Raw genomic sequence first — 114801 nt, 5'->3', positions numbered from 1 at the left:
CCGGGACCACAACCACAACCACCACGACCACCACGATAGATAACCGTTCTTCCCCCCGCCTACCTTCTTTCCTTTCAATCGTTTCAATCCCTGTTGCTGAAGAAGCTTAAATGGGACAGTGATAAAACAATTCTTATCAAAAAAAGGTACAAATCCAATTCCTCCACTAGATATAAAGATTTGCTAACTCCCTCACTCCAGAAGCTCACCAGACACGCCACCCAGCCCAGCTCCCCCAATGGCCACCCAGGAAACCTTCTCCAAGCTCGAAGAAGAGCAGATGGGCCCCCAATACGACCTGGACGCCCAAGGGCGCCTCGTCAACTACTGCCTGCAGCTCGTCGCCTCCGACCGCGAGGCCGCCGACGCGGCCAAAGCCCCCGACGGAGGGCCCTCCGACCAGCAGCTCCCGCCCCTCAACCCGCTGCCCACCTCCATGTCGGCGGCCGCCAGCGCAATGGCCTCCATCCACCAGGACATCACAAACTACCTCTCGGCCACGCCGGCGTCCACCGTCAAGTACGGCGACGTGCAGGTGCACCTGGGGTGGAAGATCACGAAGGCGGCGGACCTGGGCGCGTCGATGGGCGAGATCAAGAAGTTTGTCAAGTGGAAGGTGGATGCGCACAATAAGCAGGTGGCAAGGGACTCGGGCGTGGTGGATGTGGCGCTGTCGTCGGAGGGGGAGAGCAGCGGGGAGGGGAGGAGGCGGTTTGAGGGCGCGGCGATCAGTAAGAGGAAGAAGAATGTGGGGGAGAATATCTCGATGGGCTTGGAGGGGGGGTATGCGATGGGGGTGGAGAATAGGAAGTGGGCGTTTTGGGGCCTGGGGGCGGCGGTGGTGGCGTACTTCTTCGCGGGGACGGTTGTTGAGAGCGTCGGCGATGCTATCGACGATGTGGTTGATTATGTTGAAGACATTGATGCCGACACTTTCCTTCACCCTCTTCGCACAATTGTTGGGACAGTAGTCAGCTTCTTCGGCGCCATTATCCAAGCAGTCATCGCAGGCCCGGAAGCCATCATCTCAACATCAATTGCGGTCGCCGCACTCCTCACCAGCATCGACCTCCAACAATTCCTCACCGCCCTCCTCTTCCCCATGACCCGCATCGGGCCCGTCTCCCATCCACTCTACTACGTCCTCCTCTCCGCCTATGCCCTCCTCTTCACCTGGCACCTGCGCGAGGAGGACCTCATGATCCACGAACACCTCGCCGACAGCCCTCTGTTCTCGCAACTCTTCGCGCCAGGCTTCGTGGCCTACATGTGTGCCCACCTCCTCACCTCCTCCCTCAGCCCCATTTTAGGCGTCGATGCAATGTTGCTACACAGCGGCGAGTTCCTACGTGTTTTCGGCGAAGACGGGTTCCGCGCGAAGTTGGGACTGGCGGGGGGTCAGAGCCCGTGTGGGCTCGCGGAGACTTGCCCGATGCACTACTTTGGCGGTGAAGGCGCGGAGGTGGAGTTGGCTATGAAGGATGATGTGGGTACTGCTGTTACTCTAGTTACGAGGGCGATGCTCGTGGGTGTGTTGGTGTGGGGCGGGCTGGATCGGTGGTGGGCGAGGCGCGAGATTCGGGGCGCGAGGGTTTAACTTGACGGCTTTGTGATGTACAATGGTAGTTGTGTTGTGCGGCTTTGGTTCAGAATGAGACGGGTTTTATGCGGCGTAAAAGGGATCAATTTGCTTAAGAAAGGGTTATGGGTGGTTCTTTGGTATGGTCGGGCGCGGGGTTATGGATGCGGTGGGGGTGTTTTACTGTAGCCATTTGAAGATGGCATTCAACTGCGCAAAATCCAGAATATTTCTTTGGGTAAAATTCTCTCCCGGAAGTTCCAATCAAGTGAGTTCCTGCTGTTTTTTTTTTTTGATGTTAGTTACTCTGTATGAACGCGGCCAGCACACGGCACACATGACCACAACCCCCAAACGCTATCCCGGGGTACGTCTCGGAGATGATTTTTTTTGTTCTTCCCATATGATCTTCATACCGCCCCAATAATCCGTGCTGTAGTTTTGAAAAAGCCTTGCCTTCTACAGTTCTAGTCATAATGAATCACTCGGTTGCCAAGACTACACCCTTCGGCGCTATCAGCCGGTGGGGACTTAACTATTAGCCTAATATGTGGCAATAACGAAACAAGTTTAAACCTGAAGTGATGGCCCGGTGCCTGGGTGTTTCTACATAGGCAGAAATACACCACGATATAAATACTAATCGTGCCAGTGCTGCCTCATGTCCAGGCTTGGTGGGTATACCAGTTCGTAGGTCGGTGTAGCTAGTTGGAACAGAACAGTCTTTCCGCGTGTTCTATATGTCAGCAGCCCGCTCGGACTCTGAACTCCAAGAAAGAAGAGTAGAGTAGTTATGATTGTGAACCCATTTTCCTGAGCAGAGGGACATACCCGTATTTATACCGGGAATACTCCAGCTGGTGGTACATGTTCAGGGATAGAATTACATGTAAATATATATTGGACACGCCCACGTTGATGTAATAATGCCGTGTTTGACAATACCACTTCTACGGCCACGTTCACACTCCCGAGGCTATTGCCCTGACGCAGCAGCATACGCAGCATACGCCATTGGCTCCATGGGGGCCGTGAATTAATAGCTACCCATCCAGGTACACGGTACCCCAGCTCGGGGTTCATCGATTTGCAGCAACTATAGTATACTACGGCTGCGCTCCTCCAGACTACGTCGAGGAGGTTTCTCGTGACAATCGAGCAGTATTCTATCGGATTTATCACGTTGGTGGAACCTTGGGGGCTTGTTCTGGACTAGATTGGGTTTATATCTCTGAACAGGGTTGGTGGAATGATTCATTGGGTTTGGGAAGAAAGTAAGTTAATTAGCTAACTAGCTGTAGGAAATAAATTTGGAAAAACGAGTGATAAACCATGAACCGATTCATGACGTGACACAAATCTTCGTAAAAAAAAAAAAACTCTCACTGTTCTCGAGTTTCCCGACCCTCCTCTCCCTTTAAAACCTGGATTTACAGGTAATAAGAATTTAACCATTAATGTTGATCGCCCGACGGCGAACTACATGTAGAACTTCCCATTATTTAATCATTTCATTATAATTATTGTGTCCATAATTTTATGACTAGATAATTTGGATATTTTTAAGTAATTCTCGAGACCAAAGGAACCATTCGAGCTCATGGTATGTCTTTAAAGAACGGTAGTCATATTTATCGCTTGATTAAGACAAACCCATGACGCCAGGCCATTACCTTTCTATTTCATTTGGCGCAGGAACCCTTTATGAACACGAATAAAACGCCTCTTGTATTTCTAGATTTATGATCTAGCTACTTACACTTTTTCATCTATATTTCTTTACTTTCATGTTTTGAAACCTTCCAATCACCCCCCCCCCCCCCTACTAGCGATGCCAATAAGTTTTTAAATCATGTGGCCATCATATTGGTATGAAACATCAGAAGATGGTGAACATTGTCAAAATGACGGGCCCCACGATCTATAAGATTCTCAGCATCGCTAGTAATTAATCCGACCCAAACCCAACCCAAGTTAGTAGGCGAAGAGATTACAAAAATTATTCCAAAGACCCGAATATGAATAGACGCCGACAAATGAAAAAAACGAAAAAAAAACGAGAAGGCCGTTAATATAGACATTATTAAATACACTTCAAAAATCCAGGTGAGGCGCTCCCCGGTTCAAAAGTTTGAATCCAAAGAAGATATGGTTCGAAATTATACTGTTAACCGCATCGATTAGAAACACAATTAAGTCTATATCATGATAGAGGTAGGAGAGAGAGGGAAGACTAACAGTGCAAGTGATATAGAAACACATATAGCGAGCATGCTATAGTTCCAGTAGATGCCCTTCTCGTAATCCTATCCATTCAAATTTATTAATAAGTATTTATGCATATGGATATGAGTTATATTACATACCCCATAGGCAAACGAAAGCAATCCCCTGATTCCCCAACTACCAGGAACCTGGATGAATACACCAGCCACAATGGCATTAAAGGCAAATTCGTCGGTGACCCTTGCATACATGTTTGAGAAAACACCTAGGGTGAATGAAGCTGCGAAGGCATTGAATTCCGGGGGAGCGTGCCAAACTAGATCGAGGGGTTAATAATACTGTACTTCAATAGAAACTTTATAAAGAGGGCATACGGTATTTTGAAGCGAACCCAGCTCCGTAACCTAGACTACCTATAACGATCATGGAAGGCCATTGACGCCATGGTGTCTATGAAATCATAGGTTAGTATCACATCCTGTCGAAAATAAAGAGATAAACACCGCAGTACCTTGAGGTAAATATTATATGCACAAATATAAACAGGCACACAAAGAAGCAACCAAAACTTATTGACAACAATTCCCTGGCTTGTGTTACAAGTGGACAACAGATCCACCGGCAGTCTCTGAAACCCATCTCCACTCATGTTCCCCGGGGCATTGTATAGAATGGGCGCAAGCGTGAACCCTAGCACCATGCAGCACAAGTATACAACCGTATACACTAGCCGAATACATCCCGCAATTGTATTCTTAGTCATTATCTCAACGACAGAGATAGAAACCGTGTATCCCGGAAGAAGCGTGACTGGGGCAGAGAGAATCAAAGTCGAGTAGCAGAAATGCTTCGAAAGGATAGTAGCCACCAGCGAGACCAAAAAGCATGCAATGCATTCATATGTCCACTATTCCCAACCCATTAACTCCAAATAAAAGTGCCATGTGAGAAGAGCCAATACATACCCATAGCCTCTCCCATCTATTCGCAACCAAAAGTAACGCCGCCGGAATCAATGCCAGCGCCCCTGACATCGCAGCGTCTTTCCAATCCCCACCAAAAAACATGATTGCACTCGTCGCTGCCGCCGGCACATATGACGCCGCAACTGCGTATTGGTTCCATGCACTTTCCAAACTCTCTATCCTCTCCAACTCGGCATAGATATTTGGCATAGTCAATCCCGCAGGATCCCTGACGATTCTCTTTACCAAATCGAAAACGTAAGGGAGTTTTGTAAAGTTCATTGACCCCCTCTTGATGATGGGGTACATTGCTGGCGGACCTCTTTTGTTTTTCGGTGGGAAGGAAATCACAGTTTGACTGTTCATGGTGTGCACATTTGTCGGGACGTCAAAAACTTGACCGAGGGCTTCAATGACAGGCTGGACACGATGAGAAGGGCCGCCGTGGGAGATAAAGGCGGTTCCCACATCGACAATCAGGTCATGCAACTGTTGTTGGAGGTCTTCTACGGCGTTGCTTTCTTTGTACAAGGCCGTTGTCGACGAGAATCTTGAAGAGGGAACTTTCAAAGAATCTGATAACAAAAATCAGCTTTTACTGTGTCTTCATGTGGGGAGAATGAGCAAAATACCATGTTGAACCCCTGTGACCAGAGTGAGGCCGTCATCGCTTTTTTTTTCGGTGTTATTTTCGGTGTTGTTAGATACTGGGCGGATATCTGGAAGTTGGCTTTCGAGGTCACCATCTAGAGACATAATATTAGTGAAAATTAAATCCCACAAGCAATTTTTCGGGGGGTGAGAGGTAAACGGGCTTGAAACAGGCCACGTCGTTGTACTTACTGCGTGCGCCTGTCACCGACATTTTTTTTTAAAAAAAAAATACAATTGCCTTTCTGACCAATCTGAGCTTGTTAAACTAATAAAAGATATCAAATGAAATGTGTAGTTAACGATGAGGATATGCAGGATATTTCGATGCAGATGGATCAGATAAAGACAGACTGGAGGAAAGGGTTTGATCAGATAACGACGTCCAGCCAAGGCGCACAAGAGGGTAACTCACCACCAGGGTGCTTTTAGACGGGTGCACAGACCGTATGATTGGACAGAATGCAGTAGCTAGTAAGGAATTGAAATGACCGAGGACCGTGTTTCTTTAGGCCGAACAGTGGATACTCGTCTGACAGTCGAATGATGAAGAGAATAGGAGAAGGAAGGTCAAGAGCATTTACGATTCCCCAGCATCGACTGCCTAGGGCTAAGGTACATGTGCGGTAATGTAAGCAAGTTCTTTACAATCCGGGCCGTGGGTGCATGTGTGTGGATGATCTCGGCTTCATCAATTGAATTCGTGCCTGATATTCTAAAACCAGCATAGTCCCGATGCTGCGCACATTTTTTGGACTTCATATCGTTGGGTACCCTGGTGGGTTCATCGGTGATATTTTGGTTGTTATGCACCTGTTAGGGTAACTCCCTCCAATTGCTTACTGTAGCTACCTCAAATATGCTCAAACTGGTGCAAATAAATATCCTGGTAACAGCTGCCAAGCTCTGCGGCCACTTTTCAATATCACAATGAATGACTTCATCTCTAGATTCGGCGAGACCCTCAAAACAAAAAATGAATCTATGATCATATTTTATCAAAGATTCCGTTGCGGTGTAGAATGAAAGGCGTCGTGTACAGTTCCTGTCCGGTGGTTGATCATTGCCTCCTACGTCCTTTTGCCAAGACCAAACAGAATACGGTACCTGTAACGCTACTGGTACTACCGTAGTTGGGATAAACATAAAGTCCTCCAAACAAAAGAGTTCAGATCGTGCCTGCACAAAGTGAAATCTACGGTCAAACACGTTCTGGTAATCCAGCTGGTCGCCGACAGTTGGACTAAATAGAAGGAACGAAAAAAAAAAATGACAGCAGAGCGTCAGAGGTACCATCAAGGTGTCTACATGTACCCCGCCATACAATACTAGCTACCAAGGTACTCATGACGGTTGAAGAATTCTCGGGCCAAACCAATTATTCGCTAGAGAGGGCGATCCTTTAGGGCATCTTGGTCCTTAAGCGATAGGCGCCACACCCTCTGATCAATGTCCGAGCCAATTGGGTATTGCTAATTTAAAGCCTGTTATACCATTATGCTGTCGTGCTGTTCTTGTACTCAGATCCGTCCCGGGGATCTTGGTTTTGGTATGGTGGCGCTCAGATAGATTGACAGCTTTCAGATCATTGGGCTTACTTCTCACGGGAAGGGACTTGATGCACGGCAAACAAAGCACGACGACAGGTACCGTGTACATATCGTGGATCACAAAAGACACATACCATCCGCGTCGACTATCGGGGCCTGAATTTCGAACAGCACGCAGGTGGTGAACTTTCACCGATCGTCCCTTGCTTTCAGCGTACAACCATCGAACTGCCGACTATCAAAGGTTTGGGGAAAAGTGGATGATAGAGTTAGAATGAGGCACTTGGCACCAAAAACGGACAGACGGGCCCTTGTATAACCCGCATGACCTAGGTACAGATTCTGTCACCCATCCAGGATTCGAACGTCAAACTTAATGTATGTTCACCGCGTCGAATCGATTATGTCCAAACTGTCGCTATCTCCACACTAGCGTGCTTTTTTTTCTTCAACGTGAGTAGTCAAAGGCTTTCTATCGGAGTTGAAGGTCGATGTACCTATCGCAGTATCTGCAAAATCTTGAAACCTCCCCCCATCTTCAAGCCGGCCTAAAAGAATTGAAAGGGAACATGCAGACCTCAATCCCAGAAGCCCTTCCTTTATAAGGGTGCTTCTCCCCCTCGTCCAGTTCATCATCACTTCACTCGCCTTCACTCTCCCGCATCCCTCACCAGCGCAATCATTACACATTCTACTCACTAAGCCCTAACGTCTACTACCATTCACAATGCCGTCTATTGAATCTCATGACCTCTTCCCTGCGGGTATGCAAGCCGGGAACAGGTTCTACCAACCCCCTACTCCCCCTCTTGGCCCTCTTGAGGAGGACATTGTAGAAAAATACATCAGTATCATCCTAAGTCTCTACGCCGAACTGGCTAGTTTCAGAGACCTCGACCCCGCTCCTCAGGTCAATGCTGCTTTTGGAAAGTTGGTTGGACTGTGCGCCGAGATACTAAAAGAGGAGGTCGCGGGAAAGGTATGGCATACCCGTTCACCCCCGCTAGCCTTTAAGAAACAGTGAGCGGAGACTAACTAGAATTGTGTTAATAACTAGATTGTCAACGATCACCGTATCATCAAGATAACTACCCACCTCCGAGAAATTTGTTCTCAGGGAGAATGTAAACTCGAGGCATACTGGGCCAAAAAGCTTAGTTCTGAGAAAGATGGTTCAAATAACCCCCTCCCCTCTCCCCCACGCACAACGTTTGCATAAAGAGGGAATACTAACATCACGGAAACCTGCAGTGAATGCTGAGCTCCTCAAATTCCCTTACTACACCAACTATGTGGACCTCACCCGCATGGAGATTTACGCAATGATTTCCATGCTCCCCACTATGCCGCGAAAGTTCGCCTTTATTGGCTCCGGGCCCTTACCCCTCACATCCCTCTGTCTCGCCGATATCCTCGAGAGGGAACTACACAGCGACTCAAAAGTCCCCCTTCAGATCCACAACATCGACCGCGACGCCAGCGCAATTGAGCTCTCCTCATCCTTATGCCAAAAACTCGGAAAGCGCGCTCGATCAATGACTTTCCAGTGCACAGAGGCGATGGAAGACCAGCAAAAGCAGGATCTGACTCAATTCGACGTTGTCTACCTCGCCGCTCTCGTCGGCGCTAACAAGTCGCAGAAAACAGAAATCATTGCGGATGTGGCTGGAAGAATGAGGGCGGGAGCGCTGTTGGTGATGAGGAGTGCACACTCGCTCAGAAGCTTGTTGTATCCGGTATGGTTTCCTACTTTTCCCCCTCCCCTGCTTTTCTCTTTTTCCTTTAGGGAGGGAAAAAAAAAACCAGAGTGGCTTTTACTAACGATATCCGACTTAGGTGATTGATCCGGGTACCGACCTCGAGAAGGACCTCCTCGAGACTTTGCTGGTATCGCATCCGTACAACCATATCGTCAATTCCCTGGTCATCTCGCGTGTCAAGGCACCTATTGATGGAACGATCTGATTGGAATACCATACGATGCGGACGGGCTTTCTTTTTTATTTCAAGCGGTTTCCCTTTTTTACGATTTTTTGTGGTCCTGTTTGCGGTTTGATGTTTTTTGCCTTTTTTTTATTTCTGTTATCCGCTGTTTTTTTCAAAAAGGAGTTTTTTTCTTTGAAGTGCAGTTGGTAGTTATGCTTGGCGAGTCCCTGGTTTTGAAAACGAATAAAAAGGTCATGACTGTACTACTTGCTACACCTTGTTGTCATTTCGGATTTAACCCTAACCCTGGGAAATGTTCACCTCCGATGGAGTGTCAACTTTTGAGGACTCATCCAATAAAACAGATTCTATGTGAGTTGTTAATATCTTCATCACCGATGACTTTTGAGGTTGATGCAGGGAAATTGTCGATTGTGATAGGAAATGAGAAACCTGTAATGGTTTCTTGAGGTAGAAGTGCGGTATTCAGGCAGGCTAGGAAATGAGATATCAGCTAAGGAACTACGTAGGAGGTATAAGAAGAGGGTTCACGCGATACCATCCTACTCACTTAATAACTCATCTTCTTCAATCCAAGGTGGTGACGTTCAGGTCCAAGGCTCCAAGTTTGTTTTCTCCATAAGTAAAAGCTCGAGTCCTTTCGCAATAGCATTCAGTGCGCCGGAAGCTCTCCATCTCCCCTTTATTGGTACTTTGCTCCCGGTAAGATACATCTTTCGGTAGACAGCCTCTCGAAATGTGCGGTGCCGGGCGTACGATATACCTCTCATATGGTTGCATAGTTGCAAGATGATCCAAGAAGTTTGTTGACCTGCAGGGGCCCACTAGCCCGGAGCCCCTCGGTGGAGGGTTAGGGTTTGGAAGTTGAATCCAGTACTCCCACCCGCAGTAAGATAAGATAAGTAAAGGCAATAAAGCCAAAGTGACCAAAAGAACTGATGTAAGCATTGGGTTGGATGTCCCAGCGGTATTTGGCTGAACCATTATATAATTATCTGAATACCTGCTATAGCTTAAATCTGCGTACTCAATCAACCCAGTGCACGCTGACTTCACCACGCCCGTAATGGATTTCAGCGAAGATTACCGCTCTCACCCTAGCTACAGGGGATGGGAAGTGGGAACCTTTATCCCTTTTTTATTAAAATAGACTTAAAGATATGCTATGCGGTACTACGTCGCGTATACACTAGTATCTCATATATCCCTCCTTTATATCACAATGGATATTACAAGATCCAAAGAAAAGAACTGCGTCCTTACTCGTTGCATCCTTACTTGCCTTGAAGACGCCCCGCGTACCTACAAAACGGCACTTTATGTCACTTCCCGGCCGAGTTTAGTACGAGTGTTTACTAATAGACATGTGCCGGACACAACATTAGTAGACACACAACACAAATTTATTAAACGAGGTGGACAGAAATAACCAATCACGTTTTAACCTGCTGACTAGCTTGTTAGAACGTTTATAGGTCGCTTGTTTCGGCGGCTCGAGTATGACGATTGATTGATTGGTTGATAATTCATTAATCGTTTGCAGTCCGGAGGCTCGAGTATGATGATGCGCGCGTACGAGAATGCCGAAGTAAATTCGCGTACCTACAACCGACTCGTGGCTTATTGGCGTAGAGAAATAGTATCAATACATCACCCGTGCAGCTCAGCAATATGCTGTCTAATACGTACCGTTACAATAACTTCGTCATTTCCCCGGTATTTTAGTACTCTCTATATTTGAGCATATGCGGATACCCTTTTTCTTATATCGATCCACAGGCGCTATCGGGCCAGTGCTTGAGGCTCTCATACTTGTACTCGTTCAATTTCAGTAGCCTATAAATAGTCCAGACCAGAGTGTTTTTCATATAGCTAAACATGAGTCTATCTATTTCTATGCGTACTATAGTGCTTCGGTATTTCATGGCCTCCTTTCGAGCTATATTCAGCATTCTTTTCAGATAAAACCAGGTTAAAGCTCAGAGGCTTTTGAAATATAAAGTTTTCTTGACCACCAAAGTACCGCCACACACCCACCCACGCTCAACATAATTCGAGTGATATTCCATGCACAGGTTGCTCTTAACCAACCACTAACCAACCAGTATTAAACTATTGAAAGCCCAACTATACTATTGTACCGGGTTAAACCATAGGTATTAGAATAGGCAATATAAGTATGATATTAGCTATCCGCAATACGCAGTCACGGGCACAGATGCTCGTGGAACGTAATATAACTTTAGAATTTTATTAACTCAATGACAACACATGAGAGGAAATGAAACAATTATATCTTAGCATGAACATACTCCGGATATATCGACTCGCCTAGCTTTGTAGCCAACCAGCCCCATTTTTGCCCTTTATCGTAGTTGGACTCCATTCAGTGGTACGTGGCCGTAGGGTGCTGCGTGTAGGGTTAGGGTTACAACGTTATCATCCTTGAATTCTTCCATTGAGCCAAAATAAAATTGCCCATGGCAAAGAGGGCTATTACCTGATGTTTTGAAAGCCATCTATCCAACTGTGACAGTTTATGGAGGTTGGATAGTTCAAGGAGTAGCACGGACAGGTTAAATAGTTCACAGCGATTGAGAACTATTTCGGGGGCCGGGCGGTGAACTGGGAAGATTTAATATATGCGTAGGATTTCCGGAATGGCCATTGCTACCAATTGGGCTTTTGGATTGGAATAATAAATGTTTAAGGAATGTTTCTTCCTATATATGGTGTCCCCGATCCAGGGACCAAACAGAAAGAGACTAAAGCACGGTAGCATTTAGACAAAACAAACCCAAAGAAAGAAGAGTGAGCCCCGTCAGCCGCAGCCATATATACCTCTCTTATATACCTAATATATACTTCCACTGAGCCTCCGAGATGGTCTGTGGACGTAATAAAATAAAAGAAAGAAAAATAAGGAAATAAGTGTAGGTAGGCTGCTAATTTTAGAAAAAGTGATACGATTAAAGAGCTTGGCAGCGAGGTAGAGCCCTCTATATATACATAACTACTACCAAATTCCACCGCCCAACACACCAGCACCTCATTGTCATCAATGCAGTACTCGCACACAAGATTATATGAGGCCTCAGTAGGAACTTGGTAAGAGTTTAATCATCGTAACCATCAATACTCGATTCATGACGCCGAGATCTTATTAGGGCGGTCTTTTTTGTCCCGCGAGTAACATCCTCTCAAAAGGTAAATGTCACTAAGAGGGGAAGGGATCCTGCGAAGAACCAGTGCCCCCCCAACGCACACACCCCCAACCTACTAGCTGGTGCTTTGCGCACCAAAATATTTGCAGACGAAATACCGTTCTATTTCTTTGCGTTATTGGGGAAGAATCCATGGTGCATGCATGTACTGAGTGTCTTGACGTCACCGCAGAATTAGCTTTGATTTTCCCGACCCTCATATATATAGAGCGGAGATTGGCTTACAATATGAAGGTAACAATACTGCTTTCCTTCTGACATTGAAACCCCATACAACTCCTATAGTTATCCACGAGTATTCAATGACGGATGGTCGATGGCCGCGCGCGGCGGATTCGAGTGACAGCGTATGCTTAAGTTTTCGCTCTGGTTGAGCATCGCCAACAACTTTCAGACTCAACTTTTTCTCTTTCGCCTTTTTGCCCAGCTCCAAGATCCCGGGTCACTGGCATTTCTTTGGGGTATGGTCATATAAATCTATTTATGCTGTGACTGGCGTCACCTCATCACTTGCCACTCCTACCACCCCTGACATAACTGCCTTCAAAAGCGGTAAAGTCCTGAGCTTTATGCCATGGATTGAAGTTTGAAACAGAAATTTCGATATGTTTCATGAAGTCAGAAGACCTTTACTGAGTATCGTAGCCTTGCAATTGTGCTGCAGGCGTCATCCAGTGATATCTTTTGTGTGTAGGATGTATGTCCAGTAGAACAAGAAGGATTACAGAACCGTCTCTCCAAAGTTTCAGTGAAAGACGAATTAATTAAGGAGGAGTAACCATGTTGTCTCGGTTTTACTGTCACAGGAGTCAGACTATTCTTGCTGTGGGCGATGGGAGCGAGAGCATAGAGGAATGGGGTTCTTAATTAACTATAGAATCATATAGCAGACTTTATATACCCTCAACTATATCCCTATATCCCTTTGATCCTTCCAGACTCGAACGGAATGAATGAACGCCTTCACCCAGATATCCGAGTGATACCTTATGATTAAATCACGGTTAACGGGGTCAATTGAAGTACTACAGTCGTTAAGAAATTTTTCCGGCCTCACGAGAGAAACCTCCTGGTATTCGTGACCACTTGTTGATGGTGGTTGTTGCAGTGGTGGTGATTTTGGTGTGTTCGTGTGTTGGTGACGTTGTCCAGGTGCCGGTGGGTTTGCTCTCATATAGTGTGATTCTACCTCTATCGTTACCGGAGCTAACTGAGAATACACCACACCAAAGCACCTGCACGCCCGCCCAATACTTCAGCTTCAACATCATCCTCATCCTCATCCCCACACTCGCCATCATCGTCTACTATCTTCATTGATCAAAGTTCAGATACGCTTTCATCACATTCTTCTGTCCCCTGGTACGCCCCCGTTGGCACATCCCCTTTTTTCAGAAACCTATGGCTAAGGTTTTTTGTGCAGGCGTTCAGTTATCAACAAAGGTAAAGCGGGCAGCGGGAGGAATAGTCATTTAAGCCGTTAGATGGCATGCGCCTCTACCCGGGAGCCTTACAAGCATCCTAAGAACGTAAGTCTAAAATTCTTCCGTTCCTCTATCCTGTCCACTGTTGTTGTAAGAAAAGATCGCACAGTAAAATATTCATTTGACCGCGCGTTTCCCTAACCACTGGACCTGGTCGATTGTACTGCAAAAACATCTAAGGGTTAGCATCTTGATCTTATGCTAACAATTGACGTAGAATTTATATCACGCTCCTCCCCTGATCCCCACATGGGATAATTCCCGCAAGGTAGAAGAAGGAGACATATCCGCTCGTTTTCGTCCTGCATCCAGTCAGGTTGAACCGGCACCGTTGCTGGAAACAATGTCTCCATCAACCTCGAACCCACCAGCCCACCCTCCAATTCCCACTCAAAATCCAACACAAACCTCGGACGCACGCCCAATACCGCCTCATCTTCGTGTTCTAGCTGTAAAGTCTGCGAGTATTGTGAGCAAAGAAGAAATTGCGAGCAAAAAAGAAATTGCGAGGACGAAAGACACCTCTTCAGAAAAGCCAAATGATAAGACCCAGATTGAGCAGACACTTGCAAAAGACGAGGAACAAATATTGGAAAATCGGCCAGCAATTTACATTCCTCCACATCTACGGCCGGTTATTCCACGAGCTGCCAACGAGACTGAAAATAAACCTAAAACGTGGATCCCTCCCCATTTGCGAAAACCGGAGGTAGCAAAGTCTGTTGGACCTCATTCAAAAGGCTCCAACTCTGTAGGGCCATTAGCACGATCGAGTAATGTACCTTTTGTTGCCACGCTAAGCAATGACCCTGTGGTCCTGAAACTCGCACACCAAACATTTAGCCAGGATCATCATGGTGGGGTTAACCTTGAGGAGCCAGACAAACAATTAATCAAGCCCGTATCGCAACAGACTGAAGCTGTGCGAGAAGGAAGTGAAAATCAGATTGAAATACGATCATCGGATGTTCGGTCTCAAAAGCCATTCCTGCTAATAAACTCGGAGAAGGATAAATCTGTGTCGCCAACTTCGTCACCTAAAACTTGCTCTGCTAATGAACCATCCCCGGCGCATTCTCTTCCTCCATTTCCTCTATCACAAATTCCGAAGTATAGTCGTCAAGAGGGGATTCAGTTCACGAATCAAACGAATAATCACCCACACGGTCAACCTCGAACTCAATCGTATGGCCAGCACCGAACTGTATTATACGGTCAACCCCGAACCCCATCTTGTGGTCAGCCTCGAACCCTATCACATGGCCAACTACAGAGTCCACAAAATTCTCGCCGTGACGGAACTTCTACCCTCAATTGCTCAAATAGTTCCCCAAAAAACAGTCAACCATTTAGGAGCCACAATTCGGGACAATTCATGTTAAATCACCAAGAGATTCGGAAGAGGAAATCTTACACACAGTACCTGACGAAATCTAGACATATACCCCCAAACCCTTGTTTGCCATTTGAGCCTGTCCACAGATTTTATCAGGGCGATACGGAAATATATGGGAAATGTTCTTCGATAAAATCCACTGAGCTCAATGAAGATTACAAAAATGTAGCAGCACTAATAGCTATTGGGGATCGTGAAAGTAAACGCACTGAGTTCGCGATACCATCCCATGAAGAGATCTGGAGGCATATGGAGCTGGTAACCCTTCAGTCTCGCCAGAACCGATCAAACAGCGATGAAGGAAATGAGGAAGGTCATGAGGAACATGAAGAATATGAAGAAAAAGAGGCACGGCATGAACAAGAAGATCCGCAAGTGGAAGAGGATGCCCCAAAATCGAACATCACGCCCGTGAAATCCGTAGAGCAGCCCTCGGAGATAGTTGCCGATGAGTCAGAAAGGAATCTACGAAGCATTTTCTTAATCGGTCTCCCTCACAACATGACCTTGAAACAAATTTCTAAAATCTGCTCAGGCTCGGGACTTATTGAAAGCATTCAGATAAGCAGAGAAAATGGGATAGCGTTAGTAAATTTTGTTGTGGCTCTTGTAGCCAAACAATTCTATGAAGCCACCAAAGCCAAAGGGGTCACGCTCGTTTTCCTTGATGAAAATAAAAATACGGTCAAGAAACAAATTATTGTGAAGATGGATATCCAGGGCACGCTTGTGCCGCAGGAAGTTCTTGATGCTATTGAAACACTCAACGCCAGTCGCGTCCTAGATATTCTGGGCTGGGACCGGAAGAGCCTTGAGAATTCAGTAGGATTGGATGGAGAATGCGAGGCAGGCCTCACAGATTTACTCTTAAGACTTACATCACAATATGTCTCGCGTTATCTTGACACTCATCATGGTGAGCCAAAGGTGCAAGATGTGTCATGGGAGGTAAATCAGTATGGGTATCTACAGGCCACTTTGATATTCGCTGGAATCCAGGATGCGATGATTGTACATCGTTATATGGAAGAAGATCATAGACTAGACGGATGCTTTATAAGCTTCGGGAAAGATCCGTGAGTCGATTCTCCACTTTTACCAATGGTTTTCTATCAAATGCTGACTTAGATATCCAGTTGCGCTTCTTGAAATAGGTTTTCAAATCTGCTATGATATAGACGGTTGTATATCAAATTCGGCGGACTTCCTCGTGTACTATAAGAGTCAATCCAGCAATCATGAAGAAGTACTAGTGCTCTATAATCTTCTTGGCTGATCGTTTGTAGAGTATTATCTAAATTCTTGATGTTCTAATACTCTTCAAATACAAATATCCAAATACAAATTCCAAATCATGCAACCTTTCCGATGGGAAAGGATACTGTTCCCATAAACGATAAGCGCCAGCCGAAGGTCTAGTAAAATAACCGCGAAATTACTTCGGCTCAAGCCTTTTCTGTCGCCGCTATGTGCTCGACAAAACCCTATATCCTCTATCAAACCATATTTCTACAATCCTCCCGGACATCCGATTCTGTGCCTTAATTGATTACTATCACACCCATAACTACACTAATACATACGCACATTTCAGCCTACTAAAACAGTGCTGCAGTACGTGCCACTCGTTAGAGTTAAAACTCCCCCACCCTTCTTCCGCCCCCAAGCTCTTCAAACCGCTTGGCATTCCACGTGCCTCCTCTGAGCCTCCTCAAGCTAGTGAGCCTCCCAATAACTCTTGTTTCTGTTGACGAAATTCCCCGATTTCAATCTCCCACCCCCACTCCCCACTAGTGGAATAGCCGTTGGGACACATGCGTATACTGATCCGGGATGTTTCCCGAATATTCCACCCCCCCTATTTTTCTATGTTTGCACGTTATGTGGACTTTTGATGGCGTCGTTTTGAGAGATGGCTGGCATCACCATCATCGTGCTACATAAAATCTGGAGATGCGATGAGCCTGAAGATAATTTTGAGGTATTTGTTTGTTTTGGGGAGGGATGCCCACGGTGGAGCGTGGGGAGAGGACATGGTGGTGTTCGACTCAATATGATCATTGAATCCTAGGAGATAACGTGACTGTATGTAAATGTGGGTAGCTACCGACTGCTTCAGATCCAAAACATACGACAATGGCCCTATGTACATGAAAGTGAAGACGGTCAAGGAAAAAAATACACACTTCACCTCGCTTCGCTTCTACTCAGCTATGTACCTACACCTGCAAAGCTCAAGTAGAAGTGCCTACATTACTACATACTTCATGTCCCTTACCTCCTCGACTACGGAGTGCATGTATCATGAGTTATTAGACAAGACACGTCGTTACTGCGGATAAACTACCCATCAAATAAAATCGAGATCCTATCCTAGCTTTCTTCCTGACTCATCCCTAACTCATCCCCCATCACATCGCATCCCGCCTAATAGCTCTGGGTAGGTACTCTATGTACATTAGATAGAGTACTTTAGTTTACCGTTCCCCTGGATCGACTCGTCGGAACTCTCGCCGTTATGGGGATTGTGAGCCGTTGGGACGCGGGGGCCGTTTGGGAATTTCCCATGAACCTGAGTCTGCGGCCCAGAAAAGTAGTTGCTCTACAGCTGTGTATGTGTTTATGTGGTCCCTAGAGTTGGTACTCTACATCGCTACATGATTGCCCACGACTGATTGGGGTGATGGAGTACCGGGAGCATTCACATCTGGAAAAATCTTGATTGTAGTTGTCATCATTTGGAAGCTTCTGTTTTGGGTAGGCCTAGGGCACCATACCTATAAAATACCTCCTATTAGGATACGGTTTCAATTCAAAATTCGCAAATGATGCGAATTAGGGTACATGCAGCACTCCATCCCCCTTTCCCGTACTGTACGAGCGTATGTATTTTGCTATTTTACTCGCCTGCCCCCATGCCGGAGATGGAGGAACGACCAATGGATTTCTTGATATTATCTCGCTTAAGATGGGGCTCTTATTAACGTTGCGGAGGTCGGGCCTTATCATCCTCCGCCTTTTTCGTTTATATTGTTTATTTTATCTGTCATTCCCTCCGCCTGAGGCTGTTTATCATCTCCATTTGTTGTTATTGTTGTTGTGTGCCATGATTGATCCATACCAAGAGACCGGATGAACATGTAGACCAAGCTTTCGACAAGGGTGCCGACTTCAAGAAAAATTCCTCAGAAACCTTCAGGAAGCATCGGACGACGTGGCCGATGAGGATCTACGGGGCTACATTCTAACAGCCTCCAATGAGAAGAGGGTGAATGCGCTATGGCCTGCGGAAGATGCCGAGTGATTAACCGTGTTTCCGTGTGAGGTTCGGAGTATGGCCGTTACACTGGTTTCCTTCTTGGTCGTAGTACTTAGGGCAAGTACCTGAGGAATTAAGTCCTTACTACATTTATGTTGGCATGTGCAGTCAAAATACTCGGTTGAAAATCTCCCCAGGTTAAGAAAGTGGTACGACGCAAACCACATCGCTGAGTTCCCCTTCCATCCTGTCCTGTTCCCCCTTCTGTGTTGGTTCTTTGGGCTATTCCTTTTTCCGGCCGATGCCTGCTTCTGTAAAGACACCGAATTTCAAAGTTTCGGGCGAACCTCTCCACCGGTATATTGCATTATGTAGCCATGCCACAACACCAAAGACTACAATAACCAGCACTGAGGTAGCTGGGCCGTTCCGAGATCCGCTCTCCCTATTGACTCCAAGATCCCAATCCATGCCCGGGCCGGGTTATATTTCGGGTTCCTCGCTTCATTGTGTAACGAACAAGCTCCCACTTCTGCATTAAAGGGTTTAGATTCTTGCGTAGCCCTACAGTTTATGTCAGCATTAGTAGAGTGGAAAATCTTGCAGTAGTAGCATTCCCAGCGTTTCGAATTAATAGAAACATACAAGTAGAGGAAGCGCACGTACCGAATAACAACATTTAGGTATTGGACGGGCCATGGATATCTCGTCCTTTGGAGTATGCTGGCCGGTAATTCTAATCTATTATATTCGGACCATGCCTGAGGACAGTCTGACGCCTCACATTGCATGGGCGGGTATCGCTCCTCCTTCCTCTCGCCAAATCCTGCAGAGCTCTCTCCGGATGATTACGTAATAGCGGCCGCGACCCTACTATACTTTGTGCCAAGCTATGGGCTATCAATAATAAATAGAGTTAGCGCGGATGTAGCCGCCTACGCGCCGAAGCAGACTCAACTCCGCACTTGTGCAAAAAAGAACGCAAGTCGGTTAAACGCAATCCTCGATACCTCGCGCATGAGGCATAAGAAAGGGTGGCTTATACATGGAATGGAAAGAAAGAAAGAAACGGGACGGCCTTCGAACCCAGCAGAACCCGCAGTATCAGAATCAATCGCGCGGATGGATATGAACCAACCTCCGTCTCCAACATGGGACTGACATCATGTCCTGCAGCTAGCTACCCTGCCTCGTTGCCTCAATTCATGCGTTAAATGCCCGTTGACGCCCCCACTCCCGCTTCCCCCCACAAGCATTGGGGTTGGCCGATTCGGATGCCCTAGATCGCTACTTTCGTTGGAAAGAATTCTCCGGGAATGTATGGAAGGCCTAACGAAGGGAATTCGCCGTTGAGGCTGAGATTGATATGGATGAGATATGCCCTGTCATTTCAGCCTCATCGTAGGCAAGTAGGCAGAGCTTTCAAGTTCATGCGAGATGGCTTGGTTTAGTTCAGTTCACGGATGTTTAAGCAGGGTACGCAAGGTGCATGTACTTAGATGTGTCTTTGCCATCAACTGCAGGAAACTACATCCAGTCTCCCTATAGATGTTCTGTCAAATTATTCCACTATTCCATTGGATTAGGGGGAGGATTGGATCATTGAGTTTCCTATGATGTCAGTCTGCGTGCAGGACGTGACAGTGCGGTGTTTTTGTTCTCATTATCAATGGTTGGGATGGTGATTGCCGTTGTGTGGTTGTGGTAAAACAATTGGCTACACATCTGGGGTAGAAACACCGTAATTATGGTAGGGACAGTCACCTGTGTGTTTCAGAGACCACGAGACAAAATCTGGAATATTCGCTGATGCCTTCGATTCATTTGCCCCCTATCCCCTCAGCTCGCCAAATTTAGGAATATACCGAAAGGTGGGAACCAGTGTTACCTGGATGCTCTACTGAGACGAGTGAGAACACATGAATGTCTATATCTATCCATCCATGCAGGGGCAATATCAAGCCCCCTTCGGCCGTTTCAACTTCACGTGGCGGGGTAAGTCCGAAGATTCTAATATGAATCCCGTGAGAGAGAGTGCCTTGCGTAGGGCCGCCCGCTAAGCATCGAACAGAGCTATCGAGGGGCTGAGTACCGCCGGTAGCTGAGTACGAAGGAGGGGAGGTAAGGTGGGGGACGAGTAGGTTCCGCGGGCGCTTAATTTAGGGAATTGGTCAATTCCGATATCTGCTGCTGTCCCTTGGTCATTGCATATTTTAGGGATTGGCTGGTAGCTGGGTTAGATGACCTGTAAGCACCTGTTATGATTAGCTAGATGACTGCCAAATTTTCTTAGCGCAATTCGCTTGCTTTGATGAGACTTACCTTACGCCTCCCGGAGGTGATCACCGAGAAACGATGAGTTTGAGAATGACTGAGATGAAGCCTTGATCTCGAGAACCCGGGAATTGGAGCCTTGGACTTGAGGGATTTGTTCTATTCCCCCGGCCCTTCAACAACGCCCCTAGCTTGTGATTGAGGGCTAATCTCCCCATTGGGGAGGTAGTCTGTAATCAATTGATGATCAAGCTTTCGTGTGAATTGTGTAAATTGTGAAAAACATTGTTTAAAGAGTTTTAGATGCCTTACAAGCTTGGCATGTTTAATTGCTTGAATGAAACCAAATGTATTCCAGGCCGGTGGTACTTCGAATGTTTGAGCTATCATAACGTATTCTCTGGAAAAACATCGTTGTACTGTAGTAGGGAGGTGTGTTCTAATCTTGTAGAATTAGAATTGGCGTTCAAAGACTGTCTCTTGTTGAAGTAAGACCTGTCGAGGCGTAATAAACTTTCAGTACATGTGTCGATATCTCTCTGTATTTGTGGAGTGATATATATGCCAAGACTTAAAGGACAAAGTTACTGAAAGAGGTGTCACAAAGGAAGTTTGTGATGCGGCGACAATGGAGGACACAGTCTCGATAACCTGTGACCCATCTATAAATTAGACTTTTTTTATAATTCAGACACCCAATCTGTGACGATTATTCGTTACCAGGGTTAGGGGCGAGTTTTTCCTTCTCGCACAAGACAATCAAACCGAATTAGGTAATTATTGACGAGGTGTTCCCCACCAAGTTCCACCCCACTAAATCTCAATAAAGAAAGAAAGCACCAAAGGACTGCTTCGTCAACCAATCACCATCTTTTTTTAAGTGAGTGGGTGGGGGATGGAGGATCCTCAGCCCGGAGTCTTTTCAAAACGATTGGCTTGTTCGAACTCAGGAATCAATTACGCGCGGGTACTCAATGCTACGCATGCTGGTTTGTCATGTGAGATTGTCAGCATATTGAACCCTTAATGCATGGGGCTACGTATTTGATACACTGCGGGCGTATCACATAACCCAATATATTCTCCGCAGAGAAAAATTCCTCTCGGTTCCCTTTCTGCAGAAAAGAAATATGGAGACCAATAAAGAGATCAGGGCTAGGGTAAGTAATCAGGTATTGCCGCACAAAATGTGCACCACACAATCCCATGCCCATGGCCATGTCCCTCCAACCGGCATCAAAGCAAAAGCAAAAAAAAAATAGGCAAACGACCGGCGACCAGCAAGATAGTACTAGAACTGGAAGGAGTAAAACTGAACTGCAATGCATCTGCAAAGCCTGGTTGAACGATGTGTGATCTGACTCTGCGTCAGTGCTTGCCCCGTACGTACTCGCAAACTCAAACCACAGTTATGTAGTACAACTTCTCCTGTTGATAAGAAGATAGGCGATACCTTTCTTAATTATCAGCGCCATCATCACTTTTCTCTTTATTAAGCGGGCCACGTACTTGATGGCAATACATCTATGGATCGACAGCCATTATTGCTTTTTCTTCTTTTGATCTAGCTGACTAGAGGATACTCTACATGATACTACGTCCATGTTACTCATTCCGCCGCGTTTAATACTGTCGACGGTCAATCAAAATATAAGCGCAAGCGGGCCAAGTAGCTGATTCTGGGGAATAGGGCAGACGCCATGATCGGGATGCGGCACTAGTTCGAGCATTTACTTGTAGTGTGCATCTATCTCTTGATGCTATGCGAAATATCAGATTTGAGAAGAGTTTCAGAGCTAGACCCTGGCCCGAGGTATCCGAAGGTCGCTACCAATGGACTGCCCTTCAGCTATAGAACCGTGAGTAAATACGAGGACAGGAAAGTCTCCCGTGGGTGATTGGAAGAAAAATGAGATACTGGATGAACACCGAATCATCTTTCGGTTCAGTGCGTAGGCCGGGTTCCTCTGTAATGCTCCACTGTCTGAGCACATTGACCCCAATCGAGGGAGCTAGGCCTACACAGTTCGACATCGCCTACAAAGATTCCCCCGCATGGCTGTGTAGGTATTTAAGTCATTCAATAACATGTGGTTCCACGGCTATGAGATTATAATAAAGTCGCACTGTCTGAGATACCCTTAGCCTGAGGTAAGGGGGTTAGTTAGTGTATGATATCGAGGGAAATCCCTTGATGCAGAAAAAGGCGTTTGTGCAGAGCTAGCTTCAATTGTTAGGATGATCTTGATGATCGTCAAAAATAGAAGACGTGGGACACCTGTCAACGAACGAATCTCGTGAAGAGGGGGCGCACAAGGGGGGGAGGGGGGAAAAACACGGTTTGCAGTATCTGGTTTGAACGTCTGTGCAGCTGGAAGGGTGGAGTGGGGTTACTAAGTATATGAATTTGCTTTACCACCACAACCACCACCCCACCACACCTATATCACGATCACCTCCATGCAGCAATATGCATGCGTACTAGAAGAGCCGAGGAAACGGTTTCTTTGGAGAAGCGAGAATTTGGCCAACCCTGGAAATACCCTGAAATGAAGGCGGGCAAAGATGAAGATGAGTACAGTCCTTTTTGATTGGGATACAATACAGGAAGATTATGCAGCATGCGGTTGGACGGCGAAGGCGCAACCAAGAGTCAAGATGCTGTGGACCGTTGAAAGCTCGTTCAGGAAAGAGCCGACGGGGCCCCTGTCTGGCAGAAGCGCGGAAGCGCCCCAGTCTACCCTCTCGGTCAGTGTTCCACTGCTGACTGGCCCGGTATGGTGAGTTCTTTGTCTCGATGAAGTTGAATCTCTTAATAATGAGAATAATCTCATATGCACAAAGAGAGAACAGTGTGCTTGCACACCTCCAAAAATCTTTATCGCTACGTGCGTAAATAGCTAAATATTATCAGCCGCGGTTTAATCGCTTTGATTTTTCGAAATCCATACCCAATTGAAGAATCGCAGTGGGCACTGTCCAGAGTCCAGACAAGTCGGTTCTCGACTGTCAATTCGAGTGCTCGCAGCTACCTAAAACGTATCAAGATAAATGGCAGCCTATTTACCTATTTCACTTTATTAGTGCTCTTTCTTTGCAGTGAGGAGGTTCATGTCGCCAGGACTGATTGATGGTCATGATCATGGAGGTGGAAACTATGTTCAGCTGGCTGAAACCACTTCTTTGCATTTACTCTACTGCCCCCTGCCGCGCCGTTGCGTGGGCCGGCTATCACAAATGGTCAAGTACCCCGATATTAGTGGCATCACCGCGGTCAGCCCTTCCCGCAAGGTTAAATATCTTTTTTTTCCGGGGGGTGGTGGAGGAGGAGAAGACTTCATTTCTCAGGCAGGTACAAGGTAGAAGTCATAATAGAAACAAACATTCTCTGACTGGCATTGCGCATTGCGCGAGAACGAGGCGATGCAACGGAGAAGAAGCGGAAAAGAACGTACTTGCGGACGGGGGCAATCAACTGGCGTCAATCTTTCCAATGGCGATGTGCGGCACGGGAATACACGAGATCAACCGCATTTCCCCCAAATTAGCCGCGTCGAAGTGGATGTGCGGTGTTCTTTGAACTCTTTCCTACCGAACAGAACAAAGCAGCACCCCCGATATTTTCAGCACTTGGAAACTTGAGTGCCTGGATAGTTCCTGAAATATTGGGACTTGAAAAAATCACAATTATATAGATATATATTTTTACAAAAGGTGATAGTGAACTTCATACTCAATCACAATCTCCAAATCTCTAGGCAGTCCACATTTCCTCGAGCTCCATACAGCAGTGTATCTACATAGATTTCTCTATCTGTTATCTGGTGGATAGGACTTAAGGTTGACACAGAGATTGTAGACTTCGAAGCTTCCCCAGACCCTAACTCGAGTTCACCGCCCATTGCACAGTGGCAGTGGTAGCCAGACGCGCGCTACCGCCGCATGAGATTATTGAGAGCACCCCTACCTACCAGCAAAATCAATTTTTTGTTCCCCCCGGTCGTCCACCATCCCATCCATCACTTTAAGGCTAGGCCCTACCGCAGCTGGGCTGTCACGACAGACAACTCGAGCCAAGGGATAAATAGCTACCTATCCCCATCGCGTCGAACACAGCTGCTCACTTGATCTGAAGCCCATTACTACTAGCCGGTAGGTCACCATACCACATTCGTTCGTTCAATCTTTGGTTTTATTCATTCATCTTGAATACCCACAACATCATCCACAATCCACCTTCACCTCCCACAGCGTTCCACCACCTCCGAAACAGACAACACAAAAAAAAAAAAAGCCTATAAGACAAAGACTTTATTTCACCCTTCATGCTCTCCATAAATGGTATGCTGGGCCCTTCATTCCCAGCATCTCAATCAAGACGGGAGGACCGCAACTTCAGTACTACTTCTCCGGCAGCTGTCAGCATGTCCCAGCAGCAGGACCGCACAGGACTGCAATCCCTGTTAAACACACCATCTTCCCCAGAGCCAATTTCGCCAGAGGGCTCTTATTCACAGGGAAGGTCGTTCAGCGAAGAGGTATGTATGCCCCACTCCCCAGCTTCAGTGTTAGCTGCCATCCTGACTTCAGCTCCCCTGCAGATCACATCAATACCTCCACATAAACGAAAACACTCACACGACGACCATGACCACTCACCATCTCCCCATAATTCTAGCCCTAAAAAGAAGCGGGCGCCTCGTCCCCAGTACACTAAGGAGCAAGAAGACTTCATCTGGTTCTGCCGAGATGACTTGGCAATGTCCTGGCGTAAGGTTGTTCAGCTCTACAACAACCACTGGCACCCATTTGAATCTGAACCACACATTCGTTCCGAGAGTGGCCTCCAATCACGCTACTACAGAATTCTCGACTTTCCCGTCAAGATTCGCAAGAAGAAGGAGCCTTCAAGACCCGATTTGGGACTTATTCCATCAACGAATCGACGCTATGAGTGGATGGGTGTCATCAAAGCCAGCATCGAGGAGAAGAAAAATGCCGAGAGAAATAAACGCTACGCTACTAATGTTTCTCCTCAACTAAGGAAAGAGGATGACGACGGGAGGGAGGATGGATCAGAGAGCGATATTGGGGGATTCGACTCTACGGAAAGAAGGAGGGCAAGGGGAAGATGGGCCAGCAGCAGGCACAATACAACAACTTCAGCAGAGCTTCGAGCAAACAGTGGTGCAAGAATGAGTTTTCACGTAGAGGGCGGAGAGCACGAGTGGGAGAGCTCAAGGCGGTCACCTATTGGTACTGGCGGCCTGTGCTACGACCGGGGCGACTCAAAGGTACCTTGACTTTGACAAATCCCTACATTAGGCGGAAATGTAGATGAAAACAAATTGGATCAAGCTGTGCTAACGACGGTCCATGATACTTCAGTCTGTGATTAGTAGCAGTAGCTGCGATGACTCCTCTAGTCCTACTCTAGATCCAATCAAAACACGATTTCAAAATTTTGAATTTACTACTACGAGCATTAGCGAAGGACCAATTCACTTACCACCCCTAAGAAGCTTCCCACAGAGTGGGATTCATTATCCGGATGAATTCAGGAAGCAGACGTATGAGATGACAGCGTCAAATCACATCTCGAAAATATCAGTCTTCAACCTCTGCATTTAGCTGATTCTTACTTTCCTTATCTGTTTCTGATGCTTTTTCCTGTCTTTGATGACCATTAATTTTTCTGCCAGATATTACTGGAATAACGACTGGGAGACCTAGCTATGGAGATATTGTATATTTTCTTTTCTTGCCCTTTTTTCTTTCAGCAAATCCCTCCGGCGCGATCTTTTCTTTGTATCAACCCTTTTCTTGTTATTTTCTCTATGTAAATTCACGACCCCTCCATGTTTTCTCGCCTCTTCTTTTTCCTTTTGTCTATCGAGCGTTTCGGAGTTTTGTACTTTCATTTCTTTTGTGTGTGCTGGCGGCGTCCTACTAGAAGTTGTGTCAACATGAGTGATTTCTCCTTGGTTAAAGGTGGTATGAGTTTATGGTATTATTATTGTTTTGTGTGGACTTTTGGGCTAAGACAGTTCAGCGTAGGGTGTCGGCTGTGGGCCGGTTTACTTAAGCTTGCATTTAGGTAGTTTTAGTTAGGAATCGATATCTAATACATGCTGATCCAAATCCAAATCAACCTTTAAATCACGGAATCAAAAAGCAAATAAAAATATCTTTTTTTGCTCCTTACCCTTCGTTCCTGAGACAGACCAATCTTTATCCACTTTCGGGTCCAGAATGGATGCCTGACCAATCAATCACATTCAATAGCTTTTCCGCGCGTCCCCGATCCCCATGCTTCTAAATAACCACCCCTCCCATCGCGCAAACCAAATCGTACAAGCGATTGCACACGATCGTGCTTCCCACCTTTCTTCCTCTCCACCACTATTTGACTTCGCGTTTTGCGTGTATCTTCGCCTACCGCCCGTATGGACATCGCTTAATCCTCTTCTTCTTCCTCCCCCTAACCTATGATCCTCTCCTACTCCGCGCGTAAAAGTAATTTTGGTATACATGATCAAGTGTCCTCCACGATCGAATATTATGCGGAGAAAATGCAGGAGAGAGGCCGAGGATTCGATGTATGTATGTGATATATTATTAGCTATAGCGGCTGGCCGTGAAGAATTTATTCCCTGATTCCGTTTGGTGCGGCTTACGGGCAGAACGGGAACTGACAGTGTCCGTACACGCCTTAACGCCTGACCTATTAATTCGCGCTTCTAGGCTGGTGGTATGGATGTGACCGACCCTAGAATTTTAGCAAAAAAAGGATCATAAAGCCTCCAAACCTCAAACCCCAACCTGCCTGGCCCGTGGTCTGGGCAGACCCCCCCTGATTGATCCCAAAGAAGCAAGGTCCCATAGCAACCGAGCATGATCATGAGCAAGCACTCGGTTTCTCGTCTCCAAACGCATGTATGCTTTGCAGTTGCATTTACCGCAAGTGCCAATATTTAATTCAAATTTTCCCCTAGGAAGATTTACGAAAGGGTTTTGATAGGATTCGCGTTGGATTACCTGTTGACTAAACGTAAGATTATGATGCCTGCTATCCTCGGTTGCATAATACTGTGGTGCATAAAATTCAGAGATTCTTCCTTCAGTGTGGCCGCGACCGGCCAGCGCAAGTTTTTCAATTATGCGACTTTGGTTGTTTAGCCGTGCGAAGAAGCACAAGATGGTCGCCAAGCTAATTGGAATGGTGGTTCTATTCTGCCAGTCAGCCAATAATGCGTGCAGAACAATTTAAAACACAATTCGTACTGCACCTCTAATCATATGTGTGTGCGAGTAAAGAGTAAGCACTCTAGCCAAATCTACTGGTTACCAAAGACTCGGGTTAATAGAGTAGAGTAGACTCTGATTACATACTCTTCTTTAGAGTTGGGTTGGGCACGGAGCTTCACTTCCGAATCGTAAAAAACCATCCGTCTCACTGCTTGCCAGTCAAGCCGATCAGCCCCCAGATCTCAAACTCAGATCCTAATCCCAAATCTCCAGCTCAAGGGGCACCTTTACCTATATTCTTTGCCAACGCACACCGCACCATAAGTGCTCTTCTATCATTACCCACTACAACCTTTTTTGACAAGATGCCGCATATCAAACAGATCACTTGACTGTTGCCAAGTATAAATTAAGGACGGGACATATTGCTTTATGAGTCTATGAAGAAGAATATAGGCATAGACAGCCTCACGCGTATTAAAAATCCAACCCTGATCGATGGCCTTAACGTCCTACCGAGGCTATATGATTGGTACATTGAAAGGTGTAATTCTAGCCTTTGCCTCCCCCGGTGGTGCCGCCCTTAAGCTTTAGGCGTGTAGGATCGGTATACTCATGCCAGCGAGGTGGTTGTTCTAGACCTCCCCGCCGGTGGGTTGATTGAGTTTTGCTACTTTCTGACACCGCATTCCCGGGCACAAGTTATAGAAATAAGTATTTTTGAAAGCAAAATTCTGCTGCTATAACACAATAGTAAGGATTCCCGTTCCCCCAGGGGGTTAAAGGAGTATCTATCAGTACCGCATATTATTATTATTAGGTTTAGTCGCCGCCCTGTATGACCACGGCTCCACTTATATGTGGATGTAGTACGGCGGCGGCGGCGGCGGCGGTTATTGAACGCAGCAAAGAAATGTGGCGAGACGGGTAAACTAGGAATATATATGTTCAGACTCACAAGTATAATTAGCTGCTGTTAACTTCAAACGCGTGTAAACCTTATGGCATAAGCCGCGCTTGCAACCAGGATAGTTAATTGATTACATGTAATCATCGGTGGTCTGGCTGCCCCAGTGGGGCGTTTCGCTAAACATGAGTTCTGCTCGCTTGTGTCGGTAAGACAGGTAGAGTACATGGGTGAAGGATGTATATGAATATAGGTATCTTAGAAGTCGCCAGACAGGGAAGTCAGGGTCGGAGACAAGGCCAGTGGGTGCGCAGAATCAAATAAATACCCTGCCAAGGCCTTTATATGGAGAGTTTACACTCTTTTCTGTGTCGTTGGCGAAACTGTTTGAATACAATCTATCGACTAGTTAGAAGGGCGGAAATCAGTGGAGGGAAAACGCCTGGCTCACAATCATTTCCCATTGCTCATGACCAGCAAATGCCCGTTCGTTATCGAACCTCTTTCGTCAACAACCGAGAAACGATTTAGCTATTAATGATTCAATTCTTCGCTAGGGGAATTCATTGTGTTAATCTATTGATGGGATACCATACAACCTATCACATTGCACACCGAGTAACAGTCTGGACTACAACCGTTGAGTGATTCCAAATATTCAAAGACAGGGTGGTTTGGGCCAATAAAAAGAGCCTGGTTTGTCTTTTCCAAAAAGATACCCCTGTCTAGTCGCCAACAACAGGGTACGTGATAATCCTAGCCAGTTGTAGGTGGAATCTACATCAAGAAGAAAGCTGATGGATGATCTATTCAAAGAACGATCTTAAGCTGGATGGAATGATGATGGAATGATGATAGAAGGATGAGAAACAAAGTAAGAAGATGAAGAACGTTATGCTTCTTGTCGTACAAAGATCAGACAGGCGACGTATCCAGAAGTACTCACGACAGGCATAAGATTTGATGGCTTCAGCAGACCATTTTCATAAGCCAACCCCGGGAAATAGAGAGAATCTGGGGAAAGATAATTTGAGACATAGGGCTATCAATATGTAATCAGCAAACAAGAAGGCTTTCCATGGCGGCTATGTAGTTTCTGTGATATTATTCTGCCGGGAGGGCAAGTGCAGTACGGATCTTGTTTGGGTTTCAGTTACGCGCATGTAGACTTCGTTCATTAGTCCTCGTAGGACATGTGCAGATTTTCACAGATGAGTCCAACAGACATGCATTGAAATCTCAAACGTTTGCAAATCTTCTTCTACCCGTAGTTCTCTGACGTTCTTGAAACGGGCCTGGTCTGCCATACAACAATTTCTTGGCGAAACATCATAAGATATTTTCTGGTGGTCCGTGCAAAAAACGAGATACTAGAGTAGTACCTACATTCGTATGATACAGCTGTACTGCTCTATGTAAATTTGTGCCTGTATATCGTGCCCTGAATGAAGAGAGTAAAGGATTTTGGTAGTCTTGTGCCTAGCCTTATTTCCTTGGCGCCAAGGTTCGTATACCTCACGTATCTCCCAATCAGAGGAAGGCTGAGCAAGTGACATGGATGTCGGACCAACACCGATTGGCTACTCCATGGCCAACTAACAATCACAACCAAACCAAATTATGAACTGCATCATCAGTTTTTGGTCCATCCACATAACGGCACCTCATTGCGATGAAGGATAAATCAGCATCCCTCCAGCGATGTGATACTTTGAGTGTGAGCCCAAGGCCACTGATTACCGGTCTAGAGACATTTGCTATCAGGGTCAATTGAAATAACGGACATGACCTTGATATGGGTACAACCAGCATACATATTCCGGAATGAGAAGGCAATACCATTCATTCATGCGATCGCCCCCCAATTTTTTGAATTGGGACTGGGCCACGGCTACTACAACTATCAAGGTCAATACCACGATGCTTTTCTGAAAACTGGATTACAATCCTCCAAGCCAAGTTTGAGGGGGAGGGGTCGTGCCAGGTTCCAGGCGAAATCATCGATTGGACAATATGCAGATCGCGTGTAAATCTTAACGCGCTGCTGCGCCTAACACCACCCCTCACTGCACCTCTGTCATTCGACCATCATCGGCTCTGATTCGTCTCGCCTGAGGTGGGTTTCCCGGCCGCCTGGGTTTTAATAGTTGAAGGGTTAAACGAGACAGAAAAGAAAAATACGCATGATGGGCGTGCAGAGCGGGGAGGGAGACTCTTGGTAAGCACTGCTAGCACAGACCTTTCCACCAGTGGGAGACTTTATTCTAAGCACTGCTAGCACAGACCTTTCCACCAGTGGGAGACTTTATTCTAAGATGCGGGCACGGAGAATGAGAATCCGGGGACTTATGTATTGAGGCTAAACGCTGTATGGAAATATCCCATTCCCCAGGTTGCTATCGATATCATGTTAGAGGCACAAGTGATCAATCGATCCAGGATAACCAGCGTAGGAAATCCAAATTCGCCTGCAGGTGTCCAATCAATTTCTTCTGCCATTCTCACCAATCATCAAATATGGGACACTGTAGGCGACATGAACTAGCTTACCAAGGCGCTAGAACTAGACGCCCTCAATACTTCAATTACTTCGAAAAGCATGATTCCCTGCGCTGGTATTTTTAAGCTGAATTCTTCTTAATAGTTGCGGGGTCAGCTGAGAAGAGTGAAGTATGTACATTGCGGCCACTGCATTTCGAGCTCGGGCGAAGAAAGAATTTTTTGATTGGTACTGCGTACACATGATTTTTATGCTGGCGCATGGTGAGTGCTCCTCTTGACTATAATATGCGAGCTATGAAACTCTACGATGATCCAGTTACTACTACTATTAGCTATTGATATTCGAATATTCGCGGCCTCTCGTTCTTCCTCTCCTCTTGTGCGCTCTATGAAATAGGAGGCTGCGAAGCAAGGAGTATATCGAACTGGAGTCATGAATCATACCTGGGGGTGGTGCTGCTGATTACATAAATTTTCCAGATTACCTATGTCTTGAGCAATTACTTCCACGCCCAAAACGCCAAACTCCAGCTCATGTAACCAGTACCAGAGGCGCGTGCATGGGTACACCGGATATCAAAAAATCTTGTAGACAGTACATAGAAGAAGCATGATTCGGGCCAGAATCGCCACTACGCGACCTTAACATGCATACACGATGCTGGGTCGTGTATGTAGGCATGCCAAATCAAACCTGTACCCTCCCAAAAGACCCACAGTCTAACGGCGCGTTGCCAAATACTCGGGCCCGGTAGGCAAGAACCTGGATATGCAAGTAGCAAGTAAGAATTTAATTCGCAGTATTTACTGAGTAAGTGCAAATCAGAGGCCTTCCGTTATCAACAAAAATATTATTTCGCAAAATACTTGCGGGTGCTGTTACCATTGTTTCCCCCCGCCGGTCCCTTAATTCGTACATGCATTCGCCTCATTAATTCACGGGAGAGGATACTGGTTTGCAAACCCTAGGCTATGCGGATGCAAGTAAAGTTATTTTGTTAGCACTATTATGCGAGCGGTGAAAGGCAGCGGAAGATACTATTCCCAGCCCGATCTATCCTATCTGCCCTTCCAATCGCCAACCTGTGCATGTGGCGGGGAAGGTATGACAGATACTACATCCAAGTCGTCCAATCTCTTCTATGGGGTGCTCTAGAGTTGGTGAGTACCGCTAAATCTCGAGTTATTCGGGGGGTTGCCAAGGCCACCTGCTAAACTAGATTTAGTTTAGATCCTGTAAAAGAGGGCTGTTTTCTTGAAGATCGCTTCCTCTAAAGGTGAAGATCCTCAGCTTTTTGCCTTGGCAACCCCCCGAATAACTCGAGATTTAGCGGTATAATCATAAGGTAAGCAAGTATTGCATGTAGAAAGCAAGACATGCTTTGGCGGTGGGTATGGTGGTGCTGTGTACATAATGTAGGCATCCCATCGATAAGCTCGCTTGCTCGCTGGCCCGATCTGACTGATCCCGGCTGAGTCGCTGGCCTGATTTGTATTTTTTTTAGGTACATGTAGGTACTCTTTCTATTGATCAGAAGTGGTATCTACTTATGTGTGCTCAAAGGATCCCGCCTACATACCTGAACACTCTACAATCTTGCGAGTGGTCTCTGTAGGTCGTAGGTATTGAGTTTGTGATACCAGCAATCCTGTTGGTACAACCTTCCCTACCAGTCTAACTCCTGTACTACCAAACATACCAGTACAACCTACCAGTGCAATGCCCCAGCTGTAATAACCATAATATCATCGCTCTATATCGAAACCCATATCAGTATCACCGCCAGCCAAAGAATCACCCGGAAACCCCCCCTTTTCACAACTTTATTCATTGGCGTTTAGAGTTAATATCCTGCTACACGCTCGCCTTCACCAATGGTTGCACATGCAAGCCCAGCGTCTCCATACCCCTGTCCCCTGTCTCGATGCTATTTATAGTAACACGCCTGCTTGCAAAAGCACCACACAGGGCGATTCTGCAACCGCCGTGGATGCAAATTGTCCTATTCTGGGGTGTTAAGTGGATTTTACGAGGGTCGCTTTATCCAGGAGTGGTATAATTGGTGTTTCCAAGTCGAAACCTCGTTAGAGCAGGGGAATTGGATAAGGTTGGAGGGGAAATAAAGTTGTCGTAATTCCCAGGTCCTTGGGGGAGAGATCGACTTCTGATAATCATTCACATTCCTTTCTGTGTACCTATTTCAGTTCAGTTCAGTCCAGGTGGCCGAATCCAGTTATTGCAACTGATATCTTCATTTTCAATACACTCTTTCATCCAAACTTTGGCCTCAGGCTTCTATTAGATTTTACTATTACGACTTTTAATCACTGATTATTCGCCATGTTTTTATCACAACTGCATTTGATCATCACTGTATACGTACTGGCACTCGTTGCTCCCAACCTCGTCGCCTCTCTTGCCATTTCAAGCAACCCAACTATAATTCCAGCAACTCTCCCCCTCACCAGCCCAGCCCATACTCTCGCACCACGTGCAACAACCTGCGGAACCGGTTACTGCCCACAGGGCTCGACCTGTTGCAGCAACAACACCTGTTGTCCCTCCAGTACGCTATGTACTCGTACTCCCTCTAATGTAGTCGGCTGCTGTCCCGTCGGCACCGTCTGTGACGGCACCCCGGCGGGCTATGGCGAGGCAGTAGATGGAGGGAGCATGTTAACCAGCAATCAACCGGAAAGTCAGGATGAGGGCAATGTTGCCTCACTGGGGGACGAGAACGGGAATACGAACCAGACGACGGCCAGTAACACTGTTGACAATGTGAACACTGATGCAGCGGAGAATGGCAATGGTACAACTACCAGCGAGGTCCGCGTCAACGCTGCTGATAGCACTGCCACCGCTGTTGCTGCCGGGACAACTGCTGCTGCCGCACCAGATGTAGGGGCAACCACAATAATTGGCGCTGTCGCTGGCGGGATTGTGGGGTGGATGGCGCTGTGCGCAGGGTTGTTTTGGCTTCACAAGAGGTATAGGGCCAGTCACCCAAAGACCAAAGAGAGAGCATTGCCACCACCTCCGGCGGCGGGGGTGGGAAGAATGGCGTTCCCGCAAGGATTTGTTAGGATTGAGGATGCTGCGAGCGAAGTCGGGGTTGGTGGGAAAGCACCGAGGCCATATACAACGGTTTATGGACCAGGGGCCAGGGCCTAGTAAGGAGATGGGTAGGGAGGCATGAATGAGGAATGTTAATGGGGCAATCCCAATGTGGTCGATGAGATATGGAAGTCTAGTAATTGATTTCGTGTCAGCTGAACGCTTTTTCTTATGTTTAGAGGCATTTGTAGGTAGTAAAAAGCAAATTGATATTCATATTTTCAATATTAAGTAGTACTAGTATTATTAGTAGAGTTCGTGTATTCTCTGGGCCGTTTGATGAAGAGTGTTGCACCAGTTTTAGTAATGTATTATAATAATTTAAGGTAGAGGAAGGGATTGAAATTTACCAGGCATGGGATATACTAGGGGGCTCTGGTATACCGTATGTATATCAAGTGCTACTCTATGTACACTAGAAATTCTGATCTAGTTTATTTTGTGAGATCTTGACTGCCAGTCATTGGAGAAATCTTCAACGGGCTCGCGATCGAGATGATACTCAGGTGGTGTTGATGGTGCAAGGTGAGATACTACATAACATTCAGATGGTTTACAGTACATGTATCCAGTTGTTGAGTGCTTTTGCCAAGTCATGAATTACGTAAAATTACATTGGATGGTCTTGAGTAAAGGGTTTGACCACTTTACCTACTCGTTCTACTTTGAGAGATGCCTGCACCCAGCTTATTATAACAGGGTCGAATAACTGGTTAGATGCGCATCCAGCAGCAAAGATCACATGTATATGTACTCGGAATGCAGATCTTGGTGTAAATTCTCTTTGTATCTTCCAGCACATACATGGTACTGGCGGTAAAACTCAGTATTGCCCGCGGCCCGCCATTGCAACAAGCACTGGCCAATTACAATCCCAGTGACAACCACAACAGTAACAGACACATATACCGGGGAAGGGGGGTGGTAAACAAGCTCATCCCAGAAGCGATTATTCCGCCGTTACCGATTTCCCCATCCACCTCAGTTCGTCGCAAGCTAACACATGTGTCATACATATGCACATAATTGAAGTGCTGTAAAGCAATCACCCACCAAATACCGAACGTTCTCCATAGGCAGCCAAAACAAGGAGAATCGCCAAGGGCCTACCTATGTGAGTAACAACCACGGCCCAGTTCAATCTTTCTTACCAGAAAAACTTGCACTTGCTCTTCATGCTTATCACTGATGTTGGTGTTGAAAGCTGATGGATTTGTGTTGTTTTTCGATTCTATAAGCCTCCCCTATAGGTGTTAGGTATGTACACACAGTAGAGACAGACACTGTAGCGAATTATTGCATGTTATGAGCAATTGATTCTCGACTCGCAGCTACGTCGTTGCTGATATGACTAGGAAAGATGCATATGAAAAACATGGAACAATATTCCGGATGCAAAGATCGTATGTCGTGTCTTCAATATTGGCACTACTAGAGCTTGATTTGAAGACAGCAATTTGGAACGAAAATGGTTCCACAGCATACATACCAGGAAGTGCAGGTACCTACTTTGGTTATAATTAGTGTGAGACCTTGACACCTCTTTGTAATTCGTGCTCACCTTATCAGCCCTAGAAAAGAAGATGTCAAAATATATTACTTACGCGAAAAGCAAGCCTTCGGCTTGTGGTCGGGCCTGCGGATTGGTTTAGGTTAAAGATTTAACCGCGCCTGAAGCTAGCACCTCCGCATCCGCATCACCGAGATTTTGTGATATGTGGATCTGTCATCCCTCCGCACAAGAACCAAAAGGCCAGTGCAGGAGAAGTCTAAACAAAGTTGCGGCTGAAAACATCTGAAAGCCATTTTCAAGGAGGAAGCACGTTGGTAGTTAACTTGAGTATCAGGGTACTGCTTCAGGCATAAGGCGTTCGCTTGAGACCGATTAGTAGAAACAGATTTCTGGGCTTGGAGTCTATCGGTTAACGGGAAGATGGTAACCCAGGGGTTTGCTTTTTGCTGCCCCGCATGGTATCTAGAGTATGACTTTCGAATTGGAAATCCTCTATACAATGCGGATTTTTTTTGCCCACACCCACGGTGTCCCTTAAGCCGGCATTCTGGCCTCCCTATAATAGAGGAATTACATTTATATGAGAGATCTATTATTTGGTAAGAGAGATAACAGGACCTGTTAGTAGGGCCGCACGGATATTTCCTTTTTTTGAGGGGGTCAGCATTTATTGCCAGCTTAAGGGATAAACGCAAAAGAATGTTGTCCAGCAGTGCCTGCGAGCGTTTAATTAAACGCCAGTGAGGTGTAGAGGGACATGGTGTGTTGAGATATCGGCGGTGGTTCTGCCGTGCGCAGATAAAACACGATATTTGGGTCAGGGCGCAGGAATCCTGTGGGTGTAGATATAGAGCGGTGGAGGGTCGGGTGAGACGGAGGGTATAACGAGACAATGGCCCACGAACCGGGATTCTAACTAAAAGATCTGCATCGATTTGCTGGTAAAGAATCCCGAGCCTCGCCATACCCTTTGTCTCGTCCGACCCTCCACCGCTCTATGGGAATATACCGAACCGGAATCGCCGAGGTTTTCTTCCTAGCCATTTATTTCGACCGGCCTCGTTTTTCTTGCTAACCATTTTTTTCGACCGGTCACGTTTTCACATGCGGCAGATAATGTCTAGTATATGAGATATTAACTCTCCGAGTTCTGAGGGCTGATCCATTCCTGGTTTCAATGTTATACCTGCTCTATTCGACCATGTCTCGTGTTAACTTGCCCTCGAGACGGCCTTATTAGGTCTTTTCTCTCTATTGAGATCGGATTGCGTTATAGGCTGATCGTACGGAAAAATTCTTTCCAGTGCCCAAGTCTTGGCTGCATCTATTTTTTACATACGGCTTGACTCCAAAGATATGTACACCCCCATCACATAATATATACAGAAAGATTGATGAGTATGTAAATGAACATCTTTCAGGATAAGACATCTATAGATATTTTGCAATGGTTAGATCTCTAGAGACCTTCCAAAACGCTTATTCATCGATCCTGCAGCGCATTCTCCTTTCATGAACTGAAATGTTCATAAAGAGTAAAAAGGGAAATGGGCATTGCTGAGTTTTAGTCGTTTCAGTTAAGTAGTTGTCTATGCCTGTGGCTTGAGTTTTGGGGATACCTTGGAGGGAGGTGTGAAGATCACTGCAGCCGAGCTCCTAGTAGCAGAAATCAGGCACTTTTTCTTTGCTTTTCTTCTGTCTCCGCCAATTTACTCTATAGCTGAACACGTCTTTTAAAATGGGGTCTGAAGGTGGAAAAATGGCCCCGCCCATGAGATAAGATACAGCCAATTGGAGGACACAGCCAAACAGGGGCTAATAATGGTATCTGCGACGGCTTAAGCCTAATTTATGGACCTCTGGTTGGTTGAAAGCCTTTTGGTTATGCGATCCGTTTATATATCGGCTATTGACGGCCAGTCTTTCACAAGTCGCTGGAACACGTGTTCAACCGGCTCCTGCAGGCAAGGGAATGGATATGATCTGCTCGCTCTTATGTTGGAATCGAGATCGCGGCCTGCCTGGATTGGTGTGGGGTCATACCCACGGGGTAACGGCTTCCAATTCATATCTGATAACAAACAGAGGTAATGATCAAAGTGATAATGGTGTGTGTGGTAAGTGGATTTCAGAATGTGACCATGGGTCATCCTTGTTCACAAAGGTGTCAAGCCACAGCTTCGAGGTATAGGACAAGAACTTATAGGGCTTGCCCTAATTTTATTTTTACGTGCCCATGGTTTGAATTGAAATTTTTATCTTTTGATAAAGTTTCTTGCAGTTTCCTCCATTTTTAACACGGCCTTGGATACGAATTGTAACTGTGAATCCGAAAGCAGCAAAATGATACGCCACAGTGCACTGACAGAGGAAAGAGAAACAATGTTTTTCAAAGCATGAGAAAGCACGCTCGCCTACCCCAAATTATTGGTTTATGAGTTCCACTATCAATGGTTTCAACCCAGGATAGTCTTCAGAGATGAGAGGTACGTCTCAAGAATCAATCATGAAATATCACTCGAAAAGATAGCGGAATCATAGAATATCACCCGATGACGTCATTCCCGGTGAGACTTAGTTTCTCACACTCCGCGGTCCCAGAAGAGACTTACCAGAAGACTTATAGCCTTAACAGCTGGATTAATTTATTCAGCTCTATCTTCCTTCAAATGGCATGTTTCCGACTCCTGTCGCTAGTATCCACGGTGATATTTGTTACTGTAAGATTTTGGCTGGTCTCGCACCGTCGAGGTCGTTTTGGGGTAACGGGAATGAGAATCGAAACTAAGTTAGATCAAATTTAGTCTTAGATCTCTTGAAATTGTAATTATCTGTCTTTTTCTGTTAGCCAGGGGTTTCCTCTACTCTAACCTTTGTCCCGGTTGTCTGATAATAATGATCGTGAGAGGATAAACCAAATTTTGAACATCTGAAAGAAAGATCTTCTCCATTATGGGATGTCGCCCATTCTTAAAGTCCATGTTGATGTTTCTGATGACTTTGGTTCAGTTTATTCGGTATTTATCGTGGGTTTTGTAATATTCTCATTGATTCCAATCCATGATATGACTCTTCAGCTCTTCGGCTAGATTTACACGTCTACAGAGCTACGGGATAATGAGCTACCCTATATGATCAATTTGCAGATAGTCCGATCTCATAGAATTCCGGAAGCCTATACTTGGAAGTTGTATATCAATATTTCAGCGTTCCATGTCTTTGTAAGCGTGTAATCGAGTGATAGTCTATGATTTGATCACGTTACTTGCCCTTTTTTTCTTTGTCGAGGTTTACTAATAAGGGCCCGTTTGGGAGCTGGCCTCAGCAGAAAACAACGCTCTAACCATCCTCCGTTAGTGGGTGGGATACGAAGAAATTTCGAAACGGAGTTTAAGCGAAAAAGTAGGTCCAAGTTGCTTATTGGAAACCTCCGTTTTCATGGAGTTAATGTTGTTTTCTGGACCTGCAAAATGGGTCGCCAAAGACAACCCATTTCTCAAAACGGAGTTTCCGCCAGAACGGAGTTTTAAGCCCCCATAACTCCGTTTTGGACGGCTCCTAAACGGGGCCTAAACGCGGAACGCCCTCTAGGGACTCATCTCACTAGAGCTATTGAATGCCTTGCCTCACCGTATCAACCTTCAAGCCATTTCATCTTCTATTTGTCAGCCTTTACGACGCGTTCCGGTTTCGTAAGTAGAACCTCCCGACAGATTGAGAATCCGGACGGTAGCCTATGCAGGGCTGAGTGTCATATTTTGTTTCGGTAGCTTTAAGTTTGCCTAAGCTTCGGTTTCTAAGCCCGGTGGTAACGATATGTTCGATAGTGGAAGCACACACAACCTAATCATAAAGCTAGATGCTGTCTTCATTAGTCTAGCACATGGATTTAAAGGTGTATATAAATGAAAAAAATACTCAACTAACCTAACTAGACGGCATGATAATTGGGAAAAAGTATCTATCTGTGATAAATTAGATATTAAAGGTGTTGACAATTATTAACGATCGCTTTTGCAGAGTATCTAGTTCTAGTGTGTCTACATGTAGTGCGGATCTAACCCACGTATACGTAGAGAAACTTTCATAATTACTGCTGGTATCATTTTGATATTTGTGTCGGCGATGTGACGACTCAGCTCAATTACCATATCACTTGAGTGGCGGAAACGGCGTATCTAACTTAATTGGGTAAGGTATGCCTCATGATTTCAACATCTCCTCCCGGATCCGTGTAGTTCTGTAACTACATGTACACAACAGTTTATATCTCAGTATAGTACAGTAGTCAACAATCTCAGATTAACGCCAAGATAAAATGGGCGAGGGGTTGGGTGCAAACAGTGTTCTGTAATTCCTCGTAATATTTGCTTTAAATTATTCCATCGTCAAACTTGAGTAACGTTTCTGTTAACGCGCCGTGCGAAGGAGATACTAGACAGAGGCTTATGAATGATCTGACCGATTTATTCGTGATTAGGTACCTGAGTTACCAATCAGCTGAGGGTTGGAATAATAGAAGTTTGTCGACATGCAAACCATGCTCCTATTTGTGATTGGCTGAATTCCGGGACTTAATATTGGTTAGAAGCTGTACTCCAGTAATATGTTGAGGATTCAAATTATACATCAAGGATAAGCCAAAGTACCTGATAGGCCCAATGTTTGCAGCGAGAATTAGCCAATGAAAGCCCTTAGCTACATTTCTATGAGGAGGAAGAGGAGGAAGAGGAGGAGGAGGAGGAGTCATTACTTTGAACCTTTTCTAACGAAACAATAGTGTTTTTGATATTATATATAAACCAATGATATCTCCTTGTTACGGGGTATTGCGTTGTTATGTGTGATGCAGAAAGGACACAGCACTGCTCCGTGGTTTATCGTTGCTACACATCATGGCCATGATAATGTGCCTTCTTGTAAGCTCGAACTTTTGTGATAGAGCTATAGGCTCAATTGGTAAAGACCTGTCCCGTCTCATACCCAGTTAACATGAGTTCACTCATGAAATATCCGTAAAAGTGGCACCTTGATCCCGATTTTATGCGATAGTATACATTCCGGGTCAGTGTCGTGTCAGAGTATGAAGGTAGTATGCTTTTATATAAGAAAGGGGGTTTTGGGGGGGGGATAAATAGATAGCAAGATTGATAAAGATTGAACTTGCATGGCTCACTGCTGTGATGACGACGGGTTAAGATTAGATAAGACGTTAACGGCCTGATTTGGGGAGTGGAGCAAGTCCTGAGAGGCGGTAGAGCAGGCACTAAAACGTTTGGGTGACCTCTCTTACATACACTTCCGTCAGTACTTCTCGCAACCGACCCACCGTCATCTATCCTGCTAGGAACCCGTCATCTCAGGGAAATCTTCTGTATCCTCTGTTGATCTTCCTTCACATACACTCATTTTTCACTTCTACCCCACAACTTTCTTTAAGGATCTTACATTTGTTACCTGTAATAGATCAGCATTTATTACGACCTGAAGTTGCCCTTCCCCCATTCAGTACCCTGAAAAGAACACTTGAAACCACAGGAAGCAGAAGATCCTGACTCGCTGTTGCTATCCTAATGGCCTACACGAGAACACCTTACTGTTATCAGCCAAACTATGCATCCAGTGCATACTCTGGCCCCTCGACCTCTCTACGTCCATCCTTCGAGACGAACGGGGAATCCAACCCTCCGTCTCATTGTGATACAAATGAATACTTCTCCAGATCCCAGTCTCGTTCCACCAATATCTCTTCTGTTTCGCTGCCCAACTTGACGGTCGAAGATACCACTAGCCCAACTAGGCCGGCCAACCTGGAGAGATTGATCAGAGACCATCTGAAAACAGATGAGGGAAGACGTGATCTTCAGGCTTGGTTAGATGAAGGCCAGGAGGTGGCTAGCGAGTTTACTCCTGAACTGTATGTGATGACATTGGTAGATGCATTGTGAATACTGGCTGACATTATATCTACAGACCCAAGAACGTCAATGACTACATTCAGTCTTTTATCACCAAGGCCACCGCCGTCATCCAGAACGGCTGTAAGAAGTCCAAAGATGGCATCAGAAACCTCGGGATCCTCCGTAACAGATCCATGGTCAATCTTAATGACCATAACCTCACAAATGATACTCGCAAGCAAGATGCAATCTACTTCCTTGCCCGCATCGACAAGAAGTTGTATGATGTTGCCAAATCGGCCAAAAAGGCAGCCGTAAGGTCGGGAAACATGATTATGGGGAAGGAGAACAAGACGAAGAGTGAGCGCTGGCAAGACGAGTTGAATAAGAGCTATCGAGCAATGATGCACAAAGAGTCTCCTGCAAAATAAGGATTTACATTTCAGGTATCTCATCGTGATTGTTGTGGGTAGCCCATGCTTAGTCTCTGTTCTTTAATTTCATTCAAAGTGGCTAACGTAGAATGGTGGTGCAGATGGGAAATTTCAAAACTTGAGGTGGAGATTTGCGTGGATTTACCCACAAAAGAGGTGGTTGAATCTCAACCTTTACGTTCGCGAAGAGAATATTCTAAGGTAAATTGTCTCGCTCGCTGGTCAACAACCTCAGCTAATTAAGTTTCGAAAGTAATATCATTCGTAAAGCTAGGATTTCATCGGTTTGCTACTACTATAAATGTATTGATTTGGGAAGAATTGTTGATAAGAAAGAAATACGTACACTCACAATTTTTGTCTTGTAACCTCTTGTATCGTGTACAACCGAGGCTTTCTGCGTCATTTTGTGTAGCATTACACTGTGTATCTCGTTCTCAGAAACACACCAACTTAAATTAATACACGGGGAAATTTTTGTCTACATTTTCTGGCGTGATATAAAACACAATAGCAAGTGTGCACTTGAATTCTATTAAGTAACGACAATGATAGGAGGGCTCCAGAACTAGAGCTCATTAGAAAAGAATTTTGGAATTCTGTTTGTTCCTGTAATCACGGAATATGAATTTAAAAAGAAGCTGAGTAAATTAGGAGGCTCAGTACCGCACCACTTGTGGTATTTCAAAAGTTTGTACCCCGGTCCCGAAACCTATCTTAAGAAATGAATACTATTGGGGTTTGTAAAACAATTCATAAATGATGATATTACATTCTATATACTACAAAGCTACCACAAGAAATGAGATATCTATTATGAATAGTATTTTGAAAGTATCTCAGGTACAGCATATATATTCATAAGTTCTGCGTAACGCTTGTGCGTCCACAGATGACATACTTCTCCTCTCTCAGTCAATATCTCTTATACCCAATTATTTCATCCCTCAAATCAGTTAAATATCGACCCATCGCTCGAGTTGTACATAAGCTCTTTAAACTCTTGACAAGTTTATTCCTCAGCATATGTCCACATCAAACTCGCGGGCCATTTCTAGGCCTATGCTCGGGTTTATCAACGCCGAGCTTAACAACCCCAACAGGCGTCCCACTCCCACGACCTTGAACCCCCGTGAACTCCGAATTTCTCTTGAAACTTCAAGTGATTACCTCCTGCGCTCCCAGAAGCTCTTCCGGCAAATGAGCTCCCGATACCGTACGGATCTCTGCCCCTTCTACCTTCGAGAGTCTTCCCAGCTACCAAGACACTGTAGAGGTATCACACGTCAACACAACGAGTTCCTGGCGACAAGCGCGCAGTACCTGATGCGGTATGCAGTATCGATGGCGGTTACCTTGTTGGTAGCGTTGGAGAGGAGGGCGACAGAAAAGGATATGAAGATGCGGGGGTTTCTGATCAAGGTTCTGGAGGATGAGAGTGTTGAAGATAGAATTGCGGCATTAGCGCTCACAGGGTATTGGATATTGCATCCATAAAGGGAGTGAGGTTAGAGTGAGAGAGAGTTTGAGTGAATGGTAGGTCTAGTTCTGATAAATGTTGAGAAATATCTGGGAAAGGCTAATTACTTTTTCCGGTATGTAGGACGGTTTTTCGTCGGACCTTTGGATTTTGGATGATATTATTAGATAAGGCGCTTCCTAGTTGGTGTACTCTGCAGTTTATGGCTTTGAATAGATTTTTATATCCTTGGTTATATTATGTCTCTGGTGTTTTTCTTATTAAACTGAATGGAAAGGCTGTTCTGTCTATAATGATAAGCGTTAGTCACGATTGTTACATTATAGAGGCAGTCGAAGACTTATTAATGTTTCCATGGATGCCCTGAGGTATCGGGGGACAAAAGAAAAGAGAAAAAAAGAAAACAGACCTAAAACTGACTCTAGCATCTAAACACCAGATCTAGGTGTTTGGTTTCGTCGACAGGATCATCCGGGGAAGAGGCATGCCCGACACGCACGAGAAGAGAGGCGCGGACATAGATGTCCCAAGCATGGACAATTGCTCGCCTGCTAGACCAGCTCCTCTAAAGTCCTTCACAGCAACTGATTTTGCTATTATCTGCATGGTCCATAGCTCTCTATACTCTGATGAGGAGAGGGGGCAAAAGGGTGGTGATAATTAGACATTTCGTTTCTGTTCCGTTAATGCTTTGGCGATGAATGTAGTCGGGAGGGAATGGAAGAGATATATGTATCGAAAGATTTGAACACTTGTGTTGCGATGTTGTTGGTCTGGACACATAAGGAAGACGGTCGGTTGAGTATCAGGGTAATTCCCGATTCTGAGATCACCTCTCTTACCTCGAGCCGGCATTCTTTGTATCCAATTAGACTTTTTCATGTCTACAGTCCAAGAGATTATATTTTCTACATAAATATTCGATATGCGAGTAGTCTACTGTTTCGTAAGACTTACACCTCCGGAAATACGGCTCAGCTTCAAGTTAATAGGATAAAAATATCGGCTCATCTCTTTACAGCTGTCTCAAAGATTCTGATTGATTCGAGTGCTTACTACGTATGTACAGAAGGAAAGGCCAAACAGAAGATAAAGAATAAGGGAGATAAAAATGCTGTAAGTTGTCCCGAGTTATATCGTCAACCCAGACTCCATAGGGATTCTCCACAGCCTCACTAATAGATATACAGCCCATTCGTCCAGCCAGTTCCCCCTTCTCAACCTGTACAAAACGAGGAATTTATTGAGGCGGATTTAGAAGCGAAAATTCATCGCTCCTGCCATCCTCCCCGGCCATCCTTTCCCACTCACCATATTGCGTTATATTCTTCGTGACTGGGCAGCTCGACTTCAATGACCACACGAAATCCACCATGGCAAAGTCTCCCATATTGGGTCTATTCACCTCCTCATCGAGCGAGAATCTGGTCTCAGCGGGTTTTGTGAAAGCCGGTTTTGCAGAAGAATCGCTGCCTCTCTTCCACAGACCACTTACATTCCTCTTCTTGGGCTTATCGGTGGATACGGAGTCCTTCCTTGGTCTTGTCTTAGGCTTCTCGGCCGACATAGAGTCCTTTCTTGACCTTGAAAATGCACCAATGGTGGGAGAAGAGTCTTTGCCCTTTCCTTTACCCTTCTCTGGAGCGACCGAAGAAGGAAGGTCTTTGAGGATAGAGGGGCGCGGACGAGCCAACTTCGAAGCAAATGTCCAGCGAGAAATCGTCCCTTTACCGTTGTCCTCGGAACATATGCTCAGCTTTTTGATTTCGTCGAACATGCCGTCCAAATTCTTGAAGTGCGCCACCCCTTCAGGGTCGGTGTCCTCCTTCGAATCCTCCCAGCTGCTGTTATGGAGACGATGCTCTGCTTCTTGGATGGCGGCGGCAAAGGCGGTTGCGGCCTGTGGAAACTCGCGAGGGACTCGGGAGGGGGATTCCTGTAACCCTTTCTGTGACTGTGGGCTACCAGAGCTAGTAGCAAATGAATTTTTAGAAGACGAGTTTCTGGCGAAGGAAGAGCCGGGAGATGAGAGCTCACGATATTGATGCCTAGGAGATGGTGGTTCTTGTGATGGGTGTCCGTGAGATGAGCTCGTCATCGATAGACGGTGGGGGGATGAGCCTTCTTGAGATGGGTTACGAGGGGACCTCAGCTCTGTGAATGATTGTTGAGGAGATGGGAGTCCCAATAAGCTTGGAGGGGATGATGGTCTCGGCGATGAATGATCGTGAGATGAGGGTCCCGTAAAATGATAAAGAGGGGATGGAGGCCCTGCTAACGGATATCGAGAGGATGAAGACACTGCGATTGAGTTGCCAAAAACTTGATACTTCGGAGAAGATGGATGTCTTGGGTGAGGTGCGTACGAGGATATAGACGGATATTCGGGTAAGGATTGGTTGATGGAAGACTCTGTGCGTGCTAGCGATGATAGTCTAGGTGGCATAAACATAGGGACGCTGGCATTATCAAGAATTGTAGCGGAGATAGGATCATCATCAGACGAGTCTCCAAATTCGGAATTAGTGCCCGCCTGAGCAGAAGCTGTATCAATCGGCTGGCCATAAAACATCAAGCTCCTATTTCCCTCAAACCGGCCACTATCAACGGGCCCACTCGCATTTCTTCGTGAAGAAAGAACCTGGGGAGGAACTACTCCAGTAGTAGCTCTGCGAGGCATGGCCCTCCTATCGTGAGTTCTGTCGCCCCGTATTGTCAGACCTAATTTACGACTACTGGTTGTATAGGAAGAGGTACACATACCGTAATTGGGAATACTGCTGGTCAGTATGGACGGGCGGCGGCATGGGAGCGCCCGTGTCTCCACGCTGCGGCATAGGAGGATAGGGCGAGTCAAACATAGCGGTTCCGCGCAGTACTGGATACGTCTGTGGGCGTGCAGAAGACGCAAGGGTGAAAATGGGTGGTTTATCGCTTGCGGTCATTGTATATGAATGCGCTTCAATAGCGGCTTTCTGCCCTTCTATGGGGATCAAACGCTTCCCGCTACTTTTGGTTTAGATAGAAGTTGTCGTCCTGGGGAATAGATGATGGAGGGAGCATGGAGGGAATGGTTGAGTTGCTTCTCGTTGAGAGGGAGTAAGGAAGATATATGGAGCCCCCAATACCTGTGGCTCCTAAAGTTCTCAGGGGAGGCTCATCTGAGCCCTGCGCCAATATCGAGTCCCGTTTTCTACGTGTGTGCCTAATGTCATTTTTTCTCAACCTTTCGACTTAGATACTAGCGGCGATAATCACTGGAGAACATTCGTGTTCTCATGCTCAGTGATGTAGGAATGGAGTAGGCTCTCTCAATGTACATGTAGTTGGGCATGTTCTTGGCGCGAGTGATAACCCATGACGCATCCCCAACGTTGTTACCCGCTGAATCATCAGGGACCACCACCCCCTACCCCTCTCTCTCCAAAACAACCAAATCCCAAATCCCAAATCACTCTTCAATATCACTCCGTCTTTCCTCGCTCTGTAGCTCGGCAAACAGAACAGGTGAAACCGACGAGATCGCTGGGGGAAAAAGAATAACTACGACTCACCTCACCTCGCCCTGCAGCGCATGCGCATCCGAGGCTCAACTTCAAGTTCCGCCATTGCGTTTTGGTTGATTGCTGATTCTGGCGCTGACGAGGTGCGCTGGTAGGAATTGACAGAGGGGTGGCGCTTACAACACGACTTACTACGACGACGAAGTCCTACTGTCGCCGCCAATGCGCACGAAAGTGTATGAGCCGAACCTGGGCACAGAAACCACGGAGCATGGAGGTCATAGCAGTGGCCAAATGAATTGCCGGGGTAGCCTGAAATGCATTAATACATAGGACTTGGATACCGTTTTCAACATGAAGGGCCGGTGAAGCAACGATAAAAACAGCGTACAACTTACGTTGGGGAGGGGAGAGAGAGAGGGAGAGAGAGAGAATGGTCTTCTTATCCATATACTCTGGTAATTTAGTCTTAGGGACAACTGAGTTACCGTGAGGGTGCGCTACTCGGGGGATCATTAAGTGGATATCCGAGTCTTCTCCACTGAAAGAAATGGGGTGCATGATCTTTGCGGATGAATTTTATGCCCTGGAGAGGGCCCATAACTGAATGCGAGCCGGGAAGTGGTATAGGTTTGCGATTCCCCTCCCCTCTTTCCTCTCTCAACCACAGAAGAGAGGCGTAACATGAGATGGTGATTCAGTAGAAGAATGAATCATACGCGCCTGAACTATCGGCCCCGCCGCCCCGTGAAACGAACAACACACAAGTAGGAGAAATAGAATCCTCATCAATACTCGCACCAGCACCGATCTCGCCGGCTATTTTCATCCTTGCCTGAATTGATAGGAGAAACTGTTGGTACATGCGTAGATGCGTTCGCATCGCCGGAAAACATAGCAACAAAGTAGGCAGCGGGAGTTCTACTAGTTGTATCGTATGCCATCTACCTGCGTACATTATACTAGTTGGATGATGGGGTAGGCGGTAGACAGTGAGCCTTGTGTCGGCAGAGGGTCTGTGAGGTATCAGTAGTGTGGTCCATGAGCCGACCTGGCTCGAGCTTTAGGCTCGAGCTTTCGGCTCGAGCCCAGCGAGCCTTACCCTCCAGCGAGCCTGAGCCGGCTTGAGCCGTTTTCTCTAAGGCTCGAGCTTAGGCTCGAGCTCAATAAATTTGCTTGAACTATGTAGGATCTAGAAGCCATAAGAGAAGCAAAAAGGAGATTTATACCGACTTCAATGCTTAATTAAACAATTAATTCCTTCTCACAGTATTACTACATGAAATGAAGCCTACATGTAACCTGCGCCTGCTCTTTTACTACACTTGGTGCAAGGATAACCTGTTTTTTGTATCATTGACCACCGGCTCGAGCCAGTTTATGAGCTTGTCACCAAAGCTCGAGCCTTGTGAGCCTCTGCCTCCCACGAGCCGAGCCAGCTCGAGCTTATGCGTCGGCTCGACTCGAGCCGGCTCATGGACCACACTAGGTATCAGGAGGGTAGAAAAGCTTAAGTTGCGTAGAAATAGAAATAGTCTCGTACTCACCCTGCTTTACACGCAGCAGTACAAATTTGAAATTTGAGCAAAGAAGAAAGTCGTATCAAGACACAGACACCAACCCGCAGCTTTTTCTTCACCGTTTTATAAATAAAAATAATGAAGAGCACTAAGAGCGAGAGGTGACTGCATGTAGATACTTTACCGCTTGAATGGGTAACGAAATAATGGTTAGGAGCCTATCTTATTTCCGTCTTATCTGAGCTTCTCCTGATTTTCTGTAGCTTGCACCTTGCCCTTCTCTCTGCCTGCGCCTTGGCTCATAGTGTGTCACTCGCGCCAAGATTCATTGGGACTAGCACCGTGGACGACAACCACACCCGACACACATCTCTCTCTCTCTCTCGAAAAAGAAAAGAACAATCACCGTAAGATGGTAACAGAAAAAATTCCAAAGCCAACTCAATGAAAGAGCATCAAGATAGACAGGACGGTACAATCACGGTCACTACATAAAAAATCTCGTTTTACTGCGGCATATGCATTATCACTTTACTCTTTCATCCTCTCTAGGCGTAAGTACATCGTTCCTCCCCGTGCCAGTCTGCCTGATTTAGTTTCCTTCCCTTAAACACTATATGTAGGCCTTCAACTCTGAATCGGCGCTTACACGTATGTGGTTCCATGCCTCAGGACCTGCTACTTACCCCGCTATAGGACCACCTGGAGGGCTATCTATCATCTGTTCACTTCGTTCCTGCTAATATTTGTGACCCACAGGACTAGACCAGCGCCTCCAATAGCTTAGAACACCGCTCCCCTCGGTTGCCTCCCCACTATCCTCTACCATGTGAGGCGTAACACGCTATCGCTGCTGCGAGCTCGGAGTGCTGTAGTTGGATCTTCCTTTTCTGGTGCGTTTATGATGATCTGGATACTGGTGGCGGGGATGCGTTGAGACTGGTCTTATCCTTCGCTTGCTTCCCCGTGCTTTGTTTGTACTGGTCCTGGTAGATGCTAGCATGAGCTCTCTCTCTCTTTTGAAAAGTGGCGAATAAAAAAAGCTATCCCCCGATTACTCCAAGGCTTGTATCATCATACCAGCAGGAGGAACAAAAGAAAAAAGAGCGATATCATATACCGCGACCGATATTACTCTTGTTTGCCAATTATGCCGGTACACGAGAAAAGAAAAGAAGTTTCACCTGCCTCAATACATCCTTCTTTCTATACTCCATCCGCCGTATCATGGGCGCGACGCAAGATAAAAAGGCCACTGTTGTGCCACCATAAATATTCGGGCTTGGACAGAGTGTGCTGGCTGCTGCTTTACGATCATGCTGTCTGAGATCTGGGTTCGTTTTTCTCTTGATTTATGCCAGTGGCGTATGGTTGGTTACGATGGATGTATGTTCGTATGTCAAATTATAGGTTTGTGAGACTTATAAATAGACAGTTAGCATAGATAATCGCCGTTAGCGGAGAAAATAAAAAAGAATTACCCACTACTCCACTACTCACACTCCTCAACACCAACCCGCCCAACCAAAGGTCTCTTCTTCCGCCCTCCCTAAATGCACATCCTAAGTGCAGATAACCTAGATTTTTCTTGAGTTTATCTGGCCACGACACATCCAAGCGGTCTATACCTGTAAAAAGACCAAAGGATGAGCTGATAACGGACCGGCTAAAGGAAAAGAATGTCTAGGCGGTATGGGTAATAACAGCAATCGATGTCGGGTGGCTGCGAGTTTGGAGCACATCATGATCGTTGGTGTACTGTCTTTCTGGGATAATGGCGAATATCGTTTGATGCCGAATTGGCCAATCAAAACCAACAAAAGCTAACAAAAGCGCACCGACCCATTTGCCTTGGCTGACTATCAGCTCCATGGTCGCCTGAAAGTTTAACACATTGTCCCAGAAAAGCCTATAGCCGAATGAGGAACGAGTTGACAAAAGTCTGGGAACGAGACTACCGCAAAACATTCCCCCATGGTGGCTAAATTCTGGTAGGGATAGAGGTATTTGTTTGCAAAACACAGTTATCGTTCCCTCCAAACGCCGGAAGTTTGGTTGGGATGGAATTTCGAGAGGGTGGAATTATGATAGGTTTCTCTGAGATCTTGGTGTGTTTACGTCATGGTGGGGAGTGAAGCAGTATCAATAGCTGTATGGATACGGAGTGAGTGGAAACGAAAAACCGTATCTCAAAGTTGGTCCAATAAGTATTGTGCTAGGCAAGTGCTCTTTTGAAAAATTAGGACGTGGTGGCTCGAGACGGGGCCGGCGCCAACACACCCCACCAATACACGCCCCACCAACAACCACCACAGCATCCGAGCGCAATATTCACCAACGCTGCATACAGTCGCCCCAAAGCAAGTCTGGAAAACTCTTCCGAACCTCTTCCCCCAAGGAAGCCTACCATAGACGATCTCCACCGCCGCAGTTCTTCTTCGGGCGTCACGGACCATCACTCGCGCCAAGCCACATCAACGAGAGCAGACGGAGGAAGAGGGAGTGCGTGGGGAAGTTTCGACTGGCATCCATTACCTCTCTGCTACTGCACACAGCGAGCGGGCCGCAAAGGCAAGTGGTAGGTCTTGTCATGGCATGGAATAGAGGTGTTGCGAGCGCGACAGTGAGCTGACCTGTGTCTCTAGGTGATGGTTTAGCTACCCCACACTACATCTATTTCTTATCGACACAGAAAACGAAGATACATCCAGATATCTCCTCCAATATTACTGCTCTTCTCTGGCACTTCTCTGGCCCCATACTACCCTTTAGCGAACAAGTTTTCCACCTCCAGGTCCTATAAAACTACTACTTTGGTCGTGCAATAACACCACAACAAGACGGACAGTCTCGCCAGGTACCTTTACTATTAGCCGCGTCAAGGTTATACACAAGATCCAAAAGTACCCGACCCTCCACACCCGAAATATCGAGTCACAAAAGCAACAAAACTAGACGGGTACCCGGAAAAGCAGCAAGGTTCCGAGATTTGAGCCACTGTGATGTTGAAATATTCTAAACACAATTGAGCGGCATCAGGATTTTCCAGGCGCTGCTGTAGTTCAATGAAGGTGTACTAATATAAACACAGCAGGACTATGCTCTGTTGGAGTTGGATAGGAGGGCACAGTCTACTCTCGTGACAATATGAGAGCGACTATAGTATGGCTAGATACAGCATGAAGAGACTCCTCGATCACCTACCCTTCCTAACCTCATCATTTCTCCGGTAAACTACATTAGAGAATTACTGCGAAACAGCGCTGCGCCGGAACCCTTTTTACTGTGCGTCCTCCTTCACCAGTACACCGTCGTACTACTCCGCATTTAAGTGAACTGGGTATGAATGTATTTACCTCTTATCTACGGTGTGTATACTTTCTCTTCTTCTGCCCGGTTATAATCGATCACTCAAACAAACACATCGCCGCAAACTTCAGCACAATAGGAGGTTAAAAATTAAACCGAGGAATGAAAGGATAAGGAAAGGCAGATCCCGAGCATAGTGAGCTGGCCGCAGTTCTTCTCACCGCATATACTCGTATACCACTACCACCCCTCCCCCCATGGGCGCTGGGCTCCTAGTTTACCTCCTGGCACTTGGAGTTCTTGGCGGGGTGAGGATGGGTTGGCTACAGATCAGTATTCTTGAGAAAGCTAACTTAACTTTAGATTGGGGTGAAGGGATATTTTAGACAAACCTATCGTTTCGACTGTTCCGGGGTCCTCGAATGCTATAGAAAACTTTACTGTTGCTCTCAAGTCAAAATAAACTGCAGCTCCCGGCCATCCAGACCGCTCTTCGTTTGCACGTTTCATAAAACTTTCCCACACGATAGTTTTTGTGCTGCAGCCATAGACTCTGTGACGTCTAGCGCTTGAAGTGGTATATATAAGCTGCTGTACGGTTCTAGTCAATGGGGTCACCCGCGAGTAGGTAGAGAATCGATCCTAGAGTAAAGGTTTCTCGATAAGTGATGTTTGCATGGTGTGCTAACATGTGTTTGTACAGTGTTCCGACCGATACATGGCTATTTGACTGTCGGCTAGGTACCGGCAAGGAGATATATATAGATTGGGGAGGGCGGCGAGATAAAGCTGTTAGCCTCACACACCGCACCATACAACAACAAAAAACCCAAGCTCGAGTGAGCATTCATGATACTCTTTTCACGATCCGAACGTCTATCCTCTCGAGCAGCAAAAACCTGTTTACCTAAGCGGTGGCCCACAGGGAAAAACTGGTCAAGTCCTATGTAGGCACGCATAGGCTATTACCTCTTGACTATTTTTTGTATTTGGGCGAAGGCCCCTCTCTTTGCTGTTATTTGAGGGGATGTTGTTTTGTGTGTCATTGTTTCTCGAGTTTGTTAGAGTGGGTGGAAGGACAGGCTGCTTTGGGGTGTGACGTAGGAGTTGTTATTAGATGCAAAGTGGCCTCTTTATAACGGTGATGTAAAGTACATACAGCGAAAGCTTGCTATAACGGTACGCTCGGTACTGGAATTTGGTACCGTTATAGAGAGATTACCCTTATATAAGAGGTGATTGTGCTGAAATCCGGGCAAAAAGGACCGTGAAGTGCTACCGTTATAGAGAGATTACCCTTATAGAAGGTACCGTTATAGCAAGCTTGCGCTGTACTCATAAATACTCAAGTGATTTTTAAACGAGCACAAGGAGAATTTGTCTTCCACTTATATGAGAAGCGACCTATCAGACTTTTGTACCTATATTCCTTTCTTTAGCACCTTTCTTATATTAATATACCCAGGTCGCGTTGAAGATCCTAACCGGAAAAAAGTCAGAAAAGTCAGCATAATTATTAGAGAGTATTACTAACTGCAAGTATCGACAATTGACGACTTGTGGGGCGAAAAAGTGGCAATTAGACTTACCAAATTTGAATTTTAACGGACACTTGCCGCTTCGGGGGTGCTGTGAGATGTGCCAAATGAATGAAAAATACGCGGTTCTGACACCGTAGTAGTGCTACCATGAGAAAGCAGCATGTGAATTTTATGTCCTGCCAGCGTATTTTACAGGTAGTGTGTGATAAAGTGTTTGATTTTGGCCACTGAGGGTAACTGTCAATTTTGCCTCGTACCCTTTTCAATTTTAAACTGGCAATTGTCGAAAATGACAGTTAGTAAATTTTCTCTAATACCTTACCTCTTCTGTCTTTTTTTGTTCTGCTGAAGTGGATTTGGGTCTTCTGCGGCGCTAGGTTTAGAACAGGTCTCTGTATCAGAGAAACTGCTGTGGAGGGAACGAGAAGGAGAGGGGTGATTACATACATGTATGTACGCTTCTTCACTATGCAGTTCCAAAAAAATTGAAATCTGAAAAATGCAGCTAGCATGAAGAGAAGGTTAGCCCGAGTGATAATCTATGATCCACTTCTCTGTGTCGATACCAACAATATCACGAAATCTAAGAAGCATGAAAGAAGGGAGAAGAAAATTGGGGGCTGCGCATATCCGTCCCTCTGAAAGTACATGGGTATGTACATATAGAATGGCGGTTTAGCGAGGGGACACATACTCAAATAAAATGTACAATTTGTCCCGGGAGAGATACAACTAACTGGAGGAGTCAAATTGAAAAAGATCAATCGCTCTCGTGAGGTGAAATAGTTTATTTACTATGAGATGATGAGACAGGAAGGCACGGGATGTATTGGATGTGACAGTCACTCCAACGCATGGTAGTGCACATCCATCCGCTAAGCTAAGCTACGAGAAGGAAAAAAAATTCAAAAGGGAGCTCCGTGGGAATTGAATCCATGACCACCGGAACAACGTACCCTGTAGAACAGAGAGTTAAGAAACCGACGCACCGCCAACTGTGCTAAGGAACTCACGGTGTCAATACTATTTGAACCCTTTATCGCTACGCTCTAGTCTTCCGTTTCCATACTGGGTACACAGCCCCCCGACCATCCTGATGAATTCGGTGTTTGAAATATTGGTCGGCGGCTGAGAGTCAGATGATCACTACATGTAATTGTTAGAAATGGCAGAGGCTCAGGTCTCTTTGTACCACGTCGCTGCTCGTGTTCGATGTTCGTTTCTCTCAACCTTCCCCACGCGCTCCATGCATTCATCACACCGTATGATGTAGCAGCAACACACTCACCCCGCACCGACTACATGTACTCAACCTCACCAAGGTCTCTTCCTCCAGGAAGCCACTGAGAATTGACTAAAGAAAGGAGGCCAAGCAGCTTGACACTCCCGTTCATGCGGCATTTCCGAATTATAATGGGATGATCTAGTACTTATGGAGCTCACGAGTCCGGGTATGGGAAAACAGGTAAGAACTAAATAATAGGAGAAAAAGTCGCTTGACGGCCGTCCGCGTGCTACTTGAACTAGCTAGCTGGTAATATAGACCAGCTTCCGTGTATGGTTAAGAATACTTGTATACATCTCTCCAAGATCTCGTTACCATTTAGTGCTCACTTTTCGAGGCTGGCCTTCTGTGTTTTGTATAGCCCTGCCTCTACTTGCGATACCCAGGGTCTCGAATTAAGAACAGGGCGTGGCTGTTATCAAGTATGTAGAGCCTTCCGTGAAATAATAAAGAGCGGGAAAGTATTCAGAAGTAAAAACTTTCCAAAATCACTCTAGTATCATTTTCTTCTTAGTGATGGGCACAAACCGAGCGGGCTGGAGCTTTGAGCTCGACGTCTAGGCTCTTACCAATGAGCCCAGGCCAGCTCGAGCCCATATCCAAAAAGCCCGAGTCTGGTAAAGTATCACTAATGATTGGAGATCGAACGTTATGGGCTGGGCGATTTACGTAAAGAATGCTTAATCAATCATACTGATAAATATATTCCATACCGGCTTATTGGGTGGGAGGTCGATTTTTACGTAAACTCATGAGAGTTCCGGGGCTCGAGAGGTCAAACCTTCACCTCCACAATCCGAGCCAGCTCGAGCTCTAAGAGAGAGAACAAGAGAAAGCCAACGCGGATCAAAGAAAGAACCAACAGGAACCGAAGAGCCAACACGAACGAAAAAGAGTCGAAGAACCCCCGGGAAACACGCAAAAAACAAACAACAAGAAACCGAAATCTGCGAATCTTAGAGTCCCCAAAAGCCAAAAAGCCAAAAAGCCAAAAAGAACCCAAGTGTTTTTTCTCTCTTTTTTTTCATCATCGCCTCGCAACAGCCAGGCAAATAATAAAAAAAACGAAGGAAAAAAAAAACGAAAAGAAGCCAAAATCCCAAAAAGCCAAAAAGCCAAAATCCCAAAATGCCAAAAAGCCAAAAAGCCAAAAAAAAAACCCCAAAAAAGCCAAAGAAACCCAAATGTTTTTTTTTTCATCATCCCCTCGCAACAGCCAGGAAGACAATGAAAAAACGAAGGTGCAAGCACCTCTGAAAAAAAGGGCCCGGAGACCACTTTGTTTTCAACAGCACACACCTATTTCAATACCTTTTTTTTGCACCGACTAGAGGAGAACCCCCACACCTCCTGAAGGCGGGATGAGGCCACATTCCTCCCGGAGGAGAAATGAAGCCCCACCCCTCCCGAAGGAGAGATGGGAGCCCTCAACTAGCAAGGCTAGGCAGGGCGAAGTGTGCTGAAGAAGAAAGAAAGGGAGGTGAGGGGGGACGACGGCTTATAAAGGATTATTTGGCCGCCGCCAAGATGATATGCCAAGGATTGGTATTGGGAGAGGGAGAGGGCTTAGGGTGAGTCGGTGTACGCGTACGTCTACCTCTACTGCGGTAGTGTAGAGGAAGATACATTTATGTATGTTATACCCATGTCATATTTACATTCGAGACTCCCTCCTAATTCTAAGGGGCAATTTGGGACTGCCTTTAGGTTACAATTTCATGCATGTAGTCCCAAGATTACAGGTATACATGTAGCTACATGAAATATAAAGATCGAAATGTGAAAGAAACTTTTATACATGTAGTAATGCCCAAGATACATAGATAACTCAACTGAGAAAATCCAGGTTACATGTATCCATCTTCTAGAGACGCATCTCCAGTCTTGCTAGCTGGAAAATATCAAAGCACAACGGAGTGATAGACAACTACGAAGAAGGATATTCTAGGCAGGCCACTGCCCCATTCTTTATTGGCCCGCCATATCTCCTTCTACTGACAGTGAACCACTCCATAAGACCATGTTTAGTTTCATACGCACCCTGAAAGGTATTCTCCACGTTCTTACTCATCCACCGCAAAACTGATTGCCGTGATGGGGCTACATGAATTCTAGGAGGAAGGTGTTGATCGTGTCTCTTCACCCCACCTCTCGCACCCAACTCCTCCACACCCGGGTTCTATGGGTTTAGGATCACCGTGTGGTCATGGTCTTGAGTATGGTGCGCTTTTGGACGACGATGTTTCGTGGATGACGAGATTTTGTTTGGATTGACGAATGTTGGGCACAAAACTAGTAGTCTCGAATAAGTCTCAAGTACTGAGATTCTCTGCTGAAATAATATGAGACCTTTGGTCTGACAAGACAAAACGAGATGGGACTTAGCAATTCTTTATCGCGCCCATCACTACATGTAGTTGGTGCTTATCGGAATGCATTACTGGGCCACGGTTGAGATATGGAGACGAGATTAAGACTGGAATTAAGGTCCCTAGATATAGAGATAGGAAATCTTATCTTCTTTTGTTGAAGATGCTGTTCCTGCTTGATACGTTGTGGGTTTTGGTGTGCGGTAGAGCTTTGGAGTTAGTTCACCTCATTCTATCACTTTGAAATTTTCTGATTCGCAGAGAACTATACAGTTCGCTACTCTTGCTGGTGACTGCTTGATAATTGATTTGTTACATACTCTTAAGAATGATTATTGATTAATTGACAGGAGGTTTAGTAATTACATGTAGAAACGCATATGTGTTTGGCTAAAAGATACAGAAAGCCAGACATGCGGTATATACTCCTTAAAAGCCTATAGCGAGATGTAGTATCACGCATAGCTATAAAAGCCAATGCCAGATAGAAAGAGCACCCCCAAATCTATGACATATGAAGCAGACAAATGGAACCTTCCATATATCAAAACTCATCGCTCCTTTAAAAGGAAAGCGAATTGAAAAAGACCCCCTCTCTTTTATTCCTCCTAAACGATAACAGTGCTCTCCCCCGCCTTGACATCTCCCCAAATCTCGAGCATGCGCTCCCCCCTCGGGTCGATCCTGCTGGTTCGATCTCCAATGATGTATGACATACTGTCAGTGACCGACAGCTCTCTATTCATCCTTCCTCCTCTACCGCTGCGACCATAGCGGTCGACAGACTCATCCATGAACTCTCTGTAGTTTCCCTGAAACCCTTCCTGGCGTACACTCTTTTTTTCCGAGAGGTTATCGACTGAACCCTCCTTCTCAACTCCGCTAACGGTAATATCAGGAGCCTCGTCACCGGTGGTGTTAGAAGGCGTAGTATCAATTTTGCTCTCCGGCGTAGACTTCGCATCCTCAATGTGGTCGCCGCCGGGGTGAATACTTGATACCCAGCTTAGAGTTCGAATATGAGCTTTTGTAGGGCCCTTTGAGGCAAGGCTAATTGTGGAGCACTCATGGGAGGAGATGACGTGGAGATCTTTGCAGGCTGGTGAACGGATAAGGCGTTGGCCACTGTTCGGGGTCATTGGGAGCTTGACAGGCACTGTTGGAGTAGCGAGGTTTTCATTCTGCACCCCACTACCCGTCGGAGTCGATGGACGAGAACTAGCAACAGTAGCAGCAGCAAGCAAGAGATCACCGAATTCAGTTGAATCCAAGATCGGGAGAATTGGTGGGCGATCCGAGACCAAACTTGCTGCCGGAGGGCGAGTCCAATTCAAAGACTTCCACGTACCCAATGCCTTAGCACTACCGCCACTTCCAACAGACTCCCTCAAACTCTCAACCGAACGTCCAGCCGATTGTCTGACGTCGAGAAGACTCTGGGAGACACGTGGATTGAGGGTTGCCCTGCTCTTCTGGGGATTGAGGACAGAGGAAAGACGTCTGCGCCATGGCAGGGATGGGGGCATCGGCAACGGCTTATTAAGATTAAGATTAACTTTACTACCGTTTAGAGTAATCCCTGTCGTTGTAGCATTGGTGCGAACGCTATCCATGCCTTGATCGGGAAGGTTTGCCAAGGTTTTCAGAACTCTTGACTTGGATAACGACGAGGCACCCATGGATGTAGATGGGGCAGAAATAGAGGGGGCAACCATGGATGGAGCGGCCACAGAAGGAACAACTGTAGACCGGCCAGTTCTAACTGAATCCCCGCCAACCGTTGTGAGGCCTGGGCGAGTCCGCCCGGCCATCATAATCTCGGGCCGCCTTGTCATGCTAGCGTTGGGGTCAAGGTGGGAATTGTAAGAGTGATGACGATAGCTCATACTTTCGTCTTTGTCACCCTTCTTTATTTCTTCTTCTCCTACTTCGCTACTGTCGTTTTCTTTTTTGGCGCGTTTATGGTCGGGGGTAAAAAAAGCGTCAAAGCCCTCAAAGCTAGATGCGAACGAGGGTTGTGCACGAAGGGGGAGATGATAAGTGGGTAAGGTAGGTAGCGAATGACGGCGACTGTAGACTTGTGTAGAGTGGTCTTCGTGATAGTTCGCTTCAGGAATGTGATTACGGAAATCGGGGATTGCAGAATGACGTCGCGCGTCTTGTGGGATGATGCTGATGCTATTTTCGTCGATGATCGGAAGGGATCCAAAGGTGGGGATGCGTGCGTTTGCAGAGCGTTCAACTTCGGATTCTGAATCTGGCTCAGTTACTTCTGTGACTGTAGTCAGTGCAGAGTTCAGGCCTGCCGCACCACCTTGCGTTAGACAAAACCCCACGCAATAATCGCATAAAAAAAAAAATAAAAAAAAAGGATTCATACGGAAGTTGATGGACTCTTCTGTGGTATCGTTTGATTTGTTTGCAAAATTGTTTTCTCCTGCAGTGCGGATTACTCTCGATGGTGTTTTGGCAACTGGAGCTGTAACCTCTTCGTTGACGATGACGGCGCGGGTATTGAGTGGAGGAGGTTTACTGTAGGTGGGGGTCAAGTCGCGTTCTTCGGTCTTTTTCAGCCTTTTCTTGCCTTTAGCCCTGCTACCGCAGGGGAAGCACTTGCTGAAACCGGTGTTTGGAGTAGAGGTGGGTCGGACTTTAGAAAGTTTGGTAGTAACGCCCATCTTTTCAGTCACGGAAGAGATTGGGGGGTTCTAGATGGATGGAAATGGTTGGTGTGATGAGATAGGGTGATGCTTTGGTGGGGTTAGAGGTTTGTTTTGATGAGGTTGTGGGAGCGGGTGAAAGTGTGAAGTGAAAATTTCCTATTGACGTCGAGGTGGGCAGGAAGAAAGTGGTCTGATTCAACAACAATAGCTGCGGGATCTCCAACCACGCTGAGTATGCCCAGGCCGCGAAACTTATGGCTAGCGAGTAGTCCGTTGACATCTTCTGATGTATCAAAATAGATTTTGTCCCCATTTTGACGGAAAATGTATCTAAATTTTTCGATGAAGGTGCTGAGGTGAATGGAGATGATGGGATGAGCGAGAGTGATAAGTATATGGAGAGGATCCATTTTTTCAATGATTAAAGGTGTTTTGTTCACCTTTTCCATGTAGAATCTTGAAAGATTAATCTGTCATGTATACATTGAAGCTGTCCCGTACACCTATATGTATTCGTCGTCCATTAGGAACATTTGCCGTCTTTTTCTCAAGCGCATACTGCATATCCCGGCCCGTGGCGCAACGTACACGACGCTCTCCTAGAACAGATTTGTCTGATGTTAATACAAAATAATGGCTTCTTGTCTTTGTTGCAATCCATCCATCTCCGCTCGATAGCGTAAGATTCCCATCAACAATTCATCTTTGGTATCATCCCGATCACTACATGTTAAATTCACGTATAAATAGCCATCATGAACGGGGAAAAAACAGACTCAAGGACAATACGTGCTGCTGCAGGAACTATATCGGTGTATCTATTGATTCATGTTCAGCTCACCTCCGTCCGACCTTGCCCGCACTTCTACTTTTCTCCGTGCTTGTGCCTATATCATGGACCCCGTGCGGACTCTTCAGACATCGACATGAGCGCTTAATCAGGAAGCCACGGCCCAAAGTCATCTTTCGTCTGGCCCACATTTCTTCGCTCTAAATTTGGGTAAGGGTTAGCCGGTAAGGATACAACTGTACAATCCCAGAATTTATTAATGAAGAAGTGCAAAACTTACTCTAACCCATAGCCACAACGCTTATACACGACTCTGTGGCCTCTTCTTCAAAGTATTTAGCGAATCAATTGGCAGCCAATTGCCAGAGTGGCATTATCTACGCTTTTTGGTTAGTCCACGTTAATATCTGTAGCATTCTGTGTGCTTTCTCGCTCAAATATATCATAGCTTCCTAATATTCACTGCTGTCAGCAGGTTTGGCGAGCTTTTTGTTTCCAAGGACTCTCTCTCACTCGCCGGAGACAAGTGGCCACAGGGACCTATTACTCATTCGCCTTGTACACTCTCTATCACACTGCAAGAAAGACATCGTAATGGCTATATCTCACTCTGAACCTCCATCTCGTTGGGTCCTTACCATAGTGGCCGTTAGGAACTATTGGATCTGGGCTGCTATCTCTGCAATAAAACGAATTGCCTTTTCCCCATCCGTTCATCGGTATAGAAGTAACCATACGACTGCCTACTTCATCATCTCTGTTCATCTTCACAGAAATAGAGGCTATAGGCGATGAGATTGGAGTACTCACGACATAAGACTCTATACACCGGATTCAATTCATTGGTATCCGGGGATCTTTCATTGCCGATGGTAGTCCATACTGCTTTTCTGCTTGCTATAGAGTTCCTCTCTTTATATAAAGAAAGGGCATATTCTTCTGTGCGAAGGCTGTTCTTGTCGGTGCGGTCTGATGTTAAGGAGGAAGAAGAGTAGCGGGATTGCGACAGTGAGTAACCAGTGTGGCTTAGAAGTCTATTCTTGAATAAAACCTGACTATATAGCCATAACGTTAGGCCAGCTCAATCAAGCGTCATCGTCTTTCTTCGGGGCAAGGAGCATGTCTCCTCACCGCTCTGTTTCTCGAATCATCTATGAGGGAGCAGAGGTGGAATGCCTACTTACGTTAACATGCTTGTGACGCTGTATTAGATGACGGTGACTACACATGGAAGAAACCTCCTGCTCAGGAAACATGTTACTCTCTGGGAGATCGGGACAGAATGAACACCATGGAGCAGGGAGACGTGAAAAACTCACTTTCTCAATCGTAGGATGCGGGAAATGTGAGGCAGCTGGTAATTACCTCGAGGTAATAGTACTCCTCTGCTTAGAGTCAAGTTGGGGACTGTTAGGCACAATAAATCTGGCAGACCTCTTGCCAAATACTGCTCGAAGGGAGGAGTGATTAAAGAAAAAATAATATAAAGGAGAAATCAGTCTTACAAAGCAGACCTATTAAAAAAAAGAAACTCTTCTTCGTCGAAAAAGACGAGTAAAGAGAATTGGGCAGATCTAGTGGGGAGAAATAAAAAAGAACACTACTTCCTTCCTCGTCCGAAGAAAAAGGACAAAAAAGAATATATTTACTTCGAGTTGGGTACTTTGGGGACTAAATGGAAGAGGAGCAATAGGATACAGAAAGGGAAGGGCTGGAGATAACGAGATATAGAAACATGAAACTGCGCAAAGAAAAAAGAAGGAAAAACAAGAAAAGTAAGGAAAGTAAGAGGAATAAGAAGAAGAATAAAACAAAGTACCTCCGGACTCCGACAAAAACATGAGATCATTTCACAACAGGACGAAACATGTAAAGAAAGAAAAAATAAAGAAAAAAAAAGTAGGAAAACCACGGGTACAAACAACCGCACAAAAAAAATGAAAAACATCCCTCCAGCGGGAGCGATTCCAGAAAACAATCGCACAAGAAAAAGAGGGGACAAAACCCTCTCGAGAAGATTCCTCGTGGAAAATATCCTCGCATAAAAGCCCCCAGAGTCGAACAAAAAAGCCCTCAAAACCCATAGCTAAAAAGTCACAAAAGAGGCACGCTCAGAGTGTAGTTTTCTGTTAAAATTGGCCACACATCCCACCACTACGCCCCCTATACCATTACAGTTTCAGGGGCGTGTCTGTGTGTGTAAAAGGGATCGGCTTTGCCACATACTCATCATCGCGTGCCAGTTAGCCGACTTTAAAAAGGTTTAAAAAATAAAACACTGCACAAAATCAGGAGGGAGTAACTTCTCTGGCCCACACATCTTGTGTGGTGGTTAATGGCCATGATGATTATGGACATCGAGGTGTTTGGTGGGTTTATTCCAGCCTTTCGACGCGCCGCTGATGGATGAGTAGGAGTTTAAAAGGGCTGTGCGATGGGCTTTTTGAAGATGAAGAAGGGGAGCGCATACAATTTTTCCGCAGTACGCGGGCTGGGCGTTTCTTTCTATGCGGCGGTGATGGGTTTGTGCGGTCGATGGTTTTCGGTGGAGCTGTAGGAGTTAATGGAAGAGTGAAGACGAGAGAAGGAGGAAAAAAGGATGGGAAAAAAAGGATCGAACGAGACAGAGCGGTGGGCAGCAGCGGCACGTCCCTTTCCAACTTCTTACTTCCCCATTCCACTTCTTAGTTCCCTATTTCACTTCTTGCTTCTTATCCCAGTAACCCCATTCTATGACTAACCCCCTTGTGGTGACAGTAGGCTCTCCCACTTACCCTGGCTGTAGAAGCTAGTGTCTCCCAAAATCCCATGCATCGTGGGCATTCATTCCAACATTACGAATAATACGTGAATCGATGTAGTTCCTACCATTTTTAGCTAAGGTGATAAGACCGTCTTCTGTATGTACAATTCTCGAGTGATGACTCGTGATGCAATGATAATTTTACATCTTTTAGGATTCGGAGGTGAGATTGGGTTTTCATTTACAGGGAGGAAGGTACTGGTAAGAGATTGACTTCTATAGACGTGTAGTATATTCTGGGGTGTTGGTGGATGCTCATTACGAAGCGTAGCCACCTGTAACTCTAAGTGTCAAGCTGGGTTCAGAAGCCCCCTAACAGTTAGGGACGAATGTGATTTTTTTCCAGCTTTGTCTACACACAAGAATCAACATGCACATTCTACCTAAATCCCGTGCTCTGCATGACATGACCTTCCACCACAATCCCTCTCCACAACAAACACCCGCAATGCCTAACGGCCGCCCTCCCAACCTCATGGCACCCGCCTCCCTTGATGCTGCCTCCCCAGTGCCCATGCACGCTCATGCCTCTCCCGGCCTCCTATCTAGCGATGCTGCAACCCGCCTGCACCAAACTGTGGAAGCCGACACCGATGCGCCCACGCACCCGCTGCGTCAGAAGACCTCCTCACTCCGTCTTGCGACTGCCGCTGCGCGGGGAATGGTCAAAGGACTGTTCAACATCGGCGGAAAGCTGTCTGCCGCAGGCTCAAGTGAACGTAGGTTCTTCACCAGTGAGCAGGAAGTAAGGAAGGGAAGCTGATATGGAGAGACAGATGCATCGCCCCCAAAGTCGCCGTCAACGACAAGTTTGGTTAGTGCCAATCTCAGTGTAGCTGAGTCCGAGGAGGACGAAGAGTACATCTACAACATCAATGCCGCAACAGGCCCACAGTTACTACCACCGTTGCAGGGTGGCCGCGGCCGCAGATTTAGGCCGGTGTTGAAGAGAAAGGTTTTGCCAGTGCAGTATACAGATTTCCCGCCGTTTGACCCCCCTGAAGGGAGTGAGAGAATGGTTGCGCCGGCGGACACGGGGACTCCATCGTCGAGTCGCAGCAGTAGTCGAGAGACTATCCTGAATGTGGGGCCGTTAGAAAGAAAGGGGAGTTGGCGGGGGAAGTACAACTATCGCAGGGTCAGGCAGATGAGGAGCGATACATCCGATTCGGGGAGGGACAATAGAAATACTCCTGGTATGTCCAGTTCCTACCCTCAGTTCTAGAGCCATACTGATAGTCACTCTCTTTAGTAAAAGTAGAACCAAAACTGGACAAGCAGGAGCAAGAACCACCAACATCCCCCGCGCCACAAGAGCTCCCCCAGAAAATCCCCGCAAGAACCCTCACCACCACAGAGATTGCCAGCCCCAATCCCTCCCCAGGCCGCAGAAGGAATGCTTCCAGTCACGTCTCATCAACCTCCCACGTAATGACAAATTCGCGCCAACGGCTCTCCTCCCCCTCTAGCATACTCATGCACGCACCTCCACCCTCACTCTGCGCCTCGATCTCTTCCCTCCAAACTGTCATCTACGAGTACGCCCCTTTAATGGATAACTCGTCATCCACATCCATAAGCAGCAATGGGCGCATCACCTCCCTCTCCCCGGTCACCTATAAGCTCTCCGACACTGATGGCTACGTTAGCTTCCCGCCCTTTGTCTCAAGAAACTATTTTTCCCGCGGCACCTCGCGGCTTGGAAGACTGTTGGGTGGAAACCGCAATGCGAGCACGTCGAGTTTGCCTGAGACTTTAGAGGATAATCAGAGTAGCTTTAGGAAGACACTCAGGTACTTGGAGCCATTGAGGAGGCGCTCTGGGAGTATTTCGACGTTTGGAACCAACTTTGATAACGCGTCGATTGCGGAGTCTATTGATAGGGTGTCCGTCATTGAGTCGAATGGGACATCGGCGTCGGGACGGTAAAGGCTGTGGTAGAGTGGTTTTGTTTGATTGGCTCCTCATGGTTTCAGATAGGAAGTGGGGAGCTGAATATGTCTAAATTTCAGGAGAAAAGATTCAAGTAACATTTGGAATACTTACATAGTTTAGGTACCAACTCTTGTAGTGAATATTAGTTTAGGATTCCAAAGATGATCTACTGAGACCGAAAATGATCGTTACAAGCTGAGGGTCTGTCAGTAGCTCAAGCAATAGATAGAACTTTGTGATGATGTGATGATGATAGGAAAAGAAGAGAGAAAGGAATGAAAATTCAAGTCTCGTGCCTGCATGCGATACGTGTCCCTATTCGCTTGCCCCTGAGTTTCCTCCGGCCAGCTATGCTTCATACCTAGTCTATATACTTATGTATACCAGCCTGGGTACAAATGTACACATCATACACCACGGTGTCTGTGGGAATTCACATAATATCATTATGTTACTCTCAAGTTCTCATGATTATCATGCAAAAGGTAATGCCACAGTCATTTACTATGCCCGTACTGTGAATAGACATGTAGCGCTTTGTATTATCTCATTTCCACGAGTTCCATGATAATAAAAAGTACTAATAAGTTAAATTACATAAAGATAACATTGCTCACTCCTTCAGCTTCTCGATAAAGTCTAATCCCAACCGTACAAGCACCCGAGTGATAGTCCATGACCGAGCGAGTGATATATGATGATCAGACGCTCGGTAAAGGCCCGAGAAGAGGCTCCAAACAAAAGCTCTGTTGTTCAACTATAGCGATACTTCATCATATCATTGTGGTAGTAATGGTTTCGAACAAGATTCCACACTGCGGGATATCATGAAAACAATTTTTCTCTTTTAATTTTCAACATCTCAAACCACATAATAACAGTACTTCCGTCGATGAGCAACGCCTAGATACTCAATCTCAACACACCAGTGGCACCACAGAATACGAATACTGCGCTCATGAGAGCACCACTATCAACCTGACACTTGAAACTCGCTTCACTATAAGAAGAACCTCCTATATCTCATACCAACCCAAATCCATCACCTACATCCACCTCCTCATACTCAATGGCAGACACCAAACCCCTAGCAGAAATCACAGCCGAAATCGCCTACCTTATTCAATCCATTCGGAACCTCACAAATTCCGAGTTATCCCTTTGTCAATACCTTCGCATCATTATAACCCGTCATAGGTCCATTATCGGGACACTACTTCAGTGCACACCGAAGACATTCCAGAATGATGTATTGATGGAGCTAATTACGACGTCGCGGGCGAGTCATGCGAAGGAGTTGGGAGTGATAATACGCCTGTTGGAGAATTATAGAGAGGATATGGGAACTACATATGACAGGATTCGAGAGTTAGAGAATGCAAATTGCGTTATTATTAGAGCGCGGTATTAGGGACAGTCCAGAGAGAGAGCTGAAGAAGAGTTGATATTTAGACGTGTAGACCTTTTTTTCGCGGAGCTAGTGGGGTATATTTCTTTTGGCTTGCTAATATAGTTTCTAGTTATAACGCCGGTGCGCTTCGGATGGCAGCACCTAAAGGAATTGACGACCATCGATCGAGTTCAAAATATCAGAGCTACTGTAGCCAATATGCATATTTAGGAATCAGAATGAATGATCGATATAATAAGTCTCAAACTAGAAGGAGGTTGGATCCAGCCCCGAAATAGGTTCATGAGCATTTCCCGTAAAAGTCATAGTTAACAATTGACCCACACACCCAGGATTTGAGACTCAAATACAGCACTCCATCAACTTGAGATTCTTCTCCCCTGTCTTTCTTTAATAACAAAGGTACTGGTGCTATGTGACAAAATGTGGCCTTGGTGTCTACGCACTCTTAAGACCAGGGTGGTGGAAAACAATAAAGCCTGGAATCCTATAAGATCTTTTGTTATTTTATAAGTATTCTCAAACCAAGCTAGCAGTCCTCTCATCTCTCTTTCAGATCTCTCTCTGTTTTCCGGTAAGTTGACTTTAATTGCCAATGGAGCAAGTCCTGGAGTCATCACAACACTTATTTGGTCTGTTTTATACCGTATTTGAAAACCAGGATAACGCCAGAATTTATTTTTTAACTGACTTCATGACAACTCTGCTGATTACAGAGAATCCCCTAATATGGCTTACCATAGTATACTCTGCTTCCGAGCTTCGGTTTCTGAAGTTGTAGACCCAACACAGAAAACCAAAACCATCAACCAAAATATGCATCCATCGGGGGCCATTCCCATATCCGCCTCAATGGATGGTCCTGCACGAAGTACAGATATAGAACAAAGCCTATATGTGCATTCACCAAATTAGCAACTGCACTTGTGACCTCTCTAAATATTCCTTTTCCTTCCTGAGGCCTCCTCTCATTAGAAATCGATGGAAACTCACCATAGTAGTCCCCGTCTCTTTATCATGTCTCTGGAAAAGTACAGCCTGATCCTCACCACAGTGAGAGCAAAGCTTCTCCGTCCTAGGCATCTATCACATCTCCCATCAGCGCTCTTCCCCACAGAACTATAAAACCTCTTCAGTGATGAATACTAACAGTAGGGTCCTCAACAATATCAGAATTGAACTCTGCCTCTACAGGTTTGTTGTAAGTCCGTCTAAAGATACAGTTACCCTTCGCAGGTTCGCTGACATTACACGAGCGGCACTTGTACTGAAGGGTGCGGGTGATGTTACACTGATAGAGTGTTAGTGTTTGGTAATGTGAGACAGGAGGGCGGTTGATAAAGGAAGGATGGAAATAGAGGTAAAGGATGCAGTTTAAAAGGCGAAGGATGATAAATACGTGATATGGGTACTGTAAGTTGCTACTTTAAGGATATTAGCATACTCCTACTTTGGCAGGTAATTCTTCAATGAGGAAAGGACGTACCATTCTCTACAGAAGCTGAAACTTATAGCAGGCTGCTTCTTATGCACTACCTCTGCACGGCTAGACGGTGGGGGAGATGGAGACGGAGTCCAATTGAAATTCATGGGGGAGTCCATGATGTTTGAGCTTATTGTGAGTTTGATTGAAATTGGGTTATCTTTCACAGTTTGTGAAGTGGTGGAGAGTTGAGGTGTGGAGGTGTTGGAGGTGTTGATGAGATGTCGAGATGGTCAAGTTGAGTTAAAGGTGGGATGTTGGCGGTGTTTGTGAGCGGGTACTTGCTGTAACTTGCATACATGTATATGATGGATTTTCGTCCTTTCAACAAAATGGTATATAATCTATTTTAGTTTATTATTTATATACTTTATTAGAAGTTGTACTATTGTGTCACTATTTCTCGCTCAGAATCTCGCTCCTATTCATTAACTAGCTGCAATTGACTCCGTGATATATTATTATCCTTCTCAGACTTCGATTAGTAAATGGAGAGAGAAATCATAAAAGAAATATAACTTTCTTCAACTGAGTATAAAGGAAATATTTTCCTGCGAACTCTTTTTCTCGCCCTGTACTTTATATTATACTAGGTCAACGGGCCTTCATGATCCTAAGTTACAATACTAAAAATAAGGCGCAAGTAAAAAAAGATTTAAAAGATGTAATGTTTTTTTTTTTAAGGAAAAAGCAAGTAGGCTATACAGGAGGATCTAAATAACATAGCAAAATCATGGTGAACTTTATACAAGGAGTTCATCCATTGAACGCAAACATGAATCAACAGACGCCTCTACGCATTACCAACGTTGACAAGAATTGGGTGGAGCATTACCCAGCAACGCAAAACTCATAGCCATTTTCTTTCTTCAAATTAACGTCTCAGACTGGGCAAAACTCATCCTCCTCGAAATCCATCCACCTCTCCATCTTAGCCTCGTAGGGGGTAGACTCAAGAAGCGCGAACTCCTGCTCGACCTTCGCCTTGATTCTCTCCCTCTTTTGTTCCTGTTCATCCTCATAATCCACGCGATTTCCATGCTGGTCGGCTTCGGAGTATGAGCTCTGTCCATTACCACCCACGCTATCTCCTCCATTAAAGAAGGGAGAGGGAGCTTGCAAAGACGGGCCATTGTGGTAATCGGCAGTACGTTGCTGACGCCTAGCCAGTCTCTTTCCACCGGACCCTGGCATGGGGGTGGGCGAGGCTGGAACACTGCCGTTGACGTTATTGCTCTGGGACTCATGGGTTTTGGTGGCCGAGTACTTCGAACGCTGTTGCTGTTTTTGACCACGAGGATCGGTATTCTCACTCGGTGGCTGAAATCAGGCGTTAGTTCAACAATTATAGATTATAGAGAAGGTTTGATGGAAGGCCAATCCAATTAAAGATCAGATCCACAGAGAAGGTAAGGCTGAGAGCGTTATAGTGAGAATGAAAATAGTACTTACTGTATTATAAATCGCCTGCGGATGCTGAAAGTGATAACTCCCCACTCTGTTTACCATCTGGGCCTGGCCTATGACAGAATTTCGGGATGGGGTGTAGGGAACCTCGTAGCCATGAGCGGACGGATTCATCCTCGTGATGTAACTTCCAGGAGGTGGGTGGACAGCAGATGGGTGATTGACTTGTTGATGAGAATAGGAGAATGGAGCAGCTCCATAGTAAGGTCTTTCCTGTCCATGAAGACTGAATTGTCTCCCAGCAGAAACCACCCCAGGTTGTTGATGGGGCCAGAGTGAGATACCACCTTGGTTGACGTTGGTGTGAGAAATATTTCCATGATGAATACCTCCAGGAGGCATGCCCCCATGAGCCAAACTTCCTTGAGGAATGCTTCCATGAGACATTCCTCCATGGGACATGCTACCATTAGGCATGCTTCCATGAGACATACCCGCATGAGACATGTTTCCGTGAACAATGTTTCCGTGAGACATCCCTCCGTAAGGAATACCCCCGTGATGGCTCTGATCAACTGGAAGCCATTGACCACCCTGTACTGGATTCTCACCAGCTGACAGGTTCCCGGCCTGGGCTGGCTGGGCTGACTGGACGGGCTGACTGGCGTATGGGGCACCGGGGTGGAACTCGAGGCTTGGTCTAAACTCCATCTCGTTTGGGTAGGAAAGGTCTTCGAATCGAGTACGCTGGGTGTTCTGTGAAGTTTGGTAATGAGAGGTGGACACCTGATAGAGAGGGTTATCAGTTCTGGTGGTTGGAAAATTTGAGAAGAGGTGTTGGACGGGACCTTGTGGAGGCGATGTCGGAAGCTTCGGGGTGTAATTTAGCCTTGCTTTGACTTTTGTGTTTACTATAGAACCAGGTCCATTTCGCTTTCTTACTCTTAGCAGAGACTTTTGCCGGAATAGATGGGTTCTCTTGATCAATATTTTCGTTTTCAATTTCCGTTTCTCCCAATTCGCTTAACCCCTTCGATAGAGATAGGGCTCTGACCATGGCCGAGGACGAAGGTTCGGTATCCTGATTCGCGGTGGTGAGTCCATCGAGGGCTTTGGTAATGCTATCCCTAGCGTTAACTTTTTACAAAACAGGGCTGTACAGCGGAATTGATCCAAAGAGTATGATCCTCAAAAAAATGGCATTTACTCAGAACTTGGTGATAGAACCCACAATTACAAAGAAACCTTTTTGTTCTCAGATGAGGGAGGGTCTAAACAGTTGAAGTCTATATGTAACATACATACCTACTGCACTTGATGTTTCTCCATCTGCGCAGAATATCTACACTCTTGAACTAAACATCTATACTTGTAGCGGCTCTTGACATAAAGCTCTATTAAGACTCTCTATGATTATTTTCACAAACGTCACGTACAGCATAACATTGAGCAATGTGGTCCATGAAGTCAAGCCAAACAGGAAGCCACTCACTACACCCCATCCTCCTTGCTTCTGTATGGCTCTATGTCTTCGAAGAGAAACTTCACTCGAGGGCAACAACAGTTTTGAGCTCTAGGTAAATGTTTCGTTTATTACAGTTGACGGGTTGAGTATAAGCAATTAGCTATGCTAGCTTGATTTCATCGACAACGCCCTATTCGTCAGAAAAGAAAATATTCGGAGAGGACACAACTAGTACCAAACCATATATATATAAAAGTCTATGCAGGTAATCTCGCCGGAAAGTAACAGAACAGCTCAGAAATTAAGTCTTCTCTAACCGATGTACTTAGTGTAAGAACACTACTAGATAGAGGACCGGTGGTAATGCTAGGAAGATCAAATGTGTAAGGTAAGATATCACAAGAACATGAGAAAAGATTCCTGCAATGACGGCTTTTTCTATTCCTTAAGGTATTTTCCACTGTGACAAGACTAAATGTGTGTTACTCTTAATCAGAGGAAACCCTCCATGCACTCCCATGTCGCACACACCCTTATTTCCATCCCAAAACCAACTATCTTATTCGACGAACTTGATAAACCCCAGCCATATTTTTACTCATACTATCAGTGAATTTCTTTGCCTAAATATTTGAGTGTCGACAGATTTAGAAGGCTTGGGCCACACGTGGGGGTTCGCATCTATCCAATATAAAAACACAATTAGCATTTGATTAGCCTAATCTTTGGAAGTAGGAACTCACGGATCAACTCCGTACCAGATGGTACACTTATCAAACTCGGCTTCAGATTTCATAAAGTCGACGGCGTGAATCGCCACGAGGATGTCGGTGTAAATGATCGTGATCTCCCAACGGCCATTAACATATCCGATTTGGACGCTTTCAACGTCTCCAATAGCATCGGTTCCCATGAGATACTTTGCAAAATCCCACGTTTCCGCTCTAATGTGACGCTCCTTGTCCTCCGTAAGATTAAGAAGATTTTGTATGTTCTTGCTGAAAAGCCCTCTGATAACAATGCAACGAGTAATGTCATCCGCCCTAATACGTTCCGAGACGCGGTAATCGAGTTCTTCAATTGGCCAATTGTACTTCACATCGATGAGCGTAGACCTAGCACGTTTGTAATTGCTATCGGCAACTGGGTAAGTGATGTGCGATTGGGCGAGTTCCATAAGACGGCCCGCCCCCTCCTCCTCGAGGAACCAGACCTTTGCGTAATTTTTGGTTTTGCATATCTCGATCTTTTCCAACTTTCCCGTATTCTTGCAGACTCTAGAGATTTCGGAAAGGGTTGGCTCGTGCTTAAGATCAATAATCACCGCACGCTTGGTCTTCATACTTGGGCGGTTAAGCCAGAGGTTTGTTTCAACGGGAACCACTCGATTTCCATGAATATCAAAATCTTCAGGATCTTCAACCACAGCACGTTGATCATCATCCCGCACGCGGTCTCGGCCAACGACATCACTCCCTAGCTCAACAACAGCGGGCACCACAACCCTAACGACGGATTTTGCTGGAGCACTATTTTTAGTCTTAGGGAAATCACGAGAAAAGATTGACTTGAATCTCTCGGTCTTTGATCTTTTGGTGACGGTGGTTTCAGGCTTTTTGGCGCCAAGTAAATTAGCATATCTGTAAATACATGTAGATGAACCAGGAAAAGCTGTAAATACATACCAAAGATACCTTAGAAGCATCGAAAAATCGGCCATCCGCCAGATCATGGTCTGCTGTTGGGTAATTGACATTAAGGGAGATATGTCTCGGTATGCAGCTGGATGAGGCGTAGGCCGGCGCAGGAGCTACCTGTGGAGGGTTGTAGGGACCTGGAGGAGAGTAACTTTGTTTATCTTCACCGAAATCATTGGCCGAGCCCATTTCTTCTTGAGGTGGAACCGGATCCATGACGACTTTCAGATGGTGATAGAGGAAGAGTGATTGTGGTGGTGGTTGTTGTTGTTCGTTTGTGGTTGTCAGGTCTGGGTGAATGCGAAACTCTGAATCGGGCTTTTGTGTTGAGCTGTGAGCAACTACACGGCACCCTCCCCACGGGAGTTTTCTTTCACACGGACAATATTCTGACTAACACCGCCATTGAAGCGCCTATCGTCAGAACAGTATATGCCATTTCCTATATACATGAAGGTCTTGAACACCTAACGAACTTTATAATGAGTAATACATTGTTTCGAGATTAATTCTGCTACTAGTACATGTTCAGAGCCTAAAGCTGATTTTGAACCCTTTAGTGACATGACACTTACCGTCCTCCCCTTTTTCTTGGGGGCAAGGGGAAGTTGTTTGCGACACCTAGAGTCCTAGTCACTAGCAACGTTTTCACTCTTCTAAAATATATTGTCAGCGCAATCTTTCTTCACTGCTTAACGAAAAGGAATTCAGCAAAAGGTCTATTCAAACCTCAGTTCCCTTAACAGTATTTGTTTTGGCTGCATATGCGAGAACTGCGCCAACCCTCCACTTTTGCCAAAACTTTTTTTTCTTCTTTGGTGCCTCTTTCTTTTCCGGAATTCTTTGCGGCATGTTGTCTTCACTAGAAGACGAGTTTCTTCTTCGAACAGGCCTCCTACCATTGACAAGTAGAGAGCGATAATGGGTCTCGGGCCTAGGTGGCAGCCTCTCGGCCATTGGCTTCTTGACCTTTTTCCTGCGACTTCCACCAAGAAACGAATCGATTTCGCTTCCAGACTCGTGTTCACTCCATGATACACCATCAGAGGAGGACTCATACGGACCGTCATAAAGGATACCATCCTCTATGATATCGCCGAAAGGATCTGGGCCTTCAAACCAAGGTCCGTGCTTTCCTTCATGATCAGATGGGTCACGGAACTGAGCATTGTCTGTCTGGGAACTTTGGGAATTGGGGCGCATTTCTTCTCCATGTGGATCCTTCTCTGGTGGGTTAAAACCCTCGTCAAACCGGTTACTTTCGGAGTGGAAGTTAACCTTGGAGAGATTGTTTCCTCCACTATCTTTTGGCCCGTTAATCATTCTCTCCTCGAGTGCCCCCGAAGACCCATCGCGCGCGCCAGCTGGTCCGGTGGGCCATGTCCCATGGTTGCTATTATCTGTAATGCAGAAGCTCATTTCGGAGTCGTCGCTGCTGTCATCCTCCTTTTCGTCTGAGCCAAGCAATATTTCTTTGCTCCCAATATTCCCTTTTTTATACATTGTTGTTTCTTTTTTACTTATCTTCTTGTTTCTACAAGCAATTAGTAGGGAATGATCGAGATGCAGGTTCTGAGGCGGCACAAGAGCAGGGATCATCGGCACTTAGAAGTTTAGCTTACTTTGATGGATCCGGATACATGTAGTTGTACGTATATGTTTTTCTGCTTTATGATTTTTTTCTACTCGCTCACTCCCAGATTGTGTTTCTAATCCTCGTCGTCAGCGCACTCATACATAGACCTAATTAAAGCTGGCAAAGAAAACCCACCTTGAGGTCTTCAAAGATTGGGAGTTATGATCTGGAGCTCTACAAGCCACTAATCTTCCTACAAACTTCCGTTTCTAAACGTGAAAGATCCCTCGAACCCCTGGGGATAGTAATTATCACCGTTTGGAATAAAATCCCCTTCGAATTCTGGATAATGAATTAAACCTCCTGGACGAGGGCCGCCGATGATGGTTGGTCCTTGAAAGTTGGCCCTAAGAGTCCGACGACTAGGCGGGATCGGTAGTGGGCTAGGCGAAGGTGGTGGACCAGGCGAAGGAGCCGGAGCAGGCGAATTAACGGGACTTGGAGTGCGAGCAGTAATGTGAATCACACGAGTAGGATGACGCGAAGAAGACGGAACAAGACCCGAACTAGAAGGGATAAGTCGAGGCAGAGAACGCCCAGGCGTCTGAGTATGACTGAACGTCTGAGTAGGACCAGACCAACGATCGGGACTAGGTCTACGGGCAGGACTAGTCCCAGGCCTACCTGAAAAACTAGTCGGAAGAGTAACTACGGTGGAGGTGAAGAGATCGAAGAGTCCAGCAGGAATGAACCAGCATAGGACACTCTTGAAAACCTTGAGCCGGTTCAATAGCCTCGCTGGTGCTTTGAAATACCACTGCAGGAAATCACGTTAGAATGAGTTATGGGAAATTAATTATAAGATTATGAGCCGAGACCGTATCAACAGGATGAGCTGAATCATGAGAAAAGCGAAGAAGAGTATGGAAGTCGACTAGAAACATACCCAGATGCTTTTGAATACTGGTCTAAGATGCATCAACTGTTGAATTGAATTTTCCACCTCGGATAGCACTCTCGACAATCAGAAGGAGATACTATTCTATACTAACATTAGCATCGATATTGGTACTACATACACGGATGCACACACACAACACGCGTCCGAGAACTCACATTCAAGTTGGGGCTTAACAAAGGTTACTTTCAGAAACGCGTGATCAGCGGTGATGATCGATTACCAAGATACTAGACTCGAAGGCTTTCCGATGATCTACCGTAAGGTTAAATGGAAAAACGGTCAGAAGCGAGCGGGAACTTACATTGTACAAACAAAACAAGCAACTCACAGAAACGCGCGAGTTCGACGATTAACTTGGGCTGTTTTGTTCTAATTGAAGGCTAGAGACTTTTCACAATAGAAGGGTTAGATTTAACATGGCATCAGAAAGAAGGGTTTAATAACTTACGATAAGCAGTGCGATTTGTGAAAGCACAGGAGTATCGCTCTCTGAAGAAATATATCTATCCGCTTTTTAGAACTATTCAAAACGATAAAGTTGAGATTCTACGAGATCGTACACAAAAAGACCCAACGTCAAAATCCCTTCGATCGTATAAAATTCGATGAAACGCCTAAGAAAAGGATGTAGAAGAAGAAAGTTATGCATGTGATGGTGATAGCGATGGAGGGGTGCGGAGATGAAGAGATGTTGAGATGGAGAGATGTGGGGATGTGGGGATGTAGGGGGAGGGATGGTGGTAGGAGAGGGGCCTAGTCGAAAAAAAACAGAAGAAAAAACAGAAACAGACTTGATTAAGGTGAAATTTCTGTTCGATTATGTCGTCGAGTTCGCCCTGCCTACAACCTTAACCTCAGTAGTACCCAGCTGCTTCTCAAATATCCCAACCTTCCACCCATAACACTGTTCTAGCCTTGTCCAAGTAAACATACACTCCAAGCTCTGCATCACCGACTCTGGGTGTGGTCTCTTCACGACCATTGCTTCATTTCTAAGAAATTCAAAACTCTGACTTGCTAGTACCATCAAAATCTTTCCGTTGGGTTCCGCAGATATTGGCTCAGATTTCCGGATACAACGATCATTGCGATTTTCACGTGACCTGTCATTTTTGCTTCGAATACAACCATCACGAAGTTCACTTACCAACAACAACTAAATGTAAAAGAAGTTAAAAGATATTCATGCAGGCTATTATTCGTGGTTTGTTTGAATTCCCGTAATTTTATCCCACGATCTTAATAGTTTTCGTGGGGGGCATTTCCCGAACAGGCATTCCCACATACATCATTAATGGCCTTAAAAAAGTCGACGAAGGCGGTGGCTTTATGAACAATTTGGTCAGAATATGGGTCAATGCGTATTCACCTTCAAGTCCTACACTCACGCCCAGTGTATCGTCGTCTATCCAATAATCTCCATAAATCCCCAATTACAAAAGGTGGAGGAGTACGCAAATTTCAGCATGTTTGTATTGGCCTCCTACGTTATAGGAGTAATAACGCAAACAGTTGTCGACATATTTCGACAGTTCTACTATCGAGAACTTGAACTCTTTATCTGTTTGCGTAGATAAAACATAGGCCCACTTATTTGCATACACCGTATGATGTGAATGGAGCGACACAGACAGTCACTCGCTGCTCAAAACGAAGCCTTACCCAGTGTTTTAACGCCTTGGGACAACGGGACCGGGAAGCTGCACCGGGATCTCTCGGCCAATGGTACGGATGGCCTAATGGTGCAGTGGCATAATATTCTCTTACCTCCGGTGCCGCGGGTTTAGCCCTATTCGTACAGATAGAGCCCTTGATATTTGAATCAACAACGAAAAAAGATTATATGATTAGAGCTCGGTTTTTGGACGCTTAAGACTGCATAGAGCTTTGAAGCTTCCGTTTATAGATGAGATATCATCAAATTTACTCTGTTTGCATACAAGTTATGTAGTCCAACTTTATGCTGTGCATATACATGTATGTATTCATCGTACTCGTGACGTCTGCCACAATAAGCAGTACATGTACTTAGGGCTAGATCTGGACCCACCATCTCAACCTATAAGTACTAGGATCTCTTTCAAAGCTACTTTCCTTTTCTATCCTCCATCATAAAACATCAACGGACACAAATTTCAAACTTAAATTAAAATGAAATCCAAGAAAATCAACCCTACGTTTGGAGCCGGAGTGACCTGTTGAGTCTCAAAAAACCCCAAACTAATAAACACCATTGAGTTACAAAAACACTAACGGTTCATACTCAACTATTTAGTCAACGAGGGACTTGCTCATCTACGCACAAGACTACAGGAAGATCAGGCCCGCATTGCGTGAGTTCTTCTGACCTTGTCCGCTTGCGCTGATGTGTTGTACACTAACATTTCTCTCATATTTACAGCGCGTTAGAAGGTATCCTGGCCCGCCTTACTGCCGATGTTCAAGCGGCGAAGAGGAAGAAGGACGAGCTCGAGGAGGAGCTCAAGGAGGGCACCGCTAAGAAGATTTAAGCAACCCGAATTGTGAGGCCTGATCCCCAGTTAAGCTGGTAAAATGGGATGAGGCATGGGCATTAAGGAATGGCGGAGCCTGGTGTTTGGCTTTTAGTGTTTCTTTTCTTTCTTTTTCTTTGTATGGGGTGAGCTGAACATCAAATTTGTGCTCACTCATCAATCTGTTTCTCATCGTGAATTAAAACCAGTGAATGTGAATAAACCTGATTATGAAGTCTAGGTTCTTGCCTACTCTTGTGCCCATCAACTACGAGTAGCTTGCTGGTGAATTTAGAGTTCTTGTCCATTGCAAAATAAGCTCTGCTTCAAGTAAAATTACACAGCCTTCCTATTACTTTCAAAATCCTTATTTTTGTACCCTCCATGATGGAATAACGCTGGTAATGCATATTCAGAGTACTTATCACACGTAAGATCGAAAGTGCCCCGGTCCAGTACATATGACATTGTAGAAGCTCTTTTGATAGTTCTTGTAGCGTGCTAAGCTATATATCCCGGGATTTGGGCCTATAGGCAGCCCAAAAATCACTCTCCACAGCTTATCCTCCCTATATCATCAACTCTTCTTTTAACCCCGCCGCAATCTCTCATCCACATCATCCTCATACTGAGCAGCTACGATATTCTTCGAGTTTATAATTGTTTGGCATGACAGGGGACTAGGCATTTCAACATATATTTCCTTCAACGCAGCAAGAAACGAAAACGTCGAACTCAGTATACATTTCTGCGTCTCCGATACCACAGACTGCATAGCCGTATTGTTATCCAAAACTCACGCACATCTAATAGGCCAGATTTTAGTAAATAACTGAGTAGCAACTACACATAAATCTACAGCTCAAGACGGCGGTATGCTTCTTTTTCTTCCTCTAGTTATGTATAACTCGACATAGCACCACCATCCAGATACATTTGCCTCGAGACCCCACTTAGCCCCCATTAACGATTCCGACGGTGATCTCCTTGCTTGTTCATCAGTCAGCCATCCAAGCCTGACTGCTAACAGTTCTAGGTGTTGTGCAGAGGGGTCAGTGTCGGTTTGAACTCCGAGGCACAAAGATTCGGAGCCTTCTCAATGAAGAGCGAATACACCTCGCACTGGACAGATATAAAGCCATCTCATGGTGCTCAACCTCAACTCTCACTGCTCAGGTAGCAATTTCTGTTGATGTCTCCCCGAGTACACATCCTGCATGTGTCAAGAGCATTGAATCGGAAGATATAGATCATATTATATTGACCTTCCGACCGATTGACATGAACGGATATGAAAACGTTAACGGAGGATATTTTTAGTGGGAATATTTGTTACCGTGCGAATAGGTAAAGTAAAGGTTCCATATCCCATCCTGCGCCGATTTACCAGTACTCGTAAAGTCACATATCACTACCCGCAAGGAGAGGAAACGAGCTTTACCCCCACGGGCCCACTAGCTATGCCAATTACTCTAATGATATTGGCAAGATGAACAATTAAAGCTGTGACTTAAAACCTTTGCTTGACTACGGCAGTCTCGCCATACAACTGAATCATGAAGTTGTTCCCGACCGTCGGAATGATGCATGCGCCTAGGTCTAAGCAAGCAAGGCGGAATGGAATGATATGATTGGATCAAGATGAGCTTCTCAAGCTCTCGTGAGACGGAAAAACACATATTAAATCCCAGATCCTTCCATGTCCTTAACTCAAAAACGAGTTAAAGACTTGTGATAAAAATTGAATTCAACTGGCTAGCATGTCCGAGTAGGCCAAATACTTGTTTATTAGTTGATCTTTTTTCTCTAATTCTTTTATTATTCTAAATCAATCCTTCATTAATATATGCAGCTTTGAGCTGTCATGTGACAATAAAGATTTGAGACAAAGGTTTCTATTTTTGAGGTTTGGGTTTAAGGTTTCAACAAGAGCACCAGATGAACGAGTTTTCGAGTGCCAATAAAAGTACTAGGGATTAGGCGCTATGTACGAACTCCTAACCTCATTATCATTGATAAAAAATGTTTCAACTATCCCTCCGCTATAAACTTCGTGGATTTGTGAAACCTCGTAGCCACGCCTGATCTAAACGGCCTCCGACAAGTATAAATGCATGTTCTAATCACCACCTTCTTCCTTCCTCATATCACACCCGAATTCAAAACGGAGAAGACTCACTACACTCGCTTATCAAGTCAACTACATAATGCATCAAAGCACTTTACTCGCCGCTCTTCTCCTCCCCTTCGTGTCCCCCATGTTCCTCCATGACATGCTCTCCACCGCCACCTGCATCATGGATCCTGGGCACGATCCGCTTGTTGCGGACATCACCAAGATCATGGGTATGGATCTCTGCGAAAAAGATCCCCCCTTCCTTTCCGCTGCTGGCTCTGTCTGCAGGACAGTGTGGGCCTCTAATTCGGCGTTGATCAGAGTGTGTCCCCCCCCGATCAAAGGCAGCAGGTTCGAAAATGGCACTGTATATAGCTGCGGAGAAATATCCAAGGCTGTGAACCGATTGATGGTGGACTGTGTTAAGAATTCTGTTCAAGGGGTAGCCACCGGAGGGAGAATAGATTTGGTCCCCAGTACTCGGGGGTATGTCGTTGTCAGGAAGCCTGAGCCAAAGTAAATCACCGCTACGACTTCACCCAGCCTTTTTGGACGGTACCAACACATGTTTTATCATGATCAGATTTTTCTTTTGTTGCAATTTAGACTTTCTCTCATATTTCATGGAGATTCTACTATACCCTAGATCTAATAATGCCTGTTACTACAAACTACATCCTTCAAAATTTAGAACTTGTTTCTTCGACGGTGCGATATTGCCACCATGGCCATAGATCAAATCGTCTACCACTTGAAGCTCCACCGGTGGTTAACTTATAACTGACTTTAGCACTATGATTACTTAGGCGAAAGAGTTTTGCAATAGCTGAGCAAGTAGAGATACAGCAGTGGTATAGTCATGCAATTCTTTGAGGTTGAAAAACGTATCTTGATACATGTAGTTTATACTTTCGTGTCGTATATGTGGCGGTGGTGCCTCGACATGCACGTTGCAGCCTCTGGCCTAGTCTCGTACCCATCCCATACTCAAGCAGGAGGGCTGGGAACGAGCCTACCTCTGGTCTTACTACGCGGGGTTTCAAGTACATATATGTAGTCACAATACTGTGACAGATTTATAGTTTCTTGACCGAGTTTAATACCAAGCCAAGTGATCGAGTAGAAGCACTTTCAACTTCTAGCTATTGCATCGTGACATCCAGTCCCCCCCGCTTCAATGGGTCTTGGTTGAATTTTTCACAACTGTTGTCATGTCATTCAAAGCAAAGGCCTCGAGCAATATTAACAAACATGCACTTATATGTGTATAAGTACATGTAGGTATTTCTAATACATTGCATGTGCCAAGTAGCAAAGTTTATCTTACAGTGCCTTGGCGTGCAAGACTACAAACTTGAAAGTCAAATGATACCCCCCACATACAATCGCCTAGCCTAGTGCTAAAAACAAGCATACTAATCATAATCCCCAATTTAAACTAACGATAGGAATTCAGATTATTCTCAAGGCTAAATCTGATCTATGCAATAACGTCTTCAACCCCCCACAATCACCAAGATCTCGCAGTCTAAGAATATAGCCGCAAGTCCAGATAAGAATTTAAGCTTTCCCTTTCTACCGGCCACACTCATCTCATCGTCGACAAGCCCCATTCATTACCCGGTAACAGATTTGACTAACATAACTCCATCTTCACAGTTTGGGTTGGGGCCTAATTCGAGTTTAACCGGATCATGAGACCTCACTCGGGCCGGTTAAATCCAAAAAGGGACGCTGCTCTCGGGTTTATACACAACGAGAGAGATGGGGATGGATAAACGAGTATCGCGGGAATGATGAGGTCTCGTGAACATCTTTGCTCCGCTTTGGCTTTATCCAGACGAGACATTATGGCATGAAAGTGGAGAGCAGGGGAAGTAGAATCTCGATCGTGGAGCTCGTCGGTAGTTGTCTGTCGGTCGGAATCACATGGCAAAACTATACAGAGCAAATTGGTATTCTATTTATGCTAGGAACAGTGCAATGAAGTCACGGATCATCACTCGCGTCTCATGTCTCATGTCGATGTGGTTTTGTGAAACCCACATGTCTCACTCACAGTCGATCACTCGACTCCGGCTCAGCCCAAATATTCGTTAACCAGATCCAACAGATCTGCGTTTCTGGCCCTCTCTTCAGTGCACAACATTGCCTTTGGTAGTCCCACGTTTCCCTCGTCCTCTCCGTTAATCATTCTCCCTACTGCCACCCCACTCAACCAAGCATTTACCATCCCCTCCCCGCAATACCCCGCAGCTACCCACTCTTTGCCACCTTCAGGTCTCTCCCGCCTCCCCGTCATAGACATCGGAACAGGCCCAACCCAAGCCATCAAATCTGGCGTAAAACCCATAACACCAGTCCAAGCATCCTCCGTCATTGTCGCCCCATGCTTCCCAGTGACAGCACTAACAATACCAGCGAGATGGGCAGACGCGAAGATGTTCATATCCTCATCTGTAGCCCCAACCTCACCAAAACCGAAATTGCCGGTCTGGAACAGAGCTCCTCCGATCAATACCATGGTGTCTCCCTCTCCGTCTGAAGGTGGGACCTGCGTCACGTAATCGAATCCCTCGTTGTATGTAAAGCTGAAGGAGCGATCTTTATGCTCACCGAATGCACTGCCGCCCTGAGTTGGGCGTTGTGCTGTCATGTGTCCACGAACGGGGAAGATTAGGCCTCGGAGACCGGGGAGGAGGTGGGCTGCGTGGGCGTTTGTGGCGTGGACAACATGTTTGGCAAGGATGTTTCCGCGGGGAGTAGTGACGAGGTAGTGGGAAGGGTGGGACTCAGAGGTGGTGACAGAGAGGACCGGGGTAGAGGTATCGAGAGAAAAATGTGGGTGACTTGTAAGGAGACGGTGGAGGATGGAGGTTACAAAGCGGTAGGGCCAGAGGGCGCCGGCGGGGGAGGATATTGCACCACTGGCCGAAGGAAATGGATATAACTTATGAGGGTCAGCTAGTCCACCAACCCTTAATTTCTTCCAGGATAAAAGGTTTCTTGAGATGATGATACATGTATGGACGGTATAAGAAGATAAATAATTAATTCCTGGTGACCGCACGAGAAGGATATAATAACATAGGATATAGTGTGGGTAAAGAATAATTCCTCTCCACACCGATATAGAGAAGTCCACGGCATAACCCAGCAAAGAAACAAAAAATTTGTGACTGGTTGGAAATGATTATAATTGTAGGATTTTATGGTATCACATTTTGAAATAAATCAGGGTTCGGAACGTAAAACAGAATTGGAGAATGGTATATGACAGGGAAAATGTTCCAGAACGTACCTTTCTTGTTTCGTATCTCTCATGCAGCAACCATAACCCTCTCTGATCTTCAAAATCCCGAAGAAACAACCTCAGCTGATGCTTCATACCCTCCCAGGATTCCTCCTCAAAACATATATCTAGCGAATCACACTTCCTGATTTGACTATGTTTGAGCATTTCCTCGCCTTCTGCCTCAGCTACGGCGATCAATGCGTCTAGATGTGCAAGTCGGAAACGGATGATCTCCATGGCCATTTGCTTTCCGTGCTTTTTCTTCAAAGACTCGTATTCACTATATGCACCCTCCTTAATGTGGCCACCATTACGGCCAGTCGCTCCAGAACAAGCCTCTCGAGCATCTAACATCGCAACACTGAGAGGTTTTTCGGTTTTCTTCCCGTTGGGGGGTTCTAGAAGCGTCTTCGCGATAGCTGCACCTGTAATTCCTGATCCGATGATGACTACATCAACTTCAGACGGTAACTCATCAGACTGGTGCTGCGATACCACCGGATGTGGCTCCTGGAGCCAGAACGACTTTGTTGGATTTTCACATGGCTTTCCCGGGTCGGATTGGATACGTTTCACAACTGAAGCAATGGCCGAGCGAAGGGACCAGGAGAAGGCGATGAGGAGCTTGATAGTTGATACGACGCCTCCCATACCGGCGACAGAAGTGGGGCGGAGGAAACTCGGGGCTACTCACTCGTGTAGAAAGCCTTGAAGTCAAAGCTATCCTGTCGTATGCCGTACATACATGATGTCCCACAAGGGTTAGGGGCAATGTCGTCATTGCCTTACTTTATCAGGCAGGATAAGCGGGACGTATCCGGGTAACAATCCAACAACTGTCGAACCGGACGGAAGCCCGGCGGTTGTTTAGACTCGCATTGTTTAAAACGGACAGCGTTGTACCTTTTAGCCGGCAATGACTAGCCCGCAAGGACCTCTTTGCCACTTATCCGCCCGCAGCTGCAATGCCCCTCCTTTCCCTTTAGCTATCAAGATCGTCGGACACTAGAAAGCCAATACATCGTCACCACAGACAGGAACAGAATTGAGAAGAAGCTATGAGTTTCAAGCTGCTAAACCGTTTTGGTCGCCCAAGCTTCAATTCCTCCCGAATTGCTCACAGCGCTACTGGTAAATACCTCGCTAGCAGCCAGCTGGCCAGAAACCTATATCTACCTTCGAGGAGTCCCTCTTCTGTTCCTGTTCCTCTTCTCTCTTGTGCTCATCATCCGTGTTCCATTAATCCATCTACCCAAAAATCTCACCAATTTTCTACCTCTTATCATTTACAATCAGCTACAATGGTTGAGAAATACGTTCCCAAGGATGGAGACTCAGTCCTCCCTCTCTTTTCTTTGAAGGGCAGGACAGCTATCGTTACTGGCGCTGGTGCTGGAATTGGATTGGCCGTTGCTGATGCTCTTGCGGAGGCTGGTGCCAACGTTGCTATCTGGTACAACAGCAACAAGAAGGCCATTGAAAGAGCACAGGAAATTGCTGATAAGTGGGGAGTTACCTGTACGTGGACCATTATTGCCTCTTTCCACCATTATCAGCATTTTGTTTTGTCATAAACCTCCGTGCCTTTAATCCATTCTCCATTTAAGCAGCCAGAGCTCCGGCCTGGTACGCTTTTATCTATCTCTCTTTTCACTACCATCACCCGTGGAAGCTTCTCTCCTCGCAATTGAGACTCCCCCCACGACGGAACTCTACCGGAGCACCATCCCGCATTCCCTGCTTTCCCATCCCCCACCCAACCCTTAACCAGCGCTACCGCACAATCGTTTATCCGCTATCGCTCTACCCCGCCATTGTTCTAACCTCATTTAGGCAAGGCCTACCAGGTGAACGTCACCGACCAAGCCGAAGTTGCGAAATACACAGACTTGATTGCTGAGGAGTTCAATGGCCGCCTTGATATCTTTGTTGCCAATGCTGGTATTCCGTGGATCAAGGGTGCCATTCTCGATAACGGCGCAGAGGGAGTAAGTAGTGTGCAGTGGATCTAAGACTAGAAATATACTTACGGAAGAATAGCACGAACACTACCACAAGGTCATCTCTACCGATCTTGACAGCGTCTACTATTCCGCTTGGGCAGCCGGGAAGTGGTTCAAGAAGCAGGGCTCAGGATCATTTATCGCTACCGCTTCTATGAGTGGACACATCATCAACATTCCTCAACTGCAAACTACCTACAACGCAGCCAAGGCCGCGGTCATTCACTTCTGTAAGATCCCATGGCTTCCTTTCGATCGAGAAAGTAAAAAAGACTAATTTTCAAAAGGCAAGGGTCTTGCTGTTGAATGGGCCGGTTTCGCCAGAGCGAACACGATCTCCCCCGGTTATATTGCGACTGAGATTTCCGATTTCGTTCCTCAAGAGACCAAGGAGATCTGGAAGGAGAAGATTCCTCTCCAGTAAGCTTCATCCTTTTTCTTCCTCACGCCCTCGGACATATGCTAATATCCCCTAGCCGTGAGGGTCTTGCCAATGAGCTCAAAGGAGCTTACTTGTATCTCGCCTCTGATGCTGCGACATATACTACTGGTACCGACATCATCGTAGATGGGTATGTTTACTCCGCATCTTCCTACACTTGCGTACATTGGACTAATATAGTTGGTAATATTAGTGGATACGTTCTCCCGTAAATTCATAAGCTGGACTTAGATACGGATGTACTATTCAAACTTTAATGTTATATTAGAATTGGAAAGTCATAAGTAGAACTGAAATGAAATTACCCCGCTATTGGGGATTTTCAAAGTGCGTGTATGATTATGCAACATAGTGAGAAATGGTGAGATTTGAAGGTAGAAGGTATCCCTGAATGGAAGTTTGATCCTAAGCACGTTTTCTTCTGAGAACCTTGTTGGCTTCCGGAACAACTGTGTGTGGGGGGTCCCTGTAGTCGGGCGTGCAGATCGAGTATTTGTAATCTGATCATCCCCTGCAGCGCGGGGTCAATAAGTATGATGTGAGCACGTATAGATTGTTCGAATCGCGGCCTGCCGGTTCTCCTACATGCCAAGAATGGTGTCTTAATTTGGTTAGTGAGATATTTAACTGAGTACGAGTGATTAGATATGATTGTTGATAATACTGACTGCAACTGACTAGCTAGATTTCGCTAGATTCAATCGTAGTCGACTCTTGTGCCATGGTCTTCGAGAAGAATCCTCAAATCCTCCTAATACTCGAAGGAAAGCTTCCTATATCCAAGCGTAACGTCCGTGGGGGGAGTTGGTGGAGGGAAACGTGGATGGGATATGGTTGTAGAGGGAAAGTCTTTTATGGAAAATCGGGCCTGTGTTGGGGAGACAGAAGCAGTCTAAGGGTTGCTGGCGGGTAGCCACGTGTATGTACAGTCGGGGTACAGAAGTTTTGGTAACTTTTGGTTGCCGTTGCCCCATACAAAATCAGAAACACTCAAATCACGCGTACTCGGATGTCAAGGAGCTTGTCACTTGTCAGCGTGTCAGTTTGGGAAACTTGTCTGAACTCGTATACCTAGAGGTTGCGACGACGGTGATACATTACATAACATCTGCAACGTCGAAGTAAGCTGTGCATTTTCTGGATATGTCTTTACAAAACTAACACTCACACCAGAAAGAGTTTCTATCCAAGGTTTATTCACAGTACTCCGACTAGCTGCCAGAGGTGATCGCCAGATCTACAAACAAATGGCCTTGCCAAACAAGATGATACAAATAGTCAGAGGAAAACTACCAAATTTCCTATCGTTAACCCCACCACTTATTTATACCAACTTAACCGCTTCAATAATCTACACCCTTTGGTTAGGATCAATTAACTCACAGCTTCGGGAGAGCAGAGACTTACGGATCGATTCGCAATAATGAAGACCAGCCGTCTTGTAACTTGCAGCCCTCTTTTAGAGGCCCAATTTCTCGTATCTTGACAGACGAAGCGCCTTCCTGGTGTTCCTATCGTCGAGAAGCCTGGGGTTGGCCGGTGACCGTTCACGGTTGCGAGAGGCAGTTGATCGTTCACGTCTGCGTTCAGCTCTGCGCGAGGCAGATGGCACGGCCCTCCATACGCTGGGGAGTTCTGAACGAGATGGCCTTTGATGGTCTCCATCCCGGCTTCCATGAAGAATGGTATTTGCCTCTTGCTCGGGGGTCCAGAGAGTCGGTCTATCCATCCTTCTTTGGGCTTCGTGGAGTTCCGCCGTATCCATATTCTCAATGGATATTCCTTGCGCACCCACGCTTTCCTGTGCAATGGGTGCGCCGCCGTCTTCCATGTTAAAATCATGTGAACCGTCGGATCCAACAACTCCTGGAAGATAGTCCGGTTGGTTTGACTTTCCATCCTTACCATCTGGATGCCCTAACATAAAGCGGTGACGATTCATTTCAACGTGACCGAAGAGGTCGCGATCGTTATCCTTGGCATACTTTTTATCATTGGCGTCGTTCGCAGGATGGTTCATAACCGCACCACCATCGGTCCCGTCACATTCCATTTCATCTGTGAGACAGATTTGGTTTCCCCGTTCCCCCTCTCGGGTAGCATCGCGCTCTACCTTCTTCAGATATGCCTCGATAGCTTCCTCTGGGTTTCTCCGGTCCGCAATCCCCCGGATGGTCTTCTTGTGGGCGTTTGAGAGCCCGGAACCCGATAGAATTACCTCGACATCTACCATCATCTGAGGAAAGTTGCCCGCGTCTTGCCCAATACCGACAATTATTGGTTGCGGTGGAGTGGGGTGCATGTTTTTGCTTCTGTGGACGTTGTCTCGAGTTTGTTGCATACTCTTTAATATCACATTAAGAGTTCTAATAATTCTATAGTCCAGGCGTCTTCTATCGTCATTTAATCTCCCGTAGTCGAGGTTGGTGGTCATAGCGGAACTACCACCGTCACGGAGTAGTAAGGCTGTTCTGAAGATTCAAAAGGAAACTTCTCAGCTATTAGTATTTCTTTTGATTGTCTGAAGATTTAGGATATATCGATAATAACTCACCCATACTTGGGGTTCCCGCCTCAACGGCACAACATTCTGAGGGGTTTGTTCCTTGCCCTGGCGGCACGTTAGTTGACTGCATGTACTTTCCATGCATGGCTAGCCACTTCATAACGGCTTTATCGAACAAATATTGCGAGACGAAAAGAAATGCAGTATAACTTGGAAGGGTAAGTACACACCCTAGAGTTCGAAAATCCCTCTTGAGTTGTTGCGTTCTGGGCTGGTTTTTTGCCTCTCCGGCCACGGCGGAAACCATGTTGCTTGTCATCTTGTGTTTTCTATATTTCGGGGGGATGTGATTGTTGTTGGAAGAGATGTGTAGGTGAGCAACATTCACAATGCATAAAGGTTTGCTTTAAATTACCCCTCTATCGAGGCTCTGCTGGTAACGCTTAGTTGTCGATAGTATAATCTCGCGAACTTTGGAAACTTTTGAAATTCGCTCCACAGCTTGTCACTCGGGATTTCGGATTAATTTTTTTCCGGCTCCACTGGGGACTCTTGTTGCTGTGTTATGAGGACTTTTTATCGGGTCTATTTGAAATCTAAGGGTTCTACGTTTAGATCTACAGCATGGGAAAAGTGTTTCTAGTGTTTTATCTTTTGTCTTTTGTGTTGGCCGGGTGCGTGCGTTTGGATGGAGGCAACATGGTACTCGAGACGCGGGCTACAGCTTGATGCATGGCGGTACTATACGCGCATATACTAAGCACGGGGGATAGAGCGTGTAGATAGGTCGAGGGCAAACTTTAGATAGTGTTAATGGCTGCTATGTGTAAAGATAACTTTTTTTCTTCGTAACATTCTTTTCCACCTCGGTCTGTCTTCCCAACCCCTTCCTCAACCGACAATGGTGACCACTTCCAAAACTATACACTCTTTACAACTCTACGGAACCACTATGCGGGTCAAGGAGTCGGAGAGGATATACTCTGTTGCTATTTGCGCTGTCTACTCTACCACCTTACTATGATCTCCCTCCCTCGAAATGCAATGCGCGGTGTAATTCAGTACGTTGCTGGTTTGTGCACCCATTTAAAACTACATGTAACTTACTACCACTATGTATGGTCGATATTCTTTGTGTGCTTATCCAGAGGGTGCACTCACTACCCAAGGTTCTGTGGGTTGGTTGGCTGAATCGGCCCTCATCTCTTCCTGTACATACGGGAGCCTTTTTAATTACATGTACTTTATTACACTGACCAGATGTTCCTTCTATCCGCTGAACCCCACTCCCCGCACACTATCGATATCCTCTACACTTACTATACAGCTATCATCTCAGCCCGTCGACACCCCTCCCCCAGTACTTGTCCACTTATCCATTATGTATTCTACTTGCCATTCCCTCCACTTACACCTCTTCATTACCAACTAATTAATCCGCTTTGCAGTAGATACTCACTTACAAACTCAGATAACTTCATCAATCTTTACCAACAATAATAATAATAAGCTTAACACATGTCATCTGGAGACAATGTCTCGACACTTAAATTTATGAAGCAAGATCCGAAGATAGACAAGACGAGACAGTTTATGGTTATTTCTAATGGTGAGAAAGTAAGTCTTAAGAGTTTCAATGTACCGAAAAACCTCAAACCTAGTCCCTTAACTAAAAGAAGGTAACTTTTCACTACAGATCCTCTTATTATCTCCCAATTCCAGAGCCTATATTAGGCCTCCATTGACATTAACAGTATTCTCGAATTCCTCGCAAACCAGCTCTTGGTCCCTAGCTTTTCAATTCTCTGTTCGCATTCGCAAAACAAGATGAGATTTGCTCAGGCCTCGTCCCTATTCATGAACACCTGGCACGGAAAAACCAGCATTGTTGCTTTCTGGCCGTCTGCGAGGGGGTGATTGATCTGTGTCTTTTGGCTTTCAACACTTGATTGGATCGTTCATATTCGGCTCTCGCTACAACCTTCTTTATCTCTCATGGAACATGCCAAACTTTCTTCGCGCTTCATAGATGAGCTTTCCTTACGTATATACTAGATGGACTTGGTCTGCGCCAGCATGCATGACAATGTCGGTTATTCCCAAGCCCGAAGTAAGATTCTGATCTTATTCATCCTTAGAAGATCTGCCTTGGCTACAGACTCGGCGCACAATTCGGGAATAGTTCCAATTCAGCTTGGTTAATAACGAGCTCACAGACCAGATTGAGAATTGTATTAACTACTTGATTACTAAACTACATAATAACCTGGCGAGTGATACTATATGATCAGATTAACAGAGTACATGTATTAACTGCTCTTAGCAAAAACAGACCTTACGCTCCGCCTCCACAACCGCCACCGCCACCGACAACGCCGTATCCCATCCCATCAAGCCAGTTCCTATTCCGTGAGTTTACTATCTTTTTCCTTTGTGCCTCTACCAGCAACATTATTGAAGCAACAGCGAACTCTCTTGCGCCCTTCCCACCAGCGCCCAGCACCTCAAATGTCGGTTCATGCACATCCAATTTCGCCGTATGGCCATCGTTATATTTCGGCGCAGTCGCACTATACGTATACATTGCGTTACCAACCGGCTGGAGCTCCCTGTACGTCGCAATCTTGGTGGTGGTGGCCGTTTTAGCGTCGTATGCCGTCAGCTCCCACGTCTTTGTATCACGCGGTGGGAGGTACTTGGGATGCGCTGGCTTCACGGACTTGCGCTTCATCTTTGAGAAGAAGCCCGTGGACTTTGAGTTGTCTTCTTCCTCTTCTTCCGGAGGCGGTGTGGGGGGACGCTCTCCGGGGCCGGTCTCATTCCACTCAAAGTCGTAGCTAAAAGAAGTGAAGGTGTACTTCTTCCCGTCATTCTTTTCCTTCAGGATGATACCGGGGATCTCTTTAGATGCCGATGAGGAGGATTCACCGGGTTGGCTGGTACTAACTCGTGGGAAAAATCGTAGCTCGCCGAGCGATTTCTTGAGGGGGGAGGTGTGAAGGATACCGGTTGCGACTACAGGGCCGGAGTCACCTTCGCCGATGTAGATGGTGAAGTCGGGCTGGGTACCAAGAAGGGCCTCGATGGGCGAGGGCTGGCCGTGGCTTTTTAAGGTGTAGATGGGCGCCGGCGCCGCAGTATAGGTAGGGGGAGAGACGGCATCAAAGACTGGTTGAGGCGGTGGAATAGCGATATCGTCGGCGGGGAGGACGTATCGCCGGCGGTAGCTGAAATTGCTGATATCGGAGTCTTGGATCCAGACACTCTGGGGTGCGGGTTTGGTATCGGCTGGTGGAAGGAAGGGGGAGTCGACGTAGGCGGGCAGGCTCTGGGAATTTTCTGAATATGCGGGGGTTTCCATGCTTACAGATACTGCTGTTGGAGACAACAGGCGAAAAGAATGTTTGTAAAAGGAAACAGCCAGTTCTTATATCTATCTACAGGAGGCGCGGCAGATTACCACGTTCCTCTCTCCCCTCTCCCCGCATTTAATTTGGCGAGGCAGGATTTCTGAATAGTGTTCCCTGCCAATCTTTATCGCGAGACAGGGCTGAGCTTGTTTGTGTTCAATTCGCCTAAATACTTAACGAGAACGAACGCGTCGACCTTCTCGACTTTGCACACAGCATCGTCTGCTGCGTGCCACAACGTTGTTGATAAGCATCGTGTGATGGTGGGTTGTGTAACACTGTGCTGCACACACATACGTTGTGAGACAGACGATCTTGCACCGATCGGGTAGAATCCGGCGAATATGAAAACCACTGGCGTTTTGGAACAATCGAAGGAGGCTTTGGTGGTCATGGGTAATCACTCGGGTGTAGCCTCGACGCAGGCTACGATAAAGCGTCGTATGCTCAATAGTCCACCGCCCATATGTATGTGATTTATGACCGATTCTCGCAGTCACAGACTCTGTGTATGTGGATGATTTTGGAGGGAGACTCCCCGCAGGTGGCAGGACAGACTTGTCTTTTCTACAGATGGAAGGTCAGAATAATTTACCGGCAGCAAGGAAAGACTCATTGCCAAGCTTCTTGGTGCGACCGAAATAGGTCCATGTATGTATATCTGTTTACTTGTGTAGAGACTCTAGTGGTCCTGAAGCCAGTACATCGAGGGAGCACGACGAACCACAATGAGATATTGTGAACTGTTTCCCTCGCATGTTTCGTCTTGGAGTTATGTGCGTGCCGTAAGATGGTGAAACCATGCCATAAAACGAGGTGGACACATATCGTGAGTGTGGCGGAGCAAGGAGACATGTTGGCTTGGTCGCAATCGAGTGACAGAGAATGATCGATATGATACCTGCCCAGCTCTGGAAACGGGATGTGGTCAAGCCGGATAAATAACCATCGTTGTTGGATCTGGATAATGATATGTATCTGGCATGCTTACCCATTTCATGGCTTTATAGACACAGCCACTCTCGGTCTTGGCCATGAAGGTTTCGGAGTTCGTGATGTGAAGCCGAACGGTGAATGAACAGCATATTATGTTCAGCATAGAGAACTCGAAATAAGAGATTAATAAAAAGACACATATTGCGGGTACCTACCATGGGTCTAGGTCTTCCTAGAACTATCTGTTCAACCTCATCAATATTCTTTCTTAGTAGGCCCAGCAGTCTGATATCCGGTGAAACGATCACCGACAACTTCTCTACTCAACAAAAACCCACCCGCCCGCCTTGGATCGTGGGGGGCTCCTAAAGCGGCTCTGGTGTTGGGGATAATATGCGAGATAGAGTAGCAGTGTAGCTGTCTAGCCTCCGGGTTATCTTATACTCGCAACATCCCGGCCAGAGCAACCTGACTTGTGCCAACCTTTGAACGTTACCTCGTGGCTCTTTTAGGCTCGGTATCAGACTTTCTGGGCTTTCCCGGGCATGGAAAAACCTACGGTGATGGGGCGGTATTCAGATAGTGGCTTGAGGATTGAGGTGTAGGTGTAGTATGGTGTGGTGGGATATGTTTTGGCTAGGTGCGGTGAGTTGTGGCGCGTTACGGTTCTGCGGGGTTGGATCATGGTGTGTCACTCGACTCTTGAGATTCATGTGTTGTGTATTTGGCTTTTGAAATGATGTCGAACTCGTACGGGTGAGGTGTCCGAGCCCATACAGATGAAGTTCCCGAATCTGTCATGCCGACACTTGTCACTTCAAGGCCGGTACCTGTCCCTGTCATTTCAATGGCTGTTGTTGTCATGTCGACACTTGTCCGGTTCGTGACTATATAGATACATGTAGCTAGTCAGACTCTTTGTCGAGACAGAAGTCAAGTCACTTAACCATCTCATCCTGCTTTGGTTGCATACAACAAATGAATTAACGCTAACAACCCCACACCCCACCTTTCCAACAATAAATACGGTCTGGGTAGAAAGCCAATCCTGCGACGCCATCTCTGCAGAATTGGCCGGTGCGGGGGGGCTGGACTTTTGACATACGGTAACGAAAATTACTGGCGAATGTGTTTATGGTATGTGGTGTTTACCAGGTACCGTTATTTCTGGCGAGTGAGCCCATGATGGGCTTAAAGCAAAGTAGTGATAGAAAAGAGCTTACTGATTGGCTGAAGTCACGGAAACATATTACATATACCACCATTTTCCCCTTGACTTTCCTCCGGATCCCACTACTTTGCTTTAAGCCCATGGGCTTAATGTTTGCCAGAAACAACGGTAGTATTTCAATCGTTAATGACTAGATTATGGCTAATCTTTCGCGGCATAGGATTGGATTCAGGTTCGGGTTCGGACGTGGGCTCAAGGGCTTAAAGGTTTACTCTTTCTGACATCGGACCTATGGGGAATTTACGCTGGCGGGTTGGTCGCTTAGTTGTTCATGGGTTCCTCCAACACGGACCGGTTCGGATTTGGGGGTTTCAGAATGAAGTTCGGTCTACCAACAAAAGTTTCAACAGTGCGATGGGCTCAATAGGAGTTCTCAGCCTTGGTGCGTCAACAGTCCAATTGCATAATGGGCACATCAGGCACTAGAGGTTTTTGCAGCAAGGATTTATGAAGTCAAAGCTGCTTCATCTTCCCATGTGTGCTAGGGATCACTTAATCACTGACAACCAGACTCATCACGAAATCTCACTCGCCCACAGTTAAACGCCGGGGTGTTTCTGAATCGATTAATATTCGCTCGCTGGAGCTGAACTCCGAGTAATTAACCAACCAGTCAGTCCAAAACCCAACCCGATCCCAGCCCAACCCAAACCCAACCGTATCGGGTGTCTGCTATTAACCTCCGTACACCCCTCGGTTTGATCCCGACAGCTTCTCGACAGCTTCTCGACAGCTTCTCGACAGCTTCTCGACAGCTACTAGACAGCTTCTCGACAGCTTCTCGATGGCAAGTACTTTTCAAGGCACTGCCCGTCATCTCATCCGCGCGCCCCCCCAATGCACCAAACACCATACACTACCATCACTACATACGAACCAAAAAGTAAAAAAAAAAGGCGCGCCCTAACAGAAAAAAAACAACCAGATACAGACAAAACCAACAACCAAGCCCAGCTCCAGTGGAAAAAAAAAGAAGGATGATAGAAAGAAAACGAACGGGAAAAAAGCAAACCTGACCAAAAACCCCCCAAGGGCCCCTCTCACTCTCACTCTCTTTTCCTCCCCACCTTTTCCGATTTTTCAATAAGTATAGCTAAAGGGTGTAAGAATGACAAAAATAAACAAAAACACAAAAAACTCCTTTCCCCTTTCCCCTTTCCCCTTTCCCCTCTCCCCTCTCCCCTCTCCCCTCTCCCCTCTCTCTTTGTAGCTCTACCTCCCACTCTCCTGCATCCTAACATCCCCATCGCCTTCACTCTCCCCCCTCACCGCCCGGCGCTCCTCCAACCCCTCAAATCTCTCCTTCCAGCTGACGGACCGCTTCTGCTCCTCGCTCGGCTGCTGCTCTTCCACATCCTCCTTCTTCCGCTTCCCCAGCCGCTCGCACCACTCCTCGGCGCGCGTGATGGTCCCCTCGACCACCTCGCTCACCTGCTGCATCATATCCAACCCCTCCTTGGCCAGTACCATGACGCGGTTCGCGGTCGAGCGCGGCGAGTTGTGGTCCTCTTCTGGGGGCGCAGCGCCGGGAACGAGCTGGTTAGAGTTTGAGGCGGGGGCGCTGGCGCTGGCGGCGGCGAAGCGTTGCGGGAGGGAGAAGATGTGGCCTGGTAAGTTCTTTTGTTAGTTTATGAAACGTTGGGGGAGTTGGGGGGAGGCAAACGTTTGATGAGGTCACGGGCGTTCTCGGGGAGCGCGCTACCCGTGTAGTTGCTGACCACCTCGACGACCTTCTTCATGGTGTTGACGACCTCTGCCTTGAGGCCCTCGACCTTTGCGGTGAGTGCTGCGCGCTGGCCCTCATAAATGGGCGGAAGGAGCGGCGGGCCTGCGGTAGATGCGGGGGCGACGCCATTGGCGCTGCTGGCGGCGGCGCTGGGCCGGTGGTTGTCGAGCTCCTCAACCACGCTGCGCAGCGCTGTAACGAGCTTGTTGAGGTGCACGTTGAGGAAGCGCAGCCACTGCAGACAGTACTTCAGGTTCTTGAGCGACTCCTCGTTGAGCGCCACGCTGAGCCCCGATGCGCCGAGCACGATGCGCTTCTGCCATGTCTGGGACTCGGGCGATTGGTGCTGCTGCACGAGGGCGCCGTTTGAGTCGGCGGGCGCGGGGTCTTGCGGGTCATTGCGCGTCTTGCGCTTCTTGTTTGTGTCGCTGCGGGGGCTGGGGGAGGAGGCGGGCGCGGGGGTCGGTGTGGTGCTGCGCTGGAGGCCGCGTCGGAGGACACCGTCGAGACCCGTGCGGCGGCCAACGGCGGAGACGACGTTGGAGACGGGGAGGCCGACGCGGTTCTCGACGGACTCGGCGGCGTAGCGAAACGAGGCGGAGTAGGACTTGCTGGCGGCGTAGGTGTTGATTGAGGTTGTGATGGCGGACGAGAGCAGTGGGTGTGCGCGGTGCGTGATCAGGTCGATCAGGGGCTCGTTTTCGGGCGCCTGCGCGAGGGGCGGGGAGGCCGGCGTGGGCGTGAAGTCTGTGTGGTGCAGGGTGCGCGGTTAGAGTTGTCTTTTGGGGGGGAGACAGACAGACAGCATGCCGATAAGGGCATGTGAATGATAGGTATAGCATAGGGAACTACTCACCCCCCTTTAGCCCCCCGAGGGCCTCAACAACCTCCCGCACATCCGGGTCCTCGATGCTCACAGACGTGGGCACAAGACTCCCGTGCCGGGTGCCACGAGTGCTATCCCCTGCGTCGTCGCTCCCCTTCCTCTTTCGCGTGTGCTGCTCCTCCGCCGCGCCCCCTCCCGACCTCCCATACGACGGCTCCACCGTCGGCGCCGATATCAAGCTCTGTATACTCAGGCTGCGCGACTTCTCCGGCGCCTTCGGCGCAGCAGCCACATAGCGCGGGGCGACGTTGACGGGCGGGAGCACAACAGGAACGGGCTCGCCGACGGGCGCCTGCGTGCGGAATGACTCGGGCACGGCGTTGTGGTAGCTGAGGATGGGCAGCTCGGCGTGCTTCTTGGGCGGGTGGCGCGACCCGGAGCTGAAGCGCGGGTCGTAGTACTGCTGCTGCGGGGGCGGGAGGGTGTCGGCGCGCGGGGTGCTGCTGGTGAAGTGCGGGTACTGGGTGTGGAAGTGGGAGGCGGAGAGCGCGTCGGTGGTGTCGTGGCCGTGGGGGATTTTGGGCGGGTGGGAGGGCACGGGGGAGGGTGACTTGTAGCGGGTGCGGGTGGCCATATTTGAGGCCTTCTGCTGTGCTGCTGTGTTGCTGCTTGTGCGAGTGAGGGGATGGGTGAAGTACGTGCGTGGGAAGGTGAGCGAGTGGGTGTGGTAAGGATGTATTTACGGGGCCTGCTGCAGTGAGAGGCGAGTGGGTGTCAAGCAAGGATGGCGCGTGTTTTTTTTATTGGGTGATTTTTGTTTTATCTTTTTTTTTAGAAGGAGAAGTATGTAGAGAAGAAGAAAAAAGAACAGGAGAAAAAAGGTTCGTGGGGAAAATGTTTTTTGTTTTGTAGTCAAGAGTATTTAATACGGAAAAAGCGAAGCGGAGGAACTTTTAGAGAGGCGCCCGCTAGTTAGTTATGAAGGGTTGGCGTCACAGGAAAAAGGGTGAGAGGAGCAGTAGTTAGTTGGTAGTAGGTGGATAGGGGAGGTATCTAGAAATGGAAGGAAGGAAATATAGATAGATGAAGCGTAAGAACTGAAGACGAAGACGAAGAAGAGAAGAAGAAAGGAGTTATGGGGGCTGCAGGCAGATGGGTATGGTATGGGGTAAGAAAGAAGAAGTAGCAGAAGCTGAAGAAGATGATGAAGATGAAGATAGTGATGATGATGAAGAAGTGTAAAAGAGTAAGAGAGCAAGCCGAAGGGGAAGAAGAAGAGTAAGATGTGTGAATAGAAAGAGTGTGTGAGCGAGCGAGCGAGCGAGTGAGAGAGAGGAGTGAGTGAGTGAGCGAGAGTGAGTCGAGTGTGTGGGAATATCTGATGATTCCCGGGGTACGCAAATTACTCCTCCTGCTCCTCCTGCTCATTCATGCTCAGACTACTTCTCCTCCTCAGGGTTCATCAAAAAGGCTCCCTTTCCCCCACAGGCCCCAACACTCCGAATTGATGAGATCGGAGGGCGATTGATGCTTCTTCAACATCATCATCCAGGATCCCGTCTTACCCCACCACGCAGCGCGCAGCCAGCCCAACGCATTGAACACATGCTGTCGGTCGAGCAGCTGCAGTTCAGGCAGGATGGATGGATGTAGGTACTCTATCTAACCGCACCGCACCGTATGTACTGTCTTTCTGGTAGAGTAGGTATGTGGGCATCTAGAGTAACTCTACTTTGGTAACAACTACATACTCTGCAATGGAACTATTCACATCTCACCTGCCTCTGCCTGTTGCCTGCGTAAGTAGAGTATCGACCCCATAAATTACACCCCCTCCGCAGAATATGTCATTATGCACTTTCCTTCCTTCCACCCCCTCAGAATCAATCAATGGCTGTCTGTGTTCTGTTTTTGCATGTGCAGAAAAAAACCCCCCCCAAAAGTCCCCAGTCAGTTGCTGTGACATGTGATCGCTCGACACGTGCGAATCGGTTAATCCGTCCTGTTATGGGCGCTTTTAACCGCGGCCTGTGGCAATGCGCCGATTGGCTCGTGGGCGGTGGGGTCCATAGTGGAAACACGTTGATGGGCTTTTGCAATTGTGATTTCGCTTTTTTCTCTTTTTTTTATGACTTGACTTTGACTTGAGGGGGAGAGAGAGGTAGAGAGGTGGTTGAGACTCAGGACTCAGGGTTTGTGTTTTGTGTTTGCACTTCGAGAGAGTTACTATGTGTAGTAGTGTAAGAATCATCACATGCTTGGTTTGGTTGTTGCGGTGAGCAGTTGTCGTAGTTACGAGTGATCGGCGGGTGCCGCAACAATCAATTTAAACTTCTTTTGTTTTTGGGTACGGCTAGCTGCGAGCCTGGTGGGTAACCTGTGGTTTGTTGGGTATGTGAGGCGGTGCAGACATTGGTCCGATCTTGGGGCGTGTCATAAACGCCTTCTTCTTCCCCCTCGCTTCGCTCTTTGCGAGTCTCTTTGCAAGCAATTGTTAATTGCAGTGGGATCATGGGAGTTGTGGTTGTGGAGAATAGAGTAGTCAGTGTGGTGGTGGTGGTGGTGGTGGTGGTGGTGGTTATTCATAGCTTCTTCCTTTCTCCGTGGCATAACTTCTAGCGTAGAAACGGTCCACCCTCGTCATGTAGGGATCGCGTGTGTGCAAGCAAGCAAGCGGGCAAGCAAGCAAGCAAGCAAGCAAGCAAGCAAGCAAAGCTAGGAGCATGTGGGTACGTTGGGAATTAAGGTATCTGGCCCGTGCAGCACCTAGAACTTCCAGAAAGAAAGAAATTCTCACCGTCTGCCCTCTGCAGGCTCTGCAGATGTTGGAATTGACGTCAGCGCGCTTGGTAGCCGCGGAGGAACTCTAATATCTGGGTGGTGGCTGGATCGAGGGAAAGGAGGTCGGCGGTCGGGGGGGGGAGGCGTTGGCGGTTACATAGGGGTAAGGCACGGTCGGGACCATCGGTGGCTGTGGTGCGCCGGGTCGGGAAGGGAAGGGGATCCACTGGGCTGGCTGACCGGGCTGAGGAGTCATGGAGAGTCATGGAGAGTCACTCGTGGGGTGGGTTTGGGTTTGGGTTGTGGGTGTGTGTGTTTGGTAGGGGATGGGGCAGCGCTCGCTATTGGTAACTGTGGGGTGCAGGCAGAGGCACGTGCGGTGATGGTCCTCTTTTTTTACTCTGTTCCCGAGATATACATATCATAGCAGAACAACAGGCTGAGTGCTAAGTCCTTGATGCATATACTTGGAAGTGTAGATATGTAAGCGATTTGGTAACGTCACTACTGCGCTGCACTACTACATGTACTGTCGTATATAAAAGGTGAGAACCTAAGTCTGCGCGGATGTCTCTGTACCACGTGTGTGTCTTATGTTGCTGGAGATGAACGTTAACGCTAATGTTTCTTTGTAGCTTCTTCGATTCGAACCAGACACCATGGCAGCAGCTATGGCCCCGAGGGAAACAGATGCAGAATCGACGCCTGCTAGCTACACAGTAGCCATAAGTACACACAACACCAAAGGGCAGATGGGATAATGACACTTCTTCAGATCTAGCCAGAATGCTGCTCCTTGAGTCGAGATTGCAGATTGCCACGGTGCCTATCTGTTTCATCAAACATTGTACGTACATGTATGTATACAGACCGAACTTTGGAGCTACAGTTATGACAGAAAGTGAACCAGCCATGTATCCAGACCAGCAACATATCTTGTCAACTCTGCCCTCAACCACATCGCTTCAACGAAACTGCAACATGTCTATTCTCTACCTGTCATCTTCACCCGTCTTTAAAACGGCCTCTAAACGTCTCTCCTCCGCCATCATCAACATGCCACTCGTTTATCGCCCTGTTTGAGTACCACACACACATTATTACCCCCATCAATCAATCACCGACAGCAGCAGGTAACACCCATCTGTGGTCCGCACATCCATGAACATTGTCAATAGCTAAAACAAATATCCGTCACGTCTACTAGATAGCAAACCAACGAGATGGCCGATCCCCCAGGGCAACCACCGAGGCCCATTTCTCCAGATGAGGTTACCATAAACACGGCTCCTCTTCCTACGAGGCAGACTCAACTAGGAAATGTTATCATAGACCCGGACAGATGGTACGGTCCTCCAGAATCTGCGTACGTGGAGCAACGTTCTGGAAGATCCAGCCCTCCAGTAGTTAATCATAACAGGACCCTTCCTCTACTGCCTAGTACACGTCCTCCGGGACAGAGCTCTCGTCATGATCACCCAGGGTTTTCTCTTACTCCTCTAGATCCGGACGTGAACCCGAGTCGAAGCTCTACAAGCTCTATTTCTCCAATATTTCCTACAAGGCCCACTCCTCTGAGGCCCACTCCTCTGAGGCCCAATCCTCTGGGAGAGGCTAGCACACATACGGGACAAAGCGCTGTGAGCGGCACAACACTACATGCATCCTTACAAAGCCCTGGAAGCGGCGGCACTCAAGTACCCCCACCAAACATTGCGAGCGGGACCTCGTCGACTCCCGCGCCGAGCTTTCCCAGTTCCCGAACAGCTAGACAGAGCTCTACAAGTAGTAACCCACCGAATCAAGGGAATGCACCGAATCAAGCGAATCCACCAAAATTTTCCGGAACGAAGGCGGAACTAATGCGATATTTTATAGCCGAGGGCAGGGAAATTCCACAGGAAGTGTTGGATATGCCTGATCGTGTACGACGTAGGGACTGGTTTTCCAAGAAGTGTAGGGACTTCAAAGAGTGGTGCAAAAGGCTTGCTCGAAAGGGTTAATATTTACGTACCAGAGTTCCTGTCTGAGTTGAAGCAGTGTATCTCTATGTTGGAAGAATGGTGGTTGATTCGTTTTAAGATAATACATGCTAGTCAATCGATTCTGTTGTCGTCTCCAAGAGACGTTAGCTAAACTCAAATAAGGTTATTCTGCGAATATACAAACGTGACATCATCTAGCTCCTTGAGCCTCATTATGGACCAAGTATTTTGGTAAGAGCGAGCACACGCTTTCACTTTAGAGCTGAAATCCTATCCTTTTAATCAACAGCATTGAGATTTGTGATCTTTGGTATGTTGATTCCATGATATACTATCCTTTAATATAGCATTATACCTACAGTTGCCAGGGTCGAATTGTTAATCTTTGAAGCAGAAACCCGGTCATGTTCGATTTAGTAATGAAGCAGAGACTTCCATATGAGGACCGACTCAGCATTAGTGCCTAGCTCCTTGCCAAGCTTAGTGCTCTACCAGCTTTATTTCAGGCTATTCTAAGACTAGGCGGCCGGAACAACTCCCGAATCCGTGTGTAGAGAGTATCACCAGGCTGGGGCCTGAAGACACAGACTGATTCACATATCCCAGGGCCATGGGAAAGTAAGAATACAAAGGTCTCGAACGAGCGGAATTAACAATCTACTAGGAATATTTACCAATGGCGAACAGTACCTAGAGCAACTAAATGATCGTACTTGACCCTTTATACAAGACTTAGGATATATAGGACGAGCTCGGGTCCTGAATCTTCCTTTTCTCAATATCTTCACCCTCTCTGGATGCCCACCTGTCAGCTTTATAGCTTACCTGATAGCATACCATTAACCTAACATTTCCACCTGCAGCTTTTAATTTATCACTTTATAATTTACTTCTTTCCCCTTTCTCTATTTGTCATTCTGGAATAACCGTGTATCGCACAAACCTATTCTTCTCGTTTTAATCTGATACTCCTACTACTACTATCGTCATTTGAACTTAGATTATCGAGGTAGACGCCACTGCCGGAAATTTATTTTTAATCGTTCGTTAATTCAGCTATTATAATTGCTCGTTCCGCTATTCCGGAAGGTTGCCTTACTCGCATCAGCCGACGATATCAGATGCGGAGAGATGACCCGATATCCATCTCTACGGTAGCACCATCACAAGAACCACGTGGAATATTTTAAAATATCCTCCGGTGCTGGCCAGAAAGATATTCGACATTAGGATCGGCGGATAGACATGCGAAAAATCGGCGATATTAAGATGATGAAACTGCAGTCGCCTCTACCTTGTGATGCTTCCAAGGTTCACACATGGGGTTAGACCTGTTGCAGAAATTCATTTTTTTTAAAAGGTCCTGGAAAGTCTAGATAGGTGTTGTCCTTCTAGAATACATTTGTTCAAGCATTTGCCTATTTCCAATTGCAAGCTTAGGCATATAACAGGTCACTATTTGCGGAAACTAGTTGCCGTAATGATCATGTTACCAATCAATATGCTATCCTTCATGGTCATCTCTACAAATTGATCAAGATATTAATTGATCCAAGAAACGTCGGATTCGAAAATCTGTCCATCCAAGTCGGATTTCAGGGCCGAAATACTCGAGGTATCCCTACGGTTTCGTCCCGAAAACCTTTCGTTAATAATGAAGCCTTTTCACAGTCCATTAATTGCGGGGAATCAAACAACCTTGAAGGGGCCGGGAAAACGAGTACACCTGTACGACCGACTCCAAGTCTTGGAGTATAATAGGTATTGCGATACCGCCAAAACTCGAAAAATTGGCTATCTCCGTCCAGGGATTACCACTTGAGTGATTGGTTGAATGGCATCGATCTGCACCATAAGTTTCCCGTACAAGTAATTTTGATCTAGCCAATTTTTCGAGTTATGGCGGTATTTCACGCAAGGTAGGCAAGCAAGCCGGCCCGTAGTTTAAATTTTTGGCAAGTGTCATCACTAACATTTGTGTATTGCGGAGAAAATAAAGCTTAATTTGTTTATTGTTGGTTCCCCAGGTTGTCTCAAATTCTCCAGGCGTGGTGGGGACAAGATTAGATAATGAGACACATCCAACATCGGTAGGTTACGAATTCGGTCTTTATTACGGAACCTAGCCTTGGGCTCCCGATTTGGATCTGTCTATCAATAGATTATATAACCGACGGAAAATTGTACCTACAGTGTCTCATGACTTGTTACTCGATGGTAGAGATAAGACCTGTAAACCTTCCATGGGGGTACCTACAGGCAGCCGAGAACAAGTGGCCGGGTTAGACCAAAAATTTCTCCAGGCGTGCAGTAAACCGACTCAATCGTGCTCAGAATTTTGGAATATCCATCGACTTGGGAGGGATGTGTGGATGGTCGCGTAAGGCCCGGTAAGGGTATCCGCGTCCTCTTGATGATCTCGATGCAAAAAGAGACAGCACTCCGAAAGAAGAAGAAGCTGAACAAGGGTCAGATATTTCTTCAACACTCCAAATTTACATTTGGGACATGAGGTTTCAATGATTGGTGTTTTGCGGTGCCATCACTCGACGCCACCAACCAAAGTAAGCATAGCAAGTTCCACTTTGATGGGATCCAGGAACACGAACAACTATGACACGTAAGGGACGGGTGGTTCCTGGGTTCCTGATCGCCAGCCAGTGTATGCGACGACCATCGACAAGGCCTGTTAGGGCTCTATCAAGAGCTGAAGCTGCACTTATCTGCCTCAATGCAGTCGACGGAGAAGACATTTCGACACCATCTTGGGACATATTCCATGCGTTGGGCTTTTCCCACGATTTTTTTGACGCAATATGAGCCCTATCGAGCTGCAACAAGTACTCAGGATTGCGATAACACCCACAGGACCGGCATTGAAATCGCTTCCGGGATATCGCACATGCACTGATATTATGGGCCTTCGCGTCTGCAGAGTTTCGGCTCGGCTGTCAAGAATCGTTTTGTTGTCATTCTCTGAGTGGCCCAGAAGCACGGGGGAGGAGGGGTGGGAGGGGTGGAGGGGTGGAGGGGGGACTGCCATGAGGAACAGTCGATGGTATGTGTATACGTCAAAGCAAACGCGGTTTGACAAGCTTCTCCGCACCGCACGTTTTTGTACCTGAAGTAACCGGTTTGCTCGATCGAATCGTGCAGCCAGCCGCAAAAACCCAAGTCGTGGAATTTCCACGGAATGTATCCTACATCTGATGGGAAGAGACGTTGGGAGAGGAAGCCACCCCCCGGGTTTTGCGCCGTCGCTCCGCTGTCCCGCCAGGGAATATTCTTGGGCGATATCAAACGAAGCATTCCGCGACAAGCGGAACAATCACGAGTCTTAGATAGCACTCTATCGCCGGCTGATGAAAAAACTTGGTGTGAGCCGTCAATTAATACGGCGAAGAGTCGAACCTATCAATTCTAGGCTACATACACCATCATGATGATGAGCGAACAATGGTGGGCCCCGTGCAGCCGAAATGCAGTCAATGGCTACTCTCCGCCATTGATTCCTTGTGGTTTCAACGCTTGCCATGTCTATCTCTATCAAATTTGACTGGAAAGGTTGTATTTTTAGGTGAGTAATCGAATATCCTCTAGTGACCTGCAAAGCTAACAAATACAGATGAGACAGGGGTACCTTTCATGGGTTTTTGGCTCCAGTATCCAAATTGACGCCTTTCAAGACAATATCAGCCCTCTTTCGAAGGTCACATCCTCTTAGCAGCGGGCTAGAACTCCGCGCAATCCGTGGCTCCTCCCGAACCTATAGTTTTATCTGTAGAGAGTAGACGAGCTGAAGTGGGGATAACCTGTACTTTATAAGGATCGTTATCTCGCTCAATTATTCATACTTCCATAACCACGGCCGGACCAGAATTCCCCCTTTCGATTCATTATGGCCGGTTATGATCCTAAGGCTTCTGCGCGGGCTTTGGCCATGAACAGGCGGGCTTCTTGGTTATATGCCTGTGCCTTTGGCGGATTGATCCTTATCTTCGTTTTAGCAAACTTTGGGAGATCTCTATTTCAACTTCAGACTAGACGAGGTACACTGGCAAAAAGCCTTGCTGCTCCGTTCAGGTAGGTACCACAATCTCTGTTTAAATGAGGGATTCTAATTTAGCACCTATAGGGCTTTCCGGCAGGTATTCCTCCGGAAACTTCCTAAAGTTTCCTCCGGAGGACATCTCCTTCTGATCTTGGTTTATTGTGGACTTAATGCCGCAATCACGTTTTACGATGTGGGATTTGAGGGGAAAAGTCCTTATTCCCTCTTTGCAAAGAGGTGTGGCTGGTAAGTTTGCTTCCTACGCATCCGCAAACATTATATATATACTGACCGATTGTTTCTGACAGGTTGGCCGTATGCAATGCTGCCCTTGCATTCCTCCTGTCAATGAAGAATACGCCCCTTGCATATATGACTGGGTATTCTCATGAGCGCTTGAACGTACTTCATAGATGGGTTGGCCGGACCATCTGGTTTTATTCTTGTTTGCACGTCTAGTAAGATATGCCCACCAGACCAATGCTTTCATTCGCTAATGATGTTTTGTTCAGTATCTACACCGCCACTCTCACTATGAGCCATAACCTGAAGAAGATGAGGGAGGACGAGATGATTTATGGCTGGGTCGCTTTTGTGGCTTTCAACATAATCTATGCGAGTTCCCTTCAGTTTATTCGTCGTCGGTTCTACGAGGCGTTCTACCTTATTCATGTTGTGATGTTTGTCGTGTCTGTGGTTTTCCTCGGACTTCACAAGCCACAAAAGTTTGGGCAAGCGATGATTGGTGTCGGCATTTTCTGGTGCTTTGATAGGCTCATTCGCACCGCACGTCTCATCTACTACAGCTTCAACAACAAAGCTACTTTGGTACCTCTTTCGGGTTTGGCAACCAAAGTGATCTTTGAAAAACCTATCAATTGCCAACCAGGCTCTCATGCTTTCATCTCAATTCCTAGCATTCGGAAGCTTCAGTCGCATCCGTTTACGATATCCTCGTCCGACAGGATTGAGTTTGTCATTCGTGCTCAGAAGGGATTCACTCTGGATCTCCACAAGCATGCATTGAAGAATCCATACAAGCAGATCAAAGCCTACATCGATGGGCCCTATGGCGCTGTGCCCGACTTCAAAAGAATGAACAAAGTAGTTCTTTTCGCCGGTGGAAGTGGTGGCGCATTCTCGTTCCCTATCGCGATCGATATCATTCGGAATATCGATCGTATCGCGGTTACACACATGGAGTTTGTATGGGTGATACGTGATGAACGTAAGTACACGCCTGCAACTACCCTTCCACCAACTATCCGAACAGTGGTACTAACATGCGTTTTTTCATAGGTCACTTGACGTGGTACGAAGAAGAGATCAAAGAGCTCACACAGTGCCCGATAGTCAACCTTAGCATTTACGTCAGCTCCAAGACGGATCCCATCGTAACAAGCCAGCCAGTCGAAGAAGCGACGGCGGTGGAGAACGATGTTCGACGCTCCCTCTACCTTGATCTTGACGGCGATGAGACCGAGCCAAGTACTCCTGATGAGGATGCCATTGAAACCAGCTCTGACCCAATCGCTGAAGCCCTCGAGAAGGAGCTGGGATTCGGGAAGGACCACATTGAAGCGCTGCAGAAGGAGCTTGGAATCGGAACGCTTGGGACACAGGAAGAGCTGGTCCGTGACAAGCGCATCTCCAAACGGCTGTCCCAGCGGTACTCTGCCAATCTGGAGGCGCAGATTGACCAACGGCCAATGTCCTACATCGAGACCATGAGCGGCAGGCCCGACCTGACGGCTCTGATCAAGGGGATTGTGAAGAATGCTGAGCAACGTGACACTGTTGCTGTTGGAGGTAACACTCCCCCCTCTCCCCATCCTACGTTTAATTCTTAATCTTTTGGTAACTGAATACTGACGCGGTGCAACAAACAGCTTGTGGACCGACGGAGCTTATGCGTGTCGCGAGAAATGCCGTTGCTGATAGCATCACCCTTACTGGTCCTAGTGTTACTCTTCACTGCGAACAGTTTGGTTGGGGTTAGACGACTGTTCCGGTTTCTTTGCGGTTTTCTTGTTCTTTTTTTGATTTTTTTTCCTTTTTTTGGTACGGCTGGGAAAATCTGGTGCAATGATCGATTTTGGGCATTTTTTTTGCCTGTACTCTACTTTACTAGTAGCTTCTTTTCTTTTGTCTAATGATATATGCGGATATAAATTTGATTTTTTATTATATTGGGAGTAGTTACATGTAAATTTACCTATCGTGTTGTGTTGGATGGAAAATAGCTCTTGCTTCAATGGGGTATCTGTGGTACGGAGAAACATTGTACAGCTATCAGTTTGCCGAAAACCTAATTGCTAGACGAATATTATGCATACTCGAATTGTGGTAATGTCTCGCTAGCTGTCAAACAAGAAACAGGCTAGTACTCTAAGAAGAAGAAAAATAGTAACAATCTCCAGTCTTGGCTGCCTATCCCGGTCGTGCACTCTACCAACTACCAACTACCAAATAGAGTACATGTAGTTAGGTTAGGTTTCAAGCTACGCTGCGCTTGTGGACAGACAGATTCAGCGAGTTTACTCGGGTTCAGGGTCCAAGTCCCTATCCAGGACATCCGAAAAACAAAAGCAAAAGCAAAAATCACTTCCGTCCATCAATAACCCAAATTACCTCAAAACTTAAATAATGCCAACACCCCCAGGTTGCATAACCATACCTACCCTATGCAACAACCACACACTTCCCCACACGCGAGGTCAATGATTGGATAGTCGAACCTACGCTATCAACAGGGCACAAGTGTCACCATAACACCGCTCACTCGATCCTCGAGGATTTAGGCTCTGAAACCCTGTTAAGCTTCGCGGGACCCGGGACGGGAAGGGAATGTAGAGTGGAATAGACGTTTTGTTTGGCCAATCGCCAGGGCTCGCGAGATTAGAGTTAGGTGCCTCGTTTGTGGAGGTGGGGGTGTGTGGGTGGATGGTAGTGGTGACTTTTGAGCCAATAAACCACCACTTCTTGAAGCCCATGGGCTTATTCGCTGGGGGGGTGACGGTAGTTAGGCGGGGACCGGGAGCTCTCCTGGTATGTAGCAAGCTAACGGCTGGATGGTGGAACGGTAAGTAATCGAGGCAGGTGAGGTGCAGATGAATCGTGGATGGAGGCTTCACGTGGCGCTGCTGAGGTGATGAGATAGACCCTACTCTAGGTACTCTAGTTGGGTAATTGGTTTGTGGACTGGATGTGCGTTTATGTGTACTGGCCTGGACATACTCAATTAGTTATCATGATGCTGGTTTAGAACGGGAGGCAGTTATCGATGACCTACGGGATTTGCCAGAAGTATTAATTCTATGTATTCTGCATTCTTGATGTATGTATGTACTCTATGCAATGCCAGAATAGCTGTTTCTGTTAGAGTACTCTCGAGATTGTATTGTATGTAGCCGTAGGTACATACATGTGTTGTGACACGTATGTGCACTGCTGACCTTGAAGGAATGTTTATCCTTACCGGTACGGTCTATTGACGTAATATGGAGATAAGCGAATCCAACCGTGCACGTACCTGAGCATGTACTCTATTTATGTATGCAGGTAGATGGATGTATGTGTGTAGCAACCAATACCATGGTCGCTTGAAGTGTGGAGACCTAGGAGCGAGAGTTGATAGGCTGCAACTGACCACGGATCATCAAACAGGGCAACGTTTCGACAAACCGACTTCCGGATACGGTCGATCATGATCTTTCGAGGGTCTGCTTATATCCAACAGACAGGGGCTCTTAATATGGTCGAGTGACATGTTATGTAATAAATAATTTCCAATGGAGGAAACCCAACGCCAGCTCCTCTAGATCTCTTCCCACAATCCTCCAGACGTTGGTTTCCAAGAATAGCTAGCCAATGTAAATAAAACCTAAAGGGTCCAATTTCCAAAGCAGGTACCGTCGCCCTAATTATAGCTACCCAGGGCACCAAACAAAATGAAAAACATCCGTAAAGAGCTCAACCCAGCATACCTTTCCCACCATCCAAACATTAGCAGACACCAACTCCAACCCCTACCCGTCTGCCGCACCCACAACCTATTACAAGCCCATAGAAATACTGCCCTTACAGGGAGCATCCCTGCAGCCAACCAAAAACTGCACTTACGAGCTCCAATAGTGACCGCGAGAGCTTAAACTACTACTGCTATATAATCACAGCAGGCATTCTTGTTGGTTGCGTTGGTTGCGAATGTGTAATGATTGTCTTACTGCTCTATTCAACTAATTGGTATTTAGGGCGAGTGATATATCGTGATGTACTTCACGGGTCGTACTCGGGTTGTGTGATTGGTGGGCGGAATTGGCCTTGGATATCGAGTGTTGTATAGGGTGGAAGAGTAATGAGGAGTTGTTTTTGCACCCCCGATAATATATAGCTACATCCGTGCATGTGTTATGGCCAAACCAGTGAGTTCTTGAAACGGACACACAAAGCAGATTCTTCTCGACATGTTCCAACAGATTCTCACATAAACAAATACAGTACATCATGAGTAGTTTATACTACTTGACATTGTTATATACGGTCTCGACGAATATATAATGTAATCGATTGACGCAGGAATAAGTTGTAAATTTTATGTGTCACTCGGTACATATGTAAATCTATACTTTATGATCATTGACATGTTTCGTAACCCTAGTCGGCAGGGTAATTAATATATCCAAAAAAACGTGTGGGGTGATCATTACCCCAAAGTCCACTGTCTTTTGATTAACTTCACTACTGCTCCTGGTTTGATGCTAGTGGGAAGGGATATTTTTTCCATACATCAGAAGAGGTATGGTGAGAGGAATTTATGTGGGTCACGAAGTGTAGGAGCGCAGTCGTACCAGGAGACTACTTATAAGTATTTCAAGCAACGTAAATATTTTATTTGTTTTGGCTGGGCTGTGCCCAGGTCCATACCCCACGGCCATCTTTTAACTATCTAGTGAGTTTCCCAGCAGACAATTCCAGGTAAAAATAAGTAAATAAAGCAAAAAGTTTCCTCCAACACACTATCCGTTGATAGAATTCACTGCTTCGTGTAGCTGCCACATATAAGATGTGGAATATTGTACAAAACTATCTATCACAAGTGCAGCCAACAAATATCCGCACCAAAAGATAGACCCCAGGAAAAGAAGTTTAGCAAACGATATGATCCAATACGCCTTCAAATTCTCATGCAACCTCTCATGTGGCAAATTTCCTGTCTTCGATGTGAGCCAGATATGGATTTCTATCTCATCCACATCGCCTCCGTCTTTTTTTCTACGTTTTCGTTTAAAATAGTTCGTGAACTGTCTCTGTCAAGATGCAGACACAGCTACCTCCGCTCTGTTCGACATTCCATCGTTCGATTGTTGGCTCGGCCCACCCTGCTGATGAGTAGCAGAAATGCTATCCCTAGCACGACGACCTCCAGAGTTCTTCCAATTCTTCTTCCTTCCCGAGCCTTGCTGACCAAGAGGCTCATTATTGGGGAAAGTTGGATAAAACTGCTGCTGTGAGTTTCCGTTATTCGAGTGCGGGATACGGGTACCGGTTTTTGTATACCCTTGGGGTGGAGGATTTCCATTTGCGTGCCTAGGCACTGGTAGTCTAGACCCCGCATTACCGCCATGAGTATTGTTATTTCGGTAAATATCACGACTATTACCGTTTCCATTTTTGGAGTTTTGTGCCTGGCTTTGGTTCTGGACCTGAGCAGAGTTTCCATGTTCAGCGGAGAGCTCGTTCGCCAAATCGCCTGAAAATTGTTGGTTCGATTTTTCGGACTGTGTAATATATTAATAAGCATTGAGACATTTTTAACTGGAGGTATGACTTTTACGGGGGCATTCTTCTGGGAAACTATTAATACCTTTGGCTGTTCCGTAGCACTTGGCTGACTCACAGGTTCCTGAGTTGACTCGGGCGGGTTATCAAATCTGCCAAGTGTAGAACTCCGGACAATACATGGCGCTTTGTAAGACGAGCCAGATGATGGCCCAGGGTCGACACGTTGAATTACAGAACGGGAGACTTCCTCGTCTTCGACAACTTCCGCAACTAGGTAATCATATGTTAGACCTGCTGGTATATAAAATCTTCCAAATGACGCAACTTACTCCCAGTCAACTGAGTTCCACGCCATCTGTTTGTGACGGCGATCTCCTGTTCTGCAACCATGAGAGGAACGTCATCCTCGGAAGTTTTTTCGGTATTCTTCCCAACAGCCCCATGCTCTCTCACGTCTTCCTTCGGTTGGCTCGGCGGGATTTTGGTGCTGGTATCCACAGACTCCCCGATAATCTCGCTCTCGTTTTGTTTCTCGGATTGATGTGTTAGACCTCCGTCTTCCAAGCGAGCTTTTTCGATCTTATCAGCAGTGTTGTCCTTTTCATTTGCCCCTCCATTCCCGTTGAAGAGATCTTTCAATCTCTTCGTACGGACCTCCTTTGTCTCAGCCCAAGTCACAAAAACTCTTCTGCTTCCAACGATGCTTCTATCCAACTTAGCCTTTGCTGCGATAGCATCTTCTGGCTTAAGGAATGCTACAAATCCGTAGCCACGTGAGATTGACGTGTTCGGATAAGTTGCGAGAACGAAAGATGATACGGTTCCAAAAGGTTCAAACAACTTTTTAAGGTCTTCTCCAGTAGAGATGATTGAGGGGTCCAAGTTCTTAATGTAAAGATTTGCAGGATCCGCAGGATCCGTTGTCTCCGGGATAATTGGGGCAGAAAGAGCGACAAACACGGTAGGATGGGATGAAGACTTTGTGGGTGTTTCGGGTCCCAATTTTGGGTCGGGAAGAGTGCGAATCACAACGGGAGAAGGTGTGGAGTCTTTGTCTGATTCTGAGGTGTTCCCATCGAAGCTATTCCGTGAAGGAGTTTCGCACGAACTGGTAAATGATCCGCCTATAACAGGAGGAGGACTACGATATGATTCGCTGGTAATAGTTGAGCCCATAAAAGATCCGTTTACTGTGACTGTTCCATCAAATCTTGGCCTGTCGTAGCCGTGAGATGCAAGCGTAGTTGAAGATGAATTGGATGTAGACCTGTGGTGCTCGGTATTGCTGAAGTTGGCAGGAAGCCTGTTGTTCATCCGACCACCCCGTCCGTTATAACGACGATTATGATAATGCCGCCCAAGAATGGCTCTCGGCGGGATCTGTCCCTGCCAGCCTGTAATGGGGTCCTGGAAGCTCTGGAAAGGCGGGGAGCCTGGTGGTGACATGCCACCGATGTGTTGAATCTCAAATCCTTGCGGAGAAATCGGAGACATGACATTGAAGGGACTATATTGAGCCATGTTTTGAAGTGGAGGGAATTGGTGAGCGAATGGGATCATACTTGCAGAGGCGACCATGTTAGGGTTTGAAGGTCCATAATTTTGCGGAAGCCATGCCATTTGTTGACCCTGGGGTCCAAACGGTCCAGGATGGTACATGGGTGGCCCAAAGTTCACAGGTTGCTGAAACTGTTGCGGGAAAGATGGTGGAAAGGGCTGCGGTAGGGGTGGCGGATAGGCTGGATTGAACTGCATAGGGGGGGGACTGTTATGATTGACATCTGGTCCTGGATGTGTTTTGTAGCTAACGGCCAGAACACAGCCACGGATGACTGTGCCATCGAATGCCTCACAAGCCTACATTCAAATGAGCAATCGTGTGAAATACCCAGGGAAAGTGATATGGATACCTTTTGTGCGCAGTAGAAGGAAGACATGACAATATCGCCAAACCTGCGGTTTGCAGAATCGGCATAAGGGAAGATGTAACAGCCCTCAACGAGTCCGACCTCCGAGAAAAGTGTAAAAAGCTCCTTCGGGGACATATCAATCGGTAAGTTCGCAACATACAAAGCTTTGCTCATAAGAACAGGTGAATGTCCCGTGTTATTATTATTAGCACTGGACCTGGGGCCAGAAGGGCCGCTGAATCCACCATACAACGTGGTGGGGTCCATGTTATCGTTTTTTAATTGGGCAAGCACGGAATTGTCGTGCGTTTGCATTTGTTGCATTTGTTGCTGCTCGTGAGGTGGACTTTGGTTCTTTTGTCCGTATATGGCGTTGTTTTGCTGGATGGGATGTCCAGTACGATTTTTGTTCAGTAATTGAAGAATTTGCTCTCTGCTTTCGGGAATAGGCCTATCCTTGAAGCCCTTATAAGAATGATGGTGGTGATGACCATGGTAGATGCTCTTGTGATAGCTTACCCCGGGTTTATCACGGGGTTTGATAGTCCTAAAAAATAGCGTTAATCTTATGGCATGACAGGAATTACAAACACGAGTATGTAGAAAGAATTCTAGGTACAATTTGCGATCTCCCAAGGTGATTTCACCCTTCTGAACTGCATCTTGAGCATCCTGAGGATTACTGAACCCAATAAATGCGTATTGGGTCATAGAGTCGTTCGACCTGGCATCGTAGTTTACTGAACGCCTTACAAGGCTTACGATAGAGCCTGGAATATATTAGACAAAATTGGTAAACTATTTAGTGGGATTCCTTACCAAATTGACGAAAGGTATCGAATAAGATGCGATCATCAGTCAGATTTGTGAGACCGTTGACATAAACAACGCAGGAATTATCGATCTCCTCGACGCGCACCATCAGTAAAGTTCAAATGATGTTTGGAAGGAAAAATATATGTCCTACCTCAACAGCAGCGTTCTGACCCCTACCACCATAGCCACTATCTGCGTAGGTGGTGTGAGAGACAGCGGGAAACCGCCCTTGATCACCACGATAGTAGGTATTGTTGCTCATAGGGCTTCCAGACATACGACGAGCTTTGGGGGTGACAGGGCCACTATCAACTATATGTGTTTGGTCCATAGTTCAAATGGAATTCAAATTGTCAGGATAGGATGATTTAAGCTTGACACGTTGTGAGAGTCGATGTCGAAAAAGATGAGCACTGGCGAGATGAATGAAGTGGAGAGAGATTCCAAGCGAAATTCGATAATGGGAAGAAGATTTATAGTGTGAGGGTAGATGGATGACAAAGTCGATTCGAAGCTCTATATTTTTTTTGTGTGCGTAAGTCTAATTAAAGACCCGGAGAAACAAGAGATGATGTCAGAGATGAAGAAGATGGGAAGAGAGTGGGATACGGCCAGATGAGTGAAGAAGACAGCGTTAGCAAACGAGATGGTGATGGTAGCGACGGGAAACAGCACTCCTTCAAGAGCGTGTTGTTTCCCAATGTACCACTTCGTTTGGCTAGATTAGAAGTGTGTTGTTCTGGATGGGGATTTCTAGAATTTCCAAACTCAAGCGAGTGACGAGCTGTGGATACATAGAAAAGTTGGATTCTGGTGGCTGGTAAAATATTGCAGCCACGTGTGGCTGAGAACAACATCTAATAATCTTCGTCAAACCACAATTTACTCGACAGCATATGATAGAGGAAGGGATTAGATTTTTGTAGATAGTTAGTTACACGTAGATAGTGCTAAGTCATCCCGGAATCTTCAGCCCCCTTTCTGGCTTTCCAAGGCCTTCAGTGGTAATAAAAGCAGATATTGATATTCGTTACTTAATTATTTAAAACCCCAAACTGGGAGTAGATTAATTCGCCACGATACTAAGTACACACTTAAAAACACTAGTGATATATG

The 114801-nt window shown here is 46.4% G+C and overlaps 30 protein-coding genes across 30 annotated transcripts; 15 read left to right on the top strand and 15 right to left on the bottom strand.

Moving 5' to 3' along the window:
* Positions 1 to 238: 238 nt before the first annotated feature.
* Positions 239 to 1597, top strand: H6S33_003830 (uncharacterized protein; the record flags this gene model as incomplete). The annotated part of the gene is made up of 1 exon (XM_044835171.1): positions 239 to 1597. The coding sequence occupies one exon, from the start codon at positions 239 to 241 to the stop codon at positions 1595 to 1597; it is 1359 nt and encodes a 452-aa protein (XP_044691364.1).
* A 2076-nt stretch (positions 1598 to 3673) lies between these two features.
* Positions 3674 to 5635, bottom strand: H6S33_003829 (uncharacterized protein; the record flags this gene model as incomplete). The annotated part of the gene is made up of 8 exons (XM_044835588.1): positions 3674 to 3743; positions 3818 to 3885; positions 3946 to 4121; positions 4180 to 4255; positions 4317 to 4712; positions 4771 to 5345; positions 5403 to 5516; positions 5614 to 5635. 8 exons carry the CDS (start codon positions 5633 to 5635, stop codon positions 3674 to 3676), a joined length of 1497 nt encoding a protein of 498 aa, XP_044691363.1.
* Positions 5636 to 7698: 2063 nt separating this feature from the next.
* Positions 7699 to 8936, top strand: H6S33_003828 (uncharacterized protein; the record flags this gene model as incomplete). Its single annotated transcript, XM_044835587.1, has 4 exons — positions 7699 to 7950; positions 8029 to 8143; positions 8223 to 8707; positions 8808 to 8936. The coding sequence occupies 4 exons, from the start codon at positions 7699 to 7701 to the stop codon at positions 8934 to 8936; spliced, it is 981 nt and encodes a 326-aa protein (XP_044691362.1).
* Positions 8937 to 13626: 4690 nt separating this feature from the next.
* On the top strand, positions 13627 to 16102 carry H6S33_003827 (uncharacterized protein; the record flags this gene model as incomplete). The annotated part of the gene is made up of 2 exons (XM_044835586.1): positions 13627 to 13671; positions 13844 to 16102. 2 exons carry the CDS (start codon positions 13627 to 13629, stop codon positions 16100 to 16102), a joined length of 2304 nt encoding a protein of 767 aa, XP_044691361.1.
* Positions 16103 to 19677: 3575 nt separating this feature from the next.
* Positions 19678 to 22079, bottom strand: H6S33_003826 (uncharacterized protein; the record flags this gene model as incomplete). The annotated part of the gene is made up of 12 exons (XM_044835585.1): positions 19678 to 19700; positions 19777 to 19823; positions 20063 to 20112; positions 20170 to 20178; positions 20527 to 20536; positions 20604 to 20610; positions 20680 to 20785; positions 20868 to 20938; positions 21144 to 21206; positions 21276 to 21297; positions 21946 to 22008; positions 22065 to 22079. 12 exons carry the CDS (start codon positions 22077 to 22079, stop codon positions 19678 to 19680), a joined length of 486 nt encoding a protein of 161 aa, XP_044691360.1.
* A 1041-nt stretch (positions 22080 to 23120) lies between these two features.
* H6S33_003825 (uncharacterized protein) lies at positions 23121 to 24501 on the top strand (the record flags this gene model as incomplete). The annotated part of the gene is made up of 4 exons (XM_044835584.1): positions 23121 to 23330; positions 23400 to 23443; positions 24251 to 24269; positions 24415 to 24501. 4 exons carry the CDS (start codon positions 23121 to 23123, stop codon positions 24499 to 24501), a joined length of 360 nt encoding a protein of 119 aa, XP_044691359.1.
* Positions 24502 to 24880: 379 nt separating this feature from the next.
* H6S33_003824 (uncharacterized protein) lies at positions 24881 to 26186 on the top strand (the record flags this gene model as incomplete). Its single annotated transcript, XM_044835583.1, has 3 exons — positions 24881 to 25093; positions 25157 to 25849; positions 25944 to 26186. 3 exons carry the CDS (start codon positions 24881 to 24883, stop codon positions 26184 to 26186), a joined length of 1149 nt encoding a protein of 382 aa, XP_044691358.1.
* A 7367-nt stretch (positions 26187 to 33553) lies between these two features.
* On the top strand, positions 33554 to 34387 carry H6S33_003823 (uncharacterized protein; the record flags this gene model as incomplete). Its single annotated transcript, XM_044835582.1, has 1 exon — positions 33554 to 34387. The coding sequence occupies one exon, from the start codon at positions 33554 to 33556 to the stop codon at positions 34385 to 34387; it is 834 nt and encodes a 277-aa protein (XP_044691357.1).
* Positions 34388 to 41416: 7029 nt separating this feature from the next.
* H6S33_003822 (uncharacterized protein) lies at positions 41417 to 42174 on the top strand (the record flags this gene model as incomplete). The annotated part of the gene is made up of 2 exons (XM_044835581.1): positions 41417 to 41760; positions 41817 to 42174. The coding sequence occupies 2 exons, from the start codon at positions 41417 to 41419 to the stop codon at positions 42172 to 42174; spliced, it is 702 nt and encodes a 233-aa protein (XP_044691356.1).
* Positions 42175 to 43203: 1029 nt separating this feature from the next.
* Positions 43204 to 43674, top strand: H6S33_003821 (uncharacterized protein; the record flags this gene model as incomplete). The annotated part of the gene is made up of 1 exon (XM_044835580.1): positions 43204 to 43674. One exon carries the CDS (start codon positions 43204 to 43206, stop codon positions 43672 to 43674), a length of 471 nt encoding a protein of 156 aa, XP_044691355.1.
* Positions 43675 to 44897: 1223 nt separating this feature from the next.
* Positions 44898 to 46602, bottom strand: H6S33_003820 (uncharacterized protein; the record flags this gene model as incomplete). The annotated part of the gene is made up of 5 exons (XM_044835579.1): positions 44898 to 45627; positions 45695 to 45705; positions 45805 to 45958; positions 46024 to 46356; positions 46421 to 46602. 5 exons carry the CDS (start codon positions 46600 to 46602, stop codon positions 44898 to 44900), a joined length of 1410 nt encoding a protein of 469 aa, XP_044691354.1.
* A 1255-nt stretch (positions 46603 to 47857) lies between these two features.
* Positions 47858 to 48043, bottom strand: H6S33_003819 (uncharacterized protein; the record flags this gene model as incomplete). Its single annotated transcript, XM_044835577.1, has 1 exon — positions 47858 to 48043. One exon carries the CDS (start codon positions 48041 to 48043, stop codon positions 47858 to 47860), a length of 186 nt encoding a protein of 61 aa, XP_044691353.1.
* Positions 48044 to 50032: 1989 nt separating this feature from the next.
* On the bottom strand, positions 50033 to 50656 carry H6S33_003818 (uncharacterized protein; the record flags this gene model as incomplete). The annotated part of the gene is made up of 5 exons (XM_044835576.1): positions 50033 to 50100; positions 50162 to 50257; positions 50344 to 50363; positions 50519 to 50589; positions 50639 to 50656. The coding sequence occupies 5 exons, from the start codon at positions 50654 to 50656 to the stop codon at positions 50033 to 50035; spliced, it is 273 nt and encodes a 90-aa protein (XP_044691352.1).
* Positions 50657 to 57792: 7136 nt separating this feature from the next.
* Positions 57793 to 59862, bottom strand: H6S33_003817 (uncharacterized protein; the record flags this gene model as incomplete). Its single annotated transcript, XM_044835575.1, has 2 exons — positions 57793 to 59456; positions 59565 to 59862. 2 exons carry the CDS (start codon positions 59860 to 59862, stop codon positions 57793 to 57795), a joined length of 1962 nt encoding a protein of 653 aa, XP_044691351.1.
* Positions 59863 to 60464: 602 nt separating this feature from the next.
* Positions 60465 to 61826, top strand: H6S33_003816 (uncharacterized protein; the record flags this gene model as incomplete). Its single annotated transcript, XM_044835574.1, has 7 exons — positions 60465 to 60526; positions 60598 to 60659; positions 60853 to 60861; positions 60930 to 61026; positions 61086 to 61163; positions 61618 to 61645; positions 61713 to 61826. 7 exons carry the CDS (start codon positions 60465 to 60467, stop codon positions 61824 to 61826), a joined length of 450 nt encoding a protein of 149 aa, XP_044691350.1.
* Positions 61827 to 63888: 2062 nt separating this feature from the next.
* On the top strand, positions 63889 to 65369 carry H6S33_003815 (uncharacterized protein; the record flags this gene model as incomplete). Its single annotated transcript, XM_044835573.1, has 3 exons — positions 63889 to 64159; positions 64217 to 64636; positions 64693 to 65369. The coding sequence occupies 3 exons, from the start codon at positions 63889 to 63891 to the stop codon at positions 65367 to 65369; spliced, it is 1368 nt and encodes a 455-aa protein (XP_044691349.1).
* A 2266-nt stretch (positions 65370 to 67635) lies between these two features.
* Positions 67636 to 68388, bottom strand: H6S33_003814 (uncharacterized protein; the record flags this gene model as incomplete). The annotated part of the gene is made up of 5 exons (XM_044835572.1): positions 67636 to 67677; positions 67780 to 67869; positions 67937 to 68077; positions 68186 to 68210; positions 68273 to 68388. 5 exons carry the CDS (start codon positions 68386 to 68388, stop codon positions 67636 to 67638), a joined length of 414 nt encoding a protein of 137 aa, XP_044691348.1.
* Positions 68389 to 69151: 763 nt separating this feature from the next.
* H6S33_003813 (uncharacterized protein) lies at positions 69152 to 70387 on the bottom strand (the record flags this gene model as incomplete). The annotated part of the gene is made up of 3 exons (XM_044835571.1): positions 69152 to 69589; positions 69722 to 70125; positions 70171 to 70387. The coding sequence occupies 3 exons, from the start codon at positions 70385 to 70387 to the stop codon at positions 69152 to 69154; spliced, it is 1059 nt and encodes a 352-aa protein (XP_044691347.1).
* Positions 70388 to 70478: 91 nt separating this feature from the next.
* On the bottom strand, positions 70479 to 70733 carry H6S33_003812 (uncharacterized protein; the record flags this gene model as incomplete). Its single annotated transcript, XM_044835570.1, has 1 exon — positions 70479 to 70733. The coding sequence occupies one exon, from the start codon at positions 70731 to 70733 to the stop codon at positions 70479 to 70481; it is 255 nt and encodes an 84-aa protein (XP_044691346.1).
* A 1055-nt stretch (positions 70734 to 71788) lies between these two features.
* Positions 71789 to 74341, bottom strand: H6S33_003811 (uncharacterized protein; the record flags this gene model as incomplete). The annotated part of the gene is made up of 6 exons (XM_044835569.1): positions 71789 to 71822; positions 71885 to 72753; positions 72827 to 73156; positions 73222 to 73305; positions 73414 to 73467; positions 73568 to 74341. 6 exons carry the CDS (start codon positions 74339 to 74341, stop codon positions 71789 to 71791), a joined length of 2145 nt encoding a protein of 714 aa, XP_044691345.1.
* Positions 74342 to 77526: 3185 nt separating this feature from the next.
* On the top strand, positions 77527 to 77885 carry H6S33_003810 (uncharacterized protein; the record flags this gene model as incomplete). Its single annotated transcript, XM_044835568.1, has 3 exons — positions 77527 to 77572; positions 77651 to 77708; positions 77777 to 77885. The coding sequence occupies 3 exons, from the start codon at positions 77527 to 77529 to the stop codon at positions 77883 to 77885; spliced, it is 213 nt and encodes a 70-aa protein (XP_044691344.1).
* Positions 77886 to 80074: 2189 nt separating this feature from the next.
* Positions 80075 to 80384, top strand: H6S33_003809 (uncharacterized protein; the record flags this gene model as incomplete). Its single annotated transcript, XM_044835566.1, has 2 exons — positions 80075 to 80213; positions 80305 to 80384. 2 exons carry the CDS (start codon positions 80075 to 80077, stop codon positions 80382 to 80384), a joined length of 219 nt encoding a protein of 72 aa, XP_044691343.1.
* Positions 80385 to 82063: 1679 nt separating this feature from the next.
* H6S33_003808 (uncharacterized protein) lies at positions 82064 to 83929 on the bottom strand (the record flags this gene model as incomplete). Its single annotated transcript, XM_044835565.1, has 3 exons — positions 82064 to 82524; positions 82600 to 82933; positions 83285 to 83929. 3 exons carry the CDS (start codon positions 83927 to 83929, stop codon positions 82064 to 82066), a joined length of 1440 nt encoding a protein of 479 aa, XP_044691342.1.
* A 650-nt stretch (positions 83930 to 84579) lies between these two features.
* On the top strand, positions 84580 to 85935 carry H6S33_003807 (uncharacterized protein; the record flags this gene model as incomplete). The annotated part of the gene is made up of 6 exons (XM_044835564.1): positions 84580 to 84796; positions 85112 to 85266; positions 85319 to 85511; positions 85569 to 85701; positions 85758 to 85853; positions 85917 to 85935. The coding sequence occupies 6 exons, from the start codon at positions 84580 to 84582 to the stop codon at positions 85933 to 85935; spliced, it is 813 nt and encodes a 270-aa protein (XP_044691341.1).
* A 1247-nt stretch (positions 85936 to 87182) lies between these two features.
* Positions 87183 to 88548, bottom strand: H6S33_003806 (uncharacterized protein; the record flags this gene model as incomplete). The annotated part of the gene is made up of 2 exons (XM_044835563.1): positions 87183 to 88189; positions 88278 to 88548. 2 exons carry the CDS (start codon positions 88546 to 88548, stop codon positions 87183 to 87185), a joined length of 1278 nt encoding a protein of 425 aa, XP_044691340.1.
* A 2016-nt stretch (positions 88549 to 90564) lies between these two features.
* On the bottom strand, positions 90565 to 91590 carry H6S33_003805 (uncharacterized protein; the record flags this gene model as incomplete). Its single annotated transcript, XM_044835562.1, has 1 exon — positions 90565 to 91590. The coding sequence occupies one exon, from the start codon at positions 91588 to 91590 to the stop codon at positions 90565 to 90567; it is 1026 nt and encodes a 341-aa protein (XP_044691339.1).
* Positions 91591 to 95018: 3428 nt separating this feature from the next.
* On the bottom strand, positions 95019 to 96992 carry H6S33_003804 (uncharacterized protein; the record flags this gene model as incomplete). The annotated part of the gene is made up of 3 exons (XM_044835561.1): positions 95019 to 95413; positions 95470 to 96279; positions 96389 to 96992. 3 exons carry the CDS (start codon positions 96990 to 96992, stop codon positions 95019 to 95021), a joined length of 1809 nt encoding a protein of 602 aa, XP_044691338.1.
* A 3370-nt stretch (positions 96993 to 100362) lies between these two features.
* Positions 100363 to 101841, top strand: H6S33_003803 (uncharacterized protein; the record flags this gene model as incomplete). The annotated part of the gene is made up of 5 exons (XM_044835560.1): positions 100363 to 100505; positions 100560 to 101064; positions 101592 to 101670; positions 101731 to 101742; positions 101789 to 101841. The coding sequence occupies 5 exons, from the start codon at positions 100363 to 100365 to the stop codon at positions 101839 to 101841; spliced, it is 792 nt and encodes a 263-aa protein (XP_044691337.1).
* Positions 101842 to 105022: 3181 nt separating this feature from the next.
* Positions 105023 to 107174, top strand: H6S33_003802 (uncharacterized protein; the record flags this gene model as incomplete). The annotated part of the gene is made up of 6 exons (XM_044835559.1): positions 105023 to 105207; positions 105260 to 105421; positions 105484 to 105555; positions 105688 to 106403; positions 106475 to 106984; positions 107065 to 107174. 6 exons carry the CDS (start codon positions 105023 to 105025, stop codon positions 107172 to 107174), a joined length of 1755 nt encoding a protein of 584 aa, XP_044691336.1.
* A 3479-nt stretch (positions 107175 to 110653) lies between these two features.
* On the bottom strand, positions 110654 to 114016 carry H6S33_003801 (uncharacterized protein; the record flags this gene model as incomplete). Its single annotated transcript, XM_044835558.1, has 10 exons — positions 110654 to 110676; positions 110735 to 110779; positions 110838 to 110955; positions 111012 to 111023; positions 111075 to 111229; positions 111289 to 112816; positions 112870 to 113416; positions 113489 to 113639; positions 113689 to 113776; positions 113837 to 114016. 10 exons carry the CDS (start codon positions 114014 to 114016, stop codon positions 110654 to 110656), a joined length of 2847 nt encoding a protein of 948 aa, XP_044691335.1.
* Between the last annotated feature and the right edge of the window lie 785 nt (positions 114017 to 114801).

Source organism: Morchella sextelata, assembly GCF_020137385.1.
Source record: "Morchella sextelata strain SCLS chromosome Unknown scls_16, whole genome shotgun sequence".
NCBI classification, from domain to species: domain Eukaryota; kingdom Fungi; phylum Ascomycota; class Pezizomycetes; order Pezizales; family Morchellaceae; genus Morchella; species Morchella sextelata.
The sequence above is the reverse complement of the archived record's forward strand: the minus strand, read 5'-3'. Positions and strand labels throughout refer to the sequence as shown.